Here is a 144,179-nt window from a genome sequence, read left to right on the forward strand (position 1 = left end):
TTTCCCACTGTGTCAAACAGGCAGCTCTAGTAAAGACACCTGGAGTGGTCTAGGCTGGGAGAAATGGGGCAGATCATCTGCATTGCACACCTCCAGGGGGAAGTCTTGAGTTGTGTTCTATTTGGATGGTTATTCCCAACTGCACACACATTGCACAGACTGCTAGAAAGTTGCCCTGAGATTGCAGCAGAGATGAGGACTGCCAGGTAAACACCAGTGAAAACCCCACAGAAAACATAAGACAGGAGAAGGCCAGGGTGTTTCCTTGGACAGGGATTTAAAATAAAGGTGATGTGTTCTGAAGCTCCCTGGCTTGCTCTCTGCCGGGTGAAGAGAATATAATGCTATATATCACACAACATTCTTTTTGGTTGAGATGGATAGAGTTCATTTAACCAGAGTGTCAAAATCCCTGTCCAGTTTTTAATTGCCTAATAAAGTGAATTCTCCAAACACTCCACTCTGTCTGAAAGCCTCAGACAAAGGTGATCCAAACAAGTCACAGGGTCTTTACCCAGCACCCTTTTTTCTAAGAATCTTTCCCAAACATAAGCCCGTGGATTGGGACAGTTCCCCTAAGGCACGAGGAGGCCAGGAACTCGCTGCAGGCCACAAAGGCTCTGCGGCTCTGAGAGGCCTCATAGGATCCGCCAAGACTCAAACGTAGTTCTGGCTCTATTTGGTCACCATCCCGGACAGTGGCGGCGGGGAAGGCCATCGGGGAAGGCCATCTTGTCATGTCTGGGGGCTTTTCAGCCCCCACACAGGGTAATTCTCAAATACAATCTCTATCTGTTAGCTGCAGATAGAAACAGAAACTAGTTAGAAAAATGTGATTCTCGCGCAGGAAAGTCAGAGCACAGAAGAGTTCAGAAGTGGGCGGGTGTATGTGTTTAAAAAAAAAAAAAAAATGGGTGGGAACCCCATCAGCCAAGTCTGCAAAAAAACTAAATGAAGTCTGCCTATCTCGGGCCGGAGCCCCTCCCCTCGGTCCGCGCCGAGGAGTGTGACACAGGTGCCGCTTCCTCCGGCTGCTGAGGGTCAGGAGCGGCCGATCGCGACCCTTGCCACGGTCCCCCGGGCCGTGCCCCGCACCGGTCAGCGATGAGCACTCCGCCGCCGCTGCCCACGACCCAGCAAGGTGAGTACCCGCAGGGAACGGGTCCCGGGGGGTCGGGGGCGGTGGGGCGAGTGCGAACTGTGGCCAAGGAACCCAGAGACTCTGGCTGGCGCCCGGCCTCCTGGTGGGCGAGGGACCCACATGGCCGCGTCACCGAGCATCGCGGGAACCGGGGCGTCGCAGCGCCCTGGGCATTGCAGGGTCGGGGTCCCCCGAGCCTGGTGCGCGGGCTCCGCGCGCCCCGGGCCTGGAAAGGCCACCTCCGTCCCCGCGGCCATCCGCTGGCTTTCTGTTTCTTTGTGTGGTGGTGGGGAAGTGCCTGTGGCCAGAACTTTTCCCCTAAGAGAATGAAAAGGGAGAGACAGATCGGTAAGCAGCGCAGAGAGAAAGCACAACAAGTTGTTTTCGGGGCTGCGCTGGCGGGAAGGTGGAGGCGCGTTCTGAGAAACTCGGAGTTAACTCTGCTAACTCCCGACTCCTCTCCTCTCCCAGGCGGGCGGGAACGAGCCACACGCAGATGTTGCAGGGATCGGCTCGGCTCGCCTTGACCGTTTGGGTGGCTGCAATGCTTCAGAGCCTGTTTTCTTTCTTTTTAAAACCAGCACATGCTTTCTTAAGGACAGGAAATCCCGCAGGGGTTCTTTGTGAATTTCAAAAGCAATGTTCTGAAATGTTACTGGGCTTCCCCCAAACCCCCCTCCACCGCCATTGGGCTTTTGCAATAAACATTAAATTTTCATTTAAGAAAACAAACAAGCAAACAAACAAACAAAAAAAACAGTGTTGATCACTCTTCCCTACCCTAGCTGTATCTGATTCTTAGAAACTGTCAGAGTGGAGACTCTGTGAGTCTATAATGTCATACATTTAGTAGTTAACAGGGTCATGATTGTGGGTACTGGAGACACGCTACATTTGTTTATGTCTTTTAAAAAAATGGTTGTGTGGCCTTAGGCAGCAAACTTGAGCCTGGGTGAGCGCTGCTGGGCCTGTCTTTGTGCACCATGTGTCTCTCTGTGTACATGGCCGTGTGTGTGCCCATGAGGTGTTCCAAGTTCCTCCCTGCCTGCTTTCGGACCACCGTGTGTGCAACTACAGGAACCTGAGGCAAGCCAACCTCCCGTAGCTGCGGTTTCATCATCCTTTGTGGGAATCACAGGATAGTGTGCCTGTTTGGATTGTGAGAGTTGACGCACATCAGTGGCTCAACATAGAGATGAACACATGTTAAGCACTTAATAAATGTCCAGCATCTTTATCATACTGAGGATCCATGAGCTCCTGTGAGTTAGTGTTTACCTTTGTGTATGCGTCTGTGAGTGTGAGTCAGACACTAGTGAGTGTGTGTCTGTGGGAATCAGATACTATTTAGTGTGTATGTGTGTTTCGGGGCCAGACTTGAAGGGACAGGGCACTGTGATCGTTCTGATTCAGGTACCAAGGAAGTGCAGGTCTACAATCCTTCCAGTCTGGAGAAGACGGGCATGCTCAGGGAGCCTTGCCCACCCCCAACCCATCCACTCACCCTGCACCTCTACAGCAGTTCTCCAGGATTCAGGTTTCAGACCTCGACCCTTGACCAATGACTGCGAACACTTCTCTTTCAGAACTGATGGAGATGCAGCCCTTACTTGCATACCATTCCAGATTACCCTTAGGATTTACTTTCTGGCAGGATCTCTGCCGTGGGAGAACCATGGGCTCTATTTCTCACACTGCTGCTAACTCAGGCAGGATGTGTCTATATCCTTCCTGTCTCAGTTTACATCACTACCCCACCCCCAGAACCAGAGATTAGAACCGAGAGGACCTGCTGCTCCCTCCCAGCCAGGCCTCCCCTACCCAACTGGGTGCATAAACCCAAAGGCCACAATTATTGTGGAGGAGTCATGTGCAGAACGGAGAAGGCAATGGCACCCCACTCCAGTACTCTTGCCTGGAAAATCCCATGGATGGAGGAGCCTGGTAGGCTACAGTCCATGGGGTCGCTAAGAGTTGGACACGACTGAGCGACTTCACTTTCACTTTTCCCTTTCATGCACTGGAGAAGGAAATGGCAACCCACTCCAGTATTCTTGCCTGGAGAATCCCAGGGATGGCAGAGCCTGGTGGGCTGCCGTCTATGGGGTCGCACAGAGTCGGACACGACTGAAGCGACTTAGCAGCAGCAGCAACAGCAGCATGTGCAGAAATCCATTGCCTTGCCCTTGATGCGGAGGGATCAGGCTCAGTGAAGAGATGGCCAGGTCTGGCAGCTTTATATAGAATGCGCTACCTCTACCAAAAGCAGGGAGGATTGTGTTCAGTGCCAAATGACATTCCACTGAAGCTGTTGCTCAACCCCTCCAGATATCCGTGGCTTTTGGGAGTCACATGGCCTTGGCACAGCCAGCAACTGGACGTTCCAAGGGTGCCCAGAGTTGGCCAGTTATTTCTGGGGACTTGCAGTGCCTCCAGGGAAATAGGAATGTGGGTTAAGAGGTGTCCTGTGTTTGCAGTGGGAGCTCACCAGCCCATCTACCGTGGGGAGAGAGAGGCCCTTCACCAGCAAGGAGAAGCTGACAAGTCAAGTCAGTTTGCCTCGTTGAGTGGCAGGTATATAGTCCATCAAATGCCCTTCTGAGACCTTAATCTAAACACCTTCCAAAGGGTGAGCAAACACAACAGGCACTCTTAAGCACAAGCTACAAACAAAACAAGAAAATTTAAACGATGTTTGAAGAGTTCATAATAGAAAAGGATACTTTCTTCCCACCTCCAGGGCAGGAACTTTATAGATTTATGAGAAACTTTCTAGAAGTATTGTATGTCTATACAATTACTTTTTCATTTACAAAATGAAACATGTATTCTACTTCATCTTTTTTTTTTCATAAGACCGTATTTTACAGAGTATACTTTATCACCATATATAGATCCATCCTTCTTGAGGCTGCATAGTATGAATATGAATGGGTTATTTTACCAATTCCTCCAAAAATGGACATTTGGGTTGTGTACAGTCTTTGATTTCTTTTTTTAACCAGACACAGTGCTGCCATGACAACCCTTGTAAGTAGGGTTTCATATGCATGTGTTTATATACATTTAGGATACTTTCCCTCAGAATTTAATTTGGACAAAAAGTATATACATGCAAAATGTTTTTAGATACTGAAAAAATGCCCTTCAAAAGGTCACATGAATTTCGAACACTTTCCAACAGCCAATGAAAATGGCATTTCCCCGCATCCTCACTTGCACTGTGTGGTTTTATCTTGGCCAATCTGACGTGTAACCCATGTTGTCACATTTGAATGTGCCTCTGTAATTACACGTGCTTTTGCACTTCTGTAAGATACTGTGTTTCTTTTGTTGAGAAGTACCTTGTATGGCCTTTGCCCACTTCCTAGCAGATTCCTTACCCCCAATGAGGAAATATGCCCCAGAAGTTAAATGAAGTGTCCTGTCTCTCATGGTGAGTGAGAGGGTGGACCTGAGCCCCACAAGTGCTGTGCTGGGGAGTCAGACTTGATTGGATACCATCCCCAACACTTACTGACTTTGAGGAGATACAGGAGACCTCGGAGCTTCAGTTTTCTCATCTGTCACTGGGAATCACAACAGCTACTTCTTGGGAATCGTGTGATGAATGAGAGAATAAGGGTCTGGCGTCGTGCTCAGGGATGTGGTATTGGCAGATGTTGTTGTTAACAGAATTTAGCAAACCTGGCCTGCAGGTGCTGATCATCTCCAGAGTCTCCCTAGTGGAGAGCAGCTGAGTTTGCTTTTGATAATGTAACAGAAGCAATGTCAGTACCTATATGCCTAGGCCCATGGTCCAGCCTTGCCTGGGTCACTCCTCCACTGCCTGGCCTCACAGGCATATTCTTCCCTGTTTTGCAGATGAAACACTGGAGGCTGGGGGATGATGATCCTCAGGGCTCCCAGGTCCCCAGTGTACAGCCAGGCAGTGGACACAGGCTATGAGACCCCAGAGCCAACAGAGGCTAACCTGAGGGGGCCATTAGGGTGCATGTGGGCCTGCTGCCCGTGTGTGCCAAGCAGGGCCTCTGCCTCCCACGGGCCATGAGAACCACGCCCAGGAAACCAGGGCTGTGCCTTTGCACAGATGCTCAGAACCTGCAAATCTTACCATAGCTTTTCAGCCATGCCTGTGGTCCAACCTCAGTCCACCACTGCTTGCCATCATCTCTTCTCTGTGGTCAGGCCTGACCCACACTGGGCCAACAGCTGCCTTCCACAGCCAGCTCGGGCCATTCCCTAGGGTCCTTCCTCCTGCCTGGACTGCCCTGTCCCTCCAGCTACACCCTCACACCTGTCTGCTTCAGGCCTCCAGGCTCTCTGAGTACTGCCCCCCATACATACATCTATACCTGCTGGTCAGTTAAGGCCTCCCTGGGCTCTCCTGACACTAGAAAACCAATCACTGGGGCCCTGAGGACACTTTGCAGCCTGAGTAATTTCTGGGTCTGTCATGTTTTCTGGAATTCTGACTTCCAAGAAGCTCTGTGACCCCAACTGCCCCCTACCACTTGGGGCCTAGCTCAGAAAAGTGCTCAGCCAGCAACTCAGACATGAACAGGTGACTGCACAGAACACCTAAGGGCCAACACTCCTGGGCCCATGTCCACTTGAAGGGCCAAAAGCACCTTTTAAAATCGTCTGCTCAGTAGGTCCTAATCCAGAACTTGGGTTGTAAATAATACATTGCAGTGGACAGAAAATCAAACCAAAACCAGTTCTAAGAACATGCTAATGGGCCCCGGGCATCACTACCAAACTCTTCTACTCTGCATTCACTGATTGGTATTTAATTTTTGCCTCCTCTGCTTCCCCACCTGCCCTCCCCCGTCTTTGCTCAGGGTTTCCTTCAGAGCATTACATAATCTGAACTTCTGTGGGAACACCACTTCCTGCCCTTGTTGTTATAAACTTTAATTTGGGTACATCCTTCCAGAACAAATGTTAGCGTGCAAAATCTTAGCCAAGGGCAGATATTGTCAAGGGTCAGTTCTCTCTCTGAGGCCAGCGGGAGCATGAGCGCAAGACGCTGGGCTCCTTCGCAGGCTGAATCTCACACAACCCTCCCTCCGGCCACTGGAGAGCCTGTGTGCTGGTTCCCTGTGGTCAAAGACAGCCACTGGCCTGCCTCACCCGGTGATCTGTGTCAGAGCATCACTGGCTGCCCACCTTCCTGCTCTGAAGCCTTGCCCTTCCTCTTGGTCCAACATCTTCTCCAGCTCTCATACATGACTCTTTAGGATTGATAAATTGCTCAAGATTCAGTGTGGAGAAGGAAGTGGCAACCTACTCCAGTATTCTTGCCTGGAGAATCCCATGGACAGAGGAGCCTGGCAGGCTACAGTCCATGGGGTTGGACATGACTTAGCAGATAAACCATTGTGGATAACTCTGCAAGTTAAAAACCCCAGGGGTAGGGGCCCAGTCATTGAGAGCCCCCACTCCCACCCTGTCCCAGCACACAAAATATGGTGAGCTCCACTATCTGAAGTTTGACCAGGTGCCCACAGTAAATATTGGAGAAAAGTCATCTTGAGTTTCCAGCAGGAAGAAGAGGATAAGTGCACCTGTTCTTAACAAGGTCTGGCCTCAGGGAAAGTTAACCAGAGCCTGATCTGATGTGACACTGTCAGAGCCTAACTGACCTGGAGGAAGGGAAATTCCCACCTCCAGCTCATGCTAGCCTTCTGTGCCCACCTGCAAGGAGAGAAAAAGCACTGAGGGAAACTTGTGAAGTTCACAGTCCAGAGGGATGAGCTCACTAAAGGATAGACCTCATTAGACCATAGGGTGCTTCCCTTCCCCTACCCTTCACCACCGTATCACAATAGGTCATTTTACCCAATATATCACATCTGGCTGCCAAGAAAAATTACAAGACATACAAGAAGACAAAACACACAATTTGAAGATATAGAGCCAGTACCAGAACCATACATGACAGAGATATGGGAATTATCACACTGGGAATTTAGAACGACTGTGATGCATAACTCTTTATGACACTTTTATTATAGTCTATCTTGTATCTGCCACACCTCCCTTCTCTTATTGCCGAAGCATTGCGGCTGGTATACTCTCTGCTGCTCAGAGGACGCACTTATGACCCCTGCTGGGTCTCTGAGGAAAGGAGGCTTGAATTTGAGGCCTTTGGGAGGAACATGCTCTGGAGAAGGATGCCGCATCATCTCACTGCACACCTAATGAAGGTATCTTATCTCCACTGTGATGGAATGACTGGCATGTCACTTGCAGGGAGCACAGCTGGGACCCCCATCCCCCTTCTCCTTCACACAAAGCACACTTTTATGAGAGTTCAAGTATGCAGCTACCAGCTGATCCTGGGCCCCGGCACATCCCCCTTGAACCCTGGAATGGAGAGTCTTCTTGTTTTATTTGTAGCTGTGAACACGTATTTCAGCCATGTCTTACAGTGAAGGGGATTGTGGGTTGCCAGATAAAAACTAGATAAATCGTCCTGCCTATCTGCCTTTTGTGCTGGGTTCTTATCTGTGACCTCTGTGTTCACTGGACAGCAAAGTCCCCGGCTGTGAAATGTCCTTTCCCTTGGGATGCTCACCATACGCACAACCTTTAGCAAGTAGGGAGTTCAAGCTCAGGGTCCTCTGCCGTACCTTGTGAAGCCATTTAGTGCAAATACACTTGGCCTCAATTGTCTAGTGACAGGGAGGTTAGAAGACCAGCTTTACAGTTCAGGATTTGGGTTTGAATGTGAATTGGCTCTGACTTGACTGTGGCCTTGAACATAGTGCTGGACCCTTTGTTCTCAGCTCATGGGTAAAACTCCTGATATAAAGCCTGGTCTGCATTTATCACTGTCCCTGCCTGAGTGCTTTACGGTGTCCTCAGTGAATTCTGGCTCACTCTCCACTGTACAGCTCCTCTCCCTGTTTGCTCATTGGCCACTGAAAATAATACCAAAGACAGGAGGCAAAGTCTGCCCTGGTCCTAGGGCTCCAGATGAAGCCCTCAGACCCAGCATAGAAGTCACTTTTGCAATAGCTCTGGGATACTGTGCCCTTCTGTGCTAGGACAGCTTCCTCCAAGGAGTCTGTTCTTCCAGTATTTATCACAGAGTGGGCGAGGTGGGCCAGACAGCGTGTGTTCTCTCCCACCAGCTGTGTGACTTTGAACCAACCTTTTACCCTCTGCAGCTTAGTCTTCTTAGCTAGCATCCGAGGAGAACAGCCCTTGCTTCCTCAGCTTCACTGCCCCCTTAACAATAAGAGTCGTGGCTGTCTTGAGGAAGAGTGGGCTCCTTAAAATCACTCATGAATGAATGGATGGAGGGATGGATGGGTGGGTGGAGGGATGGGGAGATGTGAAGGTCCAACCAGTGTAAACAAGTCTGATCTACACAGAGAGAGCTGTCGGTCCCATGTTCACCTGCATCTTCCCTGTCCTGTGTTAGCCCTGCCCTCTCAGTGGCCCACAATGGCCTCTAGCTCAGCCCAATGCCTTGCCCCTCCCAGCACTCCTTGTGCACCCCAACCTGTGTGCACATGGGGCTCCTTCCCTCCCACCTGGCCTGCAGCTGTTCCACCTCTCAGTGTCGTTCCTTTGATGTTGCCATTGGGCAGAGCTGGTGTCCCCTCTTTCCTGGGTGGGCCCCCTTCTCACCACTTCCCTCCTCCAACCTGTGCTTGAACTCCTGTGAGGAAGCTGGGCCTTCTCTCCTTTGGTTGTGCCCTGGGATTGACTTGTCATTTGAATAGCTTTCCTTCAGCTTCTGCCAAAGTTCTCAATTTAGTGAATTCAGTTCTGCTTTGGCTGAAAATCCCGAGTTGTCCTTTTTTTTTTTTTTTTTAATTTTTACTATCTCTTTTTTCCCTCTTTTCCACAAATTCTATAAACTGTCCTGACCGACTGTCTCCCTGACTCAGAGCATAAAAAATTGGCTGCACTCTGCTTAAGTTATCTCATTTCACCCTCTAGCAGCCCTACGGTGAGTATTTTATCTCCATTTTGCATGTGATGATATAGAAACTCAAGAGGCAACGTGAGTTGCCGAAAGCCACCAACCCCTCGCTCATGCACAGCAGGTGTTTCTACGAGGGGCTTAGCTAGGGCCACCTCACACATTAGGCACAGCACTTAGAGCTTTTAGAGAACCACAGAAAAGGGTGTTTCTTTTAAAATCAAAAGGGGAAAATGAACTTTTAAGACTAAACCTTGTATTTGTCTTTATATCAATGTCCCCTCTAAAATATGATTGTAAATATGGGGAGTGGGGAGAAAGGACTCAGGAAGGCAGAGCACTTAGGCCCCCAAAGGCCACCTGGTTCATCCCATTCAGGCACCAGCGCCTGGTGCCCACTGGTCCCTGCCCAGTGCCCACAGCCCTGACCCTCCTCTGTAGGGCTTCCATGTCAAATCTTCTCACTTTCATGTCAAATCTTCCCAGTCCTGCCCACCCCAACAAAGGCAGGGCTCCTGGGCTGGGCAGCTGCAATGGCTCCCCCATGCCTGCTCTTTGCCTCTACCCTGGGAGATTGCCAGAATCAAAAGGAAATGCTTGAGGATACCCAGAATACTCCCTTTAAAAACAAAAAAAAATCTTTGGCGGCGCAAAAAAAAATGTATTTCCTCAATTAGGGATTGAACCCGTGCCCTCTGCAGTGAAAACCCAGAGTTTTAACCACTGGACTGTCAGGAAAGTCCTATCTCTGTATCTCCATCTCTATTTCTCTTATCCTCTTGCCTTTTTCAGCCATGAAGTTAGGCTGTTGTTCTTCACATTAAAGTTTAAAAGTTTTGCCCTGTTTCACTGTGAAAGAAGCAATTTGTGTTCATTGTACAATTACATATAAAAAATCAAGAAGGATGTGGGAAGAGTCTCTCTAGAGCAGAGGTGACTTTCAGATACCTACAGGATAGCCAGGTGACAGGAGGAAGGCAGTTCATAAAGAGACCCGGCAGAGATAAAGATGGAGGACCTAAGTGTAAGGAGGCCACCCAGTGACGGGCCCAGGGGGGCAGCCACGAAGAGCCTGCTGGGTTCATCTTGATCACTGTGGATGGTGGATCTCAGCACAGGTGCAGAGGCAGGGTGGGGAGTGCAGTTGGCCACACCCAGGGAGGATACCCAGGGTACCATGTTCAACCGGAAGATGTCACTCAGATGCTGTTGTTCAGTCGCTCAGCCGTATCCGACTCTTTGTGACCCCGTGGACTGCAGCACTTCAGGCTTCCCTGTCCTTCACCATCTCCCCAGATGTAGATTTTATTAATTCCAGCTTAGAAACATGGAAACTGAGGTTCAAACAGGCTATTCCCCCAGGGCCTCACCGGGCATCACTGGTGCTATCCGGCTGCCAGCCTGGTGTATCCATCTGCCTCTGGGATGTGGCAGACGGCATGCTGGCAGTCCAGTGGTCTGCTCATCTCCATGTGTCCCTGAGTTTACTCTCCTGCCTTGGAAGGAAAGGCCTTTCTTTATCCACCCCACATGGGGCCACTTGTGCTGGCTTTGCCCTCCTCAGCGAGCCCCCACCTGGCAGCCGAGCAGCTGCTGATGAAATGTTCCTTGTGGCCTGCGAGGGCTGGGCTGACGGGGCAAGTGCTACCAGCTGAGGCCAACCCACACACAGGTCCTACTCTTCCGCAGGAAGGCAGTGGGCAGCTGCCTCTCAGGGTCACCACAAGGGCACCCAGAGAGAGTAATGCCCCCACCAATTCCTGGCCAATTCCTGGAATGCCTCCACCACAGACCCACCCCTGCGTTGGCAGAGTTGTCTTTTGTTGAAATATCAGCAGCCGTGGGACCATTCCTGCACTATGTGTTCTTTTTTGCTAGGCACTTTCAAATCTATTTCCTTTCTTCACTCAGGAGTCACTACTTTTTGTTTATCCATTCTGTATATGGAAGCCTACATATGCTTACCTCAACTTCCCACTCCATCTCCCCTCCATCCCTCTCACCCTTGCAACCAGCAGTCTGTTCTCCTATTGTATAACACAGAGAACTATATTCAATATCTTATGGTAAACTAGAATGGAAAAGAATATTTTAAAAGGGATGCATATATATGTATAACTGAATTACTTTGCTATACCAGCTGTAATTAACACAACATTGTAATCAACTATACTTCAATTTAAAAAAATAAAATAAAGAAAAAAAGAAGGCACTACTTGCCTTCTCTGGTAGGTGAATAAAGTGAAGCTCAGAAATGTTAGGAGGGTTACACAACCAGATGTAGTATATGGAGCAAGGTGGGGGTGCATATCTTTGATTCTCTTGGGAATGCACTGTTTTGGCCACAGAAATTCACTCATCGGGTTCTTAAGTGGGGACAGGATGACGTAATGACTTTGAGGAGCTGATGCTAGGACTATAGAGTCACCAAAAGGAATAAAGGCCACCCATCCCTGAATCTCCAAAAGCAATGGCTTCCCACTTGCGGTCCCCACCCCCAAAAAACACACGCATTAAAAAATAATGTCACAGCAACAAATCTCCATTGCAATTATTTTCAGTAGAAATGACATTTCTACAAAATAAATTCTGAGATGAAGTCTGGAAATATGAAAGAGATGAAAAGCCCATCTGTGTAGTGGAGCTGTGCAGCTTGGCAACTCCACTGCAGGAGCCCCTTGTGACTGTCACTCTCGAGTCATGGCTGGACACCGAGGGCTTCGGTAACCCAGTTTTCAGTCTCCTGGCTGGTGCGTCCCAGAATGGCCACCTGAGGTCTCATTACTATTTGTTGTTAGTGATGATGTTTTGGGGCTTTTGGGGGATCCTTCCACATTAGACATTTTCATCACATGAAGCCATAAAATGCTCTCACTGTGGTTAAATTGAGGAGGGCATGGCAACTCACTCCAGTAATCTTGCATGGAGAATCCCATGGACAGAGGAGCCTGGCAGGCTGCAGTCTGGGGTCTCAAAGAATCAAATATGACTGAAGTGACTTGGCATGCGTGAACATATGTGGTTAAATTATTTGCCTACCGCCAGATTGCAGCATACACCCAGCTGTCAATCACTTTACCAATTAATCCACAAGAAAGATTCTTATCAAACTTCTAGACTCCATGAAGAAAATGTGAAAAGTTAGAAACTATTGGGTTGGCCAAAAATTTCGTTCAGGTTTTTAAACCCCAATGAACTTTTTGGCCAACCCAATAGATGGATGATTCCATTAGGGAAGCAATTTATCCACAAATGTTTACTAACGACCATGTACATCCCTGGTTCATCAACAGAAACTTCTATGTATCCACCCTGCCCTAGGGATGTAGGAGGAGATACAGAAAATCTAAGACAAGATCATTGTCCTCAGAGCATCGTTGGACTTCTTGGGGCAGCAGGACACACATCGTGACAGGAATAAAAAGCATCCAATCCCCTTACTGAGAAATTTCCTAGCAACTGAATTCAGGTTCCAGATTGAATTGCCTGTGGCTTCTTGTGATCATTCATAGCTAAATAGATATCTAGCAATTTAAAGACTAACTTCTCAAATATAACTTGCTATCTAAAATTAGTTAACATTGATAGCTAATATTAAATTATGGTGTATTTCTCCTTAACTTGACATAGGTTTATCTTGTTGAATTAAGACTTTTTCCTTGAAGAACTTGTCAACACGCAGCCTAAAAGTTGAGAATTATGTTTTATTTGGTGGATAAATCTGAGGACTTAAACCCAGGATGCAGCCTCTCAGATATCTCTGAAAGACTGCTCCAAAGAGGCAAAGGAAAAGCCAGGATATATAGAAGTTTTTGCAACAAAAGACCAAGTATTTGGAACACCAAGTAATCAAAAGATCACTGTTTATCAAAGAAAACTAGACATCTTAAGTTAATGAATTCAGCACTTTTCTGTGTCTGGTTAGATGCAAGAATCTAGGTTCACTGAAATAATTTCTTTGATAGGCACCTTAGCTATGTGGGGCCAGTAGCCTGTGCTTTTTCATCCTGGGTCTCAGAGGGGTGGCTGCACAGCAGAGTGCTAGATGGCAGGTATCCTGCTTCCATCCTAAGTTCCCTCGGGGCTTACTCTCTGAATGACTATAATGAGATGGCTTGATGGCTGCAACATCCTTTGCTTACTGATGTGGCAGGCAATATTTTAGTTCACAGACCGTTGTTCATTGTTGTGAATGTTCTAACTCAGGGAATGACTGAAGTTAAGACAAGTTGAAAGAATGTCAAAATACAAAAAATAGTGCAAGTGTATGGGGTAACTGCTGTGAGCGTGGATGATCTGACGTGTCACAGGTGCTGAGCAAATGTTGGTTCAAAGTATTTTTTCCTTGTCACCCTCCTTCTCTGTGAGATGAGTCTGTGGATTGTGCCTCCTTCCTCTGGATGCAGGACAGGATGTGAGCAGCAGGGCTGTGATTTGAACCCAGGTGCTCCAACCCCAAGGCCATCTTTTCAGCCCTGCTCAGTATCACCATTTGCATGTGTAGACAGTGGAGAGTTTCAAAAGAGAACAAAATTCTCTTTCACAGGAGTGAAAGAAGGTTGGTTCCAATGGGGTTTTTAACTACGCTTATTTATATCAGGCTTTGGTCGCTACTCCTAGGTCATTTCCTATTTAAGAATCTTGGAGCTTCTGAAAAGATCTTCTGGAACATGCTATTTTTAAAGAACTCATTTGAGTGAAATGACATTTGTCACTCACTGAAAAGGCACATAATTCTAGAGAAAGTCAGAATACATCTTTGAAGACATTGCAGTCAAAGACAGATAAAATCCATGTTTTTCCTCCAAAGTTCAGACACCCTGTGAGACTGTGTTTCCGGGCTGTTTATTTCCTGAGGCTTTGGTCTCTGGCCAACTGTTCACTGTCCTCTGTTCCTTTGGTAAAGCCACGGGGTCACACCGCCCAGAGGCACAATTATCTGGGTTCCTGCCCTCTTTGCCCTGGGGCTCTAGAAACAGAGGCCTGACTATCTATGCAGATAAAATGTTGACCGCTCACTGCCCTGCTTTCTGCCTGGGGTCTCCAAGGTTCTCCTTTGAGCTCCCTTGAGTGGGGCCCTCCTCTAAGAAGAAATGAATAGAGGATGGTCATTCTCCTCCACCTTGGTTCCTGACGTCTCCTGCGCCAACCAGCTCCTCTCAGGAACCCTTGTACAAATGCTTCCCAGACCTCCTCAGGCCTCCCTGGAGCAAGCCCTTGGCGTAGCCAGGCTGTGACCACTTGAATAAGCAATTTGTTCTAGTCTGGGACCTGACATCTCAGGACTCAAGATTCCCTGGAAGGACCCTCTGTGACAAGCCCTCTCTAATCAGTGCAGTTGGCCAGGGGAGGTGCACAGACCCCAGTCAGAGAGGGCAGGCCATAGCCTTCACTGCAGAGATGGCCTTGAACCTGTGCAAGGTTTCAATCCGAGGTGGGACCTGTCACTCCCATACCATCTCATCAGCCACTGTCTTAACCCCACCAATAACCAGTCTAGGTGAACGTGAGTTGGTGACTCACCCTCTCTGGCCTCCACTGCCCCGGTGCTTGCATCCTGTCATACTCATGGAGTGTTCAGGACACAGTGAGCCATGGGTGCAGCCAGACTCTGAAATCGGTGCAAAGTGGCCACAGCAGTGGATGGTGTCCTGTGTTCTTATAGCTAATGATCTTTCAACTTGCACCTCTCACTGCCCTGCTTTCTTCCTGGGGTCTCTCTATGGTTCTCCTTGCTCCCTTCAGCAGGGCCCTCCCCAAGAAAAACTGAGCAGAGGGTGGCCATTTAAAAGTATAGGCTGCAAACATGTCAGACCTGGGTTCAAGATGCAGCTTAGCCACTCAAGGCTCTTAAATGAGATGTAGGAAAGGCCCAGGCCTAGCACGGGGCCACCACAATGCAAATATTAGCATGAGGGGGAAGAGAGAGGCTCAGTGACACAGAGACTTAAGCCAAGGGTCTGCAGACTAAGGCCCATAGGCTGCCTGTTTTTACAAATAAATTTTTATTGGAATGGGCTTCCCTGGTAGCTCAGCTGGTAAAGAATCTGCCTGCAATGCAGGAGACCTTGGTTCGATTCCTGGATTGGGAAGATCCCCTGGAGAAGGGATAGGCTACCCACTCCAGTATTCTGTCCTGGAGAATTCCATGGACTGTATGGTTGATGGGGTCGCAAAGAGTTGGACACAACTGAGCGACTTTCACTTTCACTTTATTGGAACACCGCTGCACCCATTCATTTGTATAAAAAAACTTCCTCAAGGGACAACACAGAGTTGTAGCAGAGACCACATGGTGCACAGACTACTTAGTGTGTGGCCCTTCATCAAAAAAAGTTTCCCAACTGCTGTCTTAAACCAACAGGAGCATCTCCAGTGGCTCGAATTCTAGGCCTGGAGCCCACCTGGCCCCACTGCACTTCTCTCTGGGGAAGCCATAACCTCATGGATGGATGAGAAGCCACAGAAGAAAGACCTGCAGCAGAGGCTAGGGACCAGGTAGCAGCCAGGGAGGCCCATCAGGCCAGGCCTGGCTTACCTGGGTGAAGATGGAATGACTCATTCCAATGACCTGATCTACCCAAGCTGCCAAGGGAAGGGTCCCTCTTGTGGCTTTTAGCTTCTTTTGCCCTCTTGTCACCTGTTCACCCCTGCTCCCATAAACATAGGCAGCCGGGGCTCTCCTACTGCCTTGCAGAAAATCCTCACCCCCAACTGGGCAGGTATAGGAAAAAGGGCCACACATCAGACAGGCTGTGCCTGGACCAGCCAGCTCTCCTGTCTCATTCAGAAAACAGGGCTTCTCACCAGGGCCCAAGCAGGCATTGGGCTAGGAGCATTGTCCTGAACCTGGTTTTGTTTTTCTTTTTTTAACTTTTTATTTTATATTGGCATATGGTTAATTAGCAATGATTTGTTAGTTTCAGGTGTACAGCAGAGTGATTCAGTTATACATATACATGTATCTGTTCTTTTTCAAATTATTTTCCCATTTAGGTTGTTATATAATATTGAACAGAGTTCCTGTGCTGTATAGGACCTTGTTGGTTGTCCATTTTAAATGTAACAATGTATACATGTCAATTCCACACTTCTAGTCTATCCCTCCCGCTAACCCTTCCCCTCTGATAACCATAAGTTCCTTCTCAAAGTCGGTGAGTCTGTTTCTGTTTTGTAAATAAGTTCATTTGTATCAGTTTTTAAAAATTCCACGTTTAAGCAATATCATATGCTAGTTCTCTTTCTCTTACTTCAGTATGACACTATCTAGATCCATCCATGTTGCTACAAATGGCATCATTTCATTCTTTTAATGGCTGAGTAATATTCCATTGTATATAAGTACCACATCTTCTTTACCCAACTAAGTGACATCTTTCCCCATCTAAGGAGGTTATTATCAGATTGGATATGTTGATTCAGAGGAACCAGTTATAAAATAGTGGACCCTGAGTTCAACAATAGATTCCCCAAGTCTACAATCCTACTCTGCCTCTGCCACTGGCATCAGCAAGCTTTTTAGCCCAGTCCATGAGTGTGTTTTGAGCACCCACTGTGTGTCAGGCCCTGGGGATGTGACAGTGCACAAGCCAACAGTCATCCAAAAAGAGAGCTTGTATTTCGGTGGTGATGGACAGATGGACACAAGACCCACAGGTAGAGTGCTCAATAAGTCAGACGATGCTAAGTGTGGGGAGGAAGATCAAGCCAGGAAAGGAGAGAGGCCCAAGGGACAAGAGGTGGTGCCTTTCTAAAGAGAGTGGGCAGAGAATCTTCACTGGGGAAGGTGATATTTGAGAAAGACCTAAAGGAAGCCAAGGAGCCAAACATGGGACTGAACATCTGAGGCACAAGAGACAGAGCACAGCACACGCAGAGGTCCTGCAGTAGGACCGGACTTGGCCTGATTGAGGAACTGATAGGAGGCAGTGCAGAGGGGAGAGGAGTGGGAAGTGGTGACTAGGAGATTAAGTCAGACAGGTAAGGCAGCAGAGGGCCAATGAGACTGTCTCCCAGCACCCGTTGTAGCAGCTGGAATTCTACCAACTTCCTGAATTTTCCCTGCCAGAAGTTTTCAGATCCCGAGTGAGGAGCCCCTCAACGTCTCTGCTAAGACTCTAGCAAGGTTCTGAGTCAGCCATGACACATACTGGGAGGTGAGAAGGAGAGAAGAGGATGGCAGAGAACTCCTAAGTGATGCCTGAGATGCAGTGGTGACGGAGGCCTTCACCAGGCACCCCATTTGTGTTTATTCGTGTGTGCTCAGTCGTGTCTGATTCTCTTGAGACCCCACGGACTATACCCCACCAGGCTCCTCTGTCCATGGGATTTCCCAGGCAAGAGTACTGGAGTGGGTTGCCATTTGTTCTCAGATGTCCTGAAAGAGGCCTCAGTTGCAGGCACACAGAGGCTGGCTTTCAAAGCCTCTCTGAAATTACTAGTTGCAACTTCTGGGTGGAGTTTTTCTGCAGGGCCATGCTGAGCTCTCCAGGAAATGAATATGGGTATGAGGCTCCTGGCACCTGCCCTCACAGGCACTCAGGACTCTCAGGAACCAGCTGGGAGTGTTACAATGTGGGAAAGAGTCCCATGCAGAGCCAGAGGTGGGAACATTGCCTTCTCCCTCACAGCTCTGGGTCCAAGTAAGCCCTGGGGAAACAGTCCAGCAGAAGACACAGAGCAGTCCCCAGGGCTGAAGGGTCTGGCCCAGCAGGGGTGGACTTGAGAATCAGGAAAGGATGTGGACAAGGGTGCTCTCAGGCCCAAGACTCCTGGGGTCCAAGCTGCCATTTGCCTGGGGAAGGTTGTCCCCACATCATCCTCAGCCTCACCCAGAAGAGGCAACCATCAATTCCAGAGAGGCTTCTGAAGCTGACTTCTGCCTGTGTACACACATGTGCTTGAGTCCCTGGTGGAGTGAAAGAGCAGATATCCCTGATATCAGAAGGGTGATGAGACCAGTGTGGGCTCCTGCAGCTCAGCTTAGAAGCCAGGATTCTACCACCTGAGTCTCTCTGCACCCTCATGTAAGAGGCACAAATTAATGCAACTGGTCACGGAGGCAGGTCCCACTAGCAGCCAGATTCATAAGGTGGGGACAGAGGTTGAGGTTTCATCTGCTTTTTGTTTACACACTGTTGTGTTTAATCTGCTGAGCTGCCCTGGAAACCATCCGGTCAAGTGATGGGGGCCAATTAAACATGGCTCAGGAGCTCATCCTGGCTGGCTCCTGCCCTCAGATAACATCATCCCTGCACGCAAATCCAGGTGCTTCTCACGTGACTGGCTCCTCATCTCCACGGGACTGGCATGCTGCGCTTCGGGTCACCTGAGCACCCCTTGTACTTGGAACCTCTCACATATACCAGTGCATGGGCTTGTTTCTCATCTTGCCTGGTCCTCCCTGCAGCCTAGGATAGGCCAGAGTGTGTGGAGGGAGGGTCAGCCTCCTCTGAGATATCTCTAAGCCAAGGGGCCAGGCATGCTGTCCGTGTGCCCACCGGGGAGAGGAGTGCTCTTCAGTTCAGTTCAGTTCAGTTCAGTCGCTCAGTCGTGTCCCACTCTCTGCGACCCCATGAATTGCAGCACGCCAGGCCTCTCTGTCCATCACCAACTCCCGGAGTCTACCCAAACCCATGTTCATCGAGTCGGTGATGCCATTCAACCATCTCATCCTCTGTCGTCCCCTTCTCCTCCCGCCCCCAATCCTACCCAGCATTAGGGTCTTTTCCAGTGAGTCAACCCTTCGCATGAGGTGGCCAAAGTATTGGAGCTTCAGCTTCAACATCAGACCTTCCAATGAACACCCAGGATTGATCTCTTTTAGGATGGATTGATTGGATCTCCTTGCAGTCCAAGGGACTCTCAAGAGTCTTCTCCAACACCACAGTTCAAAAGCATCAATTCTGCGGCGCTCAGCTTTCTTCACTGTCCAACTCTCACATCCATACATGACCACTGGAAAAACCATAGCCTTGACTAGACAGACTTTTGTTGGCAAAGTAATGTCTCTGCTTTTAAACATGCTATCTAGGTTGGTCATAACCTTCCTTCCAAGGAGTAAGCGTCTTTTAATTTCATGGCTGCAGTCACCATCAGCAGTGATTCTGGAGCCCAAAAAAGTAAAGTCTGACACTGTTTCCACTGTTTCCCCATCTATTTCCCATGGAGTGATGGGACCAGATGCCATGATCTTAGTTTTCTGAACGTTGAGCTTTAAGCCAACTTTTTCACTCTCCTCCTTCACCTTCATCAAGAGGCTCTTTAGTTCTTCTTCACTTTCTGCCATAAAGGTGGTGTCATCCGCATATCTGAGGTTATTGATATTTCTCCCGGCAATCTTGATTCCAGCTTGTGTTTCTTCCAGCCCAGCATTTCTCATGATGTACTCTGCATATAAGTTAAATAAGCAGGGTGACAATATACAGCCTTGACGTACTCCTTTTCCTATTTGGAACCAGTCTGTTGTTCCATGTCCAGTTCTAACTGTTGCTTCCTGACCTGCATACAGGTTTCTCAAGAGACAGGTCAGATAGTTCACGTATTGCTGAAGCCTGGCTTGGAGACACCACTTAAAAGAGGGGTGTGGGGTCCTCACACAACTCGGTATCCTGAGTGTTCCTGGAAAAGGGACAACTGACTGTAGCAAGGCCACACCAATAGCAAATGGAAGAGCCAACCCCACAGCCCAGCTGTCACTCAAATCCATAAATTCTGCACCCCGCAGGCTCACCTACTGGCAGGCAGTATCCTCCTCCATGATGCTGAGTGCTTTTTGTGCTATGTACCTAGGGGACATTTTCTACTCAGCCATAAACAATATAAAATAATACCATTTGCAGCAACATGGATGGACTGAGAGATTATCACACTAACTGAAGTAAGACAAAGACAATTACCATATGATATTGCTTATATGTGGAATCTAAAAACAAAGATACAAATGAATTTATTTACAAAACAAAACTAGACCCACAGGCAGAAAACAAACGTATGGTTACCAAATGGGAAAGGAAGGAGGGATAAATTAGAAGTTTGGGATTAATATAGGATTAATATATACACACTGCTTGTGTGTATGCTAAGTCACTTCAGTCATGTCTGATTCTTTGCGACGCCATCGACTGTTGCCCACAGGCTCCTCTGTCCATGGGATTCTCCAGGCACGAATACTGGAGTGGGTTGCCATGCCCTCCTCCAGGGGATCTTCCCAAACCACAGATCGAACCGACGTGTCTTATGTCGCCTGCATTGGCAGGCAAGTTCTTTACCTCTAGTGCCACCTAGGAAGCTCATATATGCACGTGCGCATGTGTGTGTGTGTGTGTGTACACACATACTCACATTTATATATGTAACTGAATCACTGTTCTATATACCTGAAACTAACACAGCGTTGTAAATCAAGTAGTCTTCAATAAAAAATTAAAATCTAAGGGGATAAATGCTTCGCGCTTGAGCTTGGTTTGCACCCCCAACACTTGGAGAAGGAAATGGCAACCCACTCCCATATTCTTGCCTGGAGAATCCCATGGACAGAGGAGCCTAGCAGGTTACAGTCCATGGGGTCACAAGAGTCAGACATGACTTAGTGACTAAACCACCAAACCACCACCACCAACGCTATCAGGGAGCCATCCTCTTTGCTTTCAGCTCAGGTCCCGCTGGCTTCTGAGTGGGGTTGCCCATGCTCGTGAAGCTGCCTTGCACCAGCATCAGGTGTATAGCCTGACTGTGTCTGCATGTAAAGGCGTTCTATTTCTCCCGGGTTTTTTTTCTTCCCTCCCTTTATTCACGCTGATGGCAATGGTTCCTTTAGCCAGGCCTGCCTCTGATAAGCTCCAGGCGGTTTCAAGAAAGCAGAGCAGAGCCTCTTATCAGACAGCAGCAGTGGATCTGGTGCCAGCACTGGGCGGGCCCGGTGCTGATAAAATGGGCCTGGGCCCAGCTCACCAGCGGCTTTCTCAACCTGCCCCCAGGGCCTGACCCATCAGAAATGGGGGTTGCCAGACCCAGGAAGCTTCTTTATTTTCTTAGGCACTAGAGCTGACTTCCGGTGACCACAGGCAACAGGACCTGATAAGAAGCCACTGGGGACAGAGGTTTGGCAATGAGGCTGATGGGACAAAGGACCCCAGGAGGCCTTAGGGCTCTGACAGGACAGTGGGAGCTGGCTCCTCCCAGGGGCGTATTGGAATCAAGTGTATAGTTTGAGCCCATCCCTGCGAGGCCCTACTGTTCCTAGTCCTGGATAAGACACCCCAAGACTGGGGAAGGGGAGGTGTTAAGGCATTTGGTCTAATGTGGCGTGATCACGTTTGAAGTAGGTTTGCCAGACCCAAAAGCTCAGGCTGCCTGCCACCTTCCTGGGAGCTCTGGTTTGAAGGAGATCAAAGAGCTCATCCCCCCACCATACCGCCCCCCACACACCCCATTTGAAGACAGAAATTCTACCTTCAAACATTAACTTCTTTTCCTTTAAGCTTGAGTCACTGTTAAATTTCCTGTCCTTGAGGTAGGACAGACTGGGCTAGCTGACTGTTTTGTGAAAAGTGACTTGGCCATATGGAATCTAGAAGGATAGTACTGATGAACCTATTTGCAGGGAAGGAATGAAGACACAGACAGAGAACAGACTTGTGGACACAGTGGGGAAAAGAGAGTGTGATGAATTGGGAGAGTAGCATTTACATACATACACTATCATGTGTAAAATAGGTAACTAGTGGGAAGCTGCTATATAACACAGGAAGCCCAGCCTGGAGCTCTGTGATGACCTAGAGGGGTGGTATGGGGTGGGGAGGGAGGCTCAAGTGGGAGGGCATACATATTTATAATTATGACTGGTTTGCATTGTTATATGACAGAAGTCAACACAACATTGTAAAGCAAATATCCTCCAACTAAAAAAATGTTTTTAAAAAGAAAAATACCTTTCCTGTAATAAGCAATAAAAATTGATTATAATATATGTAAAAAGAAAAAAAAGAAAAGTGATTTGGCCTTTCTGACCTTATTTGTCCCATTTGTAAAATGGGTTGGTCATCCCTATGTCCAGTGCCCTGCTGGGAGCACCCAGGATTTCACAGGTGGAGGGTATCTTGCCTCCACTGGTCACCAGGGTTCCACCACCAGGCTTTGCCCTACACTGGGAGACAGGGCCAGGGCCAAGCAGCAAGGTCAACAGTAGAGCCTCAGTCTGGGTTTGAATTCTGGCTCTGTCCTTGGATGCTGTCTCTGAGCTCCAGTCTTTTTATATTTAAAGCAGGGATGGAAATGCCAGGCTGGCAAGTTGTTTGGGGGAGTTCAGTTCATGAGAGCTACTCGTGATTTGTGGCTGTCCCATGAGAATGGTTTTGAAAGAGAAGCATCTTGAGTGTGAAATGATGTGAGTGAATCCCCAGCACAGAGCAGACCCATAAAAAGCAGTAGCAGGAGCCCAGCTGATCTGCTGGCTGCCCTCTGCTCCAGGCGCTTAGGTACATGGATACGTGTGAGGTTGAAGATCCGTCCAAGACAAGCAGAGACAGCAGGCTTCCATGCAGGGCAGGTCCAACAGGGCCACTTGGCATCCTGGGCCAGTGACTGGATGTGCAGCCATTGAAGAGGCCTACAGGGTGGGTGCAGAGGGGTACAGCCTGTCTTCAGATGACCTGCAGGAATGCTGTCAAAGCAAACCTCATGGGGACTTCACTGGTGGTCCAGTGGTTAAGAATCCACCTTGTAATGCAGGGGGCATGGGTTCAGTCCCTAGTCGATGAGCTAAAATTCCACATGCCTCAGAGCAACTAAGCCTGTGTGCCACAGCTACTGAGCCCACACACTCTGGAGCCTGGGGATCACAACTTGAGAGTCCATATGCCACAACTAAGACCTGATGCAGCCAAATAAATAATACATTTTTAAAAGGTTTGGCAGCACAGCCAGGAGAAGCAGCGGCTCCTGACTCAGCCCTTAAAACAGGACCACACAGGTGGTCTGCCCTGAGATGGACACCAAGCTGGAGACCTGAGATTAGAGGAACCAGAGGAAACTGATATATCGAGAAACCAGCTTTCCCTGAGGCTGACAAATACTCAAGGCCAGAGAAAAGGCAGGCTGAGGGGCAGAGCAATAAGACCAGCCAGGGTGGCTGTTCTCATGAGCTGTGTCTAGAGAAGAAACAGCAGGACTCCTCAAATCTCTCCTCTGGAATCAGTCAAAGCCTCATGTGTAATCCTGAGAGCCAGAGGACCAGCATGTATAAATGTTCTCTGCAGTGACAAAGGCAAGAGAGATGGTCTTCATGCCTAGCAGCTAGTAGATGCTTGATACGGTGGGTTTCGCGATCACTGCCAACTTCTGCTTTTGTAACTACCTATCTGGATAAATTTCCTGCTGTGTTTCACTGCACTGCTGGGAGGAGCTTTCAGTAAGCTTTTGATGATCACCTAGATGGTCACCTACCACTTGTAGGTCACCTGGCAAAATATCAGACACCAAAAGGAGGACGCCAGAGCCCTCACTGTGCCCCAGAGTTCTTTGATGTGTTTGATGAGTCTGTCCATAGAAACAGAAGGTCATTTCCTTTCAGAAGGTCAGAACAGATCCCCTCTACAGGTGGCATTGGACCAGTGTGGATTGATGTGTGGACATCCACCAGATAAGCCGGGTGGAGTGGACATTCCTGGCAGAGGGCACAGCAAGAGCCAGAACCTGGGGGTGTAAAATATAATTGGAGTTCATGTGACCTACAAGGGGCTGACATGGGACAGGAGCGATGTGAGTGTGTGAGATGACAATGTGGGAATTTGGGCTGGCTTGTGGCTGTCACTCTGGGTTTAGGCCTGGGAGCTCCCAGTGGTCTCCTCTGGGTGGATCCCTATTAGGGAACTCACAGTGCATCTGTTAAGTTGACAAAAGAACTGAACAGTCCGTGGAGCTGGCATGCATTATTTGGGACATACTAAAAATTGTGTTGCTATTTATCCAGAAGTCAAATTTAATTAGCATCCTGCATTTTATCAGAACGTGAGTGTTTTTCAAAGGCTCTCATGAGATGCTAATGTCCAGTCAAAGTCGAGGACCCTAAGCCAGAGGCTCCTGCTGCTCTGAGCAAGCTCACTGTCTCAAGCCCCAGGCCAGGTCCCTAACTGCAAAGATTCTTTGAGTATACGAAGCATTCTGACTCTTAAAAACATCTTTAGGGAAGCTTTTGAAATTTCATTCTTATTCATCCTTTCCATCTAGTGTATGGATGCCTGCCACAGCAGGTAAAAAACTTATTTTTGTATAAATTTGAAAATCTGGAGCCAATTAATTTTTAATATTTTAAGTGATGTAATTGTGGAAGTGATTCAATGACTGGATATACTTAAATACAAAACAATAAATCCTTATTCATAATGCTTATACCACTCCCAACACACATATCTCCTTCACTAACTTCTAACCACACTCCTTCCAGAACCTCAGAGACTCCCAGCGTTGTCAAGTGTGCCTTCTTGGAACCCCCACCTCACACCTATACCTCCTTCTCCATGTCCATTACTCTCAGTCCTTTTGGTCTCTTATTGTGTCATGCTGATCCTTTCTTGGTAGCTCCAAAGGGCTCTTCTAAACTTAGAAGAGAGAAGACTTTCCTCTCCATTCCTGTACTACAAACTTTCTAGAGATTTTCTTTTTCTATAATCTCTCGTCTGCTCATTGCCTACAACAGAAGACTCAGTTTATCTAACCGCACCTTGAAGACTCTTCATTACTCATTACTCACCAAGCAGATGAATGACAAAGTTTATTAATGATATTGAATGGGATAGTGATGGTAGAAGATGTAATAAGACAAGGAAAAGGAAGAGAGGAAAATAAACTAAAAACATGTACTGAATTTAGTCATTAATATTTTTCCCTTCCTTCTCCTATTCCAAATAGGAGGTATAAAATTAAACATTGCATTTGTTTTAGTGTAAAACCATTCATACTAAAAAGGATAAAAGCATTTCAGATCTATATTGTCTTAGACCATCTGGCTTGTCTGGTAGTCCCTCCCTAATCCTGGTTACTCAAATAGTTTCAACCCTGTAGATGGCTAATGTCTTATTTGCTAACTCTGTTTTTGCTCTCTTGGTTTGCTTAAGAAATCGGTAGACCTGTCCAAAGAATAGTAAATTGTGTTTATACTTACCCTTAACCCCCTAATATGTGTTAGATTTCAAACCCAATTTTGAGGTGCTGAGATCCCTGATGAGGCAATATGGACAATCCTTTCTGTTTATATTGCTGCATTAAAATAACAGGAGAGTGAAATTCACCCTTCCTGTTGGTCATGAGACATTAACCAGTTGTGGAACTTTAAATAAACCACCTACAAAATTCTGAAGTGAAACAAAGTTTAAGTTTGTTGGCTTTGTTTGATTTGGTTTCCAGGGCATTTATCACTTTCTGTGAAAGAAACATTTAATTTAGATGGCAGTTGATTTGTGTCATGGGATTTCAACTGACAGGAGGAAGAGTTATGTGTGTGTTTATGACTTCTTTGCTTTTAAAAGATTAATGTTGGTGAAACATAAACCACAAGACCTTTAGGGGAGAGAGATGCTGGAAAGACAGAGCAGCAGTGTGTCAGGATGATGGATTGAGACATATTGTAGAGTATCTTCATCAGGGAGGAAAACAGAGGGAGGATGGGACAAAGGGGTAGTGGGGTGGGAGCAGTGAAGAAAAATGGCTTTTCCTCCCCAAGCACAAAGACTATGCAGGGGCTTGAACTAGAGCCAGGCAACTTCTTAGCTCCATTGCCTGATGCAAACTGAAGAGATGAGCTGATGACTTCCTGAAGCCCCTTTCCTGCTCTGATAGCCAGAAGACAAAAAGAGTGCTAACAGCACAGCAGAAGTATCGGGAAGCCCAACTGTTCCAGGAGACAAGCAAACACTCCCCGCCCCGCAAGTCACAAGAACTGGTCCCCTGTTCTGCTCCCCCCCCAGGCACCCTACATCCAGAAGCCAAGCATGTGTGTGTGTGCGTGCGTGTGTGTGTGTGTGAAAGAGACAGAGAGAGAAGAAGGAGCTATTCTCAAAAAGGTGGGAATGATAGGAAGAGCTGTCATATGTTGGATACAAACCTCCTGGGAACCATACAGGTGCATCCTTCTCTACAGATCAGTGAGCTGAGGGTTGGAGATGGTCATAGTGGAGGAGCCAGGATTCTCTGGCATTGCAATCCACCCTCCTTTCACATACAAGGTGCTCCCTTGAAGCACCTTCGGACAATTTTCGTAAAGAGCAGTTTGCTGATGTGCATTCTCCTTTGTCTTTACCACCACCTCGAGCAACACATTCCCAGTATTTAGATCAGAATGCACCCTCTCTTTCCTAGCACGCTTTTCAAACATTATTCCAGCAGGAAAAAAAAAAATCTACAGTGGTATCACTCAGAGTATCAGCTAACATGTATTGTGCCCAGACTCATCTGTGAGTATGCACAGACACCATCATATGCATCATCTCATGTCATCCTTACAAATACCCTCAGAGGCAGGCTCCCTCATGACCCCATTGCACACGTAGCAATAGTGAGCCCAGCATGCCTCCACCCAGGGTAAGGAGAAGGCAGAGTCCCTTGATGCAGCCCCCTCTCTGTCTTGGGAGGAGGAGAAGAATTCCAGGGAATGGAGCGGGAATATGCTTTCCTTCCTTCAAGTATCATTCCCTCGTATCTTCACCTTTTGAGTTCATGAACTGAAAGTCCTGTATCTCTGGTTCACTCTCGACTCCCCTTAATACATCCTGGGGGAAGTACTACTGTCTGTCTGTAGAATGCAAGCACCCCACTCCTTCACCTGACAGGCTCTCCCTGAGGCTTTGACCAGATCCCAGGGCAGCACAAGTCCCCCTACCACCTCTTGCCACCATCCTGTTCGCTTTCCAGGCCTGACATGGGTCTCTGTGGACCCTGCCTGTCAAAGCTCACAAAGAAAAGAGAAAAGCATTTTCTGTCTCCTGTTCTCCAACTTACGGAATCCAATAACAAAGCGTGGCTAACTACATCATCATCATTTACACATGCAGTCTGATCGAGGACATTTAGTCATGTAATTAGGTACCTAATTGTGCTGAAAATGCAATTATATGATTTCTTAAGTGAATTAAGTCCTTGGAGAAGTGGTAAGGATTAGCACACGTGATCCAGCTGGAGAGCAGGGACCATGGAAGGCATGTCAGCGTGACTACAGGATGCACAGAGGCCAAGTGGCCAGTACTTGAACCACATGGGTGACCACGTGAACATATGCACATATGTACACATGCACAGGCATACATGCGTGCACTGCACACACACACAAGATGTAAGCTTCACCTTTACAATGATCTACTACAAACCAGGAACTTAATAAATGAGAGCCATTAATATCTCTGGGAGCTTTGTGTACCTCTGTGAAGTGACGACTATTTAATGGCTGACCTGGAGACTCTCAGAGACATTATTTATTTAACATGTGAGAGGCAGGTGTATAGAAAAAATGATGATAAAAGAGTCAGTTGGGACATGTCAGAGGATATTTCATGCAGCATCACTTATTCATCCACCCAACATTGTGTTAGATAGTGAGGGGTCAAATACAATCCTCCCTCTTTAAAGCTCAAAAATGAGTGTAGAGATAGATGACCACAAAGCATTTTAGTGATGATTTGAACAAGTTGTTCAGCAAACTACAGCCTTCAGACTAAATCCAGCCTGTGGCCTGTTTAGCTAAGAAGAGTTTACACATTTTTAAAGGATTGTTTGAAAAAACAGAAAAACTGATAAAAAAGAATATGCAACAGAGACCATATGTGGGCTGCAAAGCCCAAAATATTTATGAGAAAGGTTGCTGCTCCTGCAGGAATAAAGGAAGCAGCAGATGAGCCCTATGCAGAAATCAGGGAAGGCTTCTCAGAGGAGGTGACATGACCTGAACTTCATAGCTAAGCAGGAGTGTCTATAGTGAGGTACAACATCTCCATCTCCAAGGAACTTCCTTCCAGCCAACCAGTCCACCACACACAAGAAACCATAAAGGATAAATTTAGAGGATTTGTTCCTGAAAGGAGGCCTGGGAGAGTCCAGAAGTTCTGAAATGTCAGGCAGTGGGACGTGGACATGTCCCACTGTACAACATAAGGACTGGATGTGGCTGGCTGATCCCCAACACCGAGACAATGGGGAGGGACAGACCACTCAGCTTCTCATACCCCTGTGGCCTCAATACCAAGGATGTTAGCCTTTAAATCACCAGTGGGTCCAACCTGGGGACTGAACGATGTGGCAGAGAAAAGCAACTGCAGGGAAAGGAGAAGGCATACAGACGCCTGGACACCCAGGCCTTCTGGTTATCCCTGTCCCCAGATCCCTTCATCTACCTGACGTCTCAGCACACAGGGACCACAGGCTGCACCACCCAGCCTCCTACCCCAACCTGGCTGAACACGCCTCCCCTCTCTTGCAGCAGACACCTGACTTTACAACTGGGCACAGTGTGGAAACAGGAGATGCTGTTATTCCTTCCTCCCTGAACACACACATCATGCTCTCCTCCAGGCAGTCATCTGCTGTCTCTCTCAGCATCTCAGCTGTCTCACCATCATCATTCTGTGAGCTGTACACACACACACACACACACACACACACACACACACACACACACCATTAACCTCAATTCCCCCCTTTGGCATCAGCTCCTGCAGTCATAACCAGAATGCGACATTCATGGGGCACTTCCAAAGTCTTCATTTCAAGCGGCCTACTCTCCGACAGCTCAGGCCTCTGCTGATTCCACATCTTCACTCCAGCAATCCCTCAGACACATGGGCATCTTGAATCCAGTACCTGACCACTTCCCCTGTCCATCACCTTCCATCTACTCACGTCCTCGCTGAGCATCTTAGACCCCATAGCCCATCATCAGACCTCCTAGAAAATACATCTGAACCCATCACCTCTCATCTCTCCCACTGAAGTTCAAGCAAGCATCCTCTGTTCTCTAGAGTGTAGCATGGCCCCTGCCTGGTCCCCTTCCTCTGAACAGTGGCCAGGGCGATCCTGACAGCATGACAATCAGTTCACGTCACTCTTCCACTCAAAATCCTTCTATGGCCCCTGTATACCTCAGAGTAAGAACTGAAGCTCGTCCAGGGCTCTCTAGGCCCTCCATCATCCTCTGCTGTTAATTCTCTGACTACATCTTCTATGGCTCACCCCAGGCTCACTTCATTCCAGCCACATTGGCCTTCTGGCTTGTCCTTAAATACACCAGGGGCTGCTCCCACCCCAGGGCCTTTGCACCTGCTGTTCCTGCTATCTGAGATACTCTTCTCCAGATATCCACTGGATATCTTCTCCCATACCCCCTTCAGATCTTAGTCAAATGCCACCTCTCCCAGGCCACATTTACTCAAATTTGTAACTCCTACTCATGGTCCTTGTCCTTTTTTTTTTTTTTTGTCCTCACACTGTCTAGTATACTCCATAGCTTGTGTTTTTCTCCTTTGTATTCTTTGTATTCTTTTCCTTGAATGTAAATTCCAGAAAGAAGAATTTCAGCTGTTTTTTTGGTGTTTTATTTTTTAATGCTATGTCCCCAGATGGATTTTGTTGAATGAACATGTGAACTCTCTTAACCTTTTCTCCTTTATTCCTACTGGCCCATGTTTAGATCAGTAAATATAGCTCTTCCCCCTCCGGTGCAGCTGAACTCAAGCCTGGCTAAGAGCACCCCCTATTTACACATACACACATCCTCACATTGACTGATCCCCCCCTACTCAGTGCCGTGATCCCAAATCCAAATTCTCTGTTCAACAAGCCCCCACCTCTCTCTGTCCAATTCCTCCCTCCGCTTGTTTTCCCTCCAAGTACCAATTATGAGGGAGGCTTATTTCACCAAAAAAGAAACCTCTGAAACATCAAGAGAAGGTATATAAATCCCTTTGAGGAGTTTTGCTATAAGGGGGAGCAGAGAAAGGGCCTAGGAGTGGGAGGGAGACAAGGTGTGAAGAAGGAGGTTTATCTTTTCTTCAGTTTGCAGAACAGTGTGCTGTTAGGGGTGATCTGCTGACAGGGGCAGTTTGATGATGCAGGCAAGAGAGGGGAGGTCTCAGTGGTGACGTTAATAATGTGTAGGGAAGTGGAGTCTCGTACACACACAGGCACTGGGGAGCACAGGGCAGCCATAGACTGAGCAGGAGGAAAGTTGTGACAGGGCCGCCCAGCCACTGCAGGGGAGCCTGGCCCAGTCTCCAAGGTATGGCTCGCCTCCCACCCCCCGGGCTTCTCCTGGCTCACCGCCTGCTTCGTCCTGGGCTCCAGTGCTGCCGCATGAGTCCAAGGCCCAGGGCTCAGCTCTGGCTCCTCTCCTTCATCTACACTTGCTGGGATGTGGTCCCAGCCCATGTCTATGAGTGCCATCCTGATGCTGGAGCAACCCCCTACCTCCAGCTACCCCTTCAGCCCTCACCTTTCCTCGAGCTCCAGACTCCTCTCTCCAATGGCCTGCCCTGCACCTGTGCTTCACATCTAACAGATCCCTGAGCTTAACACATCCTCAACCAGCACTGACTTCTGCCCCACTCCCTACCCCACACCACACGCCCCTTGTAGTGAGCACCATCCTCCCTGCTCAGGCCAAAACTCTGACTCTTTTATTTTCTTTCTTTGCACACTCCACATCTAATCCATCAGCAAGTTCTATTTGCCCTACATTCCAGATATACCCCAAATCTCCCTATCCCTCATCACCTGTACCACCATGGTTCTTATCGAGGTGCTTGCCTAAACCATGGCCGCAGCCTCTCCCATCTTTACTCAGGGTCTGTCCTCAGCACAGCAGTCAGAGTGATGATTCTCTCTCATACACAGTTCATATGGCTCCTGCTGGACCCCTCTCCTGGCCTCCCATCCCTCACAGAGTGCTGCAAGGTCCAACCTGTCCTGTCTTCACTGCACCTCCTAGCACTCTGCCCCTTACTCACTCTGCAGTGGCCACATGGTCCCTTGCTCACCCGGGAACACATCGCCTGGCTTATGTCTCCTTGGGACAGTCTTCATTCAGGTGTCTGTAGGGCTCATAGGCTCCAATATTTCAGCCTATATTAGTCCTTTCTGGCTACTATAATGAATGCCATAGTTGTTGTTGTTCAGTTGCTACCACAGATTTGGGCTAAAGCAACAGACATGTATTTCTGACAGTTCTGGGCACTGAGAAGTAAGTTCAAGATCAAAATGCCAGCAGGTTTTAATGTCTGGTGGGGGCCACCTCCAGGTTCATAGCCAGGAGTTTTCTCTCTGTGTCCTCATGTGGCAGAAGGACTGAGGGAGCCCTCTGGGGTCTCTTTTATAAGGGGCACTAATCCCATTCACAAGGACTCCACCTTCATGACCTAGTCACCTTTCAGTTGCCTAATTCCACCACACTGGAGGTTAGGTTTCAACATATGAAATTGAGCGGGGTGGGGGAGGGTGGGGGCGGGGGGTGGGGGCGGAGGGGACAAACGGCATTTAGTCTAGCACAGCCCGAAAGTTGCCTCCTCTGGGTGACCTCCCTGATCACCTCCTCAATTAGTCTTTTTCCCTTTCTCCCTTTTTTATGTCTTCAGGATTTATCACCTCCCTGGCCTTAAATCATGAATCCCTATTTTTAACTCCCTATTGTCTCTCCCTACCCTAGAATGGAAAACCCCAAGGGTGGGTTTTAGCGCAGTTCACTGTTAGACCTTCAGACTCTAATAAAGGGAATGTGATGGGCCCTCAGTGAACCTTCTCTGAAGGGATGATTCTGGAGGAACCTTTGTAATCAGACCCCATCCCCACCCCCCATGCTGCCATTGTGTGACCTCAGGCACGTTGTAGTTTGCTCCACTGTAAAGTGATGGGCATTATTGCGTCCAATTCAGTGGTTCTCCTGAGAAATTGCACCAATACAGAAACTTTTAAAGTGAGCCCCTAAGTGGTGGTGATTATATCATTACACATATCTCGAAAGGAGGGCTTTCAAGTAGGAAGAGAGACAGTAGTCACTGGAGGAAGTGGAAGCTAGGGGGTGGAGGGAACCTGAATGAACTTTTTAGCCAACCAAAGACTTTGCCTTTGCTGCTGGTGGTGGTGATTGGGAGTAGGAGAGGGGCACTCTGAGTACCACGGGGGCAGAGAGAGAGCCAGGACCTGGCTGGGGAGGGGTCTTGGCCCTGCTACTCTCTAGCTATGAGGCCTTGGGTAAGATCCAGGAGCTCCCTGGGCTCACTCTCCACATTTCTAAAGTAGGGATGCCCATACCTGTCTCATGCCATTTTTACTAGAGGGACAGAGAAGACAGCGGTGATGGAGACTCCCCTTTGGTCCCCAGGCGAGTGCTCCCTCTACATCTGGGTCTTTAGGTCCTTGCAGTACCCACACCCCCAAGGTGATCCATGGATGCCCCTGGTCCTCCTCATGGGGCCACAGTGTCTTCAGGAAAGGCGGAGGAAAGGGGAAGTGAGGATTAGGAAGTTCCTCCACCCACTGCCTGATTTTCCTATGATAAGAAAGTCTATCACCAAATCTAATTGACAGGCCAGGCATGCACATAACAGCAGCAACCTCAGGGTGTGAATGAGAGAACAAACGCAGGCCACACAGAGCTGGGGGGGGTGGGGGGACTGGTTCTGCTTTCACCGGATCTGTAGGAGAAGACATTCTCTTCAGATAAATCTTCAGAGCAGCCAAGTGTCTCTCCCCCACCCCCAGCAAGGAGAGGCTTTATAACCCTGACCTCTCTGCTCTTTTCTAAGCTGGAGGGGTCAGGTCCTTGGTCCCCACATTGGTCCCCCAGCCTGAAATCAGGGCTGGGAGGAGCATCTCTGGGTGTCTGCTCCCATCTCTGGTGGGAGCATCTCAGCTCCTCCTAACAGAGCTGTCTTCCCCATCATCTGCCCACTATCCATGTGCTCGGCCCTGGCTAGGGCATAACTGTCACCACCAGTGAAGGCTGGGGACCGTTCCTTACAGAAGCACTTGCATCAGCCCAGAGAGATCATTGATAGAGCTGCAGGTCCCAGATGCATGCACGAACATATATGTGGATGAGGATGTGTGTGGAATCTATATATTAGGAGAAAAAGATACCCCCATAACCTACCCCCTAACCCATAACCACCGAAAAGCCACCATCTCAAGAAAGTGTGTTTCCTTTCTTTCCTTTTACTGACTCTTTTTTAGAATGTTTAACATAGATTATATTTAGAGTCCTATTCATTTCCATTAAATCATACTATGAGCATTTCCCCCTGTCACTAAGAATTCCCATGTGGCCCTCAGTAAGTGCAGCAGAACTGTCTGTCCTGTGGGTGTATCGTAATTTACAGAACCAATTTCTTGACGCAAAACATTTAGATAGTCCTGTCTTATTTTCCCTCTTAAACTCAATGGCAATACACTTTGCCAAGCATGAATTTTTGTTGCTGTTTCCAGGTGATTCCTCCAGGATCAATGACTAGAAATGGAGTTTGATCCTTGGGGTGATATATTTTCCAAAGAATGTGTGAGAGAAGGAAAGGTGCCCATTTTTGAGAATCCCACATTTTTTGAGCAGTCTAGACAGCCTATATTTTAGACAATAGCATGTAAGTACATGAAATATCATGAAAATTTTTGTAGCACTTTATGTTTTATAAAGTACATTCTTAATTTTCTCTTCACAACGAGTTTAAAATAGTGCATTCTTCTATATACTGGTATCTAGAACAAAAGTAGCTCAGCCCTTGGTTTTCTGAGTTGGCAACCCACTTCTTCCATTACGTGAAGTTGTTCTGTTCTTGAACAGAAGCAGATACAGTTGCAAGTGGTTAAGAACTCAAGCTTCAGCAGGAGATCAAGCACTGCCATGTAAATTTGGTCTTATTAGTCTCTCTCAGCCATAGCTAAAAGAGGCTGATGGAACAAGGGTGGGGATGGTGTGTGCAGAGTTACAGCGGAAGTTGTGAAGGGAAGACCATCTGGTTAAGAGCCGTTGTCATGGAGGCAGCAGAGAAAACATAACCATCCCTCTCTCTCCTCCAAAACTCCAGTTTCCTGCTGCCATCTCTCAACTTAAATGGAAACCAGCTGCCTGGAAGCTCAGGAGATGCAGAGTAGGGTCAGCCTCCCCAGGGTAAAGAGGAAGACAAGGAAGGGATCGACAGCCAGTGAAGAGATTGACAGGGAAAGTTCCCAAACAAAGGAACTTCAGTCCTCTAGGGATTTGGAGCCCAGCATGGCGGCACATGGAGGCATTCTACTTCACCAACCTGGAAGCTCTCTGAAATCTCTCCTTTTAAGATTTTTATGGAGACTTCATTGCACAGGCATGATTCATTAAATCCTGAGGCATTGTGAGAACCCCACTTTGGCTGAATCTGTGTCAACACTGTGGACAAGGATAATAAGTGATACTCAAATAGCTAGTCTAACTCATAAGAGGTCTACAGATGGTAACTACAGAGTAGCACCAGTGCAACTGACACCAAGGAAACGGGTTGGAGAGGCCGCAGCACTCCCCAAGGTGGTCCAGGTGGTGGGCAGGGGCTCAAGTCACCCTGCAGGACCACCCTTCATGTTGTCCCCTGTCCACTCCATGCCAGGTCGTCATGCTCAGCTCATAGGTACTCAGGGGGCTCCCATCTAGCAGATGGGGCTTTCTTGCACCCTCATCATCCCCATGGCTAGATGTAGCTAGGGCTGGAAAAAGCACACCCAGAGCCTTTCGGGCTCCAGCCGGCTATGGAGGAGTGGAGAGTTGGGAAGCCAGGCCACGCTGGATGAGACGCACAGTCGCTTTCTGGCTCCTCAGAGCATCTCCAAGAGCCCACTTCCTTTGACATTTTGGTGCCCCTGGCAACTTCCTCTGGAGAAGCCCTTGCCTGCTACGTCATCGGGGCCCGGGTGTACTTAACTGAATAAGCCTTAGCTCTAATTCCTTCCCTGGGTGTCACTGCACTCACTCAGGGCACACACGGGCATCCAGGGCTGGCTGAGGACCCTTCCAGAATTTCCAGAGAAAAATGCTGCAGCCTCCTGACTGGTCATTGGTCAGAGGGCATGTGTAACGACCAGACCTCGGTACAGTGTCCCCTGTCCCCTTGCCCAGACAGGCAGGGGAGCCAGCAGAGGTGACAAATGTTCAGACTGTGTCACTGTGCCAGATCTCCAGCTCCATCAGCTGGTCCTGAAAGAAAGGGCGTTGAGGCTGTAGGCCAGGCAGCTGTGGCTGGAGCTGCTTGTTTGCATTGCTGAGAGGGTACCAGCCCCCCCGGTCCCCCTTTCAAAGGACTGTGTGTAACAGTGTTTGAACAGAGCCTTGTGCGCTGTCAGTAGCACTCACGGTCATGAATTCAGTGGTTTGCAGAGGGAGGCCCCTGGACCAGAGCAGCATCACCTGGCACAGGTGAGAAATGTGGGGTTTCAGGTCCAACCCGGCCCTGCTGACTCAGAATCTGGGTGGTAGGAGACCCAGGGAGCTGGGGTGTGACAAATCCCGTGCCCCAGGCACTTCCCATGCACATTCGAGTGTGAGAACCAGGGCCTCAGCTGTCAGTCTTTTAGGCTGGGGATTTACTATCTCTGTGTTACAGATAAATAAAAGGGGCTACGAGACACGGGGTGGGTTGCCTGCAAAATTCTTTCCTACACCACAGGTGTCATCATCCCTCGAGATGGGAAGGATGGAGTACCATACCATTTGAGGACACTAGTAAGACTCCTAAGGGTATTTACTCCCCTCCTTAGGGCCTTGTGTCTTGTACTCAGTGGATGGTGAGTACATTTATCTGTTCCCTGTTTATCCACAACTCAGCAAATTCCTCCCAGTTGCTGCTGGGCTCTGGAGCCTGATCCTAACCTTGGTCAGAGCAGGAACCCTGTCTCACTGTCAGGCAGCATCCACCTTCTCTTCTTTCAACATGAAGGTTACTGGGCTTGATGAAGGGACTTGTGCAAATCAGAAGTTAAATATTATATATGTATATATACCTATATGTGTGTATATGTGTGTATATATATGTATGTATATGTATATATGTATGAATGTATGTGTGTGTATACATATATGTGTATGTATGTATGGTAGTGCTTTAGTCGTTAAGTTGCGTCCGACTCCCCATGGACTGTAGTCCACTAGGTTCCTCTGTCCATGGGATTTCCCAGGCAAGAATACTAGAGTGGGTTGCCATTCCCTTCTCCAGGGGATCTTCCCAACCCAGGGATGGAACCCACATCTCTTGTGTCTCCTGCATTGGCAGACAGATTCCTTACCACTAGCACCACCTGGGAAGCCTATAAATATTATAGTTGAGGACAAAAAAAAAAAAAAGGACTTCTGTGGTAGTCTCGTGGTTAAAAATCCAGCTTCTACTGCAGTGGGGTTGGGGGTGGGGTGGGGGATCCATCCTTAGCTGGGTAACTAAAATTCCATCATGCGGATGAGGTGCAGCCAATATATTGTGGTGTTGGAGAAGACTCTTGAGAGTCCTTTGGACTGCAAGGAGATCAAACCAGTCACTCCTAAAGGAAATCAATCCTAAATATTCATTGGAAGGACTGATGCTGAAGCTGAAACTCCAATACTTTGGCCACCTGCTGTGACAAGCCAACTCATTGTAAAAGACCCTGATACTGGGAAAGATTAAAGGCAGGAGGAGAAGGGGACAACAGAGACGAGATGGTTGGATGGCATCACTGCCTCAGTGGGCTTGGGTTTGAGCAAGCTCCAGGAGATGGTGAAGGAGTGGGAAGCCTTGTGTGTGGCAGTCCATGGGGTCGCAGAGTCAGACACAACTGAACGACTGAACAACAACAATATGAATATATTAATAATATGATGGTTGGGTCTCCTCTCTCCTTTTCCAGTGTGCTAAAGCCACACCAGCTGTTTCGAGCGTAGGCTTTCTCCTCCTCCCAGGAAGAGCAAACCTTCTGAGCTCTTTTTGGTGGTCTTGGTGTTGTCTTATCTGAGAGTCTGGTGGTGCTTGCTGGACCAGACACGTCTCTGGCCCTGCCTCCACCCGAGCAGCAGACAGAGACCAAGTTCCAGGCTCCTCCCCAGGACCACACACAGCAGCCAGACTGGGATCTTTTCCTCCCCTTCTTCTGGTCTCTTTTGAATTCATTTTCTTAGAAATCCTCAGATCTTCAGGAGGAAGAAGGGTAGGGTGTGGAGAGGAAACAGTGGTTCCCTTTCCTCACACTGTGCCTTGAGGCTATTTGCTGCCCCCTTAATAAACCCCAAACCCCACACAACCCAAAGCTGATAAGGCCCCTCTCTCAGAGGAGCATTCACATATGGACAGTGGTGACTTCTGTATTGGAATAAGACTATAAAAAAAAAAATCTCAGGAATAATAGCAGGGAAATATAGCTGGAGGAAAGCAGATACTCTGGGTTGTGAGTTACAGCATCCTCAACTTTCAGTTCCCCTCTATTGAGCACATCCCTGAAACAGCAATGCCTGGATATGAAAACTCCCTGAGTAAGGATCCAGAGGCAGGAAGACCCCCTTTCCAGCACCCTTATCTGCCCCCAGTCTGCATATAAACTGGAGAAGTCCAGTTTATCAATGACAGGAATGGCTCTATTCTCCAGAGCAGGGAGCCCACCTCTCTTCACCCCATCCCAAGCCCCAGTGCTTCACCTATGTGTAGTGATATGGCTGGTGTGTTGCAGCCTGCAAGGCTTTGATACCCACCAGACACCTGTCCCTGTTTTTATACAGTATAAGCAGGCACCAGGGCAACAGGGAAAGTGGGATCACAGCCGGGAGGAGGCATATACAGCTGAATCTTTGGATGGGGTTTCAGAGCAGTGTGATGACATTGCACAGCGCTTTGGCTGCCCTGGGATTGGGGAGATTATTTATAAGGTGACACACAAGGGACTGCAGATGGTGACTGCAGCCATGAAATTAAAAGACATTTGCTCCTTGGAAGAAAAGCTGTGACCAACCTAGATGGCATATTAAAAAGCAGAGACATTATTTTACCAACAAAGGTCTGTCTAGTCAAAGCTATGGTTTTTCCAGTAGTCATGTATGGATGTGAGAGTTAGACTGTAAAGAAAGCTAGCACTGAAGAATTGATGCTTTTGAACTGTGGTGTTGGAGAAGACTCTTGAGAGTTCCTTGGACTGCAAGGAGATCCAACCAGTCCATCCTTAAGAAAATCAGTCCTGAATAGTCATTGGAAGGGTGCTGAAGCTGAAATTCCAATACTTTGGCCACCTGATGCGAAGAACCGACTCATTAGGAAAGACCCTGATGCTAGGAAAAATTGAAGGTGGGAGGAGAAGGGGACGATAGAGGATGAGATGGTTAGATGGCATCACCGACGCGATGGACATGAGTTTGAGTAGGCTCCGGGAGTTGGTAATGGACAAGGAAGTCTGGCGTGCTGCAGTCCATGGGGTCGCAAAGAGTTGGACACGACTGAGCGACTGAACTGAACTGAACACAAGGGACCATGAGGGCAATCATTTTGACCTTGAGGCTAGGAGACACATTCTCACCAAGGCACATCAGAGTCACATGGGCCTCACCTGGCCAGGTACTTTGTCCCGAGAATTTGATCTGGGAGCCTGGGTAAGTGGACATAGGCTCTCTGCACAGATAGGAAGGGTGACCTGCTGGCAGTTGCAGGCAGATAACTCCCCTCCTCCAGCATACAACCAGCAGCTCCCGGGAGTCCAGACCCTGACCCACAATGACCAGGTATCCCAACAGGCAGACCCACCTAGAGGTCCTCCTGTGTCACCTCCCATCATGACCTTTCCATTCACATCCTTCTCTTACCACTGCTGCTGGCATTGCCCACTCAGCATCTCAGAAGGCCAGTCTTGGGGACCACCTCCTCTAGGAAGCCTTCGTGAGAACCCAAAGAATTACCCTTTCTGAAGTTTCCCATAGATATCCTTGTCTCTGCTGTAGGATCTGCTCCTTGAAGGCAGGGACCTTGCCTTAACTATCTGCCATGTTGCTGGAATGTAGTAGGTGCTAAAGAGAGTTTGCCAAAGGAAAGAATGAATAAACAAAATCCTGAGTTTCCTCACTGTCCTAGAACCTGGGTATCCTGGGGCTGAGTCTGATGGTTGAGTTCCCTCTAGAGCAGCCCCAGGCACATCTTTTATTTATTATTAATTTTTATTGGAGTATAGTTGATTTACAGTGTTGTATTAGTTTCAGGTATACAGCAAAGTGAATCAGTTATGCATATACAAATATTCACTTTTTCAGATTCTTTTCCCTTACAGTCATTACAGAATATTGAGTCAAGTTCCCTGTGCTATGCAGTAGATTCTTATTAGTTATCAGTTTTATATATAATAATATGTGTGTGTCAATCCTAATCTCCCAATGTTTCCTTCTCCCCATTTCCCCTCCCCCATCTTCCCCCTTGGAAACCATAAGTTTTTTCTCTGCATCTGTGACTCTGTTTCCCAGGCACATCTTTATTGCTCATATTGACACTTGAAGACACAGAGCCTAACTTTTCACATAAATATGTCCGGTCTCAACCATGTCATAAGTGTCTTGGGGACAGACCTCATCCTTTCCACATACCATGAAGCCTGGGGCTGGGCAAATGCTGGTTTGCAAGAAACAGACAGTGGATAACAAGCTGTCTGTTTCTTTCCTTGGAGTGCTTTAGCTTGAGTGCTACACCCTTTCAGGGCAAGATTAACAACAGACCAAAGAAAAGTAAATGTCTTTGACCTTTTTCTTACCCCAAAGGAAAGTCAGTTAGTAAACGTCAGTTGTCAGCTGATTTCTACTTCACTTGCATCAGGCCTTTGAGGCCAGAATGTAGAAAAGGAAGGAGAAACTCCAGTGCAAGCAAAGGAGAATTATCTATAGCCACAAAAGTTCCTGTTCTTCCCCTGGACCCAAATCAGACTCACGCAAAGCCATCACCCCCTCCCCCCGATTTCACTGGGTAAAGTGACTTTTCTGACCCAATACCATCAAGCAACAGATGTGGCTGCCACTGCATTGCTGACATCCACACCGTTGTCATGGCTTGAATTCACCCAAGACTTCGTGACACACCCGAGTTTCCCTTCAGGATTCTAAGACTAAAATAATCTTCCTTTTCCCAGAGTCCTCTGCCCTGTGTGTGAATTCTTTTCTTGGCTGGACCAGGTGCGCAATGGGAAACAGGAATGGGGTGCTTCTTCCAGGACCTCTGAAGCAGGAGGAAAAATCATTAGAAGTGGGTGGGGTGGGGGTATGAAGACAAAGCCTTGCAGGAAAAAGAACTTCCCAGCACAGCTTTATCGGAAAATACAAGAGAAGTGAGGCCCTTGGTGGTGACAGGAGGGTCAACTTGTGTCCCTGGGACCAGTGCCTAAGCACTGTGACATCTGAGAAACACCACTGGACCCCTGAGAATCCAGCTGCTGCTTAAGGCTGTGCCCTGTTAGTTGTGTCCAAGCTGCCAGGCGGAACGGAGAATGTCGCCTACGTGGAGGAGCAGCACCTCTGCGCCCTGCTGCCTCCCACGGCAGCTGCCTTTGACCAGGGGACAGGCGACTGACCACCCTGCAGACCTATAAAATCAGCAGGGAGTTGGCTGCAGCCAAATTACACATGGTGCAGGAGCAAGGCCATTTCCAACCTCAGCAGCTGGCGCTGAGGAGAGAGAACACATTTTAGTGCTGTGGCATCCCAGGTTACAACACAGGCGCTGCCCCTTCCATCTGTGAGACTTTGACCTCTTAATTGAGCTCTCTGTGCATGCATTTTATTATCTGCAATTCACAAAAAGGGGCAAAGGCTTCCCTTTTGCTGGCTTGCTGTTCAGAGCTGAGAGGTAACTTCACCCAGTGCCTTCTGCCTAGTAAGATCTCCTTTCCCTGCTCCCTACCCCCACCCCAAGGCTGAGCCCGCAGGACCTGTGTCAGCACTTCTCTAGTCCTAGAACCCTGTGCCCACCCCTGAAAATTCCCAAGATTCACTAGAGCATCAGCCTCCCCTGATCCCTACCCCCACACGCCACCTCCATGGGAGGTGGTGACCTCCCCACATGAGAGTTGGGGCAGGAACAGCCCTTCCCTTCCTCTCTGGATCCACAGCTACGGGAAACACCTGATGTCCCCACCCTTGACCTGGCCCCCTCTGGCAAGTTCTGCAGCTGGGTGACCACACAGGGGGTTCAGAAGCCCAGAGGTATCAGACTGCTTGGCCATTCCACTGGCATCACCCACAAGAGCTTTCACACGTGTGATGCAAGTGAAGTAGAAATCAGCTGTGCTTTGTCTCCTTCTGTCAGCTTCTTGCCTGATCTCTTGATCAGGCTACCCTTGAACCCAACACTATAGGACAAAGGGTTTAGTTTATTCTTTCCTGCCGTTGTTGTTGTTCAGTCGCTAAGTCGTGTCTAACTGTTTGTGACCTCATGTACTGCAGCACTCCAGGCTTCCCTGTCCTTCACTATCTCTCAAAGTTTGCTCAAGTTCATGTTCATTGGGTCAGTAATGCCATCTGACAGTCTCATCCTCTGTCACCCACTTCTCCTCCTCCCCTCAGTCGTTCCTAGCATCTGGGTCTTTTCTAGTAAGTCAGCTCTTTGTATTAGGTGGCCAAAATATCGGAGCTTCAGCTTCAGCATCAGTCCATCCAATGAACATTCAGGATTGATCTCCTTTACAATTGATTGATTTGATCTCATTTAGGATTGATTGGCTTGATCTCCTTGCACTTCAAGGGACTCTCAAGAATCTTCTCCAGTACCACTATTCAAAAGCATCAGTTCTTTGGCACTCAGCCTTCTTTATGGTCCAGCTCTCACATCCATACATGACTACTGGAAAAACCATAACTTTGACTATATGCACCTTTTGTTGGCAAAGTGATATCTCTGCTTTTTAATACGTTGTCTAGGTTTGTCATAGCTTTCATTCCAAGGAGCAAACATCTTTTGATTCCATGGCTGTAGTCACCATCTGCAGTGATTTTCAAGTCCAAGAAAATAAAGTCTGTCACTCTTTCCACTTTTCCCCCATCTATTTGCCATGAAGTGATGGGACCAGATGCTATGATCTTAGTTTTTTAAATGTTGAATTTTAAGCCAGCTTTTTCACTCTCCTCTTTCACCCTCATCAAGAGACTCTTTGGTTGTCTAAATCACAGTCTGTAAACATCATGGTGAATGATACCCTCGGTAAGAAACCCACTTTACACTGTGACTCAGATCGATATGCTCATGGTGTATGTGTGCACAAGACATCAGAGCTCCCTAAACATTATCCCAGCTGCAGGTGATGGACCCAGAGTAATATCAATAATAAGACTCAGAATCAAGCCAGTGGCTACAACTGATACATACCTATTCTGAGCTAGGTACCACATGTGTGTGTTAGTTGGTCAGTCGTCTGACTCTTTGTGACCCCACGGACTGTAGCCCGCCAAGCTCCTCTGTTCTTGGGATTTCCCAGACATGAGTACTGGAGTGGGTTGCCATTTCCTTCTCCAGGGGATCTTCCCAACCCAGAGATTGAATCCACGTCTCCTGCACTGGCAGGAGTATTCTTTACTGCTCAGCCACCAGGGAAGCCCCTCATCTATGGTGAGGGTGTTGCAGTCTCAAGGAGAGCTAGGAAGGAAAAACACAGGGTACTTTGGGTCTCTACAGATAAAGTGGGGAGGCCACTCATACTTGTCCAATCTCAGGACTAGACTGTTGTCTGCTTCTGATCTCAGACCCACACCTGACAATAAATAACACTTTGCTTTGCCATAAACACCCCCCACCCACTACCTTAAGTTACCCATCAACCCCCACCCCTGATCCTGTGCTCACAGTGATCCTAATTCCAAGCTCATATGTACCACTGAACCTCAGCAATGGGTGACCTTTCATTCCAGGCTCCTAATCCAGTTGCATACTAACCTGTCAACTTCCTGCACAGGGTCTGAGCTTATTCCAACTAGCCTTCTGCAGATATCCCATGTCCTTGCTGCCAGCTGAAACAGCACAGGATGGTGTAGCCAGTGAGGAGTCTCACTGCAGCATCTCCAGAGGCAAGAGATCAAAGCCCAGGTTTTAGGACCCTTGGTGCCATGGATGGCAAGCAATTTTGGGCGGAGAAAACTGAGAACTAGAGAGAAGTGAGCGCTGTTATAGGGGCTAAGCTCTCTGCCTGGAATGCTTATACTCTTGCCTGTGCAGCAAGATCATCCTTCATGAGCCCATCTTGATAAACCCTCCCTGGAAAGCCTTCTCTTACACCAGCAGTTCTCAACCCTGATGTGCATCAGAATCACCTGGGCCCCAACCCCAACAAATCTGGTACAAAAATGTAGAGCCCAGGAATGTGCATTTCTAACAGGCTCCCAGGAAATCCTGCTGTTCTAGGGACCACACTTTGAGAACCACCATGTTACACCATCCCCACCTTCTCTGACATCCCAAGCATCCTCCTCTATGCTTGTTCTGACCTATGTGGCAGGTCTGGCCAGGCTGAAGTGTCACTACCATGGAGTCAGTCACATGGTGTGACTTGAACAAATTAATCTCTGGTCTCTATGCATAAACCAAGATATTCACCCCCAAGTCATCGAAGCCCTTACCTCTGGTCCTCACCCAGCTCACCTAGGCTCATCACTGGGCAGGACCTGCAGGGTTAAGCATGCCGACCCAAGGCTGCTCAGGCTCACACAGGAGAGACTCCAACCCAGGGAAATCAATTACACTTTTCTGGAGTTTAGCTTCCAAATCTGTGAAAAGGGAATAATAGTAACTAGTACTGAATGGGATTGTCACAGGGATTATTTGAATTAAAATACCTTAAGTGTTAAGAACGGTACCTGGCAAATGGCAAACAATTGCCAGTTGTTTTTAAAAGAAAAATAACAGTCCTTTCTAATCCTTGCTGCATTGGACAAACTTGACTTAAGAAAGGCTTGCCTTCACCCAGAAAATTCCTCACAGCAGTCTTGGGTATTTGAGCTTCTATACCCATCCACACCAACTTAAGGAAGGTTCTGTCCTTTCTTACTTAACTCTGAGGGGCTCGGTAATCTGGTAAGTTCTAGAATGCCGGCCTCTGAAAGCATTCATTTGTATGCATGCCTTTATCCTAGGAATCATGCATTCAGTAAATGTTTATTAAGTGCCTCCTATGTGCTAGATACTAAGTCCCAAGCTGCATTTGATCACCCTGGATTGAGGAGTCCAGCATCCACTTGACCTTCCCTTGTCTGTGCCTCCCTCCCCGGTCCTGATGCCTGCTCTGTCTCTTTGCTGACTTGAGGCTTTGCTTTCTCCTCTCCCCCACCTCCAGGCTCTGTGCTGGCCCCAGAGCCCTCAACCTGGCCCTCCCTCCTCCGGGGACCTCAAACCTGGAACCCCTGCTTCCTCCCACCACCAGCCAGCCCTCTTATCAGAAAGAGGCATCTGGCAGCTTCACTGGGGAGAATGACCTCATCACACTATAATTAAAGCGACTCTCTGAGCGGAAATGACTATCATGAAGCAGCCTTCTCTGTTTTAATAGGAGGCGCCCTTGTACTGGGAACATGGGATTTCCATGTGAACACTGAAGTTTCCATGCTCTAATAAATCCTTCCTCTCGCGCATCTCCCAGAGGAGAGGTTCCTGCTCTCCTGCACATCCTAGCCTTCTGTCCAGATCACTGAGCTTTGGAAAAACACACTCAGTAACTTGGATAGTCCCACAGAGTGCCTCTCCCACAGAAGAAGAATGCAGAGGCCTGTGTAGGGTCTCAGAGAGAGATCTCTGGGAGGGGCATCTTCAAGAGAGATGAGACACAGGGCCCCTCAGAGAAGGCAGACTAAGTCCCGGCCTCAAGCCTGACCACCAACCAGCTATGTGATGGTGGGCACATCACTCTCTGAACCTCAGTGGCCCACCTGTGAAATGGGCTAATAAAAGTGGTGGTGCTGTCGCTCAGTCGTGTCCTACTCTTTGCAACCCCATGGACTGTAGCCCAGCAGGCTCCTCTATCCATGGCATTCTCCAGGCAAGAATACTGGACTGAGTTGCCATTTCCTCCTGCAGGGGATCTTCCCGACCCAGGGATCAAATCCTCATCTCCTGTTCATCTCCTGCATTAGCAGGCAGACTCTTTCCCACTGCACCACTTGGGAAGCCCCCAATACACAACACATCTAGTACACTAGATGGACAGCAGCTAAACAAACAACTGATATATGCAGATACCCCACAGGTGGTCTCTTTTTACCATCATCATGAGAAAAGCTAAGGCCTGCAGGGGCAGGTGATGCTGCACTAAACACAATTGGACCTGTCATCACACCCTGCACAGGTGTCTGGTGAGCAGGTACAAGCAGGGCTCTGGGTCAGAGGTGCAATAGGGAAGCAGCAGGGGTCCCTCACGTCCTGGAGATGCCATAATGGTGTCTGACATCCCTAGGGTTCACACAGTGCTCTCCAGCAATGGTCAGCAGCCAAGCAGAGCCTGGGCCCTGCTCTCTGTGCTCCCAGCCAAAGGCCTGTCCATGTACCATGCAGTTTCCTGTGCACCCTGGGCCAGTGCCCCTGAGAGCAGGGGGTACAAGCTCATTGGAGACACAGCAGGGTGTGGGTAGCCATCCTTTCTCATCTCAGGCTCTTTTGTTCTGTCTACAGAGCCTGACCCTGGGATGGCCTCGAGTGACATGGACATCGCTGTCATTGCAGGTATGCGGTCCTGGGGCCCTGCAGGCAGGCAGGAGGGTCAGAGGAAAGACTCACAAGAGGTCCTCCATGGCCTCACCTTCCTTCCCTCAAAGGTGGTTAGACGGTGGGCCAGGGACTCACCAACACAGCATGTCCAACACAGCATCCTGGTGGATGAGGGGCCAAGACAGCCAAATCAGGGCCTGTCAGGCCGTAGATCCACAGGGTTGGAGTCTGGAGAGAGAGCCACTCCAGTGAGGAATGTGCAGGGCTGGGTAGGCTTGGGGAGCTGACCAAGGCTCCCTGACTTCTTCCCCAGCTCCCTCCAGCCACGTTCTTCCTAGCAATGTCTTACACTCCTGTCCCTCCATTCTAACCCTGCCCCAGCCTTGCTTTGAACCCCATACTGGCCCTTGCTGGTCACGACTGTGACCCCAAACTGTTTCAGGACCCACTAAGTCTGTGAGATATAGCTTTTGGTGTCCTGACATTCACATGTCTCCCCTAGTTCATTCGTAGCTCAGGGAACTTTATGATTAAATATAAATAGATAAAAGCAGACAATCATGCTGGTGTTCTCCTACTCACTGGACAGCTGAACCTTCTTTTTCTTAGATATTATCATTAACATCACGCAGACAGAAATGCCTAAAGGCAACAGGAAGTTGAGGAAATTGTACCACAAAGCTGAGACTGGGTTCAGCTATAGCCTCTACAGCTATAGCCTCTTCAGCTATAGCCTGTTGGGGGTTCACCAACAGCCCCTCACTCAGTAAACCTACCTTCTAAGTCAGGGCAGAGGGTCTCTTCTGCACTTTAAAGCAAACACTTGAGCTTGAACCCCTTTCCTAGCTGTGAGAGTGCCACCTGTTAGTCCTACCCTAACTCTTCCATCGTCCCCACTCATCCTATCTCTCCAAGACCCTGAGTGACCTGGTCTTTCTGACTAGCCCTGGCACTGCACCACCAGACCCCTCCCACAGAACTTGCCTCCCAGGAGCACAGGGGAACTGGATTGGGGTGAGGAGCACAAACCACATTTCACCCAACCTGCCCCCAGCACCGTGGACAGCCCTTATCTCCTCTCCTTCCTCCTGCCCAGAGGACAGCCAGCTCAACTGGTCTTCCCAACACCATGCACTTCGAGTCCCATGCCCAGTTGGGATTGTCCAGCTTTTAAAACCGAGAACTCTTAGATTTGTAAAGTATAAGAGAAATACTGAGGGATAGAGTGATGCATTCTGCAGGGGAAGGATAATCTTCTTAGAGGAAGTGGTAGAGACTCATGATTCAGAAGGCAGCATCCAAGTTTACCAGGGAGATAAGAGGGGAAAATATTTTCAGCAGACAGAACATTTGCAAAGACATGGTAAAATGGTCAAATTAAAAGTGTTTGGAGAATTACAAATCAGTCAGATTGACTCCGGGAAGAAGAGTTTGAAAATGATTGCAAGTCCTTAACACCGACATGTAACAAAGTTTTATTGGAGAAGGAAATGGCAACCCACTCCAGTGTTCTTGCCTGGAGAATCCCAGGGACGGGGGAGCCTGGTGGGCTACCGTCTATGGGGTCACACAGAGTCGGACACGACTGAAGCGACTTAGCAGCAGCAGCAGCATTCATCTGAGGTACTAGTGGTAAAGAAGCTGCCTGCCATTGCAGGAGACATAAGAAACGCAGGTTCAGTCCCTGAGTCGGGAAGATCCTCTGGAGAAGGGCATGGCAGCCCACTCCAGTATTATTGCCTGGAGAATCCCACAGACAGAGGATTCTGGCAGGCTATGGTCCATTGAGTTACATGGAGTCGGACGCTACTGAAGTGACAGCATGCATGCGTTGATCTGAAGACTGAAAGAGAACTTTGATTAAACATGAATGCTTCTTGGAAGGGAAAGACATCAGGTTGTTAACTGGTAATTTCTGAGTAGAAGGATTAAGGACATTTTCATTTCCATTTATATTTGCCAGGTTTTACAAAATGAGTGTGACTTTATAAAATAAATTTTTCCACTCCTTTAATATCTGTATGTAAAACACCTAATCCTTTGGAATTACACTTATTTATCTCTTTTAAAAAATAAAAGTTTCAAGTCCCATGAACTTCTCAGTTTTAGGCAAAACCATGAGTTGAATTCTGTGGATGATGCTTGGAGGTCTGCCTTCCTCGGTGGACCAGGAGGGCCTCAGAACAGGGTCAGTTCTGAGATGATTCCAGCCTCAGTCTGAGGGTGCTGAGTGGAGGGAATGGGGAGGTCAGGGGTCACTTAGACGGGCAGAGGGGAGGGGCAAATGCATTGGGCAGGGCATCAGTAAGGCAGGAAGGAGTCAGCCTGTCTAGGCTTGGTGTTTGTCCAGCAGCGTGTCTGTCCTGGCACACCTCCGTGGGTATGCCTGCCCCTCCCTCACCCCAGTCCAACCCCTGCCCCCCACACTGAGTTGTGTGCTTTCCCTCCTGCAGGCGTGATCACGGCCGTGGCCTTCGTGCTGGTCTGCCTCCTCCTGCTCATGCTGCACTACATGTACCGGCACAAGGGCACATACCACACCAACGAGGCCAAGGGCACGGAGTTTGCCGAGAGTGCGGACGTGGCCCTGCAGGACGACCCGTCCCTCCAGGACAACGGTGGCAGCAGCAAAAAGGAGTACTTTATCTGAAGGACTTTGCCAGAATTCAGCTCCCCCCATGCCTCCCCGTCCAGGAAAGAGAGCCCTACCACCCGCCCCATCACCTGCAGCACCGGGCAGCCCTGGAGCGCCCCCCACACCCCAAGACAGGCACCCCATCTGGGACACTGGGTGCCACCTGGGGTGGGGGTGGGGATCGAAGGAGGAATCCAGCTGAAGAGTCCTCTCTCAGGACCCAGGGATGCTCAGCCAGAGGGAGGAGGTCTGAGTCCTCCTGGGCTGTACAGGTTACCACCTGCGTGGGGGTGGAAGTCCTCGCTGGGTGTGAGTGGGGTGGTGGCCTGGGGGAGCAAGGAGTGAGTTGTCATCATGCTGACTGGGGACAATGGTATCAAATGTCAGCCCTTGACATTTGGGGGGAACAGCAGGTGTCAGAGCTCCAAGGCACCTTTGTCTCCCATAGATGCAGCTCTGAATGATTGGAAATAAATTTGAAATGTAACGGAGCATTCAGAGTCAAATGACATGACTGTGATTGTTGTATTATTCTCTGATGACCTCCATGAGCTGATGCTGGGACACAGCTCCGGGCTCCACCGGGCAATTGTCAGAGATAGAGTCTATAGAGGTGGCTTCTGGGCCCCATGAGGGAGGGAGGGACCAGTGACCAGCAGCCATCTTCCCCACATGAGCACAGCTTCAAAAAACAAATATAGGGGTGCAGTGTCCCTCTAGAAATAGATTGTCCCAGCCCCCAGGGCACTGGCTGAAGTGTTGGTTCCCAAATGCCTGGTATTAGAAAGAATGGACCTACTAAAACTATGAGTGAACCTCATCAGAAAAGCATTCCCAAGCCCAGTTCCAACATGTGTGGGAAGGCTTCCCCACAGCAACAGGCAACTCAACTTAATTCTGACACTGTCTACCCAGAGACGAAATCAGACTCCACAGGTAAAGGACTAAGTCCCACAGGATCACCCTCATCTTAGATGTCCCCTGTGCTTCCCACCAACCGGCTACAAACTGGAGGTGCCAACCACTCCCTCCCTGGGTTCGATTAATGTGCTAAAAGGGCTCACAGAACTTGGGAAAATCAGTTTACCCAAGATTTGCTCAGATTACTGATTTGTTATAAAAGGTTATTGAACCCACACTGCAAACTATTACATAGGATGGATAAGTAACAAGATCCTCATTATAGCATAGGGAACTATATTCAATATCCTCTGATAAACCATAATGGAAAAGAATATGAAAAAGAATGTGTGTGTGTGTATATATATATATATATATATATATAACTGAATCATTTTGCTGTACAGCAGAAATTAACAAAACATTGTAAGTCAACTAAACTTCAATTTTAAAAAAATCTATCGACCAATGGTGACTATCAACCTCGAGACCCATTCGCATTCCAGAAATCAAGGGGGTGATACTAAAAGTTACAAACCTCTAATTGTATTGTTGGTTTCCCTGGGAACCAGCCCACAACCTTAGGGGCTTTCAAAAGTCACCTTATTCAAACAACAAAAGACACCTTTATCACTCTCAACACTTAAGAAATTCCGAGGGTTTGGGGAGCTCTAAGCCAGAAACAGTGGACAAAGACCAAAATATATGAGAAATATATTTTGGTTATCTAAATGACCAAATATATATTTATTATGAATCACAGTATCACATCATCCTTCCCATGATAACAATTGATAATGATGGCTCCCAGTGGCTGAAGTGCAGATGGCAGAGCCCCCATTCCCTGGGTTTGGAACCTGGCTCCTCTTTTCCTGGTCCTGGGATCTTGAGCAGCTCACTTGACCTCCCTGGTGGACTCTCGGGGTCAATGGCGGGAACAAATGTGTTGGGTGCTCAAAACTAATTTTATATGATGGGTATGTATCAGCCAATGAAAGTTCCTCAGTGCATCACTTCTCAGTGGTTCCTCAGGAGTGTTGTTATTCAGTCGCTCAGTCATTTCTGACTCTTAGTGACCCCATAGACTGCAGCACACCAGGCTTCCCTGTCTTTCACCATTTCCCGGAGCTTTCTCAAACTCATGTCCATCGATTCGGTGATGCCATCTAACCATCTCATCCTCTGTTGTCCCCTTCTCCTCATGCCCTTAATCTTTTCCAGCATTAGGGTCTTTTCTATTGAGTAGGCTCTTTGCATCTGGTGACCAGAGTATTGGAGCTTCAGTTTCAGCATCAGTCCTTCCAATGAATATTCAGGATTGATTTCCTTTAAGATTGACTGGTTGGATCTCCTTGCAGTCAAAGGGACTCAAGAATCTTCTCCAACACCACAGTTCAAAAACATCAATTAAAAAAAAAAAAAACAAAAAACATCAATTCTTTGGCACTTAGCTTTCTTTATGGTCCAACTCTCACATCCATACATGACTACTGGAAAAACCGTAACTTTGACTAGATGGACATTTGTTTGCAAAGTAATGCTCTGCTTTTTAATATGCTGTCTAGGTTGGTCGTAACTTTTCTTCCCAGGAGCAAGTGTCTTAATTTCATGGCTGTAGTCGCCATCTGCAGTGATTTTGGAGCCCAAGAAAGTAAAGTCTGTCACTGTTTCCCCATCTATTTGCCATGAAGTGATGGGACCAGAGGCCATGATCTTAGTTTTTTGAGTGTTGAGTTTTAAGCCAGCTTTTTCACTCACCCCTTTCACCTTCATCTAGAGGCTGTTTAGTTCCTCTTCACTTTCTACCATAAGGGTGATGTCATCTACGTATCTGAGGTCATTGATATTTCTCCTGGCGATCTGATTCCAACTTGTGCTTCATCCAGCCTGGCATTTTGTATGATGTACTCTGCATGTAAGTTAAATAAGCAGGGTGACAATATACAGCCTTGACATACTCCTTTCCCAATTTTGAATCGATCAGTTGTTCCATGTCTGGTTCTAATTATTGCTTCTTGACCTGCATACAGATTTCTCAGGAGACAGGTAAAAGTAGTCTAGTATTCCCATCTCTTTAAGAATTTTCCATAGTTTTTTGTGATCCACACAGTCAAAGGCTTTAGGGTAGTCAATGAAGCAGAAGTAGATGTGACTCCTCAGGAGTAACCATGAGTTAAGGTAAACTTACTAAGCATCCTCTTGCATGAGGGTCTTTCTAAGAGTCCCAGCAGTTCAGCAATCACTCACTTAGAGACTAGAAGCTCCAAGATAAAAGGTTGCAGCCCAGGCAACCAGGAACTCCCCAGGGCTCAAGTTTCTTAAGGCTTGAGTCATCTGTACAGGGAGTAAGCAAAAAGACCTTGCAGGATTCTCTGCAGAGGAATAATGGGATCCAAGCTCAGGCAGGAAGGCCACCAACTAAGGAAGCTGGAAGTCACAACAGAAAGAAGCAGAGATGAGAGAGACTTGATCTGAAACTGAGGCCTTTCCCTGGGTGACCCAATCTCACTGGCCTTCCACGTTCTCTTCTGTATAACAAAGGGTTTGGCTGTATCCATGTCCCAAACACCACCTTGGCAAAGTGGCTATAAACAGCCCAAACCAAAAAGCTGTTCTGTGCACAGATAGGTTTGGAAAATGGTCTATTAAAGAAAGCTAAACTAGTGCTAAACTAGTTCTGAAAGAGATGGGAATACCAGACCATCTGACCTGTCTCTTGAGAAACCTGTATGCAGGTCAGGAAGCAACAGTTAGAACTGGACATGGAACAACAGACTGGTTCCAAATAGGAAAAGGAGTATGTCAAGGCTGTATATTGTCACCCTGCTTATTTAACTTATATGCAGAGTACATCATGAGAAACGCTGGGCTGGAAGAAACACAAGCTGGAATCAAGATTGCCAGGAGAATATCAATAACCTCAGATATGCGGATGACACCACCCTTATGGCAGAAAGTGAAGAAGAACTAAAGAGCCACTCGATGAAGGTGAAAGAGGAGAGTGAAAAAGTTGGCTTAAAGCTCAACGTTCAGAAAACTAAGATCATGTCACCTGGTCCCATCACTTCATGGGAAATAGATGGGGAAACAGTGGAAACAGTGTCAGACTTTATTTTTTTGGGCTCCAAAATCACTGCTGATGGTGATTGCAGCCATGAAATTAAAAGACACTTACTCCTTGAAAGGAAGATTATGGCCAACCTAGATAGCATATGTAAAAGCAGAGACATTACTTTGCCAACAAAAGTACATCTAGTCAAGGCTATGGTTTTTCCAGTGGTCATGTATGGATGTGAGAGTTGGACGGTGAAGAAAGCTGAGCGCCGAAGAAGTGATGCTTTTGAACTGTGGTGTTGGAGAAGACTCTTGAGAGTCCCTTGGACTGCAAGGAGATCCAATCAATCCATCCTAAAAGAGATCAATCCTGGGTGTTCATTGGAAGGTCTGATGTTGAAGCTGAAACTCCAATACTTTGGCCACCTCATGCGAAGGGTTGACTTATTGGAAAAGACCCTAATGCTGGGTAGGATTGGGGGCGGGAGGAGAAGGGGACGACAGAGGGTGAGATGGTTGGATGGCATAACCGACTCGATGGACATGGGTTTGGGTAGACTCCAGGAGTTGGTGATGAACAGAGAGGACTGGTGTGCTGCAATTCATGGGGTCGCAAAGAGTCGGACACGACTGAGCGACTGAACTGAACTGAAACTAGTGCAAGTCCTCTTGTCATCTCCAGCATTCTAGCCTGTGCATGACAGGCAGGGAGAGTCAGTCAGCACTGCCCAAATGTACTTGGCCAGAAACCCCATTTCTTCCCAGAATACCTCTTACAAACTGTGGACCAAGAATTCCTTAGAACCCTTTTAGAAAACACTAAATGACTTCTAATATCCCTTCCTGTTGCATCATCACTTTAGGTTTTTGAGAATATGTGGGCACATGGCCTCATCTTTAAGGAATGTGAACAGAGATCACCATCCAGTGGGCACAGAAAAAGCACCCAGAGCCTACACATACAAGTGATGCCAAAAACCTGGCCTCTGTGCACCAGTGCCAAATTGAATCTCAGAGACAAAATTTGGGTGAAGTAGAAAAGAATAATTTTATTGTTTTGCCAGGCAAAGGGGGACACAGTAGGCTTGAGCCCTCAAAAACTGTGTGTCCCAATCCAGAGGGATTTAGTGAGGAGTTTTAGAGAAATGATTCAAGACAGTACGACAGTACTTGCTGATAAAGGTCAGAGTGTGTGAGTGTGTGCAGGGCCTGCACTCCTTAATCTGGCCTCAGGTGATCTCTTCATGAGCTTCTATGGTTCTCTCGGTTATCAAACTGTGACCTACATTCTAGAATGAAGAAGCTTCATCAAGTAGTTCACCTTCCATTTGTTGAGGGTCTTAGTTCTATATAAGAGCTCAAAAATATTGTTATGTGTATCCCTTGAGGTGGTACCAGGACCCTGCCCCAGGCTGCACTATTGTCTCTTGGCTGCTCTTTCTTTGTCTCCACATCCCTTCCCTCCCCTGATCAGTAACTGTTTGAACCTGCTTTTGGAACTCAGGGAAGGTCATGGACCCTGGAGTGTGTTCCCTACAAACAAGAAATGGGGGACACAGAACGGCATCTGTGATCAGGAAGGAGCCCCACAGGGTTCTGCTCAGTTTCAGAAGTGCCTTCCTTTAAAAAGGCTCCAGGGAAAAAATGAGCCCCTGAGTCTCCCTGAGGGCTGGTGCCTGTGTGGAAGAGGAATGCTCATCACCCCTCATTCCACAGCCCCAGGAAGCCTACACTGACTGCAACTTCGTGAACTGGCCTATCAGACCTGGATTCCTGGCCCCTCACTTCCTCAATCCCCTCCCCTCAGCCTCATCCTCCTGGCCTACCTAGTGTTCTGGAAAACTCTATGGGAGCATATCTTGCTCCCCAGCCCAATGGGCCCCAGGCCCAGCCAGAATCAGAAGCAATGATGAAGCCACACAACCCAGATGGGGTTTAGAACCACTGTCTTTTAACTGAGATCATACCTGGTCTCAGAACTTAATGAAGCTCAGGTTCTTAAAGTCTCATCACAGAAAGAATTCAGTGAGAGACAAAGTGATAGGCAAGAAGTGGATTTATTTAGAGAAATACACATCCCATAGACAAAATATGGTCCATCTCAAAAGGTGAGAGCAGCTTTGGAGAAACACACTCCATAGAGTATGGGCCACCTTAAAAGGAGTGTGTGTGCTAAGTTTCTTCAGTCATTTCTGACTTTTTGTGACCCTATGGACTCAGGTGTCTATAGCCCACCAGGCTCCTCTGTCCATGGGATTCTCCAGGCAAGAATACTGAATTGGGTTGCCATGCCCTCTTCCAGGGGATCCTCCCAACCCAGAGGTCAAACTCGTGTCTCTTATGTCTCCTGAATTGGCAGGCAGGTTCTTTACCACTAGCACCACCTGGGAAGCCCCTCCTTAGAAGGTGAGAGGACCATAAATAGAGTAGTTAGTTTTTATGGGCTGGGTAATTTCATAGGCTAATGAATAGGAGGATTATTCCAACTGTTTTGGGGAAGAGGCAAAGATTTCCAGGAATTGGCCTTTTGGCCTTTTATTGTCAGCCTCAGGCCTGTCATGATGCCTGTGGGTGTGTCATTTAGCTAATGTATTACAATGAGCATACAATGAGGTTCACAGTCAACTGGAAGTCAAATCTTCCACCACTTTGGAGCTACCTGGCTCTAACCAGTTTATGTCGTGTCCTTAAGGGTTATATCATTCTTTTAGAGATTGTTCCCTGTCCTCCTATTTCAGTGACATGGAAGCTGCAAGGCTGGGTTAGCCAAGGAGGCTCTGTGTAGATGCCATCTTGGAGGGAGCAGTCACAGGTTGACTGCAGAGGTGAAGCAACCACACAAGGACAGAGCAATTTAGGGAGAGAAAGGGCACATGCATGGGCAGGTGGCATCCAATACACATGGGTGTGCAAATGAATAGTGTTCCCCCTGGGCAGGGAGCATGCTTGCTTTATCTTTGATTCCTCCTCCTATGAGGGACTGGAGCATCCTTGCACTGAGCCTGCAACAGATGTTAATCATGGCAAATAAGAGAAAGTATGTACACCCCAATTCTCCAAAGGCTGTTCAGTCAGGAGGAGGAAGAGGAGGGGAAAGGAAAAGAGGGGTCTTGGAAGGGTGGAGGAGAGAGCTAGAAGAAGACCTAGGGTTCATACTCCGTGTGAACCCTAGCTTCATTGCACATAGTCCTCCTTCACAATAACACCACGGGAGGATGGCCTCATCCTCTCTTTCTACCTGTAGAAACCGAAGAAGGGCTTGCTGGAGGTCACACAGCTTTTAACAGCCAAGGAAGCATCTGAACACAGGCCTGTCTGACCAGCAGGCTGGGGAAGGGAGGTCCTGCCCTCCACAGGCTGAGGTGAATCAGCAGGTGCTCTTCTTGGGAGCAAAGCAGGCAGCAGCGGGACTCAGGAATGCCAGGGAGTTGAGGCACTCAGGCCAGCTCTCTGCCACCCAACGGGCATGGCCAGCCATGGCCTGGGCTCCTGTGTCAACATCTTCATTCTTCCTGAGGACTGGCTGAGGCCAGAAGCAGCTCTAAGCCACGGGAGCTGGTCCTGGGCGGGATAATTAACAAGATAGAGACAGTCAGTGCTTTCAGGTCCATCATACCTCACTTACACCTCAAACACCCCAGAGGCTTGAACCCAAGTCACTCTTATCAAGAGGAAAATGATCAGCTAGATGACATCATGTTATTCATACCCTCCCTGCTTGGATGATTTGCACTTTTAAAATGTAAACCCATGGCTGATTCTTGTCAATGTATGGCAAAAACCACTACAATATTGTAAAGTAATTAGCCCCCAACTAAAATAAAATTTATTAAAAAAAAAAAAGTATTCAATCCCAAAATAAGCACATTTAATGATAACGTTTCAGACCCAGAGACAGATGGATCATATATGTATGTGTAAGTCTGAGAGAATAGCTGCAACCTACAAGCACGCATGAGGTACCTATCAAAGTGTGGGGGATGACAAAGCTGGATATAATAGGTCCTGCCTCAAGGGGTATATGCCTGAGTGGAGGAGGTAAGTACCTAAGTGTACATGGAAAAGTGTTAGTGATGCTATAACAGAAGTGATACAGATAGTGTGGACACCAAGTAGGGAGGGGCCGGTTCCACCTGGGGGATAGCATGGACTTAGTAAAGGCTTCAGAGGGGAAGCGGGGCTTAGGTCAGCCGCACAACAGACCAAGAATGGATCAGCAAGGGCCTTGGGACCCAGGCTGAGCAATCTGGCCTTTGTCCCATGGCAATAGAGAACCATGAAGGAATAGGTCAGTCTCCATCATAGCGATGTGGCAATGAGCAGATTCAACAGGACACGAGTACAGTGTACTGTGGAAATGTACAAGGGTTCTAAGCTCATATCAAGGTCTGGACATGGCCCAGGGGCCAAGACATTCTACACCCTGAGCACACCCATCACGCCAACTACGCTGGTGTTTAGTCTGAATTTCACATGACTCAACCCATCCTGCCGGTGGGAAATGGATCTCATCCGCTCTCTAGAAGAAAGGGCAGTAGGTCAAGGCTTGGAACTAATTGTGTAAATATTACAGCAGAACTTCTTCTGCAATGGGAGGAACTGATGTTTTATCTTGTTTATGTTCCTTTGGAGGAGAGGCTGCTCAATTATTTGCCTTCTTGCTGAGTATATTTTATCATCATGGCAACAGGGGTGATTTAAGGGGCCAACAGGATTTTAACTGGCCTAGGGCCACAGTGAAATTACAGGCAATTTAAAGTTTTCTGTGTAATAGCTTCACACATTGTAGAGAGAGTATGGTTCTGGAATTAGACAGAGTTGAACAAAAATCTCCCTTGTGACATGAATTAGCTCTGTGACCCAGGAAGAGTTACTTAACTTTCCTGTTTTTGTTCAATGAATTAAACGAAGATAAATGCATTTTAATTTTATGGTGTTTTGAATATAAAATTCAATAAGAAGATAAGCTTCTCGGCAACCATGAAGGCGCTGAAATTTTACCTGCTTTCGAGTTAACGGGCAGCCTATAACAACTCTACAGGTGCAGACAGAAGGCATAAGAGTCCTTGGTCAGAGACAGAGAGCTTCATCACTCAGAACACAGCTAGGACATGAACATCCATTCTCATTGTCCCCAAGTCCTGACTGGCGATGTTGGTAGTCCCAAACAGCTGCATGTCCACACGAGTGAGTTAAGTTCTGAAAGCAAATGCTGGGCTAAATCCCTTAAAATGGGCAGTATGCATACCCACCCTCTGCTCTGGAGGGAGGCACTATCTCCATCCTTTGAGGCTGCTTGCTCTATAAACATCCTTGCAAAGATGGTCCAGAACAAAAGGCAGCCTGTGCCTCACTCACAAGATGTGATAAATGAGAGAGATCCACTAAGAACTATCTCCTAGTTAGGCACTGCCTAATCCCGTGCCTGGGACAAAGGGGTTCAGTAAATACTATCTGTTGAGTAAACATGCATATCATGACCCCCAACAATGAGCTAAATAACTAGACCTTCCCCTGTGTTGTTGTTCCGTCGCCAAGTCATGTCCGACTCTTTGCAACCCCATGGACTGCAGCATGCCAGGTTTCAATGTCCTTTACCATCTCCCGGAGTTTGCCCAAGTTCACGTCCATTGAGTCGGTGATGCGTTCCAACCATCTCATCCTCTGCCATACCCTTTTCCTTCTGCCTTCAATCTTCCCTAGCATCAGGGTTTTTTCCAATGAGTTGGCTGTTCACATTAGGTGGCCGAAGTATTGGAGCTTCAGACCTCTACCTTCTCACCAGCAAATCAGAAAGCAGCTTCCACTTCTTCTTTTTGACTGTGTTGCATGGCTGGTAGGATCCTAGTTCCCTGATCAGGGAATCCAGCCAGTGAAAGCATAGAGTCCCAACCACTGGACAGCCAGGGAATTCCCAGAGAGCATCTTCTGCTTCTTGAGACACTTAAGGGAGTTTAAGGTAGAAGACTTTTCTGCCCCTCTTTGTATGGAGATGTATATGAGGGAGATGTATATGAGGGAGGTGGCTGCAGGTGTGGTATATTTGCTGCTTTGCTATCACAAACAGAGGAGATACTGTGGGGAGTCTCAAATTCATGGGTGAATTCATAAATCCAGAGCCTTGGCAACGAGGTTGGATGGAATTTGCCAGCCTCTGTTTCTGAGGTTGTCCTATGATGAAAGCGACTCTCTTGCCAACATGATAAATCTCCAAGGACAAGGTATGCAGACTTCCCAGTCTCTAACTTCAAACCAAACATTTTTGCCAACTCTTATCTTTCAACTAGATTGACTTCTTTTTCTAAGTCAAAAAAGACATAGGGAAGAGTTCTACATTCACCTTCTCAAGATAAAGTACCCTGTGGGCCCCTTCAATGCCTCAGAGGCAAACACACTTCCATCCTGGGAAGGATCATTTAGTCCACAGCAGTTGTTCATCAGATATTGTCTTCTAAGGGTGACAGGTAGAGATGTTAGGACAAAATGATGGTGAGCATCCAGGTCCCAGCATCCAGGCAGTGAAACACCTTCAATAATTCACAAATGTCCACTGAGTTTATACTATGTGGCAGGCACAATGCCAGGATTTAGAGGTGATCAAATTCCTGCCATTGCTCCAAAGGACACCCAGCACCACAGGAAATGTGTCAAATCAGCTCAAGTTGTGAAGTGCACATAGCGGAAGGCTGTCAAAAGGAATAAACTCACAAACATAGAAAACAAATTTATGGTTACCAAAGGGGAAAGGGGGGTGGGATATATTAACAGAAACTATTATTACTATATATAAAATAGGTAAGCAATAAGGACCTATTGCGTAGCACAGGGAACTATGTTCAATATATTATAATAAGCTATGAAGGAAAAGAATCTGAAAAATTGGTATGTATGTAACTGAATCACTGCTGTATACCTGAAACTAACAAAACATTGTAAGCCAACTATACTTTAGTTATTAAAAAGAGGTGGGTGGGTGGTCAGGGGAGGATTCTTGAAGGAGGAATTCTGAACCTGGTTCGGAAGGAGTCAGCCAGATGCAGGCTTGAGAAAAGCAGAGAGATAGAGGTTCCAGAAACTTCAAGTGTATTGTCCCATTTTGGGAAGCATGAGACATATGTGGAAGAGACCAAGGATGAGGCTGGACTGCCAGGGAATGAGAGGCCTGGCTTGTCATACCCTGGAGCCCAGATGTTGCCCCAAAGGTGGTGGCAAGCCCTTGGAGGGGCTTATGGGAGGAAATAGGGTGCAGATATGGTCAGGTTTACTTGGTGGCCAATGCTGAAGATGAATTAGAGGTGTACTCTGGGGAGAAAGATGACCTAGAAACTGTCGGGGCTTGAGTAGGGAGAAGCATCTTATAACAAGTCCCTTGGGTTGGAAGCAAAATCCTGTTCGGACACAACTAGAATCCACCTGGCTCTGCATTGCTTGTGGGATTTCATGTGCCCAGAACACTATGGCACCAGGAGCAAAAGTTCAAAATAGGTGTGTTGGGTTTGTGGATGAAGAGTCTTCCCCCACCTTTGTCGCTAAAATCTGCACAGAATCAACCACGGTCTTCAGCTTCCTAGAGACATATTTGCAGCTCCTCTGGGACAGAAGATATCAGGCTAGAACCCTAGAAGGGAAATAAAAACAAAGGATTCAGAAGAGATACCTCTTAGAGCCTGTCTATATGGCATTGGAGATACGCATGGAAAGCATTCTACCTAGACCCCAAGGAAGTCCTTCAAACCCAAGGAAGTCAGAAATGCCATAATTCAAGTTTTGTTCTTTAGGAAGATATATTGCAAATCTCTCTGCTACACACATCCTTCCAGGTGTGCGGGAAAATAGCGGGGCTGTACACATCCCTCTTCTCTGTCCAGAGGACTCAGGGCACCGGAGCCTGGAGGCAGGAGCCAGGAGTGGAGTGCTAAGGCATATTTGTGTGGTAGAGGGCAGAGTGGAGACAGGAAGGCAGAGAAGAGAGATGTTTCTCATTTCATTAATTTGCAAAGACTCAGCTCTGACACCCATCTCAGGTCAGAACACCATCTTGCTCACATAGGACTAGGATACGAAAAAGAGACTGTGCTGGATGTCAGGTAAAATGACAGGTCATGGTCCAGATAAGGTCACAGAAACCAATAGGGATCCTTCTGTCTAATCTTCTAATTTCTCAGGTAGAAGAAGAAATGGGATCTTAGAAACTCCAGAGGGGCCAGGCTTCACCTAGGTAATAAATTCCAACATCGGGGCAGTACTGGGCACTTGGGAAATTCCTACCCCATACTTGTCCCTGGCAGGCATTGCCATTTAAAAATGGCACTCTCTTACAAAAGTCTGGCTGGGTTTCCCCACACTCCCCTGATCCCCTCACCGAGAGACACGGTCTGACATGGAAGGGACCCATTGGGTCTTTCAGCAGATTGTCACTAAGTGAAGAAGACAAGCTAGTTCCTGGGAGATGACACGGAGCAGTCGTGAGGCTCCCCTCTTGGAGCCTGGATCTCCTCATGAGTAGAAAAGGTTGATGAAGCGTCTTTCTGCCCCTTTTTCACAGAACTGTTAGAATGAATTAGAACATCTCTGGGACACAGAGATGCTCAGGATGAAGAGAAGACCTCTGCCATTGGCTTATCACCCCTTTCAACACCCTGTTAAAATGTACCATCACAAAGATTTGTTTGGTTGCTTGTATGGAGGGATTTTCCCCCACAGACGTGTTTAATTAAAAAAAAAAAAAAAAAGCCAAGCTGAGCTGGAATTCTTGGCAGCTAATGGTATCTACCTCCCAGGGAAGGAGAAGTAAGCTCTCTGACTTGTTTATTCCACCAACCATTAATCCACTTGCCATTAAAAAATGATTCTAGGAGGAAAAAAATTGTACAATAGCTTTGCTAATCAAAGATATAACACACACACACATACACTTACATATATATGTATATATATCACGTTTTATCTTATTAATTAAAGCAGAGATTATTTAAAAGAAACTTACCCAAAGTCATTAAGCTTCCAATGGGCACATGCTGGTGAGTACAGACCTGCCCATCACTTTTCTGGCAGTGCATTTGGCAGTGTACCAAGAATCTTATAAACGTTCACATTCTTTGTCCCAGAAACTCTACCTCTAAAGGCCTGTTCTGAGAAAATATCCTGAAATACAGATCAAGATTTCAGTTTAAAAAGGTCCGTAATAGCTCTGTTTACAATAAGGAAAATAGAGAACAGTTTAAGAGTTTCTCATTAGGGGAATGTTAAGAGAATTATGATGCAGACTTGCAATTAAATATTCTGCAGCAATAAAATGATGTTGCAGAGAATTTTTAAGATTAGAGAAATGCTCATGATGCAATGTTATGTGAAAAACATTAAAATAAACAATATACCCAGGACAAATGCAGGCACACTAGGAAGCCAGAGAAAATATGGGGAAGCTCATCTGCACATTATTAATAACAGTAAATGCTCAGAGTTAAGATCATTGAAAGAAATTTCCAAAGGACTCAAGGAAGCTCTTCTGAGATGCCTCCCGCTTTGGAGGGTGAATCTTCACTGTGCCTTCTTCCCTCTTTTCCCTCAGGATGGGCCCCTTACCCTGTGGTCTACCTCCTGTCAGAGTCCACATGCAGCATGGCAAGGCCCACAGAGTCCCTGGGTTCTGCATACCAGGCATCTCGCTCCATCCCCATGCTCTTCAAGGATCTCAGCTCCTGAAGCAGAGCTTCTTCACAGACGGAATAGGTAGGAGCATCTGTTGGCTGACATTTCCTTCCTATCATATACTTTTCCAAATTGTCTACCTAAGATATATAATCAGGGTTGAAAAGTAGTATAAATTAAATGAACTTTAGCCAAGAAGTCACGTTGTCATAAAGACAGAGTATTTCACAGCCCACACTGCCCACTGAGCACTGCCTGTGTAAATTCCCCTACTGAAGACCGTCTGCCCAGGACCAATCTTTAGAACTAAAGAAACACTACATGAGTATCACTCAAACTATAATTAAGGTGACTCAAAAGTGATTTAGACTATGCCCAGCAGCACTGCTTGAAAACCATACCACCCATTGTTGGACGCTACCTGGATGTGGGCTGGTAAGATGGAGACAACCAGGGGCCCCCTCTGCTAGAAGGCATGAGAGGTCACACAGCTCAGCTTCTCATTGAACAGGTGGGGGATACCAAGTTAGACAGGGCGAGAGCTTGTCTGATACAATATAATGCACTGAATATGAGCAATGGCTATTTCTAAGTTTATGAGTACTTACTACCTACCAGGTATCTACCACCTATTCACTCACTGAACGCTCACAATGATCCTTTGAGTTAGGTGTTGCTATTTTCTCTCCATTTTACAGATGAGCAAACTGAGACAGATACACGAGAGGAAGATCACCCAGATTGCGTAGTGTAATGTAGTGGAGTCAGTATTGGAACTCAGGCTTCAGTCCACGCACTTGGTCTCTATACAGTTTTTTAGAAACTGATGACTCTGACGTGGAAGTGTTCCAGTGGGTTTCTGGGAACATAGGGTGTGTGGGCTTGCAGGAGGATTGCTCTAAGAGTACCCAAAGACACCTCCTATCTGGCATGAGATGAGTGAGCTTATCTGCAACTCAGACCATCCACATAAGCATCCCTATCTGTGGAGCTGGTATTTATTCCAACTGATGTTAAGTGCCTTTCCAAGCAAGTGCATTCTCAGAGATACCCTCTAAGGTATCTTTTCCTCTAGAATTTCCCTGCTTCACCAGGGGTGTTTGCATGGGAGTGAGCAAATGGAGGTGAGAATGGTACTGCCTTTCAGAAACATCCTACCTAGATTCAGACACTCAGTTCTCAGAATAGCGGGAAATCCTGAGGGACGGTGCTGCCCATGAGACAATTCAGAAAGCTTTGTTCATTGGCTTTGGCAAAGCAGAACTTGTGGGGCTCTGAGAAGGCAGAGTGCCAACTGCACACCAAGGTACAAGTATGTGCCTTCATTCCAAGTCACAGAGCATGTGCCAAGACTCTCCTATGTGCCTGGCCCTGTGTGTATGCTGCATCTATGGAAATGAAGGTCTGCTCTTAAGCAGGTCACAGAGACAGAGACAGTGGTAGAAAGGAATTCAAAAGCAACACACCTTGCTAAATACAGAGACAGAAGGGACCATGGGATGTCTCCATACATGTCCAGTGGGATGGGGAAGAGAAAAAGAGAAAGAAAAGCAAAGAAAGGGAAGGTGAAAAGGAAGAGAGGGGTTGGTCAAGTAGAGCTTCTTGGAGGAGGAACTCTGCTTGTCAGTCTGAAGAGGTAAGTAAGAATTACTAAGTTACCGGTTAATTGAATTAACACAAAGAAATTTCCAGGAGAGATGAATGAGCAAACATAAATGGGTCTGATATTCCCAGAGTCCTGGAAAATGTGAGAAGAGAACTCACTAAAGCCTTGAAGGCCACATTAAGAAGGATGGTTTCCACTCTACCACCAATGGGACTCCCTTAAGAATTCTGAGCAGGAAGTGGTTTAATCCAGTTTGGGGAAATGGACTAGATGAAAGAATCCCCCTCCCCAGGCCAAAGTGATGGAAATTCCCACCAGTTAATAAATTCTCTAATTGAGAAGAATATACTATCTCTGGAAAAGGAGTTAACACTGTGCAAATACCTTCCTTGGGTATATCACTTTATCTCATTGGGTAATTCGTTAACACTCACCAACTAATATTTGAACATGCACCAACACAAAACACTTACATACATGAGCCTGCATCCCTATGCACACGGTATAGGAAAAGGTCGTTTATTTTATTTTAATACCATTTTCATATAGTTTTAGATAGATACTTTTAGAAGTAATGACTCCAGTTGAGATGGTACAATTTCCCTTTTTAGATGCCTAACCTATTCTAAACATAGGTAATAAGAGGTAAAGCACAAAAGGAAGAAAGCAGCCTCAAAAGCAAGAACAGCACTTCTGTGGCATCAGAAAAGAATCAGAGATCCAGAGAGACACTAGCCTATTTGCTAGTAAATAGCTTTGGTTGGGTAAGAGAAAGTAAAGGTGTTCACCCAGGCAGGCAGACCCAGGGTTCAGAAAACAAGACTTTTAGAGAACACTGGCCCTCTCAGAACCAAGAAGGATGAGCAAAATTAAGTTCACACTTTGACACATCCTAACAAAACCACAGAAACGTCAGAGAAAAGAGAGATTCCTTCCAAAGGAATGACAACTGGGCTAGTGGTTGACTTCTTAACAGCAGCAAAGGAAGTTAGTGGATTATCTACAACATGCTGAGCAAAAATTATCCAGAAAGTGACAGAAACAAAAAGATGGAAAGAGAAGTTAAGAGACAAATGATAAGTGGAGGATTGAGTAAGGAGATCCAACATATATGTAATCAGGTTTCTAAAAGGGTAGAAGAGAAATGGAAAGAGGCAATAGGTAGATGAGAATTTTCCAGGATTCATAAAAGACACTAATCTTCAGAGCACAGGAATATCACAGATCCCCAAGGAGGAAAATGACAATAATATTAATTAAATTTTGACTTTGATAAGATAAACACACATAAAATAAAAAGGTATAAATTATACACTAGAGGCAAAAATGAAATGAGAAAAGTATTCAATCAATTCAAAAGAAAGTAAGAAAAATAAACAGAGAAAATTAGATAGAAAGTACAAAATAGGTCATTAGAAATTGATTCAGTTATGTCAGAAATACAATAAATGTAAATTTATTACATTCTCCATTTAAAAGAAAAGACTGTCAAAATAGAAAAGTAAAATGTTTTTTATAAGATGTTGTTTACAAGAAACAAGTCTAAAACACTGACACAGAAAGGATAAAAGTAAAACAGAAAAAAAATTATGCAAATATTGATTCCCCCTAAAACTACGTTAGCACTTAGAGACGTGAATGCATCTAAAAATATAGTCTCAAAATATGTAAATAAAAAATAGAGATTTTTGGAGAAAATAGACAAATCCTGGAAAAATAGACAAATCCAGGATTATTTTAGGAAATATTGACACAATTGTTTTGGGATTAGCAAGATCAAATAACTGTAATAATAAACTAGAAACATAAAAGATTTGTAAAACACACTGATCTTGATATAACAGAATTAGATAGAAGATAAATAGATATATAGAGAGATAGATAGATATAATTAGGTAGGTAGGTAGAAGGAGATGATAGATGACAAGATGGACAGATAATTAAAATCATAACATTCAACAGTTGAGAAATACATGTTTTCTTTTTTTTTTTTATATATAGCTTTTTTTTTTTTTAATAAATTTATTTATTTTAGTTGGGGGCTAATTACAGTCTACAAGCAATAAATGCTGGAGAGGGTGTGGACATGGAAGCAACCTAGATGTCCATCAGCAGACGAATGGATAAGGAAGCTGTGGTACATATACACAATGGAATATTACTCAGCCATTAAAAAAAATACATTTGAATTGGTTCTACTGAGATGGATGAAACTGGAGCCCATTATACAGAGTGAAGTAAGCCAGAAAGAAAAACAACAATACAGTATACTAATGCATATATATGGAATTTGAAAGATGGTAACGATAACCCTATATGCGAGACAGAATAAGAGACACAGATGCATGGAACAATTTTATGGACTCTGAGGGAGAAGGTGAGGGTGGGACGTTCTGGGAGAATAGCATGGAAACATGTATATTGTCATGTGTGGGGCAGAACACCATTCCATGTTCGATGCATGAGACAGGGGCTCGGGGCCGGGGCAGTGGGATGGCCCGGAGGGATGGGATGGGGAGGGAGGTGGGTGGGGGGTCCGGGAGGGGGAACACATGTGGACCCATGGCTGATTCATGTCAATGTATGGCAAAAACTATTACAATACTGTAAAGTAATACATGTTTTCTTTAAGTGCACATGGTATATTTACAAAAATCATCCACATATTAAGCCAAAAAAAAAGAGAGAGGGAAGTCAACAACTCTTTAAATGATTAGTATCCTGGTATCTTATAAACTATATTCTCTGACCAAAATATAGTTAAGTTGGAAATCAAGAACAAGCATGTAAATTCAACAATATACTTCTGAATAACACCTGTCAGAGAAGAAATCATAATAGATATTAGAGAACATTAAACCCGAAAGATAATGAAAAATTGCATATCAAAATGTAATGCAATGCTAATTTGATATATAGCTAAAATACTAAATATTAATATTAGGAACAACAAAGTATAATTTAATGAACCAAGCTAAGCACTTATAAGAACAATAAAATATACTCAAAGAAAGTGGAAAGGAGAGTATACTAAAGACAAAAGCAAAAATTAATGAAAAATAAGCACATACAATAGAGAGTATAATAATGTCAAAGACTTTTTTTTTTTAAAAAAGGTCAATTTTAAAGCTTTAGGTAAAAATAATCAAAAACATGAGAAAAAACATGAATAAATAATTTTGGAGTAAAATAGAAAACATAACTTTAAATGCAGCAGATATTAAAAAAGCAATACAAGGATATTATGAGAAACATTATACCAATAAGGTTGAAAACTTATATGCAAAATCATAAAAATACAACTTACCAATATTGAGAAAAAAGGAAAAACAAAAATTCTTAGTCGTCCTATAACTATTAAGGAAATCAGAAACAGTTAAACCTTCCCACCGAGAGACTACCAGAGCTATACCAAGTAACCAAGGGATACACAATCCTAATTTTATTGACTCTTCCAGAGAAAATGAGCCTCTTCATAAAGTAGGTTCATTATATGAAGCTGGTATAACTGAATGCTAGAATCCAACCACAACAGTCTAAGAAAATAAAATTACAGACAATCTGTTTTTCATGAATGTAGATGTAAGAAATTCCTAAAAACTTATTAGCAAACTGAATTCATCAAAGCATATGAAAATTATCTATCATGGCCACATTGAGTTTATTCTAAGAGTGAGGTTCATTTAACATTTTTAAAAAATCAGTAAATGAAAGTCATCTGTTAACAGATCAAAGAGAAAAAGTCACAGGCTTATCTATAAGATGCAGAAAAGTATTTGAAAAAATTTAACATGTATTCATTATTAAAAAAAAAAACTCCTAGCAAGGTAGAAATAGAAGGAAAATTACACAGCCTGATAATGAGAACTTTATATATAACAGTGTTTCCTTAAGATTAGAAATAGAGAAAGCCTTACTAGCATCACCTACATTGAACAGCATGCTGAAGGTCCCAGTGGGCATATAAAAGCAAGGTGGAGAATGCTATGAAGATTGGAGAAGAAGAACCAAAGCAGTCATTTCTTACAGACAATATGTCCAATAATACAGAAAACCCAAAGAATTTACAGGTGAATTATTGCATTAAAAAAAGAGTTTAGCAACATTACTGAATTCAAGGTCAGGGTCTAAAATTGCATTTCTTCATACTAACAACAAATATTTTAAAAGGTTGCTTTTACAAGTATTATTGAAAATTGTCTTGAGAATGTGAAGTGCATGAGGATAAATCTAAGAAAGGATATAGATGACCTCTATGGATAAAATTAGAACTTAATCAAAAGACATTAAAGAACCTGGGTGAATTATGTCTTTGACACATTTCAATCAAAACACAGAAGCATTTGAGATGTGCATTTGTTTTGTTGTGTTCTGTTGTGGTTGTGTAACTTGATCTGTTTCTAATATTTGCACATAAATAAAAAAAGCAAGAATAACCAAGATAGTCCCGGAGAAGTAAAATTAGATGAGAAGACTTAGCTGAGCATATGATACCAGTAATTATTCTACGTCTCCAGTAATTAGACCATGACATATTGGTGCAAGAGGAGGGGAAAATGACAAATGGAAGGAGGGAGAACCAAGTAACAGACGTGATACACACAAGAAACCTAATTTATGACAGAACTAACATCGCCCTTGTTTGAGAAAGGTTGGACTTTTGAGGAAATTTTAAAAATGCATAGTTATCATGCATCTTGATTTTTATTGGGACTTCTCAATCTTGGTCAGTGGTCCTGGGGTCTCTGAGCCCACAGGAGGGCCCCTGCCATCTGGGAGCAAAGGCAGGCACCACCTTCTATGGTAATGGAGAATCTGAGGGAACGACAAGGGTGGTTTTGAAAGCAGTGGAAACTGCAAACTGGCTGTGGCCACTGCCACAGGAGGGACTGTCAACACTCTGGCAAAGAAGCATAGCTGGAAGGTGACCCCAGGAACCAAGGCCCCCACAGGAGACAAGGAGGCAGCCCCTTCTCCCCCTCCAGCCTCACAGTCACCCTGGAGTGCCCATAATGGACAGATCCTAACAAGGAGCAGCTGGCAAAGCAGAGTCTCAGCCTCAGCATCACAAGATTGCCACCCAGGTGACCTCATCCTGTGTGGAATTCTTCCCCTAGATACTGGGGAACTTGGCTCCCAGGACTCATCACTTCCTTCAGCCTTTGTTTTCTCTAGGCAGGTGGAGGGCCCTGGGGCACCAACCTGCTGGGGGCACATTACCAGGACCCAGAGGTCTGGGTGAAGGGCTGCAGTCCTGACGTGTGACCGAGAAACAGCGTCTAGTCCCATTTGATGTTGAGATTAGCCCCAGGAGACTGAATGAAACCTTGGACTTTGCTCCATCAAAGGTGGACCAGAAACTGACCAACCAAAAATACTCATCGTTGTCATATACGGTTCCTTCAAGTCCTGTATACTTTGAAGCCCCTGCTGTCATCTTCCCAGAACGCCACTGGAAAATTAACGCAAGGACCAATAACACCACGATTGCTCCAAAGTAGCACTAAGTTAGCAAAGCAAGTAAAAGATATCAATTACAATGGTCAGTGCTGCCAGTTAAAGAACACAGACCCCAGCTCTCTGGCATTGATCCTCTAGATTCGGGGATAGAAAAAACATGTCTGTAGAAGCCATAGTAGTAGTAATAACAAGAGGGGCAAACGCAAGCTATTATTTAATGTGCTAAGTGTAGCCCTAGCTCCTCAATGAGTATTATCTCTTTAATTTTTACAACAGTCCAAGAGATAAATATAATTAGCCTCACTGGAGAAGTTAAAGCTTGGAGACTCAGGGAGTAAATAACAAAGTAAAGTGAAAGTCTCTTAGTCGTGTCCAACTCTTTGCAACCCCATGGACTATATGTAGTCTATCGAATTCTCCAGGCCAGAATACTGGAGTGGGTAGCCTTTCCCTTCTCCAGAGGATCTTCCCAACCCAGGGATTGAACCCAGGTCTCCTGCATTGCGGGCAGATTCTTTACCAGCTGAGCCACAAGGGAAGCTAACAAAGGAAAGTAAACAAAAAGTCTTCTCAAAGTGGCAAGTCTAGTAAGTATAATTCCTGGCATTAGGAAAGGTTGTTTTCAACAATTAGTTCATGGTCAAGGAAATGGCAGGACTGATTCTCCTAAGGAGTCTGGTTTGCCTGTGGCAGTATCGCAGCCAGCTTGACCATTGTAACAACTTATCACAGGCCAGGGATTCCGATGACATTTATTGCACACAGTTCTGGAGGCTGGGAAGTCTGAAATCAGGGTGCCAAGACAGTTAAGACCTGCTTCCAGGATGGCAGACACCAGCTTCCTGCTGTGTCCTCCCAGATGGAGGGACAGCAGGAGAGCTGGAGAGGGTGAGGGCATCCTATAAGGGTGCTCATCCTATCATGAAGGCCTCACCCTGATGGCCTTGAAGGAATGGTCAGAACGTGTCACCCCAAAGGATGCTCCCTTGGCATATCGAATGTTTTGAGCTGAAGACATTTGAAAAGTAGCAAATGCAGGCATAGGCTTTCTCTGAATCCTTTGATCTGTCTAAAAACCAAGCCTCATCCAAAAGAAACATAATTGTCACAGATCCCCTCCCTGGGAGTTTCATCAATCAGGGAGAGTTGACTTCTTACAGAGGAGGGGACCAAAAGTTACACCATACCAAGACAGACTGTGACAAACCATCACACCTCCATCAGTGCTTCCAGGGCCTCATTCTTCTCCCCTGAAAATCATTTGCTCTCCTCTCAGTGGCTTTTATCCTTCCTCCCCTTCCCCTATTAAAATAGTATATAAGCTCTCAAACCACACTGCTCTTTTTTTTTTCCTGTGATGCTTGAAGTACATAGTATTAAAAATTAATAAGCTTGCATACATTTTATGCCTGTTGTAAGTTTATTTTGTAGACCCAGCTATCAAACCCAGGAGGATAGAAACAAAACCCTTCTTCCTCTATAGCCTCACCTAACCCTAATTACCTCCCCATGACCCTCTTTCCAAATGCCACCACATGGGGTGTTATGGCTTCAACATATGAATTTTAATGGGATACAACATTCAAATCATGGCAGGCAGAGTCTCTCTCTTACTAACCCTCAGGGCTTTGCCAGACCCTCCCACCCCAACACCTCTACCACACTCATGGTCTGTTTTATAAGTGAAATTCTATGGAGGACTAGAGTAAAATTCTATAGAGGACGTGCATACGTGGCACAGGTTCCAGCCTTGTGGATAACACAAGGAAAAGTGCTGAGAGGCACTTGACAAGCCTTCACCTCTGACTGCCCATACAGAGTTCCATGATCCACTGTGGATCTTCCAGTGCAATCCTGCACAGTGTTTCTTAAAACTTTGAATGACTTGCCTATATTTAAAAATCAGGAGACATACCAGAAATATCTGGATTTCTAGATTCACTTGAAAAATTAGGAAAGCCAGAAACTCTGGGCATTTGTCCCTCTTGACCTGCCAGAAGCAAGTGATGGCTGCCAGCTTATGGGGTTCATTCCCCCATCTGACTCCAGCCTGCCCTCGCCCGATCACTTTCCTTACCGACAACCTGTGTCATCTGTTGTTTTTTTACTGGAGTTTAGTTGTTTCCCAATGTTGTGCTAGATTCTGCTGTGCATGAAGTGAATCAGCCATATGTATATACATATCCTCTCCCTTCTGGATTTCCCTCCTATCTAAGTCACCAGAGCAAACTTCTGCAATATATAGTAGGCTCTCATTATTTATTTACTTTATACATAGTAGGATATATATGTCAATCCCAATCTCCCCATTCATCCCACCTCCTCTCCTGCTTGGTGTCTATGTATTTGTTCTCTATGCCTGTGTCTCTATTTCTGCTTTGCAAGTAAGTTCATCTCTACCATTTTTTTCTACATTCCAAATACATGCATTAATGGATGATATTTCTCTTTCTATTTCTGACTTGCTTCACTGTGTATGAGAGTCTTCAAGATCCATCTACATCTCTAAAAATGACCCAATTTTGTTCCTTTTTTATGGTTGAGTAATATTCTGTTGATTATATGTATCACATCTTCTTTATCCATTACTCTACCAATGGACATCTAGATTGCTTCCATGTCCTGACTATTATAAATCGTACTGCATTGAAATTTGGAGTGAAGTGTCTTTTGAATTATGGTTTTCTCAGGATATATGCCCAGGAATGGAACTGCTGGGGTTGTATGATAGATCTTCCCCTTCACGGATCACCCTTGTTGGGGCAAAAGTGCTTGCATAATTCAATGAAGCTATGAGCCCTGCTGTGCAGGGCCACCCAAGATAGATAGGTCATTGTGGAGAGTTCTGACAAAACTTGGTCCACTGGAGGAAAGAATGGCAAATCACTTTAGTATCCTTGCTTTGAGAACTCCATGAACAGTATGAAAAGGCTCCAATATGTTACTGGGGAAGAATGGAGAAATATCTCCAGAAAGAATGAAGAGGCTAGGCTAAAGCAGAAACAAGCTCAGTTGCGGATATGTCTGGTGGTGAAAGTAAAGTCTGATGCTGTAAAGAAAAATATTGCATAAGAACCTGGAATGTTAGGTCCATGTGCATGCTAAGTCGTTTCAGTTGTGTTTGACTCTTTGTGACCCCATGGACTGTAGCCTGCCAGGCTGCTCTATCCTGGTAATCAAGATAAATTTGAAGTGGTTAAGCAGGAGATGGCAAGAGTAAACATTGACATCTTAGGAATCAGTGAACAAAAATGGATGGAATGGGTGAATTTAATTCAGATGAACATAATTTCTACTACTGTGGGCAAGAATCCCTTAGAAGAAATGGAGTAGCCCTCAGAGTCAACAAAAGAGTCTGAAATGCAATACTTGGATGCAATCTCAAAAATAACAGAATGATCTCTGTTCATTTCCAAGGCAAGCCACTCAATGTCATAGTAATCCAATTCTGTACCCCATCCACTAATGCCGAAGAAGCTGAAGCTGACCAGTTCTATGAAGACCTACAAAACCTTCTAGAACTAACACAAAAAGATGTCCTTTTCATCATAGAAATTGGAATGCAAAAGTAGGAAGTCAAAAGATACCTAGAGAAACAGACAAGTTTGGCCTTGGAGTACAAAATGAAGCAGGGCAAAGGCTAACAGAGTTTTGCCAAGAGAACACACTGGTCACAGCAAACACCATTTTCCAACTACATGAGGGACAATGCTACACAAGAACATCACCAGATGGTCAATACTGAAATCAGATTGATTATATTCTTTGCAGCCAAAGATGGAGAAGCTCTATACAGTCAGCAAAAACAAGACCAGGAGCTGACAGTGGCTCAGATCATCAGCTCCTTATTGCAAAATTCAGGTTTAAGTTGAAGAATGTAGGGAAAACCACTAGACCATTCAGGTATGACCTAAATCAAATCCACTATGATTATACAGTAGAGGTCATGAATAGATTCAAGAAATTAGATCTGGTAGACAGAGTAGCTAAAGAACTATAGATGGAGTATCATAACACTGTATAGGAGGCAATGACCAAAACCATCCCAAAGAAAAAGAAATGCAAGAAGGCAAAGTGGTTGTCTGAGGAGGCTTTATAAGTAACTGAGAAAAGAAGAGAAGAAAAAGGCAAAGGAGAAAGGGAAAGATACAGCCAACTGAATGCAGAGTTCCAGAGAATAGCAAGGAGAGAAGAGAAGGCTTTCTTAAGTGAACAGTACAAAGAAATAGAATAAAACAATAGAATAGGAAAGACTAGTGATCTCTTTAAGAAAATTGGAGATACCAAGGGAAAATTTCATGCAAAGATGGGCACAATAAAGGACAGAAATGGCAAGGACTTAACAGAAGCAGAAGAGATTAAGAAGAGATGACAAGAATATACAGAAGAACTATACAAATAAGATCTTCATGACCCAGAAAATCACGATGGTGTGGTCACTTAGACATCCTGGAGCGTGAAGTCAAGTGACCCTTAGGAAGCATTACTATGAACAAAACTAGTGGAGATGACAAAATTCCACCTGAGCTATTTAAAGTTCTAAAGATGGCACTGTTAAAGTGCTGCACTCAATATGCCAGCAAATTTGAAAAACTCAACAGTGGTCACAGGACTGGAAAAATTCCAATCCCAAAGAAAGGTAATGCCAAACAATGTTCAAACTATTGCACAATTGAACTCATTTCACACGCCAGTAAGGTAATGCTCAAAATTCTTCAAGCTAAGCTTTAACAGTATGCGAACTGAGAATTTCCAGATGTACAAGCTGGGTTTAGAAATGGCAGAAGAACCAGAGATCAAATTGCCAACATTCATTGGATCATAGACAAAGCAAGGGAATTCAAAAAAAAATCTATTTTATTGACTATGCTGAAGTCTTTGACTGTGTGGATCAGAATAAACTGTAGAAAATTTTTCATGAGATGGGAATACCAAACCAACTCACCTGTCTCCTGAGACACCTGTATGCAGATCAAGAAGCAACAGTTAGAACTAGACATGGAACAATGGACTGGTACCAGATTGGGAAAGGATTATGTCAAGGCTGTATATTGTCACTCTGCTTATTTAACTTATATGCAGAGCACATCATGTGACATGCCAGGCTAGATGAATCATAAACTGGAATTGAGAATGCCCAGGAGAAATATCAACAACCTCAGATATGCAGATCTCACCACTCTAATGGCAGAAAGTGAAGAGGAAATAAAGAGCCTCTTGATGAAACTGAAAGAGGAGAGTGAAAAAGCTGGCTTAAAACTCAACATTAAAAAAACAAAGATCATAGCATCTGGCCCCATCACTTCATGGCAAATAGATGGGGAAAAAATGGAAAGAGTGACAGATTTTATTTCCTTGGGCTCCAAAATCACTGTGAACAATGACTGTAGCCATAAAATTAAAAGATGCTTACTCCTTGGAAGAAAAGCTATGACAAATCTAGACAGCATATTAAAAAGCAGAGACATCACTTCCAAGAAATGGTCCTTATAGCCAAAGCTATGGTTTTTCCAGTAGTTATGTACAGATGTGAGAGCTGGACCATAAAGAAGGCTCAATGTCGAAGAATTGATGCTTTTGAATTGTGGTGCTGAAAAAGACTCTTGAGAGTTCTTTGGACTGCAAGGAGATCAAACCAGTCAATTCTAAAGGAAATCAATCCTGAATATTCATTAAAAAGACTGATGATGAAGTTTAAGGTCGAACTCTTTGGCCACCCAATGTGAAGTGTATACTCACTGGAAAAGACCCAGGTGCTGGGAAAGATTGAGGGCGGGATTAAAAGGGGGCAACAGAGGATGAGATGGTTGGATCGCATCACCAACTCAATGGACATGAGTTTGAGCAAACTCTGGGAGATAGTGAAAGACAGAGAAGCCTGGCATGCTGCAGTCCATGGGCTCACAACTTAGCAACTAAACAATAACAACAACAGATGGTAGTTTTCAGGACTTCCCAGGTAGCACAGTGGTAAAGAATATGCCTGCTAATGCAGGAGCTGCAAGAAATGTGGATTCAATCCCTTGGTCGGGAAGATCCTCTGGAGAAGGAGATGGCAACCCACTCCAGCATTCTTGCCTGGAAAATTCCATGGACAGAGGAGCCTGGCAGGCTACAGTCACTGGGGTCTTAAAGAGTCAAACACTACTGTGCATGCACACAAGCAGACAGCACAAGCATGTAGTTCTTATCTCCGCCTCTACCCTGTTTCTTGTTTAAAATAGAGAGTTAGACCAGGAGGTCTGTGCATTTCAAGAAGTTTGGAAGAGATTATGTTACTTCATGGAAGGAAAGATTGCTCCTAGATGATTAACAAGCAAATAAAATCTGTGCCAAAAGTGTACAGGTGAAAATACCATTGTAATGTGAATAGTGTTTGGCTTTAATATTCTATCCAGGTCACTCAATCTGATGCTGGCTTGGCTCTGAGAGGTGTTTGGTCCTGCAAGAGCTGTTCTAGAATGTTCATTATCCTGGCCACCAATAATTCAAACTGAAGGTCAGCATTTAGTACCCAAATCAGGGGATTCTGTACTTTTTTTTCACAGAAGGTGAACCCTTGGATCTATGTTCTACATATGGAAAATTAACACATGAAGATTTATTATGAGAAGTAAAGATCCTGCTTTGTGTGGCTTGGAGGTAAATGGCCAGGAATGTCTATTTCTCTGTTCTAAGAACTGAAACAAAAAGTTTCTCCAGGAGGTAGAAACACATAATAGTTTAGAAAACAGTAAATATCCTATAGGTACATTTTCACTAGTAGGATCGGGTAGGACAGAATACAAATTCATGCATCTTATTTATTGAGCAGTGTTGACCTGCCCACCTGAATATGATCTCTCTCCATTTCTAAATAAATGAAGTGTATTAATTTTATTTTCACCTACTAACCTGTGCTTTCTCAACACCACTCAACTACTTCATAAAAATCAGTACATCCCCTCAAACCAGCCATGAACTGCCAGGAGGAGGTGGAGGAGGCAATAGGTAAAAGTTTCTAAAAGGTCAAGAGTATAGTAACAGGAAGGTCTGGTGTTTAGTATGTACAATGTGTGCTAAGTAACATAGCATGTGCTGAGGACATATTATGTAATTTAACCCTTGTAATGTCTTATTTCACTCTTTAGTAAAGGAGAAGGCACCAGCCCCAATAGGCCATCAGTGCCTCTCTATTCCTCAAGGAAGTTCAGCTTTGCAACACCTCAGGGCCTTTGCACCAGCCAGATCTTCTCTTGGGAACACTCTTTGCCCAATCTTCAAATGACTGGTTCCTTCCCTACTCAAATGTCACCTCCTCTTAGTCTGTCTTGCCCATTGTGCCTGCCTCCCCCTGCCCACCTCCCTCAGATCACCATGTTACTCTTCACAGGTGTCCAATGAGTGTCCATTGATTTGAATGACTCTTGACTCTCAACCTCCACTGGTTTGGGGGGTTTTCATGTAACTTTTTGCTCAGGAAGTTCTCTGAAGTCAAAAAAAAAAAAAGCTTAACATCAAGTTCATATTTACCAGTTCAAAATTCAAGGTTTTTGTTATTGTTCAATCGCTAAGCTGTGTCCAGCTCTTTGCAACTTTATGGACTGCAGCATGCCAGACCTCCCTGTCCTTCACTATCTCCCAGAGGTTGCTCAAACTCAAGTCCATTGAGTCTTCTCTGACACCACAGTTCAAAAGCATCAATTCTTTGGCAATCAGCCTTCATTTTTGTCCAGCTCTCACATCTGTACATGACTATTAGAAAATCCATAGCTTTATCTATATGGACCTTTGCCGGCAAAGTGATGCCTCTGCTTTTTAATATGCTGTCTAGGTTTGTCATAGCTTTTCTCCCAAGGAGTTCAGTTCAGTTCAGTCGCTCAGTCATGTCCGACTCTTTGTGACCCCATGAATCGCAGCACGCCAGGCCTCCCTGTCCATCACCAACTCCCGGAGTTTACCCAAACCCATGCCCATCGAGTCAGTGATGCCATCCAACCATCTCATCCTCTGTCGTCCCTTTCTCCTCCTGCCCCCAATTCTTCCCAGCATTAGAGTCTTTTCCAATGAGTCAACACTTAGCATGAGGTGGCCAAAGTATTGGAGTTTCAACTTCAACATCAGTCCTTCCAATGAACACCCAGGACTGATCTCCTTTAGGATGGACCGGTTGGATCTCCTTGCAGTCCAAGGAACTCTCAAGAGTATTCTCCAACACCACAGTTCAAAAGCATCAACTCTTTGGTGCTCAGATTTCTTCACTGTCCAACTCTCACATCCATACATGACCACTGGAAAAACCATAGCCTTGACTAGACAGACCTTTGTTGGCAAAGTAATGTCTCTGCTTTTAAATGTGCTATCTAGGTTGGTCATAACCTTCCTTCCAAGGAGTAAGTGTCTTTTAATTTCATGGCTGCAATCACCATCAGCAGTGATTTTGGAGCCCCCAAAAATAAAGTCTGACATTGTTTCTACTGTTTCCCCATCTATTTGCCATGAAGTGATGGGACTGGATGCCATGATCTTAGCTTTTTGAATGTTGAGTTGTAAACCAGCTTTTTCTCTCTCCTCTTTCACCTTTATCAAGAGACTCTTTAGTTCCTCTTTACATTCTGCCATTAGACTGGTATCATCTGCCTGTCTGAGGTTGTTGATATTTCTCCTGGCAACCTTGATTCCAGCTTGTGATTCATTCAGCTCAGCATTTTGCATGATGTATTCTGCATAAGTTAAATACACAGGATGAATTCAAGGTACTCTGCTGTCTAGGGTGAGTAGGTTCTTCCAATGTTATTATCCACCTGAATCTACCTCATTAGTCCACCCACCCTCACTATACAAGTGAAATTGACCTTAAATATGCCTCCGAGGGATGGAGGAGTCTGGTGGGCTGCCGTCTATGGGGTCACACAGAGTCAGACACTACTGAAGCGACTTAGCAGCAGCAGCAGCATGCCTCCAGGACAATACAGAAAGAATAATGAAGTCTAGGCAGGTATATGGTATGGGAAAGGGTCCCTCAGCTATTCAGCCACAGGGATTCTGGTAAAGACAGCTGAGCTAACTATGGAAATGGGGGTGGTGGTGATGTAGTAGTCTTGGAGTTGGGGTGGGGGCAGGGATGCTGATGGTTATGGTGGTAGCAATAGTCTTGGTGTTGGTGTAGGTGTTGCCGCTGCTGATGGCAGGGTGGTGACTTGCCCAGCTTGGGGCTGGAATGGGGTATTGATAATGATAGTATCAGTGGTGCTGGTTGGAGTCTTGGAGTTGGTATGAGTACTAATAGTGGTGATAGTGGTACATGAAGTCAGCAAAGGAGGCAGTGGGACAGGGATGGGAGGGATAAAGGTGATGGGCTTCAGATTTGGGCTGTTTGCACCGATCCTCATGTTTTTGAGCCACCTGGTTCTCCCACCCCCACAAGTTACCACCTAGATCACTATCCAGTCAAGATAACCCAGGGGTACCCCCCAATTTAAAGGCCTTTAGTGATCACTTCAATCCCTTGATATACTTGAAATGACTCAGGATGTATTGGTCAAGGAATACAAATAATTTAGATGTGAAAAACCTATGACTTTCTGGAGGTGCTGGCCAACACACAGCATTACAGATACAGGTGCCAACCCCCAGGGCTCCACGAACCCCACCTCCTCTCAAGCTTACATCAGGCAGCGTATAGAGAAGTCAGCCAAGGCGTGAAACTGCTTGCTGTGCACTACTCCATGGCAACTGACCAGCAAAGTATAAATAGCTCAGCTAGCACGGGTAACAGCTGACCGGAAAAAGCAGCAGAAGTGGTTGGTAATCTGGTGGTGGAATCTTAGGCCTAAGAATGTCACCCCAAGTGCCCTAAGAGCAGGAGATGCCCAGATATATAACAAGGCCATCTGCTGGGCAACAGAAGGAGGTGAACATGACAAAAAGTGGGGCTTTAAGGGACCTATCTGAGCTGGCTAGATTCAGTCAGGAAGTACTAAGCAGATCAAATTAAATCAAATTAAGTTACCCCCACACCTATGGTCAATTAATCCTCAACAAAGAACACAAGAATACACAATGGAGGAAAGACAGTTTCTTTGGCAAGTAGTGTTGGGAAAGCAGACAGCCATATGTAAATCAATGAAGTTCGAACACACACTCACACCATACACAAAAGTAAATGTCATGTCTTAAAGACTCAACTATAAGACATGACACCATAAAATTTCTAGAAAAGAATATAGGAAAAACATTCTCTAACATAAATCATAGCAATATTTTCTTAGGTCAGTCCCCAAGGCTATAAAAACAAAAGCAAAAATAAACAAATGTGACCTAATCAAACTTGCAAGCTTTTGCACAGCAAAGGAAACCATAAACAAAACAGAAAGACAATCTACAGAATGGGAGAAAATACTTGCAAATGAGGCAATGGACAAGGGATTAATTTCCAAAATATACAAACAGCCCGTACAACAACAACAAAAATAACTCAATCAAAAAATGGTCTGAAGACCTAAATAGACATTTCTTCAAAGAGACATACAGATGATCAAGAGACACATGAAAAGATGCTTGACACTGCTAATTATCAAGGAAATGCAAATTAAAATTACAATGAGGTGTAATTTCACAATGTCAGGATAACCATCATCTAAAAGTCTACAAATAACAAATGCTGGAATGGGTATGGTGGGAATGCACACTGGTGCAGCCACCATGGAAAACAATATGGCATTTCCTCAAAAAACTAAAAATAGAACTACTGCGTGATCTTGCAATCCCAGTCCTGGGCATACAACCAGAGAAAACTCTAATTCGAAAAAATACACACACCTCAATGTTCATAGCAGCACTGTTCATAGTCGCCAAGACTTAGAAACAATCTATATGTCTATCAGCAAATGAATGAATAAAGAAGATATGATGTATGTATATACAATGGAATATTACTCCACCATAAAAAATAATGAAATAATGTCATTCAGAGCAACATGAATGGAGACCTAGAGATTATCATACTAAGTGAATAAGTTAGACAGAGAAAGACAAATGTGATATCACTTATATGTGGAACCTAAAAAAATGATACAAATGAGTTTATTTACAAAACACAAACAGATTCACATAGAAAACAAATCCATGGTTACCAAAGGGGAAGGTGGGTGGAATGATAAATTAGGAGTTTTGGACTAACAGATGCACACTACCATATATAAAATGGATAAACATCAAGGACCTACTTCATAGCAGAAGGAACTAGAGTCAGTATCTTGCAATAACTTATAATGGAAAAGAATATGAAAAAGAGTATGTGTATGTATAACTGAATCACTTTGCCATATATTGGAATTTAACACAACATCGTAAATCAAATTTCAATAATAAAATAAAATTTAAAAAAATTAAGTCACTGCCAACCTCAACCACTTAATGAAGAGGGAAGAAGTATAGGAAGGAATATGAGTGACCAAGTTTTAGACATTTTTTGGCAGGGGTGTGCAGAGTCTGCAATCATTTATTCATTCTTTAATTAATCTATTTGTTCTTTCCACCTACATTTCATTCTCACAGACATTTTCTTATTTCAATTGCCCAATAAATTTAGCCCTTGGCTAGCTGTTCTAGGAAATGGAAACAGGATCTAGTAAGAGGCAAGAGCATCTGACTTTAAACTGTAAAGCAGATATAGAGAACGTCCACCCAGGGGTGCAGTTTGTGAACATAGTAGGAAATCAGAGGCTTGGGAAAAAGCTACTAAGTAGGTTTCCTAAAGGTGAAAAGCATCAGACGTTCCAGATGAATGTTGAAGACACAAAGAGGCGAACACGGATGTGAGCAGAGAGTTCAAGGTAAACGGCAGGGGCTCAGGTAGGACCTTGAGAGCAGCTGGCACTCTGGGCAGAGGCAAGGGGGTAAAGGGTAGGGATTCGCATCCTGAGCCCGGAGTCTGAGCTCCGCCCATTCAGCCCTGCCAATCACCTCCTCAGCCCTTCCCTCCCCCCCCCCCCCGCCCCCTCGCTGATGGGTAGTGCGGAGAAAGCAGGGTCTGGGAATCATGGGCTTAGGTACCCGAATCAGCCAGAGAAATTTTTTAAATTGTCACCCCAGACTCTAGTATCAGAATCCCTGATGTGGGCTTTGGGAGGTCAGTTTTGGGGAAAACGACCTTAGGAGAGAATGGTTCTGAAGACTCAGGTGATTAAGAAGTATTGCCCTGAAGAAACCTGGAAACGCCTAAAAAGAACACAGATGGAAGACGTGTTAGGACGCAGTCCCGGTGCTCATCATCCTTGACTCTCAGATTGTCACCTAGACCCATGCCTGACTGTGTGGATTTCAGCCTCGGCAAGGACCACCGGTGTGCCTTCCGGACTCCCTGTCTGGGCCTGGTTTCTTACAGAGAAGCAGCCTCCATCTGAGAGGCCGTGGGATCAGCCATTGGCTGCAGCTCCCCACCTGTAAGAGCTTCTACTTTTGCCCCCTCAGAGCTGGTACCCACCACAAACACACCACAGCTTCCCTGGAGGTAAGGTCTGCAGGGCTGCATGCAGTATTTTGCAGTTGTCACACCTCTGCCCAGGTCAGACTTGGATCTTGTCCCATGCCACCTCAGGAATATTCCGCCCTGGAGCCCACTCTAGACCCAGTTACATGTCTTAGGAGACCCTGGAGGTGGAACCAGAGGGCAGGAAGTGTCAGAGCCCAGAGCCCTGCCCATGATGGAGCCACCAGGACTTTCTGGGAGGAGTAAAATTCAAGTTCCACCCCACCTCCCCTGTAACCCTCAAGGTCTTCATCAGTAAAATGGGCTGGTTTCACATTGAGATCTCCAGTGTCACCCAACTCCAGAATCCCTGGTGAAATGCAAAAAAACTGCAGTCATCGGGGCTGTCAGCACTTTTTCTGTTGGCTTTTGGCCACTGCATGAAAGTGTTAGTCACTCAGTCCTGTCTGACTCTTTGACCCCATGGACTATAGGCTTTGCAGGCAGATTCTTTACTGTCTGAACCTCTCCAAACAGAGGCAGGCTCTTCAGTGGAATTTTTAGCTATGCTGTAAAGCCTAAATCCTCTTCTAAAAAAAAAAGAGAGAGAGATGAGTTAACCAGAGGTTTACTGCCTAGTTGTGTAGAGACCATCTGCCCCAGGGTCAAGGACATCATAGGGAACACCCAGGACATGTATGAGAGGAGCCAGGATTGGACATCAGGACAGAGGGCCTCAGCTTTTCTTCCTGACATTACATTGGGGCCCTGGAGACTCAGGGAGGGGCCTCAGAGCCAAGGGGACAGACAGTCTGTAGCAGTAAACAGTGGACATTGGAGAAGACCCCAGGGAAGGGCTTCTGGATCATAGAAACTACTGTCTGTTTATTGGTTTCTTGATTGAGCTGGAGAAAAGAATATTTGCACATGGTTAAAATTTTTAAGCTATTAATTGTGCCTAATGGTTCGATACAGCAGGAGACACGGGTTTGATTCCTGAGTCAGGAAGATCCCCTGGAGAAGGAAATGGCAATCCACTCCAGTATTCTTGCCTGGGAAATCCCATGGATAGAGGAACATAGCATGCTGCGGTCCATGGAGTCGAAAAGAGTTGGACACGACTTAGTGACTGAACAACAACAAAATGACTCAGCACTGCCACTTGAGAACACTGCCTGATAGCTGATTAAGCCCCTGATTCACCTGTGATCCCAGGGAAGCACCTGGGAGACCCTTTCTTCCTTCCACGGAACCAGCAGCCTTCTCTGTCTCAGTGGACCAGACACTCAGTGTTGCAGCAGTTCCTAGATTCCCAAGGAGTCTGGCTGTAATGGAGGATGCTGAATTCTCAGTACCCCTATTCCCATAAAAGGATGCTCCCCATTGTTGTGAGAACTCCATTCTGAATCTCAATATAGGGGACACAGAAATGAAGCATGCAGGGCTGCAGGTATGTGGGATGTGATTGTGGGGGCCTGTTGTCCACCCATCCTCCCCACCTTGGTCTCCACAAGCACAGTCCTCTTGGCTCCAGTGGCAGAGAATGGCACACCCCAACTTCCCATGCTGTCCACAGAGTCCTGGGTACTGGAACCAGACTTGACCAGTGACATGTGTTGGGACTTATGCTGGGGCCTCCTGGGGAAGGAGGTTTTCTCTACTAATTAGGAGTGGCTGAAAAGGAACCCTCTTTTCTGCTGCCTGGAAAGGCTGTCATCTTCCCTCAACCACTGGGGAAGCATCATTGGCATTGAGAGGATGGCTGAGGGGGAAGATGAAAAATGCCTGGGTCTCCAAGCACATCTGGAGCCAGTGCACAAACTCTGGGGTCGCTCTTGGCTGTGTTTCTGTCAAGGCATAAGGTACAAATCCTTCTTCTTAAAGCCGCTTGTAGTCAGGCTTCTTTGCTTTTGGCCTAAATCATCCTGAGAAATGTTTTTTTTCTTTCCTTTTTTTTTTTTAAATTTGTACCTTCAGATCCATCCTCCTGGCCTTTGTTCCCATCCCCAGGGCTAGGTCAATCCCTCACAAAAGCTCAGGACACCAAGTGTTAGATCAGGGCAAGAAGTAAGGGTCAGCCAGTGCCCTAAGCCTCCAGTGTAATGTTCCCCCAAAGAAAAGTTATTGTAACATAAAATCTGACCATGTCCCTGTTATCCTGAAAACTTAGTTGGCCTCTTGGTGGTTGTCAAGCCAAAAGACAAAGCCAAGACAAAGATTAGAAGGGAGGACTTATTACTTGCAGCAAGTAAGAATACCTAGGAAATTTCCTAAAGCAGTGTCTCCCCAAACGGCAAAATTGGGAAAGTATTAAGTTAAGAGGACATGCATATTCATGAGGGGGGCTTGAAGCAGAGGAAAATTCAGCATAGAATTGGGGCCAAGGTCAACAGAGTCCAAGCTCTAGTTGAAGTCACAAAGGTCAATATTAATATTCCATTGTCCACCCAGGTGGGGGTCTTAGATCCTGCAGACCTCAATGACTGTATCAGATTGTGATGTATAGCCCTTGAGAAGGAACTAGAACTCTGTTTTATCACAGAAGTATTGTTTCTTGACTGCTTTCCATTAGTTCCTGCATTCCCTCACTTCCATTAAGATCATCAGTTACTGAGAGCTGTTCAACAGCAAGCACTGTGGCCAGACTTAGATCCCAAAACAGCTTAGGCCAAAATTGAAACTGTTTACCTTAGGTGGGTAAAGAGTCTGCTTGCAATGCAGGAGACGAGATGCAGGAGACATGGGTTCGATCCCTGGGTCAAGAAGATCCCCTGGAGTAGGGCATGGCAACTCACTCCAGTATTCATGCCTAGAGAATCCCATGGACAGCGGAGCCTGGTGGGCTATAGTCCATTGGGTCGCAAAGAGTCAGACACGACTGAAGTGACTGAGTATGCACACACATGTCTAGATCTTTTTCTCTTTGGACCCCCTACCCTATCTGCTTACACCCCTTTCCCACGTAATCTACAGCAACTCCCTACTTTCCACAAGAAAAAGCCCAAACTCAAGCTCCTTATTTGAGATCACCGTGATATGATCCTGCAAGTAACCCTACAACATGTGGAACTGCGTTCTATGCAGGCTGAGAACTCAGAGGCCAGCAGGATGTGGTCACCTGCCCCAGGAACTCCACTCTTGTTCCATTTAGCGCACTATGTGGGTTATGGTACCCTGGGACCTAGAGGAAAATCACAGGAACCTTCAGGCAAGGGCAGCCTGGGGATGAGTCATAAAGGATGAAGGTTTCCAAGCCAACTGTAAGAATGCCTGAACCCGGACTGTACCCCATCATCCTGCCTTTGCATCATCCTGGATTTTCTACCAGGAATCATGGTTCTCCAGGTCCACATACCCAACGCTTGCTCTTCCTAAGACACCCACAGGAGGAGCCCCTTCCCACCTTGAAGGCTTCTCTGGCCCACTCAAACCACAACCCTCATGCCCTCCTTTGTTCTGCCAGAGGTCTGATGGTTACTCTCCTGCTCTAGGTATTACACATTATTATTCAGAAGACTATCATTCAGATAACTGTCTGTGGCCCACAACTTAAGGGACATGTTTTTGTTTACTTTTAACCCCCCTATTAACATAGGGGTTGCTGGAGAATTAACTTGCCATATAGGTTTGAGGAGAAAGAGGAGGGAGGGAGGAAAGGAGAGAGGGTAGGCCAAAAATCTGCTTCCAGTTGATGGGTTTGCTAGCCCTTTTGAAACAGGAGGAAAGGAAGCAGGGCACAAGCTTTAAGGGAATGAATGACATAACCCTTGAGGATATGGCATAAACTGGTTAGAAAAACTAGATCCAAGATGGTGAAAGATTCAACTTCCAGTTGACCTTGAGCCTCATTATACGCTTATTGTAATTAGCATCTAAGTGACACACCCACAAGTGCCATGACAGTTCCAAAGTCAACCATGAAAGGCCAAAAGTGGGCAGTGGTGCAATTTTTGAAAATCCCCACCCTTTCCCTGAAATAGTTGGGATCATCCTCCCCCTCATTAGCTCATGAAATTATCCAGCCCCTAAAAACCACCCACCCCATATTTTGGGGCCTCTTGCCTTCTGAGGTGGTCCCTACTCTGTCTGTGGAATGTGTTTCTCCCTTGCCTGCTCTCAGTTTCCCAGATGACCCCATGTTCTGGGGCCGCTCTTGCCTTTTGAGCCAGACTGCATACTGTCTATGGAATATGTATTTCTCTGACCAAATACACTTTTTACCCGTAATGTTGTCTCTCACTGAATTCTTTCTGCAACAAGACATAAAAGAACCTGAGTTTCACTAAGTCGTAAGACCAGGTATACGATCTCAATTAAAAGACAATGGGTTCAAGTCCCAAACTGGATTGTGGGGTTTCACTATTAGGAATTTGAGACCCTTTTGACCAGGTATTAACATGTCAAGACCTTCACACATTGGTGAAACGGAGTGTTGCACCTTCTCTTTTTTGATGACAAGAGGCAGCAACTGTAGTCAAGCTCCTAGCTGCCAAGAGGAAGCCTGGGTGAAGAGGCAGCACAGCTTACATGGACCCTGGGGGGTCCCCATGGAACCCCCCTTCATGTTCTCCTGGTTTGGGGCTACAGCAGGGCTAGGTCAGATTAACTGTTTCATACACTGAGGGCAGAAAGTATGCCACTGAACTGGAGGGGCCACAACTGGGTGGGGCTCTGGTAGGGAAAGATGCAGCCAAGGCAGGCACTCATTTAACTGAAAGTCCTGATGGAAGAGCCTGTAACAAATTCCTGAATGCCCATCCTCACCCATGACACTTCCCCAAAAGCCTCCAAGAGCCTCTGTGCATGGACGAGAATGGCCCATGCCAGGCTGGCACCACGATCAAGAGGGAATGGCCAGAGATAGGGGTCTATGGTCAGCACCAACCAGAAACTTGCCCTCTGGGTTTCCAAAGAGTTGTTTAGAGAAATAAGGTAATGCAAGCAGGCATGGTGATAACAGTGTTAACAGAGATGGGGGGCTGTGGATGAGAAAATGCCACCTGTCATATCAGTAAACAAAGGACGTTGCAGCCATCAAGCCATCACACTACGGCCACCCTACAGTAAGCTTAGAGGGAACTCAGGATAGAAACAGGATGCTCGCCTTCAGTCACTGCAGCAACCTCCTCCCCCAGTGGTGCACCCCAAGGAGACTCAGGATGAGAAAGCACAGGATACTGGCCCTGCACAGCTGAGGTGCACATCAAATGAATGATTCCAGTAAGCCCAGACTCTTGCATCTTCCCATACACATAACAGCACTAAATTCTTTAACTTCAGATATCTTATTTTCTTTGATTAACAATAATTTTTTGATGATCCAAGAACCTGGTCTTTGTTGCCAAAACTCCGAGATTCTGGCTCCTCCCTTGCCTCCTTGGAGCAATCTCTCAGAGCATCTGAGATGTGGTGTTCCAGGCTTGAAGCCCTCAGAATGTCTGCCATAAAAAACCCCTAGACCTCTCAACTTTTAGGTTGTGTTTTATTTTTTTTCAATCAACATGATAACAACACTAACCTTGAAGAGGGCTCACTGCCTGCTAGCCCCAGGCTAAGTCTCTAATGATACTTACAACAGTCCCACCCAGGTGCACTATCCCTATTTTACAGATGAAAACTGAACAAGCTGGAAATTAAGCCCAGCTCAGCCAGAGCCAGGCAGCCATACAGGGAGAGCCAGGACTTGGATCTCACCAAGGGAGCCACAGCTGATTCTGTACTCTACCACGGCCCAGCCCCAGCAGCCGGGGACTGAGCAGACTCTGGTCCCCATGGAGAACTCCGACTCCAGAGAGAATTGAGAAGAATGCCACCTGGAGAACTCTGCGTTTTCCCCACTGTTGATTTGCCATGGGGAGTTTCCCAGAAGCTAGTGTTCAGAAACAGTATGCAACAGATGTGAAATGGGTAGTTTGTCTGAATTGCCAAGGTATGTAAAAACAAGCAGTCAAATGAGGGCAAGACTGACCACCATGCTGCAACTGGTCCCAGGAAATATCTGAAAACCGGTTACATGAGTCATGAACTTCTTACTCATATTTTTTAAACTGTTGAAAGTTCAGAGGGGATTTAGTGATGGGAAGAGCACAGGGAGCCTAGGGAGGCAGGGAGGAGACTGAGTTTTCATTTAGAAGTGTGAATCAGACATTTTAAATTATTGATTACAGGGCTTCCCTGGTGGCTCAGATGATAAAGAATCTGCCTGCAATGCGAGAGACCCAGGTTCAATCCCTGGGTTGGGAAGCTCCCCTGGAGAAGGAGATGGCTACCTATTCCAGTGTTCTTGCCTGGAGAATTCCATGGACAGAGGAGCCTGGCGGGCTACCATCCATCACATTGCAGAGTCAGACATGACTGAGTGACTAACACTTTCACTTAAGTGGCCAGAGGGTTTTCTTTTGCTTGCAAGTGTCCAGAAAGGGAATCAGTGAGCTCAGCAGGGAAAGGCTGACCTTATCTGAGTAGGATTAAGGGGCAGCAGGAGAGCCAACTAAAGGGACTTTTTAATTCTCTCCAGGTTGACAAGTAGCTAGGCAGACATGAAAGGATCCTGCCCCATCCTGAATGGTTCATCTTTCCTTCTGGGGGGTCGGAGCAAACCCAGATATCCTCCCTCTTGTGGTCAAGGACCACCCCTAGGTCTCCAGCCATATCAGAACCAAGCAAGATAAAACCTCCAGCACAAGTTGGCACAGGTGCATGGAGACCTAAAAGGTGATTCAAGGTAACCCAGGGTTTATCAAGCTGTATTTGTAACAAATTAGCTTTGTGGTTTTCGCCTCCACCCCTCCCCCTTGGGTTTCAGCTGTCAGTCAAATGGCACAGGACACAGGGAGGGACCACCACTCTAAAAAGTCCAGCCCCACCCTATTGAAGGGCTGCTCTTGGTTTCCAGACAGCCCACTCTCATTTGTTCTCAGGAGTGTTCTTTCACTCTACTTAATAAAACTTTTGCTATGTAAAACTGTTCTATGCCTCTCAACTGAATTCTTTCCCATGAGAAGGGCAAGAGTCAAGGAATGTTTCATTCTGCCAGTGAGATTATGAGCCTTGGAGTGTGCCTTGGTTCCAGATCTGGCCTGGCTCTCTAAAATATGATCTCATCCAACTCTGACAACACCCAGTTCTGGAAGTGAGGAAAATATGCCTCAGAGAGGTTAAGCAGCTCTCTCAAGGTGGCCCAGCCAGGGAACAGCAGAGTCTTTCTGACTCCAGGGCCATATGTTCAAGGTATGGCACACTAGCTGTCTCTGGGTGGACGTCTGCTTTCATATTTTGGACAGCCAGGCTCTGAGGGGTCCTCTGTTGTCACCAGGTCCTCCCATCCTGATCCGGTCTCATTCTTGGCTACCCTGCCTGCTTCATCCTCTCTTCTGCAAAGCAGGGTTTACTCTCCTGTCCAGAGCACCACCGGTCTAAGAAGACACACACGAGCCAGACCCTCAGTGAAAATGGCTGGCGTGGACGGGTTCTAGAAGCCAAGTGTGCACTGCCATCTGGAGGGGGGACTTCTGAAAATTCAGATATTAGAAACAGGCCATGATTCTAAACAGGTCCCATGCACATGTCTAATAAGAAACACTTGCCCTGGATGCTAGTTTTGCTTCCCCCTTTCATTAGGTCTGGAAAAGCTTTGTTCTACAAAGGCTATGAAGTGAATTTCTTGAATAAAGAGTTTTCCTTCTGTGACAGCCACAGGATCCCAAAGGATGAAGAGGAGTCAAAGTGGGGAGATGCAGCAGTGGACACTAGCTCCATGAAGAAGTACAGAGACTGTCAATTTGGCGACCCTTCATGGAACTGGCAGTGTTCAAAATCACACCCGTGTCCTCAACTGCCTCTCCAAAAACCCCACCACCCTTACCCCGATCCCAAGGAGGCAGAAACACTTGCAAACGGAGCCACTTTGCAGAGAAACTGGGGACCTGGACACAGCACCTGTACTACAAGAGCCAGGAAGATGATGAGGGAGCCAGGAAGGAAGAGTGGGACAACCCATTCGGGGAAGACCTTGCCTTCTAAGCCCTCCCTCCCAGGAGAAAATGGAAGACTGACAAGGCATTTTGTCAGCAGTAGCTGAGCATGAGTCAGGACAGATACTGGTTAAGACTATGGTCTCTCAAGCCAGACCCAGCTCTGCCTCTTACTAGCTGTGTGACCTCGGGTAACTTATTCAACATCTCTGTACCTGGGTTCCTTCACTTGTAAAGTAACAGATTTAGATGTATAAATATAAGCACAGCATCTAATAGCCATTATTGCTCTTTCAGAGTCAAGGGGCAGGAGAGGTTATAATCTAGAAGCTCCTGTGAAATATATCATTCTCTTCCTATGAGCCCTCCACTAAAGATTCCAGAAGAAACTAGGTCCGAAGAAGGGTCCCAGGCTGACTTTTTCTGGGAAAAGGTGAAATGAAGCTGAGGATACCACCAAGCTAGCAACCCAAGAGACTCAGTTTGGACATACGGAATTTAAAACTGACCTCCCTGGGGGAAAATGCCTAGCTTAGACACATGTGGAACAAGCAGAGTATCTGAGGTCACAGGGAAGAGTGGGCAGGGCTGGAGGAGAGGGCTCTTCTGTGTTCGGAGTCCTTCCAGAGGACCATCTCAGGAGGAAAGGGAGGAAAGACAGTGGTCATGAACAGGGCCTGGAGCCCCAGATGGAGGTAGTGCAGGGGGTGGTCACCACCAGGCCCCAAAAGAGGCCATCTGGCTGCCAATCCTGGCTTCACTACATGCCCTCGGGCTCAGCACAGTGCTCTGGAAAGCTGGAGGAAATAAATAGACAAAGATCATAGGGTAGTGAGGATTAGTGACAAAACACAAACTCACAGCAGTGGCTCTTGCTAAGTGAGATTGATCAGTAGCTGCTGTTATTTGCATGCCTATTCTGTCGGAGAGGTTTGGTGATAGACTTTCTTATCATATGAAAGTCAGGCAGTGGTTGAAAGAACTTCCTTATCTTCACTTCTCCTTTCCTTCTCTTTTCCTGAAGACAGTGTGGCCTTGTGAGGAGGACCATGGGCATCTATGGTGCACCTTGGGGATGTGGGTACTGCAGGTATCTGAGGACGTGGACACAGAAGACACACTCGCCTGGGGACCAAAAGTGAGTCTCCATCACTGCTGCCTTCTCTGTCCCTCTAGAAACAATGGCGTGAGACAGGTGTGGGCATCCCCACTTTAGAAATGTGGAGAGTGAGCTCAAGGAGCTCCTGGCTCATACCCAAGATGGCACAGTTAGAGAGTAGCAGGGCCAAGACCCCACTCCAGCAGGCCTTGGCTCTCCCTCTGCCCTGGAGGTTCTCACGGTATCCCCTCCCCCACTCCCACATCACCAGCAGCAGCAAAGGCAAAGTACACTTTGCCTTACTTTGCCTTACTCCTGAATTAGCACCTCTGGATAATTTTGAGGCAACTCCAACTTGAAACCAACTAGAGATGGGCTAACACACTGACCATGACAAGTGCTAGCTCATGACAAGAACAAGAAAATCCAACAACACAGGAATCTAAAGATTCAGGCTCTGGATTTCCCTGGTGATCCAGTGACTGGGACTCCACACTCCCAATGCAGGGGTCTGGATTCAATCACTGGTTGGCAGACTGGATCCCGCAGGTCACAACTAAAGATCCCACATGCTGCAACTTGACAAAAGGATCTCATATGCCTTAGCAAGGATTGAAGATCCCATATGCCACAAATAAGACCTATCACCAGCAAATAAATAAATAAATATTTTTTTTCAAAAAAAGACCCAGGCTAAAGGATAGATTGCTTGGGAGTGCATGGGGGCCAAATATGCAGGCTCAGAGTTGAGGGGGTAGGAGGCCAGGAAAAAATGGCAGGGTTGAGTGATGCTAGGACAGGTGGCACCCCCATTCAGCCTCAGTGGGTTTTCCCAGTGGCTGGACTAGAACACGAGGGCTGAGTGGACATCAGCTGAACTGAGATCTGGCTTGGGTAGGTGGTTTCTGGGATTCAGCTCTGACTCTCCCTCATTGTCTGTGGGTAGATCACTTCTCTGCAAGAGGGCAGGTAGCAGAGAGGGTTACCAGGGATAATATCATAAAGTATATAGGACCTGCTTAGACCTCAGAGGCCACTGCACCTGGAAAAGGACGCTACAGTAAGTTCCCTACATATGAACCTTTAAGTTGAGAACTTTCAAAGATGCAAAAGTGCATTTCATCAACCTCAGGCATGAATGAAATTGAGCTTGTCCTCCATCTCCTATTGGTGATGATCCTTCAGCTCTACCATCTCCCACCTCTTCTCCCTCCTCCAGTCAGTAATTCTTCTTGCTTGTTCATTCAATGTGAGCTGTTGCACTATACTTTTCAAAGTACTGTACTGTAAGATTAAAAATATTTTCTGTATTATTTTATGTTTTTGTTTCTTATGTATTAATTCTGTGAAAAGTATTATGGTCCTATTACTGTATAATACTATATTGCCGATTGTGTTATTCGTTACCTAGGTTAACTTTGTTGGACTTATGAACAAATTGGACTTAGGAACGCACTCTTGGAACACAACTTATTTGCTCATAGGGGACTTACTGCATTGAGTTTTCAAATGGGCATTACAGTGGCAGTGGCCTGCTGAGCTGAGGGCTTAAAACATGAGCACTCCAGAGAAATCAAGGTGGTCAAGGATGAGAGATGAGTTCTCCTCTCCTCACAAACACATTAAAAATAAAACTATATGTAAAACAACTCTCACTGAAATCAACCTGAAAACTAGCAGGACATCTCTTCCACAACCAAGCCTGTATATAAAGGTCCAGGTGGAATCCGGTAGGAAGAGAGGAGAAGCACACCCTTGGTGAGAAACCCAGAAGAGGAGGGGATACCTTTGGTGCTGAAATGCTCCCTTGGAAGTGAGGGGTTTGCACCCCATATTAGGCACCCTAACCCAGAGTTTAACACTGGGAAGATTAGCCCTTTAGCTGGTTTGAAAAGAACCTGTAAGAAACCCAGACACAGCTCTTGAAGAGCACACACATAGACTTGCTCACTCCTGGTCACAGCATGGAGGCAGTAGATAGAAAACTGCCCAAGGCTCTGACAGACTTGCCATGATCACCCCGGTGCATCCTGTAGCCCATACCTGGCTCCTCCTTCAGTCCCTCTTGATCCAGAGCTGCTTTCCACTAGGGCGAGGCTAGCATTGTCAATGAGAGGGAACAGAGCCAGCTTGGATCTCAGCCCTGCCTCACCAGTGCACATAGCCCTGCCCACATCTGGAAGGAGTGAAACTAGCTCTGGGGTGGAGACTGACATCACTGGCAGCAGTGAAACCAATGCATCCAGGCCTGATCCAGCCTCTAAAGTAAAAAAGTGAAGACATACACACCAAGTAAAAAAGTGAAACCAACATAGAAGTGCAGCCCCAAACCCTCAGGCCCTGGCCATAACCAAAACCAAGGCAGAAACTGCTGTCACAGCCAGGAGAAAAGCAACTCCTTCAAGGCTCCTGCTCCAACGCCTTGGACCCTGACTTCACCCCTGATAGGCAATCATGGCCACTGATCATAGGAGAAGCCCAGCTCATGCCTAGATCTGGCTATAGTGCTCTAACTCCAGACCTACCTCCCATCAAGGTAGTAGCTACCAGCAAACCCCAAGGAAAGATGCAGCCTGTGCTCACTCCATATCCAGTTCTCCCACAAGAGAACTTCAGAATGTCCAAAGCCACCGGGCACATGCAGACTGCATAGTGATGCTCCTGCTCAAGGATACGGGATAGATCACTGTTCCACCTAATTTCATAGAGACAAGAAAAGCTAAAATGGGAAGACAGAAGAATATGTTTCAATTACAAGGAAAGAAACTTTAAAAAGCCTAATAAAATAGAGATAAAAAGATTAACCTGATAAAGAGTTCAAAGTAATAATAATAAGAATGCCAACTGAACTAGGGAAAAGAATAGATGAACACAGTAAGAATTTTAATAAAGCACAAGAGCATAATAAAAAACAGAGATGACAAATACAATAACTAAAATAAAAAATACACTAGAAAGAATTAACAGCAGATTAGGTGATACAGAAGAACATATAAGTGATGTTCTTATATAATGAGAATAGAATAATGGAAATTGCCCATTCAGAACAACAGCAATAATAATCAAATTTAAAATAAGATAGTTTGGGAATTTGCTCATAGTTCATTGGTTAGGATGTTGTGCTTCCACTGCAAGGGTCATGGGTTCAGTCCCTGATCAGGAACTAAGATCCTCCATGCCATGTGATGCAGCTAAAAGTAATAATAATGATGATAGTTTAAGGGACCACTGGGACAACATCAAATGTACTAACATTTACATTAGAAGGGTCTCAGAAGGTGAAGAGAGAGAAAAGGGATAAAAAAAATGTATTTGATGAAATTATGGCTGAAAAATTCCTAAGCCTGAAGAAAAAAACAAAAGATTTCCATGTACAGAAAACACAAAGGATCCCCAAACAAGATGAACCCAAGAGATCCAAACCAAGACATCATAATTCAAATGGCAAAAGTTAAAGAGAGAATTCTAAAGGCAGCAAGAGAAAAACAGCCATATATAAGCCCATAAAGGTATCATCTGATTTTCTGAAGAAACTTTGCAAACCAGAAGGGAGTGGCATAATAGATTCAAGTCCTAAAAAGGAAACACCTACAACCAAGAATACTCTGTTCAGCAAAGTTATCATTCACAAGGAAATATAAAGAACTTCTCAGACAAACAAAAATTTAAAAAGTTTATGAACACTAAATTTTTCTTACAAGAAATGTTTAAGGGTCTTCTTTATATGAAAATTAAAAATCTTTGGCAAGAAATAAAAAGTTATAGGAAAGGAAAAATGTCACAGATAAAGGCAAATACATTTTAAACAACCTGCGACTCAACCACTTAAGTAAGCCAATATGAAGGCTAAAAGACAAAATATTGTAAAAATCAACTAAAATTGCAGTAAACTGTTAAGGGATAGATATGAAGTTGTAAAATATGACATAAAAACACAAAATGTGGGAGGAGGGGAGTAAAAAATATAGATCTTTTAGAATGTGTTTAAACTTAAATGAATATCAGTTTAAATCAAGTAGATATACTTATAGATCAACATATAGGAACTCCATGGTAACCATAAATAAAAAACTTCAATGGATACACAAAAACTAGAGAGAAAGGAATATAATCATAGGACTAAAGAAAATCACTAAGCCACAGGGAAGAGACAAAAAGAATAGAAAGAGAGAGAACTACAAAAACAACCAGAAAACAAGTAACAATAAGCAACAAAATGGCAACAACCAGATACTTATCAATAATCACTTTAAATGTCAATGCACTGTCAATGTATGGCAAAACCACTACAATATTGTAAAGTAATTAGCATCCAATTAAAATAAATACATTAAAAAAACTAAATGTCAATGGACTAAAAGACATAAAATGGCTCATTGGATTAAAAATAAAGCCACCAATCTATATGCTGCCTACAAGAGCATCACTTCAGAGATTAAAGACAAACACAGACTGAAAAGGGAGAAGATGGAAAACAATATTTCATGCAAATGGAAATTACAAGAAAGCTGGGTTAGCAATACTTCTATCGGACAAAATAGACTTTAAAAAAAGAATGGTTATATAACGATAAAGGGATCAATACAAGAAGAGTTCATAACATTCATAAACATATATGTACATAATATAGACGCACACAAGTTTACAACATAAATATTAAAAGACATAAAGGGAGCAATTGATAGTAATTTAATAATAGTATGGACCATTAATACCCCACGTACATCAATGGACAGATTATCCAGACAGAAAAGCAATTAACACAAGCTTTAAATGACATATTAGATGAGCTGGACTTAATAGTTATCTATAGGACACTCCATCCAAGTTTACTTGGAATATGCTTCAGGATAAATCACAAGGTAGACAAAAAAAAAAAACTTAAATAATATAAGAGGATAGAAAATATATCAAACATCTTTTCTGACCATAACAGTATGAACCTAGAAGTAGATTATAGGAAGAAAAAAAGGAAAAACACAAACACTTGCAGACTAAACAACATTTTAGTAAAAAAACAAACAAACAACAAAAACAGTGAGAGTCAATAAAGCAATCAAAAATAAAATTAGAAAATTCTTTGAGACAAATAAAAATGAAAACATAACTATCTAAAATCTGTGGGATACAGCAAAAGCAGTTCTAAGTGGAAAGCTGATAGTGATACAGACCTACCTAAAGAAGCAAGAAAAATCTTAAATAAACAACCTAACCTATATCTAAAGGAATTAGAAAAAGAAGAACAAAGGGCAAGGTAAATGGAAGGAATGAAATAATAAAGATCAGAATGGAAACAAAATAGAGATAACAGAAACAATAGAAAAGATCAATAAAATCAAAACCTGTTTGCTTTTCTTTTAAGATAAAATTGACAAGACTTTAGCCAGGTTCATTAAGAAAAAAGAGAGAGGACCCAAATAGGAAATAAGAAATAAAATGTGCAAAATTGCAACCAATGTCATAAAAATACAGTTATAAAGGAATACTACAAACAGTTATGTGCCAACAAATTGAACAATCTAGAAGAAATGGCTAAATTCCTAAAATATACAATCTTCCAATACTGAATCAAGAAGAAATGGGTTTTTTGAACAGACCAATTACTAGTACTGAAATGGAATCTATAATAAAAAAAATAAAACACTTACAGCAAATAAAAGTCAAGGCCTAGTCAGCTCCACACGGGAATTTTAACAAATATATCAGCAAACTATTATGCATTCTTCCCAAACTACTCCAAAAAACTGAAGAGGATAGAATACTCCTAAATTCATTCTGCAAGACCACCACTACTTTGACACCAAAACTAAAGACACTACAAAAATACTACAAAAGAAAATTGCAAGCCAATATCTCTGGCAAATATAGATTCAAAATTCCTCAATGAATATGAGCAAACCAAATTCATCAGTGTGCAAAAAGGATCATACACTATGATCAAGTGGGGTTTATATTAGTGGTGTAAGGATGGTTCTGTATTCATAAATCAATTAATGTGATACACCACATTAACAAAACAAAGGATAAAAATCAAATGATAATCTCAATAGATGCAGAAAAACCATTTGAAAAAGTTTATCATCCACTCATGATTAAAACAAAAACTTTCAAAAACATTGATATAGAGGGAACATATCTCAACATAATAAAGACCATTAATGACAAACCTACAGCTAACATCATATTCAATGGTGAAAAGTTGAAAACTTTTCCTTTAAAATTAGAAATAAGACAACAATACCACTATTGCTATTTCTACTTAATATGATAGCAGTAGTTCAAAAACAACAATCAGGCAAGAAAAAGAAATGAAAGTCATCCAAATTGAAAGGGAAGAAGTAAAATTGTTACTATTTGCAGATGTTGTTATAATATATATAAAACCCTAACATCTCTGATCACATGGACCACAGCCTTTTCTAACTCAATGAAACTATGAGATGAGCCATGCTGTTTAGGGCCACCCAAGATGGACAGGTCATGGTAGAGAATTCTGACAAAAAGTGGTCCACTGGAGAAGGGAATGGCAAACCACTTCATTGTTCTTGCCTTGAGAACCCCATGAACAGTATGAAAAGGCAAAAAGATAGGACACTGAAAGATGAGCTCCCCAGGTCAGTAGGTGGCCAATATGCTACTGGAGATCAGTGGAGAAATAACTCCAGAAAGAATGAAGAGATGGAGCCAAAGCAAAAATAACACCCAGTTGTGGATGGGACTGGTGATGGAAGTAAAGTCCAATGCTGTAAAGAGCAATATTGCATAGGAATCTGGAATGTTAGATCCATGAATCAAGGCAAACTGGAAGTAGTCCAACAGGAGATGGCAAGAGTGAACAAGACATTTTAGGAATCAGTGAGCTAAAATGGACTGGAATGGGTGAATTTAACTCAGATGACCATTATATCTACTACTGTGCACAGAATCCCTCAGAAGAAATGCAGTAGCCCTTATAGGCAACAAAAGAGTCCGAAATGCAGTACTTGGATGCAGTCTCAAAAATGACAGAATGATCTCTGTTCATTTCCAAGGCAAACCATTCAATATCACAGTAATGCTGAAGAAGCTGAAGTTGAACGGTTCTATGAAGACCTACAAGACCTTCTAGAACTAACACACAAAAGAGATGTCCTTTTCATTATAGGGGACTGGAATGCAAAAGAAGGAAGTCAAGAAATACCTGGAGTAACAGGCAAATTTGGCCTTGGAGTACACAATGAAGCAGGGCAAAAGCTAATTGAGTTTTTCCAAGTGCAATGCACTGGTCATAGTAAACACCCTCTTCCAACAACACAAGAGAAGACTCTACACAGGGACATCACCAGATGGCCAATAACGAAATCAGATTGATTATATTCTTTGCAGCCAAAGATGGAGAAGCTCTATACAGTCAGCAAAAACAAGACCTGGAGCTGACTGTGGCTCAGATCATGAACTCCTTATTGCCAAATTCAAACTTAAATAAGAAAGTGGGGAAAACCACTAGACCATTCAGGTATGACCTAAATCAAATCCCTTACAATTATACAGTGGAAGAAAGAAATAGATTCAAGGGATTAGACATGATAGACAGAGTGCCTGAAGTACTATGGATGGAGGTTAGTAACATTGTACACGAGGCAGGGATCAAAACCATCCCCAAGAAAAAGAAATGCAAAAGGGCAAAATGGCTGTCTGAGGAGGCCTTATAAAAAGCTGTGAAAAGAAGAGAAGTGAAAGGCAAAGGAGAAAAGGAAAGATATATTCACTTGAATGCAGAGTTCCAAAGAATAGCAAGGAGAGATAAGAAAACCTTCCTCAGCAATCAATGCAAAGAAATAGAGGAAAACAATAGACTGGGAAAGACTAGAGATCTCTTCAAGAAAATTAGAGATACCAAGGGAACATTTCATGCAAAGAGGGGCACAATAAAGGGCAGAAATGGTAGGGACCTAACAGAAGCAGAAGATATTAAGAAGAGGTGGAACAATACACAAAGAACTATGCAAAAAAGATCTTCATGACCCAGATAATCATGATGGTGTGATCACTCACTTAGAGCCAGACATCCTGGAATGCAAAGTCAAGTGGGCCTTAGGAAGCATCACTATGAACAAAGCTAGTGGAGGTGATGGAATTCCAGTTGAGCTATTTCAAATCCTAAAAGATGATGCTGTGAAATTGTTGCACTCAATATGCCAGCAAATTTGGAAAACTCAGCATTGGCCACAGGACTGGAAAAGGTCAGTTTTCATTCCAATTCTAAAGAAAGGCAATGCCAAAGAAAGCTCAAACTACCACACAATAGCACTCATCTCCACACTAGCAAAGTAATGCTCAAAATTCTGCAAGCCAGACTTTAACAGTACATGAACCGTGAACTTCCAGATGTTCAAGCTGGTTTTAGAAAAGGCAGAGGAACCAGAGATCAAATTGCCAACATCTGTTGGATCATCGAGAAAGCAAGAGAGTTCCAGAAAAACATCTACTTCTGCTTTATTGACTATGCCAAATCTTTGGCTGTGTGGATCACAACAAACTGTGGAAAATTCTTGAAGAGATGGGAATACCAGACCACCTGACCTGCCTCTTGAGAAATCTGTATGCAGGTCAGTAATCAACAGTTAAAACTGGACTTTGAACAACAGACTGATTCCAAATCGGGAAGGGAGTGAGTCAAGGCTGTATATTGCCACCCTGCTTATTTATCTTATACGCAGAGTACATCATGAGAAATGATGGCCTGGATGAAGCACAAGCTGGAATCAAGATTGCCGGGAAAAACATCAATGACCTCAGATATGCAGATGACACCACCTTTACGTCAGAAAGTAAAGAAGAACTAAAAAGCCTCTTGATGAAAGTGAAAGTGGAGAGTGAAAATGTTGGCTTAAAGCTCAACATTCAGAAAACCAAGATCATGGCATCTGGTCCCATCACTTCATGGCAAATAGATGGAGAAACATCGGAAGCAGTGGCAGACTTTTTTTTGGCTCCAAAACCACTGCAGATGGTGACTGCAGGCCATGAAATTAAAAGACACTTACTCCTTGGAAGGAAATTTATGACCAACCTAGACAGCATATTAAAAAGCAGAGACATTACTTTGCCAACAGAAGTCTGTCTAGTCAATGCTATGGTTTTTCCAGTAGTCATGTATGGATGTGAGAGTTGGACTATAAAGAAAGCTGAGCGCCAAAGAATTGATGCTTTTAAACTGTGGTGTTGAAGAAGACTCTTGAGAGACCCTTGGACTGCAAGGAGATCCAACCAGTCAATCCTAAAGGAAATCAGTCCTCAATATTCACTGGAAGAACTGATGCTGAAGCTGAAACTCCGATACTTTGGCCACCCGATGTGAAGAGCTGACTCATTTGAGCAGACCTTGATTCTGGGAAGGATTGGGGGCAGGAGGAGAAGGGGACGACAGAGGATGAGATGGTTGGATGTCATCACCGACTCAATGGACATGAGTTTGGGTAAACTCCAGGAGTTAGTGATGGACAGGGAGGCCTGGCGTGCTGCGATTCATGGGGTTGCAAAGAGTTGGACACGACTGAGAGACTGAACTGAACTGATGCTGGGAAATATTGAGGGCAGGAGGAGAGGGGGACAACAGAGGATGAGATGGTTGGATGGCATCACTGACTCAATGGACATGAGTTTGGGTAAACTCCGGAATTTGGTGATGGACAGGGAGGCCTGCTGTGCTGCAGTCCATGGAGTCGCCAAGAGTCGGACACGACTTAGTGACTGAACTGAACTGAACATCTCCACCAAAAAACTATTAGAACTACTAAATGAAATTAAATTTCAGAATACCAGATTAAATACAAAAAACTCTTGTTATTCTATATATTAGTAATGAACATCACGAAGAGAATGGAAGAAAACAACTCCATTTACAACTGCATCAAAAAGATTAAAATACCTAGGAATAAGCTTCACCAAGAAGATGAGTAACCTGTACTCTGAAAACTATAAGACATCAAGGAAGGAAACTGAAGACGATACAAAGAAATAGAATGATATTCCATGCTCTTGGATCAGAAAAATTAATATTGTTAAAACTGCCTTACTATCCAAAGCAATCTACAGATTTAATGCTATCAAAATATCCATGACAGTTTTCAGATAACTAGAAAAAAACAATAATCCTAAAATTTTTATCAAACCACAAAAGACCTGGTGTAACCAAATCAATTTTGAGAAAGAGGAACAGAGGTGGAGAAATCACCCTCCCTGACTTCAGACTGTACTATAAAGCTACGGTAATCACAACGGTATAGTAACTGGAACAAAATCAGACACATAGTTCAATGGGAAAGAGTAGAGATCCCAGAAATTAACCCAGAGCACATATGGTCAATTAGCCTATGACAAAGGAGGCAAAATATGCAATGAGGAAAAGATAATCTCTTCATTAAGTGGTGCTGAGAAAACTGGGCAACTACATATAACAGAATGAAATTCGAATGTTATCTCATACCACATACAAAAATAATCTCCAAAAGAATTAAAGACCTAAATGTAAGAACAGAAACCATAAACTTCTAGAAGAAAACATCGGCAATATCCTCTATGACATAAATCTTAGCAATATTTTTTTGGATCTATATCCTCAGATAAAGAAAACAAAAGAAAAAATAAACAAATGGGACTTAGGTAAAATTAAAAGCTTTTGCACAGTGAAGAAAACCACTGACAAAATGAAAATATCTACTGAATGGGAGAATATACTTGCAAATGATGTCTTATAAAGGGTTAGTATCCAAAATATATAAAGGGTTTATACAATTCAGTATCAAAAACAAAACAAAACAACCCAATCAACACATGGGCAGAAGAATGAATAGACATTTTTCCAAAGAAGATACACAGATAGCAAACAAGCACATGAATACAGAGCACAAGCTCAACATCACTAATCATGAGGAAATGCAAATCAAACCCAAAATGAAATACTGCCTCACACCTATCAGGATGGCTCTTAGCAGAGAGACAACAAATGATAAATGTGGTGAGAAAGGGAACCCTAGTACACTGTTGGTGGAAATATAAATTGGTACAGCCACTATGGAAAACAGTATGGAGGTGCCTCAAAAAACCAAAAATAGAACCACTATACGATTCCACAATTCTGTCTCTGGGTATATATCTGAAGAAAACAAAAACACTAATTTGAAAAGATACATATACCCCAGTGTTTATAGCTGCTGCTGCTTCTGCTGCTAAGTCACTTCAGTCGTGTCTGACTCTGTGCAACCCCATAGATGGCAGCCTACCAGGCTCCCTTGTCCCTGGGATTCTCCAGGCAAGAATACTGGAGTGGGTTGCCATTGCCTTCTCCAGTGCATGAAAGTGAAAAGTGAAAGTGAAGTCGCTCAGTCATGTCCGACTCAGCGACCCCATGGACTGCAGCTTACCCGGCTCCTCTGTCCATGGGATTTTCCAGGCAAGAGTACTAGAGTGGGGTGCCATTGCCTTCTCCGTGTTTATAGCAGTGTTATTTAAATAGCCATGTTATTCACGCAATCTAAGGTGCATCACCGACTCAATGGACATGAGTTTGGGTAAACTCTGGGAGTTGGTGATGGACAGGGAGGCCTGGTGTACAACAGTCCATGGGGTTGCAAAGAGTCGGACACAACTGAGCAACTAAACTGAACTGAACTGAAGGTGCATCAACGGATGAATGGCTAAAGAAGATATAGTATATGTATACAATGGAATGTCAACCTAAATATGGCTATTGAGTAGGGGGTCTACTACATGGCAGGCCCAATGCTGGCGGGGGCCAGGACACACCTGTCACAGACTTGGAGACAAGCAATGCAATTGCATGTGATATGCTCTACAGCTATTCCACACACACACACACACACACACAAATGAAATAATGCCATCTGCAGCAACATGGATGGACCTGGAGTGTACTATGCTTAGTGAAGTAAGTCACACAGGGAAGGACAAATACTGAATGTTTTCACTTGTATGTGGAAATAAATGAACAAATGAACAAATGTAACAAGACAGAAACAGAGAACAACCTAATGGTTACCAGTGGGGAGAGGCATGGGGGGAAAAGCACCATAGGGGAAGGGGATTAAGAGGTACAAACTACTACGTATAAAGTAAATAAGATACAAGGAGATAAAGTACAGCACAGGGAACATAGCCAATATTTTATAATAACTTCAAATGAGTATAATCTATTAAAACATTGAATCACTCTGTTGTATACCTGAAATTAATATAATATTGTCGATCAGCCACACTTCCATTAAAAAAGAAAAAACAGGAGAGTTCCACTTCACCATAGTATATGTCGGGGACTGAACCCCACTTCTGCCATGTGCTTTGCCAGAAAAGCTGCAACTGTCTGCTCTCTGATGCCCACGGAGTCTCTGGCTCCTCCAGCCTTCATGTGCACAGTTCACACCTGCAGGCTGACTGCTCCATAGCTGGCAGGATTCAATTTTCTTTCCCCACAAGAGCTATGGAGATATAAAGAGAATAGTATATTGGATGCCAGCCATGTGCCAGGCTGGAAACATTGGGGTGAATATGACTCAGTCCCTGCCTCCAAAAGCAGCCAGTCAGGAAATGGAGATACAAAAGTCAATCAGTCCTCTCAAGATGGTATTTGTCAATCTAAATACATATTACTACTGAATGGGGGTCTAACTACATGGCAGGCCTAGTGCTGGGGGGCCCAGAACACAGGCTGTCACAGACTTGCAGACAAGCAATGTGATTGCATGGTATATACTCTACAGCTGCTGTGCACAAAAGCTACAGTGACCAGTTCGGGTTTCCAGGGACAGAGGCATTGGACCCCAGCCCCCTTCTGGGCCTTATTTTCCCATTCATGGAAATGGAGTGGACTCAGACTGTTAGTTCTGAGGGCCTGGTACCTGTTCTCCAACAGCTCCCCAGGCCTTTTCTGAAGATGGCATTAATACATCCCAAAGCCTGCAGCAAGCTCTCCATCTGAAGCAGATGTTCTCAACAGTAAGCCACTAATGCCCAGTAAAAGCTTAATTGCACACTTTTTTTTTCCTACCACTGAATAAATAATCAAAATCAAGTTGACTCAACCTCACTGGCTAGTCTCTATTTTTCCCCTGTTCAAGGCTGTCTCTCGTCTAATTAGCTGTCTTTCATAATGTAGTCTTAAGAGTTCAATAAAAGTGCATGCTGGGGACACGGGGGATGGGCAGGGAAGCGGGGCTCCTCCGTGCAGTCAGCTGCCTACCACTGGCCAGCTGCTGCTGGGCCACCAGGTCTGAGCTGAATGGCCACCAGGGGAGCCATCGCCAACGTGCATCTCAGCCAGCAGTGTGGAACCTCACCTCACGTGAAGGAGCTGCCTTGGCGGGCAGGAGGCACAGAGCAGGTTAGAAGGGCCCCGAGAACAGGATGGGAGGTTTACAGGGTGAAACAAGGTCACCTTGGGGAAGGGTTGCAAGAAGTATGAGTCATGAGAGGCCCCTGCAGAGGCCAAACTCACTTCACTCCAAGGGAGGAATCAGAAGGATGGGCAGGGGCTACAGTGAGCAGAGAAGTGGGCTTGGTAAGGGTGGGCTTCAGGAGGACCCAGTCCAGCATCCTTCCACCAGCACCCTTCCACCAACACCACCCCTGAGGGAAAGACAAGACACCTGTTCTTCACACTGCCACCTTCCCATCCCAACCTTGCCCCACTTTGGGAGAGGAGCATGGCTCTGTCCCATGCTCAGAGTGAGCAGGGGTGGGGGGCGGGTGTGGAATGAGGGGGGAGAGGAGCAGAAGCACATGAACCAAGGTTCATTTTCACACCAGTGGGGGCAGGATGGACGGGACACATAAAGGATTGTCCTTCATTCTGAAATATTTTCTTTCTCTCAGTGCCAAGATCCCCTTGGGGAAATATTAGCTGCAGTTAGTCAATATTTTTATATTGGAGTATATAAGAATTGCCTGCAATGCAGAGACCTGGGTTTGATCCCTGGGTTTGGAAGATCCTCTCCAGGAGGGAATGGCTACTCATTCCTGTATTCTTGCCTAGACAATTCTATGGACAGAAGAACCTGGTGGGCTACAGTCCATGGGGTTGCAGAGTCAGATGTGACTGAGCAAGTAACACTTTCACTTTCATAGCTGATTTACAGTGTTGTGTTAGTTTCAAGCGCACACCACAGTTATTCATTTATGCATATGCTGCTGCCACTACTAAGTCGCTTCAGCCATGTCCGACTCTGTGCTACCTCATAGATGGCAGCCCACCAGGCTCCTCTGTCCCTGGGATTCTCCAGGTAAGAATACTGGAGTGGGTTGCCATTTCCTTCTCTAATGCATGAAAGTGAAAAGTGAAAGTGAAGTCGCTCAGTCTTGTCCGACTCTGCAAGACCCCATGGACTGTAGCCTACCAGGCTCCTCCATCCACGAGATTTTCCAAGCAAAAGTACTGGAGTGGGTTGCCATCTCCTTCTCCATTTATGCATATAAATATATCTAATTTTTTCAAATAAGGACCTATTGTATAGCACAGGGAACTCTACTTAGTACTCTGTAAAAAACTAAATCAGGAAAGAATGTGAAATAGTCAACTTTTTTTAAAGTCCTAATTTGGAAAAATTAAGAGTTGGAAGTCCTTTTGATCCAGTCATTTTTCACTGGCCCCCTCAATAAATACAAAGTCTGGGACCTCAATACCAGATGGAACTCCCCCTCGTATGAGGGTTCTGGCTCTTGGCTGTGGGTATGTCAACAGCAGAGTTATTCTGGGCTCAGGTATGAGTGCAAACACCTGTCACAGCAGAGAAGCAGAGTATCTGTACCCAAGGAGAATCGGGCGGTAAAAGCCTGGAGGCTTCCTACAAGTGAGAGCTGGGCCCCTGGGAAGGTTCACCCACCTTTGTAATTCTTCCTGTTTCATCCAGCAAGTGCTGTTTACCCTAGCACCAGGTCCTGTGCACTGCAACAGAGCAAAACTCCATTCCCCTGATGAACATATTCACCTCTCTGAAAATGCACTTTACCTCTGGTCAGCAGGTGTTGAATTTGGCTAATGATGGAGCCTTGGGCTTCTGTATTTTATAGCTTGTCTCCTCCCAGATTGTGCCCTGGAGTTTCTGCTCATAAAAGGAATTCTTATCAACCCATCCCTGTCCTGTGTTCACCTGTGATCTGTTTTATCTCCTGGGATATCCAAGTCTTGCTCCTTTGGGTTCCTAGGACCCTGCAGCACCAGCTTCTCACACACACACATGAACACACACACACATGTGCACACACACTCAGAATCTGATCTGGGTCAGAGGATGGCTCTGCTCGGTGGTGTGTTTCCCTGGACTAGAGGCCAGCTCTGGGATCCAGCCATGAGGACCAAGCTCTACAGTCTCATTAAGAAGCCCACAGGTTCTAATATTGCAAATGAAGCTCATAATACTTTCTGTAAAGTCAAATATGGCCTAGTACTAGTAGAAGCTAAATAATAAAAAATGATTTCTTGATGATTCAAAATTTCTTCTCTCTTTTACCTGTGTGAATGGAAATATACCCATATCACCCTGCCTTCTTGCATCCTACACACAACTGCACACATCACTGTGACTGGGGATAATTTTTCTGGTGCTGTGCTCTTCCTAGATGTTTTAGGGACTGGTGAAGGGCACTCTTGATCCTCTAAAGGGATGACTGACAGGCTATCTCGTGGCTGGCCTTACCTGGAGAACCAGAGAAACCTGGAGGTGGGGTTACACAGGAGATTCTTGCTTATGGTGCGTAGAACTAAAGAGAAAACCCCAAAGTGTTGTGCAAAAAGAATATGAATTAATAGCCTTGTAAACACAACATTGTGTGGCAATGCAGGTGGGATTTGAGATGGACTTTAATGGGGAAAAACACTAGGAGAACTACTGAAGCAGGTAAGCGGCCAACCCAAGGATGCTCTGAGGCCAAGGGGCTGCAGCAGCTTTTTGAGATTTCCCACTCCAGGCAATGTGGATGTGCTGAGTGCATTTAAAGGAGCAGAGTCATGGCCATGGCCTTGGGCACTGGGGCTTTCTTTTCTTTTTTTTTTTTCCTCTTTTTATTTTTCCAACCCTCAGCTAAATTTGCCCACTGTTGTCTGAATATCTGTGGATGGCAGAATCCTTCACATAATGACTATTACCATCATCGTCATCACGCCTTCTACTAACTGATTGTGAATTGGGGATGAAAGAAAGAGGAACTTCTTAGGACTTGGAGTAAAATAGGAAGGACTGGGCTATGAAGGTGAAATTCAGACCCTTTACAAGCATAAGTGCCTGGGTTTTGGTACATAGCCTTTATGAGAGCAGCTTTTACCACTTGCACACCTGCAATTTTAACTTCGAGCCCTTCTCATTTCCTAAGTCACCACCTGCAAAAAGCATTTACAATATGACTAACAGCAGCCGTTTACTGACGACTCACCATACGCTAGGTGCTACTCCAAGCCCATTCTACACACAACTTCATTTAACTCCTTTCAACAGCTGAATGATATCAGTTCAGTTCATTTCAGTTCAGTCGCTCAGTCATGTCCAGCTCCTTGTTAACCCATGGACTGTAGCACGCCAGGCCTCCCTGTCCATCACCAACTCCCGGAGTTTAACCAAACTCATGTCCATAGAGTCGGTGATGCCATCCAGACATCTCATCCTCTGTCGTCCCCTTCTCCTTCTGCCTTCAATCTTTCCCAGCATCAGGGTCTTTTCAATGAGTCAGCTCTTCACATCAGGTGGCCAAAGTATTGGAGTTTCAGCTTCAACATCAGTCCTTCCAATCAACACCCAGGACTGATCTCCTTTAGGATGGACTGGTTGGATTTCCTTGCAGTCCAAGGGACTCTCAAGAATCTTCTCCAACACCACAGTTCAAAAGCATCAATTCTTTGGTGCTCAGCTTTCTTTACAGTCCAGCTGTCACATCCACAGACGACTGGAAAAAACAGACAGCCTTGACTAGACAGACTTTTGTTGGCAAAGTAATGTCTCTGCTTTTTAATATGCTATCTAGGTTGGTCATAACTTCCCTTCCAAGGAGTAAGCATCGTTAAATTTCATGGCTGAAGTCACCATCTGCAGTGATTTTTGAGCCCAGAAAAATAAAGTCAGCCACTGTTTCCACTGTTTCCCCATCTATCTGCCATGAAGTGATGGGACCAGATGCCATGATCTTAGTTTTCTGAATGTTGAGCTTTAAGTCAACGTTTTCACTCTCCTCTTTCACTTTCATCAAGAGGCTCTTTAGTTCTTCTTCACTTTCTGCCATAAGGGTGGTGTCATCTGCATATTTGAGGTTACTGATATTTCTTTGGGCAACCTTGATTCCAGTTTGTGCTTCATCCAGCTCAGTGTTTCTCATGATGTACTCTGCATGTAAGTTAAATAAGCAGGTTGATAATATACAGCCTTGACGTACTGCTTTTCCTATGTGGAACCAGTCTGTTGTTCCATGTCCAGTTCCAACTGTGGCTTCCTGACCTGCATACAAGTTTCTCAAGAGGCAGGTCAGAGAGGCGGGGCTAAGATGGCGGAGGAATAGGACGGGGAGACCACTCTCTCCCCTACAAATTTATTGAAAGAACATCTGAACGCTGAGCAAACTTCACAAGACAACTTCTGAACGCTGGCAGAGGACATCAGGCATCCAGAAAAACAGCCCATTATCTTCAAAAGGAGGTAGGACAAAATATAAAAGATAAAAAGAGAGACAAAAGAGTTAGTGATGGAGACCCGTCCTGGGGAGGGAGTCATAAAAGAGGAGAAATTTCCAAGCACCAGGAAACCCTCTCACCGGCGCGTTTGGGGGAAGATTTCGAATCTCGGAGGGCAACATAACCGGGAGAAAAAATAAATAAAACCCACAGATTACGTGCCTAAAGGCAACTCCAGCAAAGAACCCCAGACGCTCGCATCTGCCACCAGCAACTGGGGGCTGAATGGAGAGGAGCGGGCGGCACTGCTTAGGGTAAGGACGGGGCCCGAACGCCCTGAGGGAAATCTGAGGGAGCTAACATGAGATAGCAACCTAAACTGTGGGACAGCCAGAGAGAGAGAGAACTAACCTGCGAAAAGCCCAAATCTAAGGCACTGCCGGCCCGCTTACAGAACAAAGGACTGAGCAATACCAGAGGAGAGGTAGCCGGCTGCGGACCACCCCATCCCCCGCTGGATGCAGCGGGCAGGCGGGACCAGCCAGAGCTGGAAAGGGGCAAACTCGGCCCCAGAGAGGGCACCCCCTACCAAACTGCAAACAGGCTCCCAGTTTCTAAGCAAAGACCGCCTGAGATCCCGGAGGGTCGACAGCCGCCGGGAGGGTCGCAGCCAGAGACCAGCTCCCCAGAACCGACACAAAGCACACCAGAGCCGGGCGTGCCCGTAAACCGTGGCGGGGACCAGGGAGGTGATAAGCCGCACCACCCCAACAGGGGAGAGTGCGCTCGCTAAACTCCTGGCTGCCTGAGCTGCTCCAACCGGGGATCAGCACAAACCGCAGGCCCAACCGAGTCTGCGCCTTTGTGGAGTACGCGGGAACCTGAACCTAAGTGGCTTAGACCTGGGAAGTGCACGCATCTCAGGGCCCACCCCCCCGGCCGAGTAACCTGAAGCCTGAGCTTTCTATCTGAAAAAGAATTTAGAATAATGATAATAAAAATGATCCAAAATCTTGAAAACAAAATGGAGTTACAGATAAAGAGCCTGGAGACAAGGATTGAGAAGATGCAAGAAATGTTTATCAAGGACCTAGAAGAAATAAAAAGGAGTCAATATATAATGAATAATGAAATAAAGGAGATAAAAGACACTCTGGAGGGAACCAACAGTAGAATAACGGAGGCAGAAGATAGGATAAGTGAGGTAGAAGATAGAATGGTGGGAATAAACAAAGCAGAGAGGAAAAAAGAAAAAAGAATCAAAAGAAATGAGGAAAACCTCAGGGACCTCTGGGACAATATGAAACGCCCCAACATTCGAATCATAGGAGTCCCAGAAGAAGAAGATAAAAGGAAAGGTCAAGAGGCAGGTCAAGTGGTCTGGTATGCCCATCTCTTTCAGAATTTTCCACAGTATATTGTGATCCACACAGTCAAAGGCTTTGGCATAGTCAATAAAGCAAAAATAGATGTTTTTCTGGAACTCTCTTGCTCTTCTGATGATCCAGCAGATGTTGGCAATTTGATCTCTGGTTCCTCCGCCTTTTCTAAATCCAGGTTGAACAACTGGAAGCTCACGGTTCACGTATTGCTGAAGCCTGGCTTGGAGAATTTTGAGCATTACTTTACTAGTGTGGAGATGAGTGCAATTGTGTGGTAGTTTCAGCATTCTTTGAGATTGCCTTTCTTTGGAATTGGAATGAAAACTGACCTTTTCCAGTCCTGTGGCCAATGCTGAGTTTTCCATATTTGCTGGCATATTGAGTGCAGCACTTTTATAGCATCATCTTTTAGGATTTGAAATAGCTCAACTGGAATTTCATCACTTCCACTAGCTTTGTTTGTAGTGATGCTTCCTAAAGCCCCCTTAACTTCACATTCCAGGATGTCTGGCTCTAGGTGAGTGTGAGTGATCATACCATCGTGATTATCTGGGTCGTGAAGACCTTTTTTGTACAGTTCTTCTGTGTATTCTTGCCACCTCTTCTTAATATCTTCTGCTTCTGTTAGGTCCATACCATTTCTGCCCTTTATTGTGCCCATCTTTGCATGAAATGTTCCCTTGGCATCTCTAATTTTCTTGAAGAGATCTCTAGTCTTTCCCATTCCATTGTTTTCCTCTATTTCTTTGCATTGATCACTGAAGAAGGCTTTCTTATCTCTCCTTGCTATTCTTTGGAACTCTGTATTCAAATGTGTATATCTTTCCTTTTCTCCTTTGCTTTTTGCTTCCCATCTTTTCACAGCTATTTGTAAGGCCTCCTCAGACAGCCATTTTGCTTTTTTGCATTTCTTTTTCTTGGGGATGGTCTTGCTCCCTGTCTCCTGTACAATGTCACGAACCTCCATCCATAGTTCATCAGGCACTCTGTCTATCAGATCTAGTCCCTTAAATCTATTTCTCACTTCCACTGTATAATCGTAAGGGATTTGATTTAGGTCATACCTGAATGGTCTAGCGGTTTTCCCCACTTTCTTCAATTTCAGTCTGAATTTGGCAATAAGGAGTTCACGATCTGAGCCACTGTCAGCTCCAGGTCTTGTTTTTGCTGACTGTATAGAGCTTCTCCATCTTTGGCTGCAAAGAATATAATCAATCTGATTTTGGTGTTGACCATCTGGTGATGTCCATGTGTAGAGTCTTCTTTTGTGCTGTTGGAAGAGGATGTTTGCTATTACCAGTGTGTTCTTTTGGCAAAACTCTATTAGCCTTTGCCCTGCTTCATTCTGTACTCCAAGGCCAAATTTGCCTGTTACTCTAGGTGTTTCTTGACTTCCTACTTTTGCATTCCAGTACCCTATAATGAAAAGGACATCTTTTTTGGTTGTTAGTTCTAGAAGGTCTTGTAGGTCTTCATAGAACCGTTCAACTTCAGCTTCTTCAGCATTACTAGTTGGGGCATAGGCTTGGATTACCGTGATACTGAATGGTTTGCCTTGGAAAAGAACAGAGATAATTCTGTTATTTTTGTGATTGCATCCAAGTACTGCATTTTGGACTCTCTTGTTGACTATGATGGCTACTCCAATTTTTTCGAGGGGATTCCTGCCCATGGTAGTAGATATAATGGTTATCTGAGTTAAATTCACCCACTCCAGTCCATTTTAGTTCGCTGATTCCTAGAATGTCGACATTCACTCTTGCCATCTCCTGTTTGACCACTTCCAATTTGCCTTGATTCGTGGACCTAACATTCCTGGTTCCTATGCAATATTGCCCTTTACAGCATCGGACCTTGCTTCTATCACCAGTCACATACATAGCTGGGTGTTGTTTTTGCTTTGGCTCCATCCCTTCTTTCTTTCTGGAGTTATTTTTCCACTGAACTCCAGTAGCATATTGGGCACCTACCGACCTGGGGAGTTCATCTTTCAGTGTCCTATCTTTTTGCCTTTTCTTACTGTTCATGGGGTTCTCAAGGCAAGAATACTGAAGTGGTTTGCCATTCTCTTCTCCAGGGAATAATATCGGACCTCACTAAACTCGACCTTATCATGAGGAAACAAACTCAGGACAGTTGTGTGACTTCCTCAGGGTCCCACAGCTAGTCAGTGACAGAGGCAGGATTCAACAACAGACATTTCTGGCCCCAAGGCCCTTTCATGACCCTTCCAATATTTTGTGTGGCCTTCACATGCCCACTATGCTGATTTGGGGGTTAGTAAACAGCTTTGTCAAGATCACTAGAGAACTGAGGACTTTGCCACACTTCCAGTGAAAGCACTGAGGAAACTGGATCAATTCACCAATATATATGCTATGTGAAGTCACTTCAGTCACATCAGACTCTTTTGTGACCCTATGGACTGCAGCCTTCCAGGCTCCTCTGTCTGTGGGATTCTCCAGGCAAGAATACTGGAGTGAGTTGCCATGACCTCCTCCAGGGGATCTTCCCAACCCAGGGATCAAACCCCACAGCTCCTGTGCCTCCTGCATTGCAGGCAGATTCTTTACCACTGAGCCACCAGGGAAGACCCTTCACCAATATATAAATATATACATACCTTGTTTTGAAAGACTGGTGGTATCTACTCAAGCTGAACACATAAAGTCCAGTTATCAGCATATTCCTAAGAGAAATGTGTACAAAGGATGTATTCACACAAAGGAATGTATTCACGCACAAAGGATGTATGCAAACGTGGTCATTCCAGTATTGTCTGCAGTATCTCCAAATTAGAACAACTAAATGTTTGTCACAGGAGCCTGGATATATAGATTGTGCTTGGCCCTACAATGGCATATTGCCAGCTGTGAGGGTCAACAGACCACACCCTCCACACAAGAGCATGCACAGGGACCAAGGGGCCTTGTGCTGAGATCAGGATCCTAATCTCCCCATGTTTTTCCAGATTTGTACCATGTCTTCCCTATCAGCCTAGGACCTCCTTGTGGGTGGAGAACTGTCCCTTTCTTTCCCGTTTCATTCTGAACTCACCCAGATAACCATCACCTTTGGGAACATTATTGACTATCTACTCTGGAGATCAATGAAATAGAGGATAGAAAAGCAAAAGAATCCATGAAACCATAAAATATCTAGAATAAATAAATGTATAGTAACAGAAGACATATTGATTCTTGCCAGGGTCTAAGAAAAAGGTATAAGGAGAAACTGATTAATGGGCAAGAAATTTTACTTTGGAGTGATGAAATTGTTTTTATAGAGGTGGTAATTACAAAACACTGTAAATACATTAAATGCTACTGAATTATTCACTTTAAAATGGTTAATTTACTTTTTTTCATTTTTAATTGAAGTATAGTTGATATACAATGTTGTGTTAATTTCTGCTATATAGCAAAGTGATTCAGTCATACATATGTATACATTCTTTTTCATATTTTTTCCATTATGGTTTATCCCAGGATATTGAATATAGTTCCCTGTGCTATGTAGTAGGACCTAGTTGTTTATCCATTCTGTATATACTGCTTTGCATCTACTAACCCCCAACTCCCAATCGATTCATTTTATTTTATATGAATTCCACCTCAATAAACTATTTTTTAAAAGGGTAACCCAGGAGTTCCTGGGGCTGATGGAATGTGTTCTGTACCTAAACTGTGGTTGTGGCTATATGAACCTACACATGAGATAACATTGTGTAGGACTAAATGCGCATGTACACACACTCACACTCATGTACACTCATGTACACACATAGGTCAAGTAGAACTGGGGAAATCTAATTAAGACATTTAGATTGTATCAATGCCAATGCCTTGGTTAGAATACTGTACTGTAGTTTTCCAAGGGGGCTACCTTACAGCAAACTGGGTAAAACATCCATGGATATCTCTATATTATTTCTAAAGCTACATGTAAATCTACAATTATCTTAAAATTAAAAGTTTAATTTTCAAGAAAGCTCCTTCTTCCAAGCTTTCATGACCCACATTCTTGGGGGCTGGTGAGAAACTCTCAGGTGGCCTGATCATCTCTCTCACTGAAAATGAAAGTTGCTCAGTCACATCTGACTCTTTGCGACCTTGTGGACTATAGAGTCCATGGAATTCTCCAGGCCAGAATACTGGAGTGAGTAGCCTTTCCATTCTCCAGGGGATATCTCCAACCCAGGGATGGAGCCCAGGTCTCCCGCATTGCAGGCGAATACTTTACCAGCTGAGTCACAGTGGAAGCCCTCCCTCTCACTATGAAAGGCCAAATGGATCTCCTGCTGGAAGGTCCTCCAGCAATTTGAAAAGATGTGTGGTTTACCACCCCACATGTTAGTGCCAGTTAATTAGATGCTGCCATAGTTTTTCTCAAGTTGACTGATTTTACATTTTTCTCTATGCCTGGGGATTTTTCTCAGACTCAAGACATAATTTCCTCTTTCAAAATCAAGTATTTTAGTACAGCTCAATATTGTAGCTTAATGTTACCCATCTCAGGTGAGTGACAACTCATCTACCATATTCACGTTTTGAGTTTGGAGAGGGAAAGGAGGAATATCATTTTCTTGTATGGTCTCAATTCCTCACCCAGCAAAAATAAAATAATGAGAAGAAGCCATTTTTAGGAATAAATCTTTTTTAAAAAGACAAGAACAGAAAGGCTAGTTACTCAGTAACCGGTTCAGTTTCTGCTCTGGTAGGTCAGCAATTTAACTCACAGTGAGTTCCTGGGAAGCTGTTTCCTCTCTCCTGATCTCAGTTTTGTCATTGCTACTCTGCGGAGTTAAATTAGTACCTTTAAAAAGTCCCTTCTGGTTCTAAAATCCTCTGATTCTTCTTATCTGCTGTTATAAACCCCAGTTCTGTCACTCACTATTTTAGAAATTTAACCCCTATGAACTCCAAACAGTGGTGTATCTCTACAAAATAATGAATGAATGAGGTTTGATATGTATGTCGTGAATTTATAGATCTATTTGAAGAGAACTGACATATTATTCAATCTTCTGACTGATGTTCAACATTTATGTCTCCATTTATTTAGATCTTTAATTTCTCTTAGCAATGTTTCTTATTTTGTTTTCAAGGTATGGGTCTTGCATTCTTTTGGTTAAATTTATCCCAAAGTGTTTGGTTTTTTGTTGTTCAAAGATATTTTATTCTAATTTCTGTTTGTTCATTGTTAATATATAGAAATGCAATTGATTTTGTGCGTTGATTTTATAGACTCCAAACTTGCTAAACTCCCTTATTCTAGTGTTCATTTGAAGATTCTTTAGGATTTTTTGGATAGATGATATGTTTCTTCAAATAAAGTAGTTTTACTTTTTCCTTTCCAATAGTGATGCCATTTTCATGATTCTCCGGCCTTGCTGCACTTGAACTAACTAGATCCAAGAAGCTTTCCCCTGCGCCTAAATCAGGCAGGAATTCCCTTCCCAACTGGAGACTTGGGGATATCTTCCCTTAAAGAAGAGTTAAAGAGAGTCCTTAAAGTCTATGAGAATTTTGTTTAGGGCTTCCTATATGAGTAAAATGGTGACTCATGATGACAAGAAAGATAACATTTAAGGCACAGGCATCCAGACCAACTCAAGTTTTGTGAAGACACTTACTGGGGTCCTGGAGTTTAATTCAAGGAGCCAGGTTAGGGTCCAAGCAACCCAGTTTATTAGTCTGTAACAATACCTGAATGTGTTCTTTAATTCAGAATTTTATGAAGATAACAATGAGAATTGACTGCAAATAATAAACCCACATTTTAAAAGGTAAGTATATGGAATTTACTTTATGCAGTTAATGTTGCTTTTCCAAGTTGGGGTTCAACTACGTGGCTTTTCACGGAACAAAGAGACTCTACATGCCCAGATTATGAGGTGGCCCAAACTTACATGGATGTCTCTTTCACCTTGAGATCTCTTTTTTTTCATATTGAAACCAAGCAGGACCCTGAGGGGCTCCTGAGCACAGAAACTTTTCTGTGTTCCCTGTTTCTTATTTGTTAGGGAACAGACTCCAGCCTCATGAACTTCCTTGAGTCTGAAAGGGCAGGTTCAAACAGCTGCTAATCAGGGAAGGGAGGAGATGTAGAGATAAGGGAGGAGCAGCTAAGGGACAATAATACAACCTTAGGGCTTACCTGGTGACTCAGTGGTAAAGAATCTGCCTGCGAATGCAGGAGACATAGGTTCCATCCCTGATCTGAGATGATCCCACACGTCCTGGAGCAACACATTCCGGGTGCCACAACCACTGAGTCTGTGCCCTAGAGCCTGGAAGCTGCAACTGTGGTGTCCATGAACCTGTGCTCCACAACAAGAGAAGCCACCACAATGAGAACTCCGCACACCACAACCAGACAGTAGCCCCTGCTCTCCACAATTAGAGAAAGCCTATGCAGCAATAAAGACCTAGCACAGTCAAAAATAAATAATAAGTAAAATTATATTTTAAAAAAAATAGTGCAGTCTTGGGGCAGGGTTCTGGTTTGCCCCTCAAGGGATACACATAACAATATCTTTGAGCTTTTACAGACCAAAACCCCCAACAAATGGAGTTATCATTCCTCATTCTAGAGAAGACCATTTGAGGCCATATTAAAGGAACCAGAGAAGCTCATCAAGAGATTACCTGAGGCCAGATTAAAGGAGTGCAGGCCCTGCACACAGCCTGATCTTATCAGCAATGCCAACCTTGAACTATCGCTATAAAACTCCTCATCAAATCCTCCCAGGTTGGGACACACAGTTTTCAAGGGCAGGAGTCCACCCTGTCCCCCTTTGCCTGGCAAAGAACTTAAGCTACTCTTTTCTACTTCACCCAAAACTCTGTCTCTGACATTTGACTCCCCACCGGTGCACAGAGGCCAAGTTTTCAGTATCAATATCCCAGAAACCAGGGCTGATCCCTCACATATAAAAGTCAAAGCCTGGCCATTATAACCTACCCTGAAGCAGAATGTGGAGGCACATCCTGAGACCTAAGACTTCCCCAAGCCTCCTCAAATGCTCACCAACTCAGAACTTTGCTGCTGCCAGTATACATTCTGGGGTGCATACCCACTCAGATCCCAGTAGAGTTCCTCAGGCTGTGAAGGGACCTTCATTCATTCAGGGCATTATTCAACCTTGCCTTCCAGTCCCAAGTGGGATTGGGATTCCTATGTGACAGGTTTAGGGCAAATAGCCTTTTTAAAGAACACATACTTTCTCTTGTCATAGCTGGGGCTTCCCCAGTCCTTGTGCTCCAGCCCTGCTAACCAAAGCATTGTGCATTTGGGGAAATAGAGGCCAAATAGTGGGGTGAGGCGGCTGTCCAGCTAATAATAAAATGTTTGATTTTCCATTTAGCTTTGATTCTTCTGTGTATGGAAGAATCTTTACAGAGAAGATGGAGATTGAGATGAGATGAGATGAGATGGCTGGAAACAGAAGAGAACTGGTAGAAACATACAACCCCCCAACAAAGGATTTAATCCCTTTCCAGCAAAGAGAATCCCCTACCCTATCTTTGAATTCCATTTCAGTGCAGTAAAGGAAGGGTTTTGTTCGTGCATGTTAAGGTGCCTCAGTTATGTCCAACTCTTTGCAACCCTGATGAACTTGAGCCTGACAGGCTCCTCTGTCCATGGGATTCTCCAGGCAAGAATTCTGGAATGTGTTGCCATGCCCTCATCCAGGGGATCTCCCTGGCCCAGAGATCAAATCCATGTCTCTTATGTCTCCCAGGTTTCTTACATCTTTTGCATTGGCAGAAGGGTTCTTTACCACTAGTGCCACCTGGGAGGCCCAAAGGAAGGGTTACAAAATATTTTCTATGAAGAGGGGATTGGGTCTGACAGTGGTGAGAAGTACTGCTGTATATTACTTAACCCACCAAAGCATTTTGCTCTGTAAGAAAGCCCCTTTAATAAAGGAAAGTTGGAATTAGATTTTGATGGAGGATAAACCAACTGGAGGTTGAAGAGATAAAACGAACTAGACACACATTAAATATTTAGCTGAATTAGAAGAGCTGAGTTAGCAGAAGCCCAGGTCTTAGCACAGGTAACTGACAATATCACATTTGCATCAACTAGATGTGGGGGTTGTCAATTCTCAAGCAAAGGGGAGAGAGTGTAGCAAGATTTCTAGTTTCTCATTATGGCTGAAATCAAACCATCTTCAGAAAGGGTAAACTATCATTTTATTCTTACAAGGAGACAGGCATATTCATCCAAATTAGCATTACTGTTACCTAAAGTGGAGTCTGGCTGCTTGCCACTCTAAAGCCAATTAAGAGGCAAGTCTGGTGGAAAGGAAAGTTTGCTTTATTTTGTAGGCTTGCTATTCGGGGTGGGGTGTGGGGAGGGGAGGACAGACTCCTGTCCAAAGGCTGAATCTCCCTCCTCCCAACACTTGGGGGTAAGAGCTTTTATAGACAGAGGAAGGAGGCTATATACAGAAACTGCACAGTCAGCTCTGACAGTCATCTTGAAATTGGTCATGTGTCTATCAGTATCATCTTGATTGTTCTAAGTACAGTTAATCTTCAGTTCCAGATTTCTTTCCCATTTCTTTGAGGCCAGTTCTCAGAATTGTGGCAGCTTATGTCATGGCTACAGTCTTGTTCCCATTTCTTTGAGGCCAGTTCTCAGAACTGTGGCAGGTTAAATCATGGCTACAGTCTGGTCATCACATAGTTAATTTCTTCCACCTGGTGGGGGTTTCAGTATCTATAAAACAGCTCAAAGGATATAGCTTAGAATATATTCTACAGCCCTTGGGAAGGAACTAAAGGTCCTTGACTTTGCTTAATGACTAAATTATTATTATTTTGTCCTGTTTACTTGTTTTCCTTTGCTTCTGCATTTTCTCACTTCTCTGATTAAATGTGTTCTTTGACTAAAGTTTTTCTACAGAAAAAAAAGGCAGGCAGAGGACATGGAATGGGGGTGGGGGGAAGAACCAAAAGGTCCGGTTCTTTCTATTACTTGTAAAGCAGTTGTCTCGATGAATATAATTCATCCCTCTTGGCCATATAATTGATATTCAAGAAGGAATGAAACCATAAATAGCCAAAGAAATGAATGAATGCATGATAACACAAATACTGAAGACTACTAGGATAAGAATGAATGGTTTCTCAGGTGGTTAAGGGTCAGGGAAACCCTTAGTCACCTGAGCTGAGCAGAATCTGGAGTGTGCCTGCATGGGTCCTAGGTCTGAGCCCACCCCCCTCACTTGTAACTGCACCCCAACAGGTCACAGGTGAGTTGCTCCCAAGGGAGCAGTACTCAGGTGAAGGACTTTCCCGTTCCAGGGCCCTTCTGCCATCACTGGCAGCCAGAAGCCAATCCCAATGCCCCCTGGAAGCCTACCTGTCAGCAGGGGCAGGTTAGCCATTCATCTCTCAAAATCCCCTCTCCTGGGCCTCATTGCCTCAAGGCTTTGCCAGTTAATGAACGCAGCAGATACGCCTGGTGCAGCTATTCTTTTGCCAGGTGTTGGAGACAGGTGGTGAGCAAAGCAGTCTGGTGCCTGGTCTCATGGAGCTCACAGCTGACAGAGACCAGACGCTGGAGGAAAAAACAAGCATGTAAATAGTGTGTGATTATAATAAGACATCAGTGCTATTAAGGATGGAATGAGGAGGAGTGCTTCAAATAATTTCCATGGAAAGCAATGCCTGAGCTAAGAGTTAAAGGTTGGGAAGGCATTCCCTGGGGGAAGTGGAAGGGAAGCAGGTGGTAGAGAGTTATCAGGAGCAGGACTAGCACATGCAAAGGCCCTGGGGTGAGACTGCAGCAGAAACACCTGTTCCACAGGCCAGCATGGAGGAATGAGAAACATGAAAGGAGGGGCGATGTGAGGCCTTCAAGAGTGATAAAAAGCCATGCAAAGATGGGGGAGGAATGAGGGGGAGGCACTGACAGTTTCACATTTTGAAGCAATCATCCTGGCTGCAGACTGGAGAAAGATGGCTAAAGGGCCAAATAGAAAGCTGGGAGATCAATTAGAAAGCCACGGCCGCAGAAGTCTGGCCCTTGGAGCATGTGATTGTGGAGGTGAAGAGGAGTGGACAGACTCCAGAGGTATTTCAGAGGAAAAACAGGCAGGACTGCCAGTCTGAGAAGCAAATTCTCACTAAGATACAAAGAACTGAGTGTCCGGCCTCTTACTTTTCAGATCCAGGGGCTCTGAAAGTCCAGCCTTCAGTTAATGCCACTCCTTGTGCACCCTTCACACTGACCAGCCAGACTCTGGCCAGCAATCTTGCTGGAGGGGGAAGTCGCTGCTTAAGGAACATTCCAACTGTAGAAAGCATCTTTCTTACTGCAAGCTGAATGCCTCCCATCTCTTGGGTCTCCTGTGGTCTCCAGATATTGAGGAAAACTGGCAAGTACCATTCTCTCCACACACCTTCCAAACCCAGCCAGTCTCTGGGGTCCCCTTACTAAAAAATGGCTTTAGGCAGACCATGTCAGGTGTCTGAACCCCAGTCTCTTGTATGAAGACTTGGAAGAGCAGCTGGCCCCCAGCAGGATGGGGGATCACTGTAGCTGGCATTTTTTATAAATATCTGGTACACACAACAGCTCTCGGGAAACAAAAATGCAGGCTGATCCCCTGAACATCACTTGACTGGCTCAATTGCTAGACCCTGGGTGTAAATCGCCTCACCCTTAAGGAATATCCTCAAAGTCTTCAAGAAAAGGAGCAAATTCCTTGGAGATTCTGGAATGCTCCTCCCCTGGCCCTGCCCCAGCCTGAGCTAGCTCTGAGAAACAACAGCAGGGACACAGATGCCAGAGAAGCCGGGAACACTGAGGGTAGTGTGAGGAGGGGGCAGCTTTGGGCAATTTAATTAACTTCTCTAAATCTTAACGGTCTTAGTCTAAAATTGAGATAATGATAGTACCTACCTCAAATATTTGTTTTGAGGATTAGATGATAATCCACCCCAAATGCCTGGCACGTTCAGCATTTTCCATAAATGCATGCATGCGTGCTAAGTCATTTCAGTCATGTCTGATTCTTTGAGACCCTATTGACTGTAGCCCGCGTGGCTCCTCTGTCCATGGGATTCTCCAGGCAAGAATACTGGAGTGGGTTGCCATGCCCTCCTGCAGGGGATCTTCCCAACCCAGAGATGGAGTCCATGTCTCTTACATCTCCTGCATTAGCAGGCGTGTTCTTTACCACTAGCACCACCTAGGAAGCCCTTTCCCTAAATATTGCCTGATAATTATTTGCTACAATGAAAACCTAGAGATGGAAATTACAATCCCTCCTGTCTGTGGTGAAATTGAAGCTCAGAAGAGTCAGTTAACAAGTCAAAAGTCATCTGCTAGACAGTGGCAAACTCAAAGGCAGTGAGGGCCCTTGTCTGTGTTGTCAAGGCGTGAGTGGCATAGGATGATGACAGAGCCTGGGTCGAGGGACATTAAGTGCCCCTCCCCCTAGAGCATTGCATCCTCATTCTGAGAGTCTCAGGAGAAATCCCTGTCTCACCTTCCTAGTTGCCATGATTTTCTCTCTTAGACACAAACAACAGCAACCACCATTAGTTCACAGTTTGCCAGGTGCCAGCCATTCAAGGACTTTACATATATTAGCTGTTCAATTTCATCACAACCCTGAAGAAGGCACTGTTATTATTCTCATGTTGGAAATGGAGAAGGTAAGGTCCAGAGAGGTTAAGTTACTTGCCCACAAAAACACAGCTAGTCAGTAGCAGTGCTTGGATTCAGACCAGGCAATCTGACACCAAAGGCTGGAAGTTTTTAGTAATTTCAAATTCACAGAAAAAAATGAAAGAATATTTAAAAGAACCTGTACATACCAACTACTAACATTTTAATCTGTTTTTGCTTTATCATTCTCTCTCTTAGCTATTTGAATATTTGGGAGTATATTGCTGACACGTCCATTTACCCCTTTTCAGCACACATGAAAATCCTAAGAATAATAACATTCACTTACACAGCCAAAATATGATTATCTAAATCAGGAAGTTTAACATCAATACAAAATGGTATCCGCTATTCTACAGGCCTTATTAAAATGTCACAAATTTCCCAACAATATTCTTCTTGGCTACTTTTTTTTTGGTGCATAATTTTCATATCTCTTTAATTTCTTTTAATATGAAATGATTTCTTGGCCTTTCCCTGTCTTTTATTATACTGACATTTTAAAATAGTGCAGCATGGAAGTTTTTGGCTCAGAATTTCCCTCATTTGGGTCTTTCCAATGTTTTCTCATAATAAAATTCAGAACATGCATTTTAGTCAGGAATCCTTCGAGGTGATGATGTTTTCTCAATGCATGATGTCAGGAAGCACATGATGCTGAATTGCCCCTTTTCTTGTGCTGTTACTTTGATGATTTGGTTAAGGCAATACCTGCCAGCTTTCTCCATTCAGCTTTTTTTCCCATTGTAATTGATAAGTAATTTGTGGGGAGATGCTCTCAAAGTATATAAATGGCCAGTTGCCACCAAACTTTCACCCATCCCTTTAGCATCCATTGTTGCTTCTTACCTGAATCATCAGCTGTGGTCAAGGTGCCCTGTCATTTCTATCACTTCTTCCACACCTGTGAGTTGAGTTTCTACTGTAGCCGCTTTTCTTTTTTCCCCCATCTAATCATGTATTACCAGTAGGAGCTTGGGGATCATTATTTTTTCATATCCATAATCTGTCACTATTACCACTCATTTTGATGCTCATATGGTCCTAGATGTGGCAAGTAGGCACCTGCTCATGCTGGCTCCTGTTCTCTTGACCAGACCCTATTATTCTTTGGATACTCCCTCTCTAGCACAAGAATGTTCCAGGCTTATCTTGTATTTTTCCTGTCCTAGCCCTTGGGTTCTCTTTCTCCAAGGAATGCAGCTTCCTCTTATTGGAGAATGGCATTTAGAAACCATAGTCTGTGTCCAAGTGTGCTCATTTGATGCTGGAGTGACACAGGTTCTATTTAAAAGCTGTGCTTCTAACCACAGTATGCTCCTTGCCCTCATGCTGTGCAGCTGCCCAGGCTCCACTCTCATAGTCTAAGTTGTCTACTTAGACTACCAGCAGCCAAGCTTATGGTAAAACTGCAGAGTATGTTCATCACCATGGCTTTCATTTAGGGACCTGTTTCTGGCTTGATTTTTCCTGGCCCTGTCTTCTTTGCTCCTTTTCGACATAGGCTACACTGTTATTTTAACCAGCCCATAATCCTATCCCCAAAGACAGCCAAAGATATGCCTCAAAGCTCCTGTCGGCCTTGCTCTGGCCAAGGGACAGGTCATTAAGAAGACATTAGGAGATGAGTGAGCACAATGTGAAGAAAAATAGAGAATAAGAAAATGAATACTTATTCCCAATTCCACTGTGGGTGTGGAGCTTTCACCTTAGGTGTGTAGACTGCAATCTCTCCAGAAATTAGTTTTTGTCCTAGAGGGATGTGCATGTTATCCAGTAGCTACACACTAAGAATATCTCACCTAGAGGGAAGTACTTAATAAGGGTAAAACTAGGAGCTCCCAATCTCACCCCAGACCAGCACATTTGAGATCCACCCTCCAGGTCTCCCAGGGGTTACTCCAGACATGCATGGTCCAATACAGTAGCCATTAGTCTTATGTGGCTATTTCTATTTCAATTTTTTAAACTTTAAATTTGATTTAAAATGTAGATCCTCAGTCACATCAGCTGTATTTGCAACACTCTACACAGATATAGAACCTTCCCCACACCCTACCACCACCACCCCTCCATGACACACTCTCATCAAAGATTGTCTGATTGGACAGGACTGTTCTACGCGAAGCTAAGAGAATCACATGTGGACCCTGAGGGGATCAAGTCCTGTAGGTCGGAAAGTGCTTTACTCACTGTATGTGGAACATCGTGGAGACTTGAAGGCATACATCCTCCTATAATGGCTACCACCCTGAGGACAAGAGAAGCAGCAGCCTTCAGACAGTGGCAGGAAGCTTGGCAACCTAGCCAGGTGAATCCCTACATTGCCCTCTGTTTTACTGAACTTTGTCACACAGAGAAAAGCTGGTTGTTTGGTGAGAGAATCTGCAGTGTGGGCCTTATGGTGGTGGAATTTCATTTGCACATTCAACATCACAGACAAGTACCTTATGGCATCACCTCTTTCAGCTCTCGACTCCAATGTCACTCAAGGAGGGCTTCCTTGGTCACCTGGTTGAAAGTAGCAGTCCCAGCCCATCCTTCACATCATCTGTCTTTTGTCCTGCTTTGTTTTTCTTCTAAGTACTCGTCACTCTCAGACTCTCAATACAAGGTTTTTCTAACTTGTATTGTTTCTTGTCTGGCTTTTGTATGAAAGGTAGGCCCATTGCAGGTGGGGGTTTTCATGTGTTTTGCCCACTTTTGTGTCCCTGGCACCAAGAGGAAGGCTTTGCACATGACAGCCACGTGACAACTGTGTGCTGGGAAGTGAAAGTACTATGTGTGACCCACCTTTATGAGTCCCAGGCAAGCCCTTCCAGAACCAGTGGGAAATGAATAAGTAAGTGCTCTTTGAGAGTAAATACTATCCCACAAAGCTAAACTACCCCTAAGTCCTCAAATGAACCATCTTCTCTCTCCCTACCACCCTGGCCTCCCCATGAGTGCACATACACACAAATACATATGTGGGCACACACACTTTCTGACTTATCCTATACTGTTCTCTATTCCAAGGATGTCTTTCTCCAGCAAATGCTACATCTTTCCAGCAAACTCTTATTTCCCTTTCAACTCTCAACCCAAATGCTGCCACCTCTGCAAAGTCAGCTCAAACTCCCCCAGGCTGGCTCAGGACTCCAGAACCCAGGACACAGTACATGGCCTTGTAGTCAATCAACCACTTAGAACTCCTTGTTACCACATCTGCCTCCCTTCCTAAGCCAAGCTTCCCTTGACCAGTTTGTTTTTTTATTCATGAAGTCTTTGCTAAATCTATTCTAATTATGAGTAAATTTTATATTTCTGTAGCATTCTCCGTAGCCACCCTTTCTAAAACAGGAGGAAAGAGGGCAAGGCACTACCTCTAGAAGACTGACATAGCCATAAAACATGACAAAAACTGGTTAGAATCAACTAGGTCCATGATAGTGGAAGATTTGACTTTCAGTGGATCTTGAACCTCATCATACTCTCATTGCAATACATTATTGTATGCAATACACACCCACCATGACAGTTCTGAAAGTGAAGTGAAAGTGTTAGTCGCTTAGTCATGTTCAACTCTTTGCAACCCCATAGACTGTAGCCTGCCTGGAATTCTCCAGGCAAGAATACTGGAGTGGGTAGCCATTCCCTTCTCCAGGGGAATCTTCCTGACCCAGGGATCGAACCTGGGTCTCCTGCATTGCAAGCAGATTCTTTACCATCTGAGCCAACAGGGAAGCCCTTCAAGACTGTTCTGAGGCCAATCATAAAAGACCAAAAAGTAGGCGGTGGCCCGATTCCAGGAAATCTCAATCCCTTCCTCAAAATAATTGGAATATTCCTCCCACTCATCAGCCTATGAGATTACCCAGTCCATAAAAACTACCATACCATATTTTGGGTCTCTCTCACCTTCTGAGATGGCCCACATTCTGTAGAGTATGTTTCTTTCTAAATCTTACCTATCTTCCTATCATTTGTCTCTCACTAAATTCTTTCTGCAATGAGACATCAAGAACCTCAAATTCGCCAGGAACACCCCCAACACCTTGCAAATGTCATTTAGTGCATACAGTGTCTGGTTCATGCTTAGTCGGGCTTTTGCTCCTGTGTAAAACCTGAGTGACTGAGGCACCTGTCTGACTTCACACTCTTTTCCTGATACTCACGTTCCAAAATGTCCTATAACAAGCTTCGGGCAAAGCCAAAGCACTCATTTTCCATATCTCAATATAATGTTTTCTTTACACATTCAACAAATGATGGTCAGATAAAAGGCTCTTTTCATAATAGAAAATGTTGCTTATTCCTTGCAAATTAATAAATATGCCAGTGCCTGTTCCTTGTCTCTGAGCTAACTGTTAGCTAAAAATAAACATGTAACAGATAACATTTTTTATAGGATATTAAGATCTGAGATCCCATTCATTCATTTGCTCACTCACTCATTAAACATAGATAAGCGATCTGTTTATTATCATTAGCAACGATTATACTAGTTTTGTGAAGACCAGTCACAGATCCTTCAGTCAGATAGCTTGCAGTCTAGAGAGATGAAGGATGTAAACAAAAGAATATACAGAAGAGAATGAGATTAATGGAGATAAAGGGTGTAAGATGAAATTAAGGTATCTGAGAAAAGACTATTTCTAATTGAAAGGATATGTTTGCTACAGAGCCTTAGAAGGAGAGCCAGTTGTATGACTGACAGTACAATGTTAAAGGGAAGAGTGAGACGTTTATTTTAAGTGATGGGAATTCAACAGAGAAACTTAAGATATCCAAAGAGGTGTATTGTCCTCTGCCCTTTCCTTAAGAGATAATTTAATGACTCTCCTTTGGGATATGGACTAAGAATGCTGCTTGACATATCAGTAAACAAAGGATTTTGCAGCCATCAGACACTACACCCACCCCCACTGATGGACCCTGATGTACTCAGGATGAGAAAGCACAGGATGCTGGCCCCAGAGAGCTGAGGTACACATCAAGGGAATGATTTCAGTGAGCCCAGGTTCTTGTATCTTCCCACACATAGAGAAGTGCTAAATGCATGACTCCTTATGTCTGGTCTCTTTAATTAACAGTAATCTTTTGATGTTCCAACTACCTGGTCTTTGTTGTGAAAACACCTATAGATCCTAGCTCCTCCCTTACCTCCTCAGAGCAATCTCACAGAGCCATCTGAGAGGCTATGTCTCTGGGTTTATGTTTTCAGAATGTTTGCTGATTAACACATACTTCTCAAGTTTCAGATTATGTATTTTTTTCATTCCACAAGAGCATCACTCACATCCTCCATGGCTGGATCATCAAAGCCCCCAGTCTCCTAGAGGACTTGGACAAGGGCAAGACAAGGGTGGAGACGAAACAGAAGGGAAAGTGGCAGGGTGCAACCTTTAAAAGAATGACACATAGCCATAGGACATGACAAAAACTGGTTAGAACCTACTAGGTCCAAGATGGCGGAAGACTTGACTTCCAGTGGATCTTGAGCCTCATCATATGCTCACTGTAATACCCACAACAACCATAGTTCCGAGGCTAACCACAAAAGGCCAAAAAGTGGGTGGTGGCCCAATTTCTGCAAATCTCCACCTCTTCCCTTAAATAATTGAAATAATCCTCCCAATTACTGGCCTATGAAATTACCCAGCCCACAAAACTAACCACATCATATTTTGGGATCGCTCACCTTCTGAGATGGCCCACACTCTATGGAGTGTGTTTCTCTCTAAATAAATCCACATCTTACTTATCACTTCGTCTCTCATTGAATTCTTTCTGTGATGAGACATCAAGAACTTCCAATTCACTGGGAACAGAGAGAGGAGACATAGTCTGAAAACAGACCCCACTCTCAATATTTTAATATATCTCCTTATAGAAATGATCACAGGAAAGAAAAAAAAATCCCTGTGTGTTTTTTTTTAAACTCTGAAATAAGAATATAAAATTCTCCCCCCAAAAGGCCCATGATAATGGATTCCTGCAACTTTGACATAACTTTTAAATATTGAAACAACTTCTTCATAAGATAAATGAATATTATAAAGTTTAATTTCTGGCCAAATACATAAATAAAGCCCCATGGGTTTTTGTGAAATGACATGCAACATATAACCTTAAAAATAACAGCAAATCACAGAATCTCAAAGAACAAACAAACAAATAAATGCGTATGCTACAAGAGTGGCCCCAATGAGGTTAGACAGATAAATAAATCAGTAGGCTAACAAAAGTAGTAGGAAAAATGTGCATTGATTTTTTTTTGCTTCTGGTTGGATATGGCTGGTTAAGAATCATTTGCATTGTAAATATTTTTGTTTCTGCACCAAGTGTCTGCTTCTTGCCACTGTGGAGTCTCTGCTCACCTGCATGCTTGCATGCTGGGGCTAAGGTGAATACCTTTTCCTCTTTGTTTGCCTGCCTTGTCCTGTTGAATAATTCACTGCTTGATGCAGGAATTTCCAGGGATGCAGAACTGGGAGCTGGGGGGAGTGGTGAAGCCCAGGAATGCCAACTTCTTGCCTCTAATTACAGCTCCTGCCCAGTGCTAATCTCAGGCTCCAGCCCAGGGGGCAGCCACTCCCCAGCATTCTATTTGAACACAAGCAGTCTTACAAGCCTCAGAGCTTGGCCTCCCCATCCTCCACTCCCCTCCCCATGCTCCTGCCAGCCTCAGATAGTATGAAATGCCTTAAAAATTAGAACAATTTATAGGGAATCATGTTGACAGACAGGAAAGGCGGTCAAAAGCAACAACAACAACAAATCGTGCAGAGTATGCCTAGTCCCCAGCACTGTTAGGGGAAGTACACTGATTGAAACCGCCCACCCTGGCCAGGCACCATAGTAACCATTCGCATGAATTGTTTTATGACAGGAGATCCTGTTAAGGAATACGGAACTAATAAGCCACCACCAACCGGAAGAGTTCAGGAAAAGTCGAAAGGAGACACCGCGTGTCCATCCACTTCCCAGAATCCCTCTCGCTAGCATCCATCTTGGCTGAGTGATGCCTGCGCCACCAGGAAAGACTCTGAATTAGAATGATTGGCCAAAGACCACCCGGAAACTAATCCCATCACCATAAAACTGGAGACTGTGAGCCACGCAGCAGAGCTGTTCTCCTGGATTCCCTTACCCTACTGCTCTCCACCCAGGTGCCCTTCCCAATAAAATCTCTTGCTTTGTCAGCATATGTGTCTCCTCGGACAATTCATTTCCGAGTGTTAGACAAGAGCCCAGCTTGGGGCCCTGGAAGGGGTCCCCTTCCTGCAACAGCACCACCAACTGCATATGCAGAATGGAAATGGTCTTCAGTGAAATTTGGGAATGTGCCTTTTATGTTTCAGTTAAACACATGAGGATGCACTGAAATGTCTGCACCTCTCACCTGGACAGATCAGTCAGAGAGGGATCAGGTGACACTTGGGCACCAGAATTTAAATCAAGACTTCTGTTGAAGAAGCATTTGCCAAGAGCTGGCTGACTGCCAAGCCGGGGACTGTATGGAGATGCAGTGATGCATCCTTGAGAACTTCCCAGCCTACTGGGGAAGAGACAAGCAGACAGGCAAGCACCAAACATCAGGGTCAAGTATAGGGTCAGAGGAATGTAGGAGAGGCCTGAGGGTCACAGTGGAATCACAGAGTGGTGGACAGAGAGCACAGCACCTTTAGATGAATGGGGGAGAAAGAAGGGCACATGCTCTGCAATGTAGGTGGAGCCCAGAGCTCAGGGTGAGAAGAGAAGGAAACAGAGAGGCAGGTTGGAGACCAGATCACGGGCAGCTTCTGATACCTGGCTAGTGACCACCATGGACAGCCAAGGCAAAGCAGTGATCAGAAAGGCCTAACTCACAGAGACCTATGATCATGGTGTCCCTAAAAAAGAAGCAGATGGGAAGCCTGCTAAATTCTGACCTGATCTATGTGAGCATAAGACTCAGGAAATCAACTATACTCCAACGATTTTTTTTTTTCAAAAGGTGAATGGGTTCAAAGAGGGACAACAGCTAAACGGCCGCCTGTCACTTTGACAGAATTATTGTCTCTGCAGCTATTACCCCTCAGAGGTCTATCACAGCATCTAATCTTGAAGAACAGAAAATGTGTCCATAAAAAAAAAAAAAAAAGAACTCTAGGTCTACTAAACAAAGTCTGCCTTGAATGATCCAAGCAGAAAGTCCCCTGCCAATCAGCCAATTCCCAGATATGTCAGGTAACAGACCCAGAACCCTTCAAATGAAGGAGAATCTGAGTGCCCTTGAGGAAGGATTCCTCTATCCTGCCAAAAATTTATACTGTTCATCTCTCTCCCAGCTTCCCCTAAAGGAACCCATGGCCACTTACCAGGGTGACTGTGAACTGAAGAAAGTGAAATAATCAGACTTTGGGAAGATTATTGGACACTGGTTCTAACCTAACACTCATTCCAGGAGACCCAAAACGTCGCTCTGGGTCACCAGTCAGAGTAACCACTTATGGAGGTCAAGCAAACACTGGATCTCGGCTAAGTGCCAAGCCCTGAACTGCTCAGGTTCACCTCACAAGGAGCCCAGTGGGCCTAAAACCTTGTCCTCTGGTTACTTCCCCAGTTCCAGAATGCATAATTGAAACAGACATACCCAGGATCTGACAGGATTCCCAAATTCATTCCCTGATCCATGGAGTAGCTCAGTTCAGTTCAATTCAGTCGCTCAGTCGTGTCCAACTCTTTGCGACCCCATGGACTGCAGCACACCAGGCCTCCCTGTCCATCACCAACTTCAGGAGTTTACTCAAACTCATGTCCATTGAGTCAGTGATGCCATCCAACCATCTCATCCTCTGTCGTCCCCTTCTCCTCCAGCCTTCAATCTTTCCCAGCATCAGGGTCTTTTCAAATGAGTCAGCTCTTCGCATCAGGTGGCCAAAGTATTGGAGTTTCAGCTTCAGCATCAATCCTTTCAATGAATATTCAGGACTGATTTCCTTTAGGATAGACTGGTTGGATCTCCTTGTAAGGTCTTTAATTATGGGAAAGGCCAAATGGAAGCCACTAAGACTGTCTCTATCCAGGAAAACAGTACACCAAAAGCAATGCTACATCCCTTGATAGACCTCAATGGAGTGCAGAGATTAGTGCCACCACCAAGGACTTGAAATATACTGGGGGTGATGATTCCCACCAAATCTCCATCTAGGTCTCCCATGAGGCCTGGGCAGAGGGCAGATGGATCTTAGAGAATGACAGTGAATTATCACAAGCTTAGCCAGGTGGGTGACTCTAACTTCAGCTGCTGAACCAGATGTGGTTTCATTGCTTGAGCAAATTAACTCATCTCCTAGTTCCTGGTATGCAACCATTGCTCTGGAAAGTGCTTTTTTCTACATCCCTGATAATGAAGACCACCAGACGTAGTTTGCTTTCAACTGGCAAGGCCAGCAATACACCTTCACTGTCCCACCTCAGGGATGTAACAACTCCCCAGCCCTACATTACAATTTAGTCCCAGGGACCCTGATCGCCTTTCTCTTCCATAGGACACACACTGGTCTATTACACTGATGACATTATGCTGACTGGACCCAATGAGCAAGATGTAGAAACCACTCCAGACACATTGGTAAAATACTTATATGCTAGAGAGTGATATATAAATCCCATGAAAATTCAGGGTCTGTCCACTTCAGTAACAGTTGTAGGGATGCAGTGATTGAGGGCATGGTGAGCTGTCCCTTCTAAAGTGAGGGGATACATTGTTGCATCCAATGCCCCTACTACCAAAGAAAAGGTGCCATGCCTAGAAGGACCTCTTTGGATTTTGGAGGTAACAAAGGTGTGTTACTCTAGTTCATTTACTGAGTGACCCCAAGGCTGCTAGTTTTGGGTGGAGCTCTGTACAAAGAAGGTGCTGCAACTGGTCCGGCTGCTGGGCGAGATGCTCTGACATTTGGGCCACATAACCCAGTGAGTCAATCGTGCTAGAGTGTCGGTGGTGGATAGAGATGCTGTTTGGAGACTTTTTTAGGACCCTTTAACTTCCCTGGTGGCTCAGATGGTAAAGCGTCTGCCTACAATGCGGGAGACCCAGGTTCAATCCCTGGGTTGGGAAGATCTCCTGGAGAAGGAAATGGCAACCCACTCCAGTATTCTTGCCTGGAAAATCCCATGGATAGAGAAGCCTGGTAGGCTACAGTCCATGGGGTTGCAAAGAGTCGGACACGACTGAGCAACTTCACTTTTATGTGAATCACAGATCAGGCCTTTAAGATTGTGTAGTAAGGCTCTGCTATCACCTATGGATAACTACTCTCCTTTCAAGTAATGGCTTTTGGACCACTACTGAGTCTTAGTGGAGACTGAATGCTTGACTGGGCCACCAGACTACCATCTGACCTAGCTGCCCATCACAGCCTGGGTGTACTCGGACCCACCAAACCGTGAAGTAGGGTGTGTACAGTAGGATCCCATCATCAAGTTTCCAACTACAAATTGGCACTTACCAAGAGCATTGCCAATGACTGAAAGGAAAGGCATTTGCCATCTGCCTCTACTGAGATTGCTGCTATATCTGGTGATCTTCAACAACTGTTGAGGTAGTTCAGGGTGGAGTGAGGCACTCTGTGCTCCAGGGAGTCTGGTGGGACAGGTCTTTAGATAGTTGGATGTTTAGGAACAGATTTTATGATCTCAATCCTTCAGTTCAGTTCAGTTCAGTCGCTCAGTCGTGTCCGACTATTTGCAACCCCATGAACCGCAGTACGCCAGGCCTCCCTGTCCATCACCAGCTCCGTGAGTCCACCCAAACCCATGTCCATCGAGTCGCTGATACCCTCTAGCCATCTCATCCTCTGTCGTCCCCTTCTCCTCCTGCCCTCAATCTTTCCCAGCATCAGGGTCTTTTCCAATGAGTCAGCTCTTCACATTAGGTGGCCAAAGTATTTGAGTTTCAGCTTCAACATCAGTCCTTTCAATGAATATTCAGGACTGATCTCCTTTAGGATGGACTGGTTGGATTTCCTTGCAGTCCAAGGGACTCTCAAGAGTCTTCTCCAACACCACAGTTCAAAAGCATCAATTCTTCGGTGCTCAGCTTTCTTTATAGTCCAACTCACATCCATACATGACCATTGGAAAAACCATAGCCTTGACTAGACGGACCTTTGTTGGCAAAGTAATGCCTCTGCTCTTTAATATGCGATGTAGGTTGGTCATAACTTTCCTTCCAAGGAGCAAGCGTCTTTAAATTTCATGCCTGCAGTCACCATCTGCAGTGATTTTTGAGCCCAGAAAAATAAAGTCAGCCACTGTTTCCACTGTTTCCCCATCTATCTGCCATGAAGTGATGGGACGGGATGCCATGATCTTAGTTTTCTGAATATTGAGCTTTAAGTCAACTTTTTCACTCTCCTCTTTCACTTTCATCAAGAGGCTCTTTAGTTCTTCTTCACTTTCTCCCATAAGGGTGGTGTCATCTGCATATCTGAGGTTATTGATATTTCTCCCAGCAAGCTTGATTCCAGCTTGTGCTTCCTCCAGCCCAGCGTTTCTCATGATGTGCTCTGCATAGAAGTTAAACAGGCAGAGTGACAATATACCGCCTTGACGTACTCCTTTTCCTATTTGGAACCAGTCTGTTGTTCCATGTCCAGTTCTAACTGTTGCTTCCGGACCTGCATACAGGTTTCTCAAGAGGCAGGTCAAATGGTCTGGTATGCCCATCTCTTGAAGAATTTTCCACAGTTTATTGTGATCGACACAGTCAAAGGTTTTGGCATAGTCAATAAAGCAGAAATAGATGTTTTTCTGGAACTCTTTTGCTTTTCCGATGATTCAGCGGATGTTGGCAATTTGATCTCTGGTTCCTCTGCCTTTTCTAAATCTAGCTTGAACGTCTGGAAGTTCATGGTTCATGTATTACTGAAGCCTGACTTGGAGAATTTTGAGCACTACTTTACTACCGTGTGAGATGAGTGAAATTGTGCAGTAGTTTGAGCATTCTTTGGCATTGCCTTTCTTCGGGATTGGAATGAAAACTGACCTTTTCCAGTCCTGTGGCCACTGCTGAGTTTTCCATATTTGCTGACATATTGAGTGTAGCACTTTCACAGTGTCATCTTTCAGGATTTGAAATAGCTCAACTGGAATTCCATCACCTCCACCAGCTTTGTTCGTAGTGATGCTTTCTAAGGCCCACTTGACTTCACATTCCAGGATGTCTGGCTCTAGGTGAGTGACCACACCATCATGATTATCTGGGTCGTGAAGACCTTTTTTGTACAGTTCTTCTGTGTATTCTTGCCATCTCTTCTTAATATTTTCTGCTTCTGTTAGGTCCCTACCATTTCTGTCCTTTATTGAGCCCATCTTTACATGAAATATTCCCTTGGTATCTCTAATTTGCTTGAGAAGATCTCTAGTCTTTCCCACTCTATTGTTTGCCTCTATTTCTTTGCATTGATCACTGAAGAAGGCTTTCTTATCTCTCCTTACTATTCTTTGGAACTCTGTATTCAAATGTGTATATCTTTCCTTTTCTCCTTTGCTTTTTGCTTCCCGTCTTTTCACAGCTATTTGTAAGGCCTCCTCAGACAGCCATTTTGCTTTTTTGCATTTCTTTTTCTTGGGGGTGGTCTTGATTCCTGTCTCCTGTACAATGTCACCTACCTCCATCCATAGTTCATCAGGTATTCTGTCTATCAGATCTAGTCCTTTAAATCTATTCCTCACTTCTACTGTATAGTCATAAGGGATTTGATTTAGGTCATACCTGAATGGTCTAGTGGTTTTCTCCACTTTCTTCAATTTCAGTCTGAATTTGGCAATAAGGAGTTCATGATCTGAGCCACAGTCAGCTCCCGATCTTGTTTTTGCTGACTGTATAGAGCTTCTCCATCTTTGGCTGCAAAGAATATAATCAATCTGATTTTGGTGTTGGCCATCATGGTGATGTCCATGTATAGAGTCTTCTCTTGTGTTGTTGGAAGAAGGTGTTCACTATGACCAGTGCGTTCTCTTGGCAGGACTCTATTAGCCTTTGCTCTGCTTCATTTTGTACTCCAAGGCCAAATTTGCCTGTTATTCCAGTTATTTCTTGACTTCCTACTTTTGCATTCCAGTACCCTATAATGAAAAGAACATCTTTTTTGGGTGTTAGTTCTAGAAGGTCTTGTAGGTCTTCATAGAACTGTTCAACTTCAGCTTCTTCAGTGTTACTGGTCGGGGCATAGACTTGAATTATCGTGATAGTGAATGGTTTGCCTTGGAAATGAACAGAGTTCATTCTGTCGTTTTTGAGATTGCTTCCGAGTACTGCATTTTGGACTCTTTTGTTGACCATGATGGCTACTCCATTTCTTCTAAGGGATTCCTGCCCACAATAGGAGATATAATGGTCATCTGAGTTAAATTCACCCATTCCAGTCCATCTTAGTTCACTGATTCCTAGAATGTCGATGTTCACTCTTGTCATCTCCTGTTTGACCACTTCCAATTTGCCCTGATTCATGGACCTAACATTCCAGGTTCCTATGCAATATTTCTCTTTACAGCATCGAATCTTGCTTCTATCACCAGTCCCATTGACAACTGGGTGTTGTTTTTGCTTTCTCAATCCTTGCATCTCCTCATTTCTAGAGAAGCACTAAATTCCCTTCATAACGACATCAGACCCTCATGACTAACAAAAAACCTATGTAAATCGAGTGCTTCATGGTATTGAACTCCCCCTTCACCAAAACCTTATATATTGACTTTCCCCCACTGCTGCTTTGGAGCAGTCTCTCAGAGCTATCTGAGATGCTGCCTCCCAGGCTGCAGTCCTCATTTTGCCCCAAATAAAACTTAACTAACAATTCTCAAGCTGTACATCTTTTTTAGTGGGCAAAATGCAAGGAGTGTAGACAAGATTTGGCTCCTTACCTGCCACACCTTAATCCCAGGCCTGATCAAACTCTTAATTCAATGCAATATATCACTCCTACAACAAAAGGACCACCTCACCTCAGAAACTATGATGCCCCTGGATAGGGAAAACTTGGCATCCACCCTCGGGGGCACTGGTGGGTGGACAGCTGTGCAAAAGCCAAGGGTGCAATGGGCTGAATTCATACCTAACAAATTACCATTGCTCACGGTCACACACATGGACACTGGGACTTGAGGGCCCCTTTAATGACATATTAATACAGTGAAATTGAAATACTCAAGCTTCTGGGAGTTTGCCCTGTTCCACACAGCACTCCCTGCATAGTTGATTTAATGCTGTGGCTGGAAGGCCTTCGGCATGATATATTAATTTATTGGCATTTAGATTTATGGGCTTCAAGACATGCTAAGTGAATATAATTAAAATTAGCCAACCTGACCCTTGCTGTTCTCAAGCCTATAAGACAGTTGAGAGAATTTATATTTCTCTGCAAGCATGGGAGTGTGTTGGAACCAACTCAGTTTTGGGGAGACTGTTTTGCTTCCTTCAGTCAGGTGGGAAGAAGGAAACAGCATATATTAGCCACATTGTAAAGCCCTTATTTAAGTTTAGAGGCACTTTCCTGGCTTACTCCATAGGTTGGATAATGTAGTGAGCTTTTGAAGATTGCCAGATAGGCAATGATAAAAAAGAACAATTAATCAAAAGACAGTCAAATTTCCAGCTGAATTGGCTGATAGAAACTGCATCACTAAACCGCTGATAGCAACTACTTTAAGAACAACTTTAAAGGGCCTAAAGTATAAAACAAGAGGACTCACAAACAGGGTAAAATTTAAAAAGGGAAGATGGACATACAGAAGTAAGTTAACAAAAAAACAACATTACAAAACTAATAGTACATTAGAAACCCTGAGAAATGAATAAAACCACTGATTTTAATTGCTCATTTGCAGGAAAAGCTTGAGAAGATGTTTATTTAACAACACACAAACTATTTCTATGTGCCAACACTGTTCTAAGCCCTTTATCAAAATCAACTCTTCATCTGCATTACAATCATATGAGATAAAGACAACTATTACTTCTGCTTATCGAAGAAGGAAAATAAGGCACAGAGAGGTTTAGCATCTTGTCCAAGGTCACACAGCTAACATGTGGCTGTCTGGTTTCAAGAGTAAACAACTTCATTATGATGAACAATAATAACATCAAACAAAAATTCATAAACATAATAATCAGTGTCATCTGCATATGACTTGCTCTGGGCCGAGCACTGTTTTAAGAGCTCTACATATATTAAGATTTTTATTTATAGAAACTTTCCTATGAAACAAGCATGCCATCCTGACTTTATAATGCGGCTCAGGGAGGTTAAGCAGCTGGATGGTGAAAACAGATGAAAAACAGAAAGATAACAAAAGAAATAATCATGAGGGAAAAGACAAAAGCAATCAAAACACTTCCCAAAATATGGACCATGTAATTATTCCAAAACAGTCTCTGAAATTCAGGGGGAAAACAATTTATATATTAAAAAAGCACATTTTAACATGAGAAACATAAACAAAGCAAAAAATGTTGAAATATCTTATATTCTAGTTAACTATTACAACTAAAGGGGAAAAAAAAAGAATTTTTCAAGCATCCTGACAGACAATAAATAACCTAGAAAGATAAAAAATATACATCTGGTATCAAATTTCTCCATGGTAACAGTAATGTCAAGTTAACAGAGCAACATCTACAAGTCCTGAAATAAAAAAGCGTAGGCTACTCAGCCAAGATATCACATAGGGTTAAAAGCCAAGACATCTTTTTAAATCACCTAGGCAATAGGTTAACATATGCAAGCATGATAACCTCAGAGATTATCAAATCCAAAAATCTTTATTCAAGAAAACATTTTACAAAAAGTCTAGACAAGTAAGGTGGAGAATTAAAGAATCTGGACCCAGTGTTCACAACAGTATTATTCAAAATAGCCAAGATATAGAAGCAACCTAAGTGTCCATCAACAGATGAATGGATAAAGAAGATGTTGTACACACACACATTACACATACACAATAGAATACTACTCAGCCATAAGAATGAAATCCTGCCATGTGCAACAATATGGATGGACTTAAGGGCATTGTGCGTGCTTAGTCGCTCAGTTGTGTCCAACTCTTTGCGACCCCCATAGACTAGCCTGCCAGGCTCCTCTGTCCATGGGATTCTCCTGGCAAGAATACTGGAGTGGGTTGCCATGCCCTCCTCCAGGGAATCTTCCCAACTCAGGGATCAAACCCAGGTCTCCCATATTGCTACCAGGGAACCATAAAGGGCATTATGCTAAGTGAAATACATCAGGCAGAGAAAGATAAATACAGTGTGATATAACTTCCATGTGGAATCTATATAATTCAACAAACTAGAAGATATTAACAGAAAAGAAACAGACTCAGAACAAACTAGTGGCTACCCTGTGGGAAGAGGGAAGGAGGAGGGGCAATACAGGGGTAGGGGATGAAGAGGTACATACTATTGTGTATAAAATAAGCTACAGGGATGTATTGTACAACATGGGGAATATACTGATTATAACCTTTAAAAATTGTGAATCATTATATTGTACATCTATAACAAACAATATTGTACATCACATGGAACAACGGACTAGTTCAAAATTGGGAAAGGAGTATGTCAAGGCTACATATTGCCATCCTGCTTATTTAACTTCTATGCAGAGTATATCATACGAAATGTCGGCTGGATGAAGCATAAGCTGGAATCAGATTGCCAGGAGAAATATCGAAACCTCAGATATGCAGATGACACCACCCTTATTGCAGAAAGAGAAGAGGAACTAAAGAGCCTCTTGATGAAGGTGAAAGAGGAGAGTGAAAAAGCTGGCTTAAAACTCAACATTCAAAAAACGAAGATCATAGTACCCAGTCCCATCACTTCATGGCAAATAGGTAGGGAAGCAATGGAAACGGTGACAGACTTTATCTTCTTGGGCTCCAAAATCACTGCAGATGGTTAAACTGAAGCCATGAAATTAAAAGACACTTGCTCTTTAGAAGAAAAGCTATGAAAAATCTAGACAGTATATTAAAAAGCAGAGACATTACTTTGCCAACAAATGTCCATATAGCCAAAGCTATGGTTTTTCCAGTAGTCATGAATGGATGTGGACCATAAAGAGAACTGAGCACCAAAGAATTGATGCTTTTGAACTGTGGTGTGGGAGAAGACTCTTGAGAGTCCCTTGGACTGCAAGGATATCCAACCAGTCAATCCTGTTAGTCAATCCTAAAGGAAATCAGTCCTGAATATTCATTGGAAGGACTGATGCTGAAGCTGAAACTCCAGTACTTTGAGAAACTGATGCAAAGAGCCAACTTATTGGAAAAGACCATGGTGCTGGGAAAGATAGAAGGCAGGAGGAGAAGGAGATGACAGTGGACAAGATGGTTGGATGTCATCACCAACTCAATGGTCATGAGTTTGAGCAAGCTCCAGGAGATGGTGAAGGATAGGGAAGCCTGGCATGCTGCAATCCACGGGGTTGCAAAGAGTCCAACACGGTTGAGTGACTGAACAACAAATAACATATAATATTGTACATCAACTATACTTCAATCAAAAAGAATAATAATAATAAAGAAAACTAAAGAATTTGCAAATGGAAAAATTATTTTAAATCTGGAGGTCAGCAACGAACCTGTTTACATCTACAAGCAACACTCAACAACTACAGGAATTTGGGTTACTGAGTAAGAATTCTGTATGTCCTGATAATATAAAAATAAGTAACAACAGAAAGGTGCACGAGAATATACAGGAAAAAATGTAAATAACACTGACATTTTCATCTTAGCACGGAGTTAACCAATACTGTATAAAACAGAGAAAGATAGCTAAACACTATTTCATCCTCTCAATTGTTTTCATAATCTCTCTCTTTTAAACTTGAAGGTATTTTCTTACTTTGTCTCCTCTGACTGCCTTTGTTTATTCTTGGGCAACAATAAATAATAATTAAACTAGGTACCCTCCACTGAACATTCATTCTGCACCAGGCATCGTGGCCAGCCCTGCAGATGCACAGCAAGTCCAGGAGATGGACGATGGGCAGCAGAAAACAGACTAAGGCTGAGGGTGTGACGGGCCCAGCCCTCAAATGCAGACTTGGAGGAGCCAATCATTCTGAGGCCACTACTGGGCTTCCATAACCTATGCCCTCCTCCATCCTAACAGAGCTGGTCATCTGAGAGCCGGAGTCACAGCACAGGGCCAGTGAGCTTGAAGGAGTAGTGGGCCGGCCACCAGGGAAGAGACAGTCCTGTTGGGTCAAATCTTGTTCACTGAACCAAGAAGAATGCAATGCATTTTTTAAATTTTCCATAAAAGAGTATTATTACACTCGGTGAGGGTGCATGTATGTAAAACAAAGTAGAAAATAAAAATAATTGCATGCATGCCCAGTTGAGGCAAATTTTGGACCAAAGATAACAAAGAGACCAAAAAATCCAACTGCCACTTCTGAAGAGCCTGAAGCAAAAACAGGGTACTGCACATGCCCCCTGCAATCAACACCACCAGAGCTGTGGGCAAATCACCTAAGCCACCCCTCCAGCTCCAACCCTCGACACACCCCTATCCTAACGCCATAGAAGGAACCAGCTTGCCCCCACTCAGCCAGTGAGTGAGCAAGGGAACCTGCTACTTCTTGCTCCTACCTGCTGCAGCAGGGACCCCAGTAAAGCCTTGCGTGGGGGAAAAAAATTCCTAACGTCAAGCACTGCTTGTATTTAAAGAAGATCTTCAACATACAACCTAGGGTGAAGGCTAGGCTCCTGGTGACACTAAGCACTGCTCACTGAGCTGCCAGGGTGCAGAACTGGGGGTGAGGGGTAAAGAGAAGTCTACCCTGACCTCCTAGGGACACAGGGACTCCACTGGCATCTGGGATGTAATGCCAGACATGTGGAACATCTCTTTGGGGTCAAATTTTGTCACAAATTTGAATGTGAAAAAATATATATGTGTTCTAAAACATGATTACCAAAGGGGATAGCTAAGGAGGGGAGATAAAATTAGGAGTTTGGGATTAACATATACACACTACTATATATAAAATAGGTAACCAACAAGGACCTACTGTAGAGCACAGGGAATTCTGCTCAATATCTTGTAATTACCTATAATGCAAAAAAAATCTGAATATATATATATATATATAACTAGAAAGTAATTTTATATATATATAACTGGTCTATATGTATATAACTGGTCAACTTCCCAGGTGGACACTAGTGGCAAAGAACCCACTTCTCAAAGCAGGAGATGTGAGAAAGTTGGGTTCAATCCCTCATTTGGGAAAAAAGCCTCTGGAGGAGGACATGGCAACCCACTCCAGTATTCTTGCCTGAAGAATCTGGAAAGTATACATATATGTGTGTGTGTGTGTGTGTATATATATACATATATATATATATATATATATATATATATATATAACTGAAAAATAATTAAATAAAAATAAGTACATATCTTCTAACCTTTTCTATAATTGAATATAATTTCTATCTCAAGCCTCCATCCTGTCAATTCCAGAAGACTAATCATATGCATTTTATGTATATGAGGCTTTTCCCCCCCAAGTCAGTTCAGTGTTCTTTCTCTGTTGCTTACCAGGGCAGTGTCTGAGCTCTGGAAGTTTATAAATCCCACCCAGGCCTGAGTGGATGGTGTCTGGTCCCAGACCGTGGCCCTCAGAGATGCTGACAGCTGCTGAGCTGACCAGCACCCAGCCTGTCTCTTTTCTACCCAACTGAGAAGGTGCTTTCCCACCCGGGCTCCAGGCTCCCCTCTCCAGAACATCTTCCCCCCATCCAGTGAGTACCCCTTCTTGGCTCCTTCTGCCCCATTCTGGAACATTCCACGGATTTCCCAGGACCTCTCAGCCTAGACCCTTCTCTGGCCAGGTCTACTGTATGTATCAGGCTGAGGGAAGGTGGGAAGGAGGGGGCTTAGAGGGATTTACTGCCTTCCAAGCTGGTAAAGAATCCGCCTGCAGTGCGGGAGACCTGGGTTCGATCCCTGGGTTGGGAACATCCCTTGGAGAAGGGAAAGGCTACCCACTCCAGTGTGCTGGCCTGGAGAATTCCATGGACTGTATTGTCCACGGGGCTGCAGAGTCGGATACGACTGAGCAGCTTTCACTCACTCACTCACTTAAGCCCCCTCCACCGGCCCAGGCTCAGGAAGACCAAGATCTTCCCAACCCTGCAGTGCCACATTTATCTGATGCGGCTGCTGCCCCTTCACCCCAGGAGCCTGCAGCCAAGTATCTTTTTCATTTGTCCACTGTCGCTTCTTTTTCCACAGTGGGTGAGTGGGTCCAACCTGCTTCAGCGTCAAGATCTGGGATGGGAGAAGGAGATTGTTCTAAATTCTAAAAGAAAGATTACCAAGAATGAAAGCTACATTTGTTACCATGTCAAAATATCACCACCCACTTCCATTCAACATCAATGTGGGCAGACAGCCATAGGCAGGCAGAAACACACAGGCAGAGAAGTGCCTCTGTGCTCAGAGAAATGGGCCCCAGTTTCTGGAAAACTCTTCCCACGCCGCTGCCTGCATGCTTCCACGGCCGCAGAATCTGCAAGGTCTCACTGTCCTGGCTGGCGTGGATCCTCCCACCCCCTGATGCAACAGCCTTAGGAAAGAGTCCAGGCACTGAGTACCAGAAATGCCCTAAGCACCTGGGATCCTGCTCCAGCCTGAGGTTGTCCTGGATTCCCTAAGGAGCCCTGGGCAGCCAGGGAGTAAGCAGCCCCTGGAAGTGGAACCTGAGATCCAGCAGCTTACACACAGATGGAGCATGATGGACTCTGGAGACCAAAATCACATCTCAGTCAACCAGCCCTGCTCCTTAGGAGACAGTGGGCCAGCCACTCCACAGTCACCGTGCAATGTCACCACCTCTCCTGGCATCACCTTTGCACAGAGAATGACTCTTCTATGGAAAATTGAGTGAAAACATTTCCCTTCACAGCAGTTGCTGCACTTGTATGCCTCTTTCCCTACCCCTCTCAGTTGGCCCCCAATAATGAGCACCTTCCCCTTCTAAACTGTTAGTCGCTCAGTCGTGTCTGAATCTTTGCGACCCCATAGACTGTAGCCCACCAGGCTCCTCTGTCCATGGCTCCTCTGTCCGGGATTCTCCAGGCAAGTATACTGGAGTGGGTTGCCATTCCCTTCTCCAGGAGATCTTCCTAACCCAGGGATGAAATCTGCATCTCCTGCATTGCAGGTGGGATATTTACCATCTGAGCCAAAAGGGAAGATGCTTTCCCTTCTAAACAAGGGTGGAATTGGTTCTGGGGTAGTGGGGGCTCCTACCTGGAAGGGAGGTGCCCTCCCCAGGGGCCAGCAGTCCTGGAGATGCCCATGGGGTGGTCCTGGAGGCCCCACACCCTCTCCCCAGGGCAGCAGCGCAGGTGGCATTCAGGGACAAAGCACAGACTCAGCATCAGACGTGGGCTCAGATCTGGCCCAGCTGGGAATCTTTTTCCAAAGGGAGCCATGCTTGCTAAATCCACAACCTCCATCTGACCATGTCCTGCTCACAGGGCCAGCAGGGTTCAAGCAAAGAAGCAGGACATTGGAAGGACTGATGTTGAAGCTGAAACTCCAATACTTTGGCCACCTCATACAAAGAGTTGACTCATTGGAAAAGACCCTGATGCTGGGAAGGATTGGGGGCAGGAGGAGAAGGGGATGACAGAAGATGAGATGGCTGGATGGCATCACCGACTCGATGGACATGAGTTTGGGTAAGCTCTGGGAGTTGGTGATGGACACAGAGGCCTGGTGTGCTGCGATTCATGGGGTCACAAAGAGTCGGACATGACTGAGCAACTGAACTGAACTGAACTGAGGTTGGTCATAGCTTTTCTTCCAAGGAGCAAGTGTCTTTAAATTTCATGCCTGCAGTCACCATCTGCAATGATTTTGGAGCCCCCAAAAATAAAGTCTCTTACTGTTTCCACTCTTTCTCCATCTATCTGCCATGCAGTGATGAGACCAAGTGCCATGATCTTAGTTTTCTGAGTGTTGAGTTTTAAGCCAACTTTTTCACTCTCCTCTTTCACTTTCATCAAGAGGCCCTTTAGTTCTTCTTCACTTTCTGCCATTAAGGTGGTGTTATCTGCATATCTCAGGTTTGTGATATTTCTCCCAGCAATCTTTATTCCAGCTTGTGCTTCATCCAGTCCAGCATTTCTCATGATGTACTCTGCATATAAGTTAATTAAGCATGGTGACAATATACAGCCTTGACATACTCCTTTTCCTATTTGGAACCAGTCTGTTGTTCCATGTCCAGTTCTAACTGTTGCTTCTTGACCTTCATAGAGATTTCTCAGGAGACAGGTAAGGTGGTCTGGTATTCCCATCCCTTGAAGAGTTTTCCACTGTTTGTTGTGATACACACAGTCAAAGGCTTTGGCATAGTCAATGAAGCCGAAGTAGATGTTTTTCTGGAACTCTCTTGCTTTTTCAATGATCCATTGGATGTTGGCAATGCAACCTCTAGTTCCTCTGGCTTTTCTAAATCCAGCTTGAACATTCGGAAGTTCATGGTTCACGTAATATTGAAGCCTGGCTTGGAGAATTTTGAGCATTATTTTGCTAGCATGTGAGATGAGTGCAATTGTGTGGTAGTTGGAGCATTTTTTAGCATTGCCTTTCTTTGGGATTGGAATGAAAACTGACCTTTTCCAGTCCTGTGGCCATTGCTGAGTTTTCCAAATTTGCTGGCATATTGAGTGCAGCACTTTAACAGCACCATCTTTTAGGATTTGAAATAGCTCAACTGGAATTCCATCACCTCCACTAGCTTTGTTCATAGTGATGCTTCCTAAGGCCCACTTGACTTCACATTCCAGGATGCCTGGCTCTAGGTGAGTGATCACTTCATCA

At 44.9% G+C, this 144,179-nt stretch overlaps 1 protein-coding gene and 1 non-coding gene across 2 annotated transcripts; both read left to right on the forward strand.

Annotated features, from left to right (window-relative positions):
• Positions 1 to 989: 989 nt before the first annotated feature.
• Positions 990 to 48,880, forward strand: GYPC (glycophorin C (Gerbich blood group)). The gene is made up of 3 exons (XM_081581342.1): positions 990 to 1,141; positions 45,704 to 45,754; positions 48,193 to 48,880. The coding sequence occupies exons 1-3, from the start codon at positions 1,105 to 1,107 to the stop codon at positions 48,387 to 48,389; spliced, it is 285 nt and encodes a 94-aa protein (XP_081437468.1). The 5' UTR covers positions 990 to 1,104; the 3' UTR covers positions 48,390 to 48,880.
• Positions 48,881 to 131,309: 82,429 nt separating this feature from the next.
• TRNAC-ACA (transfer RNA cysteine (anticodon ACA)) lies at positions 131,310 to 131,381 on the forward strand. Its single transcript has one exon. It is a non-coding gene; the product is annotated as a tRNA-Cys (tRNA).
• Positions 131,382 to 144,179: the final 12,798 nt, after the last annotated feature.

Source organism: Giraffa tippelskirchi, chromosome 3 (assembly GCF_054371585.1).
Source record: "Giraffa tippelskirchi isolate mGirTip1 chromosome 3, T2T-mGirTip1v1.2.pri, whole genome shotgun sequence".
Lineage (NCBI taxonomy): Eukaryota > Metazoa > Chordata > Mammalia > Artiodactyla > Giraffidae > Giraffa > Giraffa tippelskirchi.

Excerpts from the sequence above, each read along its gene's own strand:
- GYPC (XM_081581342.1), top strand. The coding sequence starts at position 1,105 with ATGAGCACTCCGCCGCCGCTGCCCACGACCCAGCAAG. Across the intron at positions 1,142-45,703 it reads GCTGCCCACGACCCAGCAAG|AGCCTGACCCTGGGATGGCC; the intron begins GTGAGTACCCGC and ends TTCTGTCTACAG. Across the intron at positions 45,755-48,192 it reads GGACATCGCTGTCATTGCAG|GCGTGATCACGGCCGTGGCC; the intron begins GTATGCGGTCCT and ends TCCCTCCTGCAG.